We start from the raw sequence: 144,179 nt of genomic DNA on the forward strand, positions 1-144,179 counted from the left end.
CAGTCAGAATGGCCATCGTTAAAAAGTCTACAAATAACAAATGCTGGAGAGGGTGTGGAGAAAAGGGAACCCCCTTCTACACTGTTGGTGGGAATGTAAGTTGGTGCAGCCACTATGGAGAACAGTATGGAGGTTCCTGAGAAGAGTAAACACAGAATCACCATATGATCCAGCAATCCCACTCCTGGGCATATACCTGGACAAAACTCTAATTCAAAAAGATACACGCACCCCTACGTTCACAGCAGCACTATTCACAATAGCCAAGACACGGAAACAACCTAAATGTCCACTGACAGATGAATGGATAAAGAAGATGTGGTGTATATATATATATATATATATACACACACACACAATGGAATACTACTCAAAAAGGAATGAAATAATGCCATTTGCAGCAACATGGATGCAACTAGAGATTATCATATTAAGTGAAGTTAAAAAGAGAAAGACAAATAACATGATATCACTTACATGTGGAATCTAAAATATGGCACAAATGAACTTATCTACAAAACAGAAACAGACTCACAGACCTAGAGAACAGACTTGTGGTTGCCGAGGGGAGGGAGGGGAGGGGAGGACTGGGAGTTTGGGGTTAGCAGATGTAAACTAGCATATACAGGATGGATAAACAACAAGGTCCTACTGTACAGCACAGGGAACTATATTCAATACCCTGTGATAAACCATAATGGAAAAGGATACAAACAAAGAATGTCTACATGTGTATAACTGAGACACTTTGATGTACAGCAGAGATGGGCACAACACTGTAAATCAACTATACTTCAATTAAAAAACAAAAAAACCCAAAAACCTTGTACACAGATGTTCACAGCAGCACTATTCACAATAGCCAAAAAGCGGAAACAACCCAAATGCCCATCAGCTGATGAATGGATGAACACAATGTGGTCTCTCCACATTGCAGAGGAGTGTTCTGCCGTAAAAAGGAACGAGGTACTGACGCACGCACTACCACATGGACGAACCTTGAAAACATAACGCTAAATGAAAGAAGCCAGACCTAAATGCCACATACGTGAAATGTCCAGAATAGGCAACTTCTTAGAGTCAGGAAGGAGTTGAGAGGTTGCCAGGGACTTTGGGGAGGGGACAATGAGGAGGGACTACTAATGGGTAAGGGGTTTCTTTTTTGGGGCGACGAAAATGTTCGAAAATTGATTACCGTGATGATGGCACAGCTCTGTGAAAACACTAAAAACCACTGTACATTTCAAATGGGTGAATTGTACAGTACGCGAACTGTACCTCAATACAGCTGTTATTAGGAAAAAACTACAGTGAGATACCATTTCTCATCTATGAGGTTAGCAAACATTCTAAAGCTTGACGATATACTGTTGACAAGGCTGTGCGGTAACAGACACTCTTAAACATTGTGAGAATGCAAAATGGAAGGTGAATTTGTCAATATCTGGCAAAATAAGGTTTGTATTTACCCTTTGACCCAGCAGTACCATTTCTAGGGCCTTCCTCTTAAAATACACCAGTAACAAGAAAATACAGACACAAGGATATTCAGCATCATTCGTACTCACCAAAGAGTAGAAACTACCCAAGTGTCCAAATCAAGGCTACTGGCTAAACAAACGATGATACACCCACACAATGGAGTACTACATAGCCGTAGAAAAAAGAATGTGGAAGATCTGTGGGAGGTGATGTGGGGTGGTTTCCAGGATATACTGTAAAGTGAAAAGGAGTTTAAACAGTCTGTTCCCATTTGTGTAAGAAAGGGAAATAAGTAAATATGCACGTATCTCCTCACTTTCGCAAAAGGAAACGCAGGAAGGATGAACCAGAAAACAATGTAGTTAGTTACCTATAAGTTTGGGGGTGGGGGTGGACAGCATGGAATAAATCGGGAAGACGACAGCCCTTGCAGGGTGTATCTTTTTGTGGAGCTTAATGCTGAAAGGTCAGAGGAGACAGCTTCAAGGGGCTCCCACCGTCCAAACGTGGGCCGATTAGGGCATCAAATTAAGGGGACAGTAAAGGATTATAACCCACTGGATAAAGTAGGAATCCACGAGACCACCTTAATAATAGGTAAGTATATAAAAAGGGGGGAGAAGGGGGAATTCCCTGGCGGTCCAGTGGTTAGGACTCGGCACTTTCACTGTCAAGGGCCCGGGTCTGGTCCCTGGTCGGGGAACTAAGATACCGCAAGCGGTGCAGCACAAACAAACAAAAGCTGGAGGGAGAAGGGAGGGTCTTCCTTATAGTAATGCTGACGGATATACATGGAAGGACTGGTGGAACTGGAAAATCACCACTCTGCATCCATCACAGTAAATATTGATTTGGAGAAGACGGACGCTGGCTCTATGGGAGAGAAAGTCTGACAAGGAGCAGGATATTTACATAGTCTTAAAGTAATTATCTACTGAGCGTTTATTAGCTGCAAGGGGGCAGTCGTATCTCTGCAGTGGAGAAACTGGACAATGCCTTGACTAGGTAATGAAAATGGACATTACCAGTGAGGGGCAGACAGACACGTGCTTCTGGATGTGATACTCTGGGAAGGACACAGATCACTTTGACAGTATTTTGGCTGAGATGTGACTCTGTGAGGAAACATCAGGCAGGCCCCAACTGAGGAACAGTCTATAAAATAACTGGTCTGTGCTCTTCAAAAATGTCCATGGAAAAAAAAAAAAAAAAAAAAAAAAAAGTCCATGGTATGAAAAACAGAGAAAGGCTGAGGAACTGTTCCAGATGAAAGGGGACGACTAAATGCCCTGCATGGGTCCTGTACCGAAAAGAAAAAATGCAATAAAGGACATTTTGGGGACCACTGACAAAACTGAAATGTGGGGCTTCCCTGGTGGCGCAGTGGTTGAGAGTCCGCCTGCCGATGCAGGGGACATGGGTTCGTGCCCTGGTCTGGGAAGATCCCACATGCTGTGGAGCCGCTGGGCCTGTGGGCCATGGCCGCTGGGCCTGTGCGTCTGGAGCCTGTGCTCCGCAACGGGAGAGGCCACAACAGCGAGAGGCCCACGTACCGCAAAAAAAAAAACTGAAATGTGCACTATAATTACATGAAATATTGTATACAACATTTCATCAGTGATAACTATACTGTGGTTACATCAGAGAATATCTTTGTTCTTAGGAAATACACAGTGAAGTATTAAGGAGTAAAGCAAAATGATGTTTGCAACCTACTCTCAAATGGTTCAGATAAAAAGTAATGTGTTTGGATTATATATAAATATATTACATATATAGATACACACACACACACATATACACATGCGTATCTATAAAGAGAACAATAAAACGAACATGGCAAAGTTTCAACTTGGCTGCAGTGGTTGGTACCGTGTCAACCCAGTTGAGCCGGACCGTGGTTCCTGGAATCGCCTTCCCCGCGCGATTCCAGGGAAGAGCTGGCTCAAACATCACTGCAAGAGGTTTGCAGCAGAAGGAAACTGACTCTCAGAAGGCGGCGGGGTTAAACGCAGTGGAAGGAAGGAAGGAAGGAAAGAAGGAAGGAAGGAAGGAAGGCAGGCAGGCAGGCAGGCAGGCACAGAGGTGCTGGTGGACTCCAGCTTGTTCTCTTCTCTGCTCCGTGGCCAGCGCGTCCCCCTGACTGCGGGGCTGACCCCAGCGCCTCTCCCCAGGCCCAGCACTAGACTCCTGGTCAGCCTCCCTTCAGGGCCCAGGCCCTGCTTTGGCTCCTCACACTGACCGGCTGTCGACTCCTCCTCCCTCCACCTCCCCCATAACATCCCCAGCTCCGTCCCGTCTATTCGCTGCAACAAATCCCTTCTCACCCAGCGGCCCTGCTTCCCGGATAGAATCTGACCTTGGTGGATCTCAGGAAAGGGTATATGAGAATTCTCTGCATTCCTGCAACCTTTTTGTAAGTGTGAAACACTTTCAAAACGAAGTTTTAAAATATCAAAATTTTCAAAGATTTAAAATACTTGATGATCCTTTCAGTAAAAGGTTAACAAAAGGTTTTTTCATTTCCGGTGCCAAGACTATGTGTGAGGAGTAGGCACTGACCTATTTCCGGTGACAGGACGCTGCGAATGAGGCCCTGGCAGGGGAGGGGGAGGGGGAGGGGGAGGAAGGCCTGCAGCCTTCTGCTTCTTTCACCACTGACCTGATCTGAGGACACAGGAATAAGGCAGACATGAAACAGAAGATGTGGAGGAAGCCACGGTCCACTGGGGGCCGGACCCAATGATCCCCTCCTGCCACTCAATTGCACGGAGGGACCCAGACCAGACCAGGACACAGGGAGCGTTTTATAGCTAGAGAAGCCAAGGTATAACACACTTAATTGACGTCCTCTTAGCTACTGGAAGACGCTGCATAACCACGCAGGCTTCAGCCACTGTATTCACATGTGTAGGGGGGGAAAAACGGCATAAGAAGGCAAAAGATTAGAATCAGGACCACAGATGGCTCTAAAATTACTTTTTGCGGTAACTGAAAATAGTAGAGCCAATATATCCGCCTACTGTTGTTTTTTTTTTTTAATTTTTTATTTATTTATTTATGGCTGTGTTGGGTCTTCATTTCTGTGCGAGGGCTCTCTCTAGTTGCGGCGAGCGGGGGCCACTCTTCACTGCGGTGCGCGGGCCTCTCGCTATCGCGGCCTCTCTTGTTGCGGAGCACAGGCTCCAGACACGCAGGCTCAGTAATTGTGGCTCATGGGCCTAGTTGCCCCGCGGCATGTGGGATCCTCCCAGACCAGGGCTCGAACCCGTGTCCCCTGCACTGGCAGGCAGACTCTCAACCACTGCGCCACCAGGGAAGCCCCCGCCTACTGTTTTATTCATCCAGCCTCTCTCGAGGCACGGTGCTACTGATTCCCTTTGGTACAATGTGAGAGCAAATATTCCAAGGAAATCAGCATAAGATGTGGCCAAAAACAATTTCATAAAACACCTAAATCCTAAATGTTCAGTTTTCATAGCCATAATTCAGGAATAGTCTTATGTTTTATAAACGTTGGCCAGCATTCCAGGGAAGCTCTAATGAAATACAATCTCTGATTTTTGTTTTAAACCACAAGACAGAAAATCATTTAAAAAATAAACTGCTAGGACTTCCCTGGTGGCGCAGTGGTTAAGAATCCCCCTGCTAATGCAGGGGACATGGGTTCCAGCCCTGGTCCGAGAAGATCCTACATGCCGCAGAGCAAAGCCTGTGCGCCACAACTACTGAGCCTGTGCTCTAGAGCCCGCAAGCCACAACTACTGAGCCTGCGAGCCACAACTACTGAAGCCTGTGCACCTAGAGCCCGTGCTCCTTAACAAGAGAAGCCACCGCAGTGAGAAGCCCGCGCACCACAACGAAGAGTAGCCCCTGCTCGCCGCAACTAGAGAAAGCCTGCGTGCAGCAACGAAGACCCAACGCAGCCAAAAATAAATAAATTAAATGCTGTCATCATTACAGTAATCCTTTCCCCCCACCCCTGGGGCCGCACTGCAAGGCTTGCGGGATCTTAGTTCCCCAACCAGGAACTGAACCCGGGCCACGGCAGTGAAAGCGCCGAGTCCTAACCACTGGCCCACCAGGGAACTCCCATTACGGTAATTCTTGACTCAGGCAAGAATCATCAATGGATGCTAAAATATTTGATGAGGAAATGGATATTTACATAGTCTCAAAGTATCTCCCCACAAATTACTTATGAATTACAAAGGGGAAAATACTGACTTTACAGTGGAGAGACCTAGTGAACATTACCTTGCTCCCACTAGTCACCAGAAGGCCACCTCCGTCTCACTAATGGCCATCATGTGCCTGGTAAGGTGCCGCGCCGGGCACAGGATGTCACTTCCGCGGGGCTCCTGCCAAACATGAACTCCCTGCACGTGGTCGTGAGAAAACATCAAGGGAACCCAAACTGAGGGACATTCTATCAAACCACTGGCCTGTACTCTTCTGAAGTGTCAAGGTCATGAATGCTGAGGAAAGGCGGAGGAACTGTTGTAGATTAGAGGAGACTACAGGGACATCACAATTAAACGCAATGCGTGACCCCACTCTGCATCCTGGACTAGAAACAGAAAATTGTGACACAGGACATTTATTGGGACAATGGGCAAAATGTGAATAAGGATTGTAGATTACAGTACTGTATCAACGGTAAACGCCTTGCTGTTGACGGGTATATTGCGGTAACGTAAGAGAAAGTCCGCGAGCGTCTGCATGCTTAGGAAAAAGACACTGACGTTCTGAAGTTCTTAGGGGCAAAGAAGACCATACAGCGAATGTGTCAGAATGTTAACAGTTGGTAAATCTTGCTTTGTCATTCTTGTTTTAAACTATTTAAACTTTTCTGTGAATGTGAAATTATTTCAGAATAAGAAGTTCAAAAGAAAATAAATTAAAGTCAAAAGGTGTGCTCTCCATGGTCCAGTGCCCTGGAATTCACTGAGCAGTCACGTGCGTCCGGATCCTTAACGTCCAGCAAAATGTCACGAGACCTGTAAACCTGGAATCTTCGTTAGAAGAAAGTATGCGATGGCAAGTTTTCAGTGGACTGGGGAAAGTTGGGAATCTTAGTATTTGCCAGTCTTCTCCCAGCGTTTTCCTTTGAGAGATGACAGTGAACTTGCCCTCCGTGTTCATGTGTCTCAAGGTGGAGCCACACAGTAGGCCCTGAGAGCTTTATGTTGGCACAGAGAGTAGAAATGACAATAATGGTAAAGAAATACTATCAATAATAATAATAAACCTTTAGCTGCTTAGTCTCATCTATTAAAATACAGTGAAATATACAGCAGCCTTATTTCCCTGTGGGGAAGCGTAATCCCAGGACAGCATTACTGATGCTCTCTAATCCTAAAACTGTTTTGTCACTATCTTTGCCAGGTAGGAATCTCTACAGCTTCGCCCATTCCTAGCCTTGCATCCTTCTCAAGTCTCCCCAAGTTCCATTACAGTGTCTTACCCTCCATTTGGGCCATCCATTGCAACTGTAACAACCAACAGGTATCTACCAGGCACAAACCTTACACAAAGACTATATTTAGCCAGGCAGCTACCAGCCGGGAATCTACCAGGAAAGTCACTTAAACGTTGCCCGTACCGTTGTCTGTACCTCCGTTTCTCTAGCTTTAAAATGCCCCTCTGAACAGGCAGATCTTGTCTTGTTCAATTTGGGCCAAATCCAGTCAACACGTTAGAACGGCTTGTGGGGAGAAGGAGTATTTCATTCGGTGATACTTTCGCTGGCCTAAGGGAACTTACAACGTAGTTGGAAAGACAGAAACACATCAGACGTTAAAGTGATTTGTGCAGAGAGAAACAGTGAGAGAAGGAAATCTTAACCCTGGTCTACCATGAATTCACCGAGTCACCGTGGCAAATGACACAATTCCTTAAAGCTTCCTGCCTTATTTGTAAACTGGGAGGGTTGGACTGGACGATAATAATGATAACAGGTAAAATTCACTGAGCACTTCTTATACACCAGGCCCTATATTAAGCACTGAACATGGACGAACACACTGAAACCTCACCATACTGCTGTGAGGTAGGTACCACTATCATCCCTATTGTACAGACAATCCGTGAGATCCAATGTTCTATAGTCATGTGATTTCAAGTTAAAGAATATAGTAGACTGTAGTTTCCAAAGGTGGTCCAACAATATTTCCCAGCCCACATGCTCTTCTTAAAAAGTATGACTTTGAACATTCCTGCCTTACAGAGGTGGGTCTATGTCCGCTCTCGTTGAGTTTGGGTGGGCTTTTGTCTGGAGAAAGTTATGTTATGGGACTTCCGAGGCTAGATCATAAAAGCCAATAAATACAGCTTATATTAGTTTTCTATTGCTGCACAACAGATTATCACAAACTTAGTGGCTTGAAAGAACACCCACGTATTAGCTCACAGTCTGTAGGTCAGAATTCCGGGCACAGCATGGCTAGGTTCTCTGCTCAGAGTCTCAAAAGGCATGCATGCTGTTGGAAGAATTCAGTTCTTTGTGGCTGTAGGACTACGGTCTGCCTCTCCTTGCTGGCACTCGGCTGGGGCTGCCCTCAGCTCCTAGAGGCTGCCGAAATTCCTTGCCACGTGGCCCCCTTCACGCTCAAAGCCAGCTATAGAGAATCTCCCTCAGGTCAAATCCCTCTCACACTTTCAATCTCTGACTTTCTCCGTCTCTGACCTCCAGACCCACACTCAAATGGCTCATGTGACAGAGAGAAGACACACAGAAGAGGAGGAGGCAATGTTACCATGGAGGCCAAGACTGGAGTGCTGTGGCCACAAGCCAAGGAATGCTTGTAGTCACCAGAAGATGGAAGAGGCAGCCCCAAAAGGGAGCGTGACCCTGCTGAATTTTGGACTTTTAGTCTCTAGAACTGTGAGAAAATAAACTTCTGTTGTCTTAAGCCAAAAACAAAAAACAAAACACCTCATGTGATTAGGCCACGTCCACTTAGAGAATCTCCCTATGTTAAGGTCAGCTGCTTTGGGACCTTAATTATATCTGCAAATTCCCTTTTGTCATATAATCATGGGAGTGATATCTAATCACATTCATAGGTTCTGCCCACACCTGGAGGAGATTATGCAAGGGCAGGGGCCATCAGGGGTCATTTTAGAATTCTGCCTACCACATAGCTTCTGTTTGATTCTCTTGTTACACCTGTTCTTAGGCACCATGCTGTGAGGAAGCACAAGCAGCTTTAATAGTCCCAGCTGAGTTCCCAGTCAACCACCAGTATCAACTTGCCAGCCTTGTTAGTGAATCATTTTGAAAGTGGATCTTCCAGTGTCAAGCTGAGCTGCCCCAGCTGGCCATGCATGGAGCAGATAAGTTGTCTCCATTGAGTCCCACCCAAATTGCAAATCTCTTAAGTAAAACAAAGGATTGTTGTTGTTCTAAGCCACTATGTTTTAGGGTGATTTGTTACACAGCAATAGGTAATCAAAATCAAGTAACAAGCTATGTGAGGCGATCTACAAGTACTGATAGCTTCTTGTGGACATTTCTTTTAGGACACTGGAGCATCTGGCAGGGTAGGCCTAAAATGTCAATTCATGCTTGCTGATTTATTAATTCAAATGTATACTTAACTGACTCACACCAGCATACCAGTCATCGATATTTGGAAGCCCAGTGCTTTAAAAGGGTTATATGAAAATGATGCTGCTTTCCTTTTGAACAATGGCTATACCGTATATTTTAAAGCTATATTTGTAAAACATCTGAGATGTAAATGAACATAGATAATGAATGTATTAATTTTTAAAGGTATAATGGGCTTGTTTATAAATCACTACTTAAAAGTATTAATATTTCAATGTATACTTAATTACTTTTCAACACATTACTTTTACTGGAAAAGGTAGAAAACACTGGGAAAAGAGTCATCAGTTTTGTCATTAAGAATTTTCATCAATGGATATTAACTATTAGGTGAAAGACATCCATACACTCTCATAAGAGGCTCCCCTTGGATTACCTGTTGATTACATAGAGGAAAAGGTCCTTTACAATGGAGAAATCTGGCAGACAACTCAACTGAATGATCAAACTATCACCAATAATAGAACAAAGTGATATCACGTGCCTCCCACTGTGATGCACTAAGGACACAACCACACGTGTGTAGTATTCGCGCCAAAAAACATTTAACTTTAAAACAGACTAATCCAAATTAAGGACATTCTGAAAAAAACACTGACTTGTACTTTTCAAAAATATCAATGTTACAAAAGACAAAAAAACGCTGGGGAACTCTTCTAGATTAATGTAAAAGAAATGATAACTAAATGTGAATCTTTTTTTTTTTTTGCGGTACGCGGGCCTCTCACTGTTGGCCCTCTCCCGTTGCGGAGCACAGGCTCCGGACGCGCAGGCTCAGCGGCCATGGCTCACGGGCCCAGCCGCTCCGCGGCATGTGGGATCTATCCCGGACCGGGGCACGAACCCGTGTCCCCTGCATCGGCAGGCGGACTCTCAAACACTGCGCCACCAGGGAAGCCCTAAATGTGAATCTTGAGTGGATCCTGGATCTCCCCCTTCCAACAATAAAGAAAAAAAAGCCATAAAACTATAACACTTAACTATGCACTGCAATATTAGATGATAGTACTGTACTAAATGTTAAGTATCTGAGTGGATTATTGTACTGTGGTTTGTAGGAGAATGTCCTTGTGAAGAGCCAGATGCTGGAATATTTAGAGGTGAAATGTCACTTCGCAAGTAATACTCGGGCAAATTGTGCAAAGAAAAGTCTGTACCTGGCTGAAGAATTTTGTATCAACATCTAGTCAACGCTGTCCACAGCCTGGAGAGAACAGTTTCCCCCTGCGTAGCTGAGAAGCAGTGAGCAGGACCCTCGCCTCCCTGGGCGAGGAGCTTTCAGACGGCCACAGCACGACCGGGAGCAAAGGACGAGGCTGTGATCCCACCTTCACTGAGAAGCGCACGCATACACACTTTACGGCAGTCACGCGAAGGCACGAGGGCGAGGCTGCGCCTCACGTTCCCAAAGACAGGCACGACAGCTGTACGTGCCATCTAGTGCACTTTACGGCAGAAACGTGAAGGCACGAGGGCGAGGCCGCGCCTCCGCCCCCAAAGCTACGCAGGACAGCGGCACGTGCTGTCTAGCGCGCTTTACGGCCGCCGCACGAAGGCGGAGGTTCCGGGCCGACGCAGGGTAATCAACGGTTCCGGGCTCTGCGCTCCACCTCGTTGTCGGTAGGCTGTTCATCCGTTGGCGCTCCCACGGCTCGGCGATCATGGCGGCGGTGGCGGCACTGTGGCGGAGGGCGGTGGAGATCGTGAAGACCAAGGAGTTCCGGGATTACGTGACCAGCACGCACTTCTGGGGTCCAGTGGCCAACTGGGGCATCCCACTGGCTGCCATCAAGGACATGTGGGCGCCGCCGGACATCATCAGCGGCCGCATGACGACGGCGTTCATCTTATACTCGATGGTCTTGATGCGCTTCGCCTACCTCGTACGGCCTCGCAGCTTGCTGCTGATAGCGTGTCACAGCACCAACGTGGTGGCGCAGTGTGCAGGGGGGGCCGCTATCTGATCTACCACTACGGCGGCGCCACGGCGGCCACAGCCGTTGCTGCCTCTGTCGCCTCTCCCGGCTCTACCGCCGCTACCCCCGCTACCACCCCCGCAGCTGAAGACCCTGTGACTGACGGCGACTGCCTGGAGGTCACCGACTACGATCCGCTGACCCCAGAACATGATTGAGAGGGCCCTATCAAATCTTTGCAGCTTGCAAGCACTGAACTGTTCTTCCTAAAGAAAAGATCAATACAAAGTCTGGTTTTGACTCTGAAACAGTGCGAATCTGATTGAAACCTGCAGTTCTGTTAATAAAAAATGGCAAATAGCACAGAACTGAAGCTGTTGAGTGTTGTTTATTTCGTGACAGGGAAATAAAATGGTTTTTAGAAGGTGAGGGTAGATTGGCTAGTCTTCCTCTCCACGGGACCTGCAACTCGAGGGTTAGTTTATGTAGGGGACGAAGGCTGAACGAAAGACACTTCAACTTAGCTAATTTATTTTTTTTTAAGCTCTCCTGGGAACATGCTTTTGTTACTTGTTTCGGGTGTCCGGGCCAGATAAGCCACGATGTTTGTACACCAAAAAATTCCAAGGGCTACTTCTACTGAGGGAAATATTTCCAAGGGCGTTTAAATGAATTCAGTGAAATCCAGCTCAGACTTTTAACGAGTACTTAGCAAGAGAACCTAGAATCTGTTGGTGACCGGGAGCAATGACAGAACCTTCAATGGAATCAGGATAAATAACTCAGGTCAGTGGCTGTCAACCCTGAATTCTAGGTAAACAGAAAATAAAAACGACAAGATCATTATCCTTTCCTCTTTTCCTCATGCCTAAAAATGGGGGACCTGGCAGTTTGTAAAGGTGGTGAACCTATCACCCTGTGTTGCACTGTAGCTAGGGGTGAGGGTGAGGGTCAGTGGTAAACAGTATTAGCACAGGGTATCCCCCCTTGGAATCCTATGGGTGCTAAAGGACTCTGTCTGCTTGGGAGCAGGAGGAGGGAAAAGAGAAGGGTGGGGCTTTGGGTGTAAGGCCATTACCTCTGCAGCAGAGGCTGCCCTCTAGGATTTGACCCCCAATCCCCCCTCCCTCTGGAGAATGCGGGAAGTTCCAGGGTGGTCTCCTGGGGAACCCCCATGTATGTGATCAAAACCCCTACTTTTGTTAAAGACTTCAAATGCAAAGATACTGAAAACAACTCTGAAATTTTCTGAGGACATCAGGTTTTGGACAAGACAGGCACAACTTCACCTTCTGTGGCATCTAAGCAGTAGTCCTCTTTGTAGGCAGTTTCTGCATTTCACGTTCTGCGTACAGGGGGAAAAACAAACTCTGGAAAGTGACAGTGTATGAGTTATCTATTGCTGTGTAACACATCACCCCCAAACTTAGCTTAAAAAAACTTAAAAACAAATATCTCGGACAATTTTGTAGGGCCAGGAATCTGGGAGGGGCCTAGTTAGGTGCTTCTGCCTTAGGGTCTCTCAGCTGTCTGCTGGGGCTGCAGTCTCTGAAGACTTGCTGGAGGATCCACTTCCAAGCTCACTCACAGTGTTGTTTGCAGGAGGCTTCCTTGTCATGTGGGCCATAGGGCTGCTCACAACATGGCTTCCCCCAGAGGTGTTCCAAAAGAGAGAAAGCCCAAGATGGAAGCCATAGTCTTTTATAGCTTAATCTGGGGAGTGACATACCATCACTTCAGCTGTGTTCTCTTAGTCATATGGACCAACCTTGGTACGCTGTGGGAGGACAACACAAGGGTGGGAATAGCAGGAGGCAGGGATCATGGGGGGCCATCTTGGAGACTGGCTACCACACGTGGCTCTGAAATAAAAACTCTCCTGCCTTCCTGAAACTCAATAGAAAGTAATAAATCATGTAAGGTCATCGCCCACCTTCCCCAAGAGATGTCACAAAATGCTCAGTTTACAGTTTTGTGGTCATTACAAACATGCATATATTACAGAGGATGGGTTTGAGAAGCAGGAAAGAAGTCTCTGGAAGATAGGTGGTAGCTCATAATATTTTAGATAGTTCAGATTATCATATAATAAAAAGCAGTTCTGAAAGTTCTGAAATGAATCATAACCTCGTAGATTTTCCCCCTTTGCTCTTACCTGAGTGGAAATTAATGCATTTTTAAATTTGTTTCACAAAATGTATTTTGTAATTTGACTATTGTATTTCAGTAAAAGGCCACTGTCTGTTGAAGACATATCAGAGCGGGTACGTTTGTAATTAACCTGGTAAGGGGAAAATAGGTAATCCCTGCTGATAATTTCCTGTCACCCTACATTTTTAATTTAGAGGGCAAAACGATTAGAGCAAATATCCAAAAGATTGCAACACCTCCATTATAATGCAATGCTCCACTTACAGGACCTAATTTGTAGCATGCCCACCCAGCTAAGAGCTCTAACCCTTTGTTGCCTAGGATATTAGTGTTTAAAGCCATGTAAGTGATTAATACTTTAATAAAAACACACCCTTCAAATCATTAGGGTAATAATCATTTCATAATCTCCCCAACTCTCAAACATAATTCTTTCTGGCCTTGGCAATTTAACTTAAACTGCCTACAGGTCTCTACCACTACTTTATGAAGCCAAAAACATTTTCCAAATAGGCAGAGCTATTTTTTCAGAAGCTTTTGTCATTGACACACTTTTGTTACTTCCCAGAATTTGGGTTTTATACTGAGTTTAAAAAGTAACATCTTCCTCTTTAGGTCCTCTGACCTTCCTGGCAAAGCCCAGGCTAAAATCCAACGAACTGCCTTATGTTTGCAACTCTAATGCTACAACCATTTTTCTCCTCGAATTCTTTCAAAACTATGAGCCTCATACTGTGTCTCAGGGAGAGGCTGGGAACAAATCACATTGCTGGACAAAGACAAGGCACTTAGAGATGATGAAGCCCTGTGCGGGAAGGAAACCACTTCCTGGGCTTCTCCTGACCCTGATAACTCACGAGTGCCCCTGGAGGTGGAGCTGACCCGCGCAAAAGTGGAGGCTACAATATATTCCAGGAAACGTGACATATAAGTCTTGCAGTTTGAATTTATGTCTATTATTTTGAAATGCAAAATTTGAATGAAAAGTTTTCAAACTACAGGAGTGCAGCTTTGTTGTAAAAATTTCACACGCGAGTGTGCAAAAAATAGAAAAGCCAAATTCGACCCCAATTCCTTTGGCAGTGGTAACATGGCAAAAAAGCTTGGGAAAAGTACACAACTTTTCAGACCTGTTATTTGAAAATACCATAGTTTTTTTTTTTTAATACCATAGTTTTATAGCATGCTATGCATTGTTACACATTCTGCTTTTCTATCTATAATGTCTTACACGTCACCCCCATCATGGCATTGCAGCCTTCTTTTTAACAGTTTTATAATACTCGGTAGCATGGATGTGCTGTGATTATTTAACCAGTCCTCTCTCGATGGCTGCCTGCCAAGGCTTCTGTGAACACCCTTTTGTCCATGCCCTGTGCCCACGGGCACAGATCTGTAGAAGAGAGTCCCACAGGGCTGATGTCCCCGGATCAACCTTTACAGCTATGTTTGCTATTTTTTTTAATTATAGTGTTTTTTAAAAAATTTATTATATTTTTGGTTGCATTGGGTCTTCGTTGCTGCACGCAGGCTTTTCTCTAGTTGTGGCAAGCAGGGGCTAGCTACTCTTTGTTGTGGTGTGCAGGCTTCTCATTGCAGCGGCTTCTTTTGTGGAGCACGGGCTCTAGGTGCTCCGGCTTCAGTAGTTGTGGCATGCGGGCTCACTAGTTGTGGCTTGCGGGCTCTAGAGCACAGGCTCAGTAGTTGTGGCACATGTGCTTAGTTGCTCTGCGGCATGTGGGATCTTCCCGGACCAGGGCTCGAACCCATCTCCCCTGCATTGGCAGGCGGATTCTTAACTACTGCGCCACCATGGAAGTCTTAAAGCTGTGTTTGCTTTAAAGCTATGTTTGCTTTAAAGCCCCCTCCAGGCATGTCTTCCTATCTTCGTTTCAATTTTAATGTAATTAAATGTTGCCAGAATAATGTTTTCTGAACAATATCTTTTTTTTTTTTTTTTTTTGGCCGCACCTCCCGCCTTCTGGGATCTTAGTTCCCCTACCAGGGATCGAACCCGGGCCCCGGCAGTTGAGTGACAGTGCTGAGTCCTAATCACTGGACCGCCAGGGAATTCCCTGAACAGTATCTTTAATTCATCAGAGCAGACAATAAATCCAGTAAGATGACAGCTCACATACCATTGTCCATACCTTACATATCCTCCATTTGCATCAACTTCAGTGCCTGGCATGTGGTTGATACTTGATAAAACGTTTCTTGGGTAGATAAGGAAAAGCTAAATAGATACAAGAGGTATGAAATGAAAGTGTTCATAATCCAAAGTTCCTAAGGTGAGAAATCAGATCTTAAATTGGTTAGTGAATCAAGATTTAATGTGATCCCAAGTTTTGTTATCTTACATGTAGAAACTAGGAAATATTTCATGGAGTATCTTAGTTTGCAGGAAGTTGCAAGATGAAAGAAAATTGTTACTTTACTATTGAAGTCTTCTAAAGGAACTCCATGAAATGAAGGGAGAAAGAAAATGTAAGATTAAAGACCAAATAGTAGCAGGAAAGATGAAAGCAGGAAGTCACAGGCATATTTGCATTCATCCAGGTTTTACAGAACTACATTAAATGCATTTCAGGGTAAAAATGCACCCCCCCGACCCCCATTCTCTAAAAATCACATCCTTGTTGGGCAGCTGAGTAAGCAAAGGAGCAGGGCTTCACCTGGGCTCGAAACGGAAGCACCTCCTCCAGGCAGTGGGGAATGTGGCAATTCTGTCCCTCAAGGTCCAGGGGCGACAAGGCCCAGTTCAGTACTGCTGGCTTTGGAAATGAGCAGAGGTAGGCGAAGGTGAGGGTAGAGCTGATCCCACAGATCACTGCATACAATGGGACAGGGGTTTTGCAGTTTAGGAAACAAACAGGACAAAGTCAAAAGTGTATGACTTTTTGGGTAAAAGGAATAAGGAAGTATGAATGAATTTGTGAATTTGCTGAAAGAAAATGATGTCTTTGAACTTCCATAAGAATATTAAAGTTTCATTCCTCAATCTCATAACAAAGGACAAGGCTTAGTTAACAGTGTAACTAACATTTGCGTCTATGAATACCTCTAGGCTATCAGTTGACCCTTCAGTTAATGAATATTCATTGAGCACGCAAGGGCCAGGCCTTGTGCTCGGCACTCAGGTTATAACTGAACCGGAAGAGCTGTGACTGCCACCAAGGCTGACTTTTCTTAAGAGTGCCATAAACAAGTCAGCAACCTCAAAACTTTCCCGGACATCCCTGCTTGTGATACTGGCCTGGGCCCTCCCCCTGCTTTGGTCAGCCAAGCTACTGTGTTCTCCAGCCCACCTCTTTGTCCTACTGCCTCAAGCTACCAGAAACAGGTAGTAACAGTTCTGTACTAACTGGAAATGGCTAGAAAATGGCCTTTCGGGCACATTTTTTTCCTTGCCTGCTGGCAAAAAGGATTTATATCATCTCAACATGTACATCACAGCCCACCCTTGGGCATCCTCATGAATGAGACTTTCAGGCAAGTGTGTGGGCACAGGACTTGCGTGCCAGTGGGCAGAGAACTCTGCGTGGCCCTTCACACAGGCCTGGCCGAACACAGCCTTTAGTGTTTAAGCAGTTAGAGTTTCAGGACCAGAAAAGAATCTCACCTTTTAAACAGCAAAACCAAACCAAAAACAAAACCCAAAAAACAAACAAAAAAGCCCGGATGACAGCAAGTTTGGCACAAGAGTATCTAATATTTTTTGGCTGGTACAGATCACATAACACCAAGCTTAGGAATGTAAAAAAAAAAAAAAAAAAACTCCCAAAGAGTTAAAGGAAAGTCCAGGAAAAGATGACACAAATTCCTTTTTGTTTGAGTGGAGTACTTGGGTAAGTTTTCCCTTTTGCACAGAAAAGGACGGCTGAGATGGAAGCCCGGCTGACTTTCACAGAACATGCCTGATTTTTGTTGAAGGTCAACCTAAAATAAAAGAAAATATTTAATTTTCTTCATTTGAGGAAAAAAAGTAAAATACTGAAGATAGTTACTTATTTTAACATGTTTTTTAAAATTAATTAATTAATTAATTTGGCTGCACTGGGTCTTAGTTGTGGCATGCAGGACCTAGTTCCCTGACCAGGGATCGAACCTGGGCCCCCTGCATTGGGAGCGCAGAGACTTAACTGCTGGACCACCAGGGAAGTCCCAACAAGTTTTTCTTCTGAAAACAAATTGCTATTATTCACGCCACGGCTAAGAGTGAGGCAACACTGGCATCACTTTAGGGCTGAAATGCTTCTTGATTATGTCAGAAAGTTGATTCATTTAAGACTAGACCAATGACTTCAGGTATACTTGACTGAACAAAGCTGACAGGGAGTTTATCTTGAACTAGTTCACAGATGTGAGAACCATCAATCAGAAAGAGCACAAAGCTCAGTGTCCTTTCTTTCAAATAAAAAGGACATAGGGAAACTTCAGATGAGACTATGTGTGTTATGGCCTTACCTAAAAGAACAGACATTAAAGAGATGAGGCTATTCTGTCCTTATTTACCATCATATGCTTAAACTCACTTCAGGCCTTCCCTTCAGGTGTCTGTGCCCTAGGTTCCTTCGAATCCAGTTTTTGAGGCTGTTGGTGGAGGCTGTCTAGCTTCTGCATATCTTCTGTAAGACGATCTCTAAGATCCTCGTTGTTTCTCAGAAATTCTTTCACCACTTCCAGTTGATTTAAGATCTGTAAGAAGAAACCATACAATGCACAGCTTAGATAATTTTATAGCAGACTTAAAATTCAGATGAAAAACTTACTAGCTCCAAGACTGGCTCCTGTTCATGTGTCTACCAATAGCTGGTTCTGGGGCCACACAAGGGCGTGTTTGCTTGTCTCCTTAACATTTTTTGCTTTTAGGGGTTAATATCCAAAATATATAAAGAGGGACTTCCCTGGTGGCGCAGTGGTTAAGAATCCGCCTGCCAGTGCAAGGGACACAGGTTTGATCCCTGGTCCGGGAAGATCCCACATGCCGCGGGGCAACTGGGCCCGTGGTCCACAACTACTGAGCCTGCGCTCTAGAGCCCTCGAGCCACAACTGCTAAAGCCCGTGCGCTCTAGGGCCCGTGTTCCGCAACAAGAGAAGCCACTGCAGTGAGAAGCCCACGCACCACGAGGAAGAGTAGCCCCCACTCGCCACGACTAGAGAAAGCCTGTGCGCAGCAACAAAGACCCAACGCAGCCAAAAAAAAATAAAAAATTATACACACACACACACATATATATAAAAAGAACTCACACAATTCAATAGCAAAAAAACCAGACAACCCAATTAAAAAATGGGCAAAGGACCTGAACAGACATTTTCCCAAAGAACTGAATAGACACTTTCCCAAAGAAGACAAACAAATGGCCAACAGGTACAGGAAAAGGTGCTCAACATCATTAATCATCAGAGAAATGAAAATTAAAACCACAATGAGGTATCACCTCACACCTGTTAGAATGGTCACCGTCGAGAATCCCCTGGCGGTCCAGTGGTTAGGACTCTGTGTTCTCACTGCCAAGGGCCCGGGTTCAATCCCTGGTCGGGGAACTAAGACCCCACAAGCCATGCGGCACGGCCAAAAAAAAAGGACAGTCATCATCAAAAAGAGGTAACAAATGTTGGCGAGGATGTGGAGAAAAGGGAACCCTCGTACACTGCTGGTGGGAATGTAAATTGGTGTAGCCACTCTGGAAAACAGTATGGAGGATCCTCAAAAACTTAAAAAAGGAACTACCAGGTGATCTAGAAATTTTACTTCTGGGAATATATCTGAAGAAAACAAAAACACCACACTGAAGAGATATCTGCATCCCCACGTTAATTAGCAGCATTATTCACAATAGCTAAGACAAGGAAACAACGTGAGGGTCCATCAACAGATGAATGGGTAAAGACGATGTGGTGTATATATATACACACACACACACACACACACACACACACACACAATGGAATATTACTTGGCCATAAAAAAGACGAAAATCCTACCATTCGAGACAACATGGACGGACCCAGAGGGCGTTATGCTAAGTTAAGTCAAACAGAGAGAGATAGATACTGTATGATCTCACTTATATGTGGAATCTAAAACAAAAACAAAAAAATAAACTCACATAAAAAGAGATCAAATTTGCAGTTACCAGAGGTAGGTGGGAATAGGGAATTGGATGAAGGTGGTCAAAAGGTACAAAGTTTACAAGATAAATAAGTACTAGGGATGTAATGTACAACACAATGACAATAGTTAACACTGCTGTATGGTATATTTGCAAGTTGTTAAGTGAGTAAATCTTAAGCATTCTTATCACAAGGTAAAAAACACTTTTTTCCTTTTTTTGGTATCTATACGAGATGACAGACGTTAACTAAACTTATTGTGGTAATCATTTCACGATATATGTACGTCAAATCATTATGCTGTATACCTTAAACTTGTACAGTGCTGTATGTCAATTATATCTCAATAAAACTGGAAAAAGATTTTAAAAGATGATTTTTTTTTGCTGTAAAACTTCCTGCATTTGTACAAAAGGGCTGTATGTCTATACCTATATGTGTGTGTGTGTGTATACACATATATACACACATACGTATACATACACATACATATATATGTATATATAAAAATAAAATAAAGCCCTTTCATTTTGAATTTTGTACCCATTTATTATGATTAAATACATTTACACATACACATATATATATATACACACACATATATACAAACGTATACACTCACACATATAATGCTCTTTGATGTTGTACACACTTATTACTAGTAAATATGTATACATATATACGTTTATTACTATTCAATATTTATAAAATATACATACATATTTACTAGTAATAAATACACTGGTACAAAATTCAAGATGAACACAGGGTACAACGTAAAAAGTTGGTCCTCTTCCACATCCTGTCCCCAGTCACCCAGCTCCTCTTAAAGGTGACCCCAATGAAGTTTCTTGTGTCTCTTCCAGAGACAGTCCATGCATTTACACGTGAGCATATATGTATATATGTGCACACCTTTTTAAAATTTCCGCTTTATTGAGACATAATTGGCACATACACATTTTTAAAAACACAAATGGCAGCATATTAGACATTGTTCTTCAACTGATTTTTTTCTATATCAGATTGTAAAGAGTGGCCTCATTATTTTTTTTAATGGCTGAACAGTTTTTCAGTTATGGATGTCTCATGCATTAACATATTATTTCAAACCTTCTGCTAAGAGAAATACTGCTGCAGTAACTAACCTGGGACATGTGTCATTTTGCATAAAGTGACAGGCTATTTGTAGGGTCTGTTTTTAGAAGTGGAATGAAGTTTTAATTGATAGAGTTTTCTGTTTTAATGTTAATAGATTTTGCCAAAACTGTCATCTCTAGAGGTTATACCAATTTAAACTCCCACCAGTAACATCCCTCCTGACATTTAAACTAATAAAAGCATGTATTCTTAGAACAGTACCACGGAAGTGTTTTCACTCGGCTTATCCGAGGATACCCTCACTGGTCACTGTGCTTATTACAAAGAAGAGAGTTACTAATGTTTTGGGGTGTGGTGAATTGTTTAAAATGAGGGACCCCCAATTCCAAGCTAAGTCAAGATGATCGACGTCTAACGAAGGAAAGTGATGGAGTACCCTACTCTTAGCAGAGTGGTGGTTCTTAAACTTTAGAGATGTACACAACTGACTCTGGTGCAGCAGGGCTAGGGCAGAACCTAAGCAGGCACCAGGTTATTGTGATGGCAGCGAGTGAGACGGTCGGTTGCAGAACGATGGCTGCCAGGGATGGGAGGGAGGGGAAGACTGGCTAGGGCTTGTGACCAGAATGAACAGGGAACAGGGAGGGCCAGGGTGGAGCTGAGGATGACCAGAGGTCTTCAGACAGGTTACTAAGTAGATGGGGATGTGCCCTTCAGCTGGAGCTGTTTATTACATGGCTAGAAACAAGCCTACAGCTCCTGAAAGATACCTGGGCTTTAAATAATAAATCTGGAAACCACAAAAACGTGAAATGAAGATTACATCAATGACGTAATTCACAGTGTACATTAGTAATTGCGGGTACTGCACTGTTAGCACTCATTGCCTGTGCCGGGTGCTCTAGATGCACCCCAGGGTTCTTCCCATTCCCTGGTTCCCATCAGACGCCCGAGCCCATGCCGGCCTGGTCTGTGCATCACACATACCCTCCAAGATGGAGTGGGGTCCTCCCTTCCCATAGACCTTCTCATTTCATGACTTGGGAGCTATGATCCTTTGTGCTGTCACCTCCTGACCCTCTCTGCTCTTGAAATGTGCTCAACAGGGGTGATTATTTTAGCTTGGGGGGAGGAGAAAGAGTCAAAAGGAGTTTTTAAAAAAATTTATTAAGAATGGGGAAGGCTTATGCACGTTTATATGTTAAATGGGGAAGGAAGTAAAGGTGGAAAAACAAAGTGCTAGAAAAGTAGTCAGACAGACTTGGATATTGAAGCCCAGCTTTGCCACTTAACTAGCTGTGTGACTTTGGGCAAGACACTTGACCTCTCTGAGCTTACTTCCATATATGCAAATATAGGATGATGATACCAACACCACCAAGCATTCCTGTGAGGATTAGAAATAATCTAGTAAAAGCACCTAGCACTGTGTCTGGTACATTCCTCCCTTCCGACAATCATTTAACAAAAGCGTACCGAGAGTCTACTATGTGCCAGGCAGGCGCTGTTCTAGGCAAAAGATGCTTAGCGCCTCCATACTCCCAGGCACTTAAGCCAAAACCCTTGGACTTGTCTTTGACGCCTTTCCTTCTCTCCCACACCACACGTGCCCCCCTTCTCACCACCTCTACTCTTCACCCTTCCACCCTGGTCCGAACCACCACCTCTCTGACCTGGTACCTGCGGCAGCCTCCTAATGTCTCCCTGCTTCCGTCTTTGGCCCCCGGCCCTGCATCCTCCACACGGCGGCCAGCGTGCTCCCTTCATCGTTCTGCTGCTCAGAACTCAGCGTGGCTGCCGCCTCAGGAGGAGGAGCCTGGATCCTCCCAACGGCCCACACGGCTTCCCGTCGCTCAGCTCCTCACCGCACTCCAGCCAGCCTGCTTAGCTTGCCCTGCCCTCCGCCCGAACGCTCCTCCTCCAGAAGCGCACACGGCTGCTCCGCACCTCCTCCAAGGTATCGCTAAGTCTCAGCTTCCCCACGGGGCCTCCCTGGCCACCCCGCGCAACCCAACCCCCAGCCCCGTTCGGCCACTCCTGATCCCCACACTGTGCTCCACACAGCCCTCCTCCTTCTACCTCGCCCCATCATTGCTTATTATGCTGACCGTTTACCATCTGTTTTGTTCACTGATGCACGCCAAGCTTCTAGAACTGTGCCTGGCAAATAGTAGGCACTCACTCATGAAATAAATCTGGCCAATAACCAATGGAGTGTCACTTCCATCCTTTCCCTGCCTGCCTCGACTGCATTCTGTCACCTCCTCCCTGAGTTTCCCCCTGAAAGCGGTCCCCCCACCAGGGTTTAAGAAGTCAGTAATGATCTTCAAGAATGTGCAAGTTCTTTGCATGTTTTTTAGCCACTTACTGCGCTCAACGTTCTCTGGCTGAATTTTGAACCCCCCAGATCCTAACACAGCACCGAGGGCCGGCAGGTGTGTGTGAAGGGCTCTTGGGTGACAGCTGCTGCTCCCATTTGGCTCTGAGGCGGACCGCGTTTTACAATCACAGTTATGCACGCACACTGTATTTTAACGGGCTCCCCCTTTTATAATGTTATCATTAAGGCTCGCCAACTGGACAGAGAAGAATGGAGATGATGAACTCTCTGCTTCGTGGTCCCTGGCACTCACTCCCGTGCTCCCTGATGCCTTTCGGGGGACTGTCGCACTAAATCACCACCATTAACCCTTTCTTCTCAACTTGGCTTTCCAACCCGAGCTCTGCTGTTTTAATGAACACCAGAAACAGGTCTTGCTAAACATTCACACAAAAAGTGCCGCGGTCATAATACAACCACTGCATTTCTTGACTCCTAATTGCACATTTTTAAAAATACTTTAACATCTCGAATGAGAATGCGCCTTACCATTGACAGTGTCTTACAGTAAACTGGCAGCATTTTTTTTCTCTTACAAGTGACTGAATTAATGGTGTGTCTTGCGATTCACAGAGTTTTCGAGTCACTGGAATTTGGTTTACCGAATCCTCTGACTTTGGAGACTGACCCAAAAGAACACGAATAATCGTATTTGCTGCTGAACTTTCAAAAGAGGTCTGTTCCACACGTCGTGGAAAGCCGTCCTTCAGCTTCTCAGAGATAACGTGCCAATCAATCCGAACCTACAACCTGATCAACTGAAATATCAAGAGAAATGCCACGGTCCACTGAACAGAAAGCATGAAACATGAGAATTTATCACCTTTATCTAGAGACTTGGGGACCCAGAGGACGAGCCAATTAACCCCAATTTCCTCTCTGTAAAACAGAGATAATGAAGGGTCGAAATTTACAATTGCTAGCTGCTCCGGGACATGAGAGCCGCTGCACCGCACGTGGGAAGGCAGGCCCAGGGCCAGAGCGGGAAGACCCCAGGGCCAGCCCTCATACCCCGGCCGTGAGGCCTTGAGCCCATCAGCACCTGCCCCTTAGGGTTGCTATAAAGCAGGGTATTACCCAGGTCCCTTCCCGCTCCCAACTTGCAGAGACTCCTGGTTTCAGTGTGTTGCTATCGATGCATTTTGCTCTTTGTTACACAAGCAGGAAAAGAACTGCAGCTCCCTCAAGGAAGAGGAGAGAATTTCTGACGACTCAGGGACCGTGAGCCTGATCTCCCGGTTTTCTTCTGTTGTCTGACTCTGCTTTTAAAAGGAGCAGTGGAAAGAAAACTGGGGATGGTTCTAATGGCATTTTAAAGTAAAGCCAGATGAGGGACTTCCCTGGCGGTCCAGTGGCTAAGACTCCGCACTCCCAATGCAGGGGGCCTGGGTTCGCTCCCTGGTCAGGGAACTAGATCCCACATGCCGCAACTAAAAGAGCCCGCACGCCGCAACTAAGACCCAATGCAGCCAAACAAATAAATACTTTTTGAAAATAAAAAAATAAATAAAGCCAGATGAAACAGATGGATTTAGAAAACAGCTTTAACAGCCTCATTCGTCACTTTAAATACCTACGGTGTGCCAGGGTGGGTGCACCCCAAAACCACTGGTACCCAGTCCCTGTGCTAAAGGAGTTCATCAAGCTGAGTGAAGCACCTGGGTCAAGGTCAGAAGAGTTAACGTAGGCATATGGACCAGTACGGAGCATGGCCTAAAAAATGAAATACACACTTTGTATTAAAACACGCTGTGTTTCACGAGGTAGCCAGTAAAGCTACTTTCCTCGGACGAGGTGGAATTGGAGAGGTAAAATGATCTGTCCAAGACATCCTGGGAATCTGGAATTCTAATCCAGCAAGTGCTGGGCTATTTCTGAACCTTACCAAAATATAATTCTACTACTGTTAGTTTTTTTAATATCTTGCATGTAACAAAGGGGACTCATATCTCCTGTACTTGAGACGATCATTAGCTTGCAGCGTCCTGAGCTAGAAGCCTTGACGATCCTTTAACCCCTCCTTCGCCACCTCCCGCCAGCCCCGGGCCACGCCCCAAGTAATCTAACCAGCCACTGCGGCTCGGCCCCAGTAGTGCCTCCAGCACCCGGCTCCTCCCCCACACCTCTAGCTTCTGTCCTCTTTCTCTCACCCTCACACAACTGCCAAGAGCCTCCTGGCTCGTCTCCAACCTCCAAGTGCCATTAAGACGTCACTTCCTAAAAGCCCTATCTGATCTATTCATTTACTCTCTCCTGATTCAAAACCTCTGTTGGCTCCCAACTGCTCTTTGGGAATAAGGTCCAAACCCCTTAGTGAGGCATAGAAGACCTTCCAAAATACGGCTTCGACCTACCTGACCACCCTCACAACCGACCATACCTCCCTCCTACGTCGCCTCGTCACTGTCTGGCCCAGGCTAGTCTTTCATGTCTTGGCAAATGCCTTCTGCCAAGAATGCCCTTCTGCTCTTGCCAATTTGCTGAACTCTGATTTGATTCTTAGTCCCAGCTCAACAGCGCCTTCTCAGCAAAAAGCTACAGAGAGTCGCGGGAGCCTGCGGTTCAGGATTCTGTGGCCGCCCTTCCTGTGGTCTTCCACTCTGTGGCACACATTAGGCACCCAAATGTTTGCTGATGGGGTGAAAACATTTGTTTAAGGGTAACAGTAATCTGTGCCGAAAGAATATCCATTTCTGGAAATTATCTGACTTTTAAAGCAGAAACATAACCGTTAGTAAGTTAAAATGTGCTACTCTTCCTCCCTGGTGCCTTTCTTTGTTTTGTTTACTCACACAGAGGATATAATGCTTTTTTTTTTTTTTTTTTTTTTACCTCTTCAGGCAACACCTCTTGTCCCTTTGCTTGAAGATATAGCTCTTGAAGTTTTTCCTTTAGTAACTCCATTTCTATCTCGTTTACTTGGTGCTCACTCAGGTAAACTCCTGTTTCATAGTCACACCCATCTGGCTGATCCTCCTCAGGGATGTAAACAGCCCAGTCAGATGTCAGCAGCTGTTGGGTTACCGAACAAATACATGAACCGACTGAATGGAAAAGATATTCCAAAAAAAAAAAAAAGATATTCAAAGGATTTGTAATTAAACATCGTTGACTGGATCCAGTCTAATAACATCCCGTGACCACAGAAAAGCTGCTCAGCCCAATCACAATTCTGACTTCGTATCAATATTGTTCCCCTACTTACATTCTAGAATTTTGTTTACATCTAATAAGCTTCAAATTCTAAATGAGTGACTGTGATTCCTTTTTTTCCCCCTTAGGTCTTTATGTTAAACGTGATTTCTTACCTGTTCTATTCGGGAGTATACCGCCACAATCTCTGGGATATTCTTAAATTCATTCAGAAAATTTTGGATCTTTATCTGAAAATCTCGAAGCCACACAGAAGATACTTTCATCTCTGAAGAGTGCATGATCTCGTTACGACACTTAATCACCTATAGAAAGACAAAAAAAGAGAAAAGCCTTCAAAGGCCAATAGTGGGGTAACCTGAGATTTTGTAGTTCCAGAGAAAGACTGTTGAAAGGCCTTGTTAATTCTAAAATCCACAAGTGCGTGGTCTGCAGGTGCTGTCGAGGCTCGAGGGGGATGTTCAACCCCCAGCCACTTGAATAAATTAATTGGGGTAAGAAATACAAACAAGCCTATAACTGTCGCTAGTCCTTGAAATCTTGTGGCCCGGGGTGGGGGGGGGGGGCGGGTATCTCTCGCACAATCCCCCAAATGCCCTAACTTAAAACAACCTGCCGAAGAGCAAAACTATTGGCTACTGGCTCTGAGAATACCCAAAGGCCAAAGCAGACAATGCAAAAACTCTTTTAATATACATTTCATGCCAAGTCTTCCACACTCTTGGTTAAAAGCTACCAAAGGGGTTGATTTTATACTGTGATAGTTTTTGAGTCTGCTGATGATAAAGGACTCTCAGTCCTTTCAGCTGCTGGCATGCTAGCAAAATATACATGCATTTTCTCTACATATTATAAATAATCCAGGTATGCTATATACCCTTTTCAAGGACCCTTAGAGTAACAAATGTGCCAGAGCTGTTCTCTGGTGAAACAGAGGTAGTCTAAATCTCACAGAGGAAGTCTGACAAGCGTAGCGATCTGTTCTGACACTGTTTATCCATTAGTGTTTATATTTTCCTCAGCTCTAGGTAAATTGGCCTTGCAACTGTTTAGCCAATGAGATTGAGAAGGGCAGGATTCCAATGCTGGCATCCAATGGACAGAATGACGCATTACTCTGTATTTGTTTTTTTTTTTTTTAATATGGAAGATTACTTTGCTTCTGTTTATGGCAGAACAGGGAAGAGAAATTTGAGGCCTGTCGATTTAGTGGCAAACAGTGCAACAGCAGGTTGTCGGAAAAGTTCAACAGGGTAGGGTTGAAGGGTCAGTCTCCCGCCTGCATTCGCACAGGGGTTCTGGGACATCACAGAAGGTGCGTGTGATGTGAGCCCTGCTTGCCTGCTCAGCGACGACAACTGTGGACCAAAGTCTAACTCCTTCGCACACCACTGTCTGGGGAGAGCCGTGAGCTCTGCCCACACGGCTGCTCTAGCAGCACGGGGTGTGGCTCCTGACTGGTCTTCACAGCACCCACCCGGCCAACTCTGTCTGCTTTTCAATCTGATAGTTCTTACCTCTGTGACTTTCTTCCGATCAACCTCGAAGTGATCACAGGAGTTGATGAGACTTAGAAGAGCAACCGCGTCACATTCCTCGGGTCCGGTTTTGTCTGCCAGTCCTCGGGGCATGAAGGCCTGCAGCAGGGGAGGCCCAAGGGGCACCCGAGTCTCCTCCAACCCCAGGGGACATCTATCTATATGGGGCTAGTGGGACAAGTGCTATGTGCCTGTTCCCCGAATGATGACTGAAACCCTCTTACTGAGGTTTCAAGTTAGAGCCTCATGAATCCAAAACACGAGTTGGGAAACGGTGCGGCAGCCGAGCCTCAGCCCAGGGCAATAACTGAAGAGTTGCTCCATCTGTCCACTTGCTATTACAGACACTTATACACTTGACCTAATTGTCCTTTCTTAATGGCATATAAGCAGGAGGCAGGGGAAGAAACCACCCTTTTCTTTTCCTTACTGAAGTTTCAGTGGCTGAGTTGTTAAAGAAGATTTAAAAGTAGTAGTTATTCCCAAGTGGACACTTAAAAATTACTCGAGAAAGTTCAGTATGGTAGTAGAAAGTTAAGAGTCTGGGCTGTGGAATGCGACAGACCCGGGGTGCAAATCCCAGCTCTGCCACTTGTCAACTGTGTGACCTTGGGCAAGTTACCTATCCTCGGATTCCTCATCAGTAAATAGGGGCTGACTGTCCTCATCTACCTTGAAGGATGTTTCGAGAATTAAATGAGTTAATGCGAGTAAACCACTTGCACGGAGCCTGGCACATGCTAATACACAGGCCACAAATGTTGGCAATTATTATGTTGATGGTGCAAGGTGAGCAGGACCTACACAGGCGTTACAGACGGGGTCCCAGGGTCTGAGATACTAGATACGACAGAATGGCCTCATTCGAGCATGATCTTTCCTTTTGTAGCATTTTATGGTGTGTACCCCCGAAATGGTGTTATAGCAAGGCTTGGGCACATTTCTTTCCTGAAGTATTTCCAAATTTACATCTGAAGGCAACAACTTTACCAAGCTATGAAGCTCAAGAGCACGTTCCTGCCAAGGGACTAGAAGAGATGACATATGAAAAATGACTCACCAAAAAAGAACTCTAAATAAAGAGACCTGCTCCCTTGAAAACACACACATTTCCGGAGGCAAGCAACCATGCTGCTTCCTGCAGTGCTCATGGTGCTATTCGGAAAAAGGAACGTGGTACGGGCCGACACCCCCCAAGGAGAGTCAGGGCTCTGTTCCTGATGGTGGTAGAATCACACACCTCGGCCTCATGTAACTGAGAAGAATTCTTCACCTACTGGATGGCCCCTATCAAAAGGTACAGTAGCCAAGACCATCACTGTCTCTGGCCAACCCGCTGAAAGTAGATTATGGATGTTACAAGTGTTAACAAAGAACTAATGTATCACAGGCAAACTAATTTGATGAAATAGAGGAAAAGAAGAGGAAGAAAAGAAACACTGCTTATTCCAACTGCGGCTGAGAGGAACACCCAAAGTGGAAGGGGCCTTAGTTGCCTCAAAACCAAGCAGAGTTTTTCTTTCCCATTACAAGGTATGTCCAGTCTGGCATTTTCTCACCAATATAAACCTGTCTCTCCCACGTCAAGGTTTTATTCTAGTACTTCTTTCTTTTCCTCAGAACCAGAAGCCAACGGAGGCTCTGCCGCCTCCTTGCCTCTGAAAGCTGTTTCTTAAAATGGTATCGCCTACCGCCAGGTTCCGTATGTGACAAGCACAGGGTGAGAAACACACGCTATTGCCTCTCACTACCCCCTCCTGTCTCTTCACTGAGTAGTAGGAGACAAGGTTGGAGAAATAAACAGGGGCCAGACGTGCTGGGCCTTACTGGACTTGACAAGGAGTTTGGAGTTTACTCTAAGGACATCGGGAAGCCATCCAAGGGTTTTGGGCAAGGGAAGAAAGCGATCTGATTCCCACACGAAGACCGCACATCCTGCTGTGTGAAGGACCAACCAGGGGTGAGCAGAGCAGCAGAGGCGGCCGGGTGGGAGGCTGGCAGGAGAGGGGGCGAGAGCTGTGATGCAGAGATGGCGAGGATGATTCCAAAGATAATTTGCACGTACAAATAAGAGGGGTGGGGGGGGAAAGAGATGAAGCAAGAATGACTGTAGGTAGTTGGTGGTGGGGCACGGGTGCAAGCTGGCTGGCGGGGAGAGATGAAGAGTCCTGCTTGAGAAGAAAAGACGAAGTACCCAGGAGGTGATGAAGTGGAGGCATCAAGTAGCAGCTGGGTATGGGCCCCCGGAGCGCAGAACAGCGCATTGCTAGGGGTACCAATCTGGGAGCCGTCAGCAGAAACGTAGTATTTAATATTTCACTCCACGGGCCTGGGCAGTATCACCAGGGGAGAAGGCGGGATGGGGAGGGACAGAAAAGGCCCGAGGAAGGCCAACCGACACTCAGAAGGAGGCTAAGGAGGAGCCGGGGAGACAGGAGGAAACCCAGGAGGGGAGGATGTCACAAAGCCAGGGCTGTTTCAAGAAGAGTGGCCTGCAGTGCGGCGGCGCCGAATAGCTGAGAGGTAGGAGGGGCGAGGCCAGAGAACGGAAGGTCACGTGTGCCCCTGACAAGACATGCAGCGGAGTGGCGGGGCAGAAGGCAGAGAGGAGTGGGTTGAAGAGTCAACGGGACCTGCATGAACCCTGAAAAGAGAATTAGGCATAAAGCACTTCTTGAGAAGTTCTACTGGGTATGTATGTGGGAGGCAGTTAGAGAAATGGGGAGACAGCTGGACGGAATGGATGAAGGAAGTTTTTCTTTCTTTTCAAATTTTATTTTCCAAGTATTCACTCAATTCTTTTTTTAAAAAAGCTTTATTAAGATGTAATTCACATACCATATAATTCACCCATTTAAAGTACACAGTTCTTCGTGGAAAAGACTCTGACAAGTACAGGTTTCTGGTAACTGACTATACCGCTGAACTGAATGAATAAGCATTTCCAGAACTCTAATGGAAAACTGATGGATTCACAAAAGTACTAACAAAAGATCAAGATGAAAAAAAAATTAATTACGTGGGACTGAGTGAACTGATGAGGATGATTATAATTTTTGTGACTTTCTGTGTGAATTAAAAAAAAAAAATCCCACAAGGACTCAGAGGCAAAAAATATACAAATCAGTTTTCACTGCAAAGTAAAGGAGCTGTTACCGTGGAGGATCACTGGACGGAACGCCAATATCGTGACATAGTATGAGTGTGTTTCGTGTTCGGTAATTGCAGTCGCTGTTGCTTTTGTTGTGGTCATCCACTTACAATGCTTGGTGTCGGTTTATTTATCTCTTGTAAAAATAAAATAACAGTGTGTGTGTGTGTGTGTGTGTGTGTGTGTGTGTGTGGAAAAAAAAAAGAATGTGAATACAGGGAACTTTGGGAAACTAGGAAATCTAGAAAGGATTCATTGGTAATTATTTATTTTCAATGAATAAAATAAAATGTAATAATACGGCTAAAAAAATAAATAAATAAAGTACACAGTTCTTTGTGATGACATGGATGGATCTTGAGGGCATTATGCTAAGCGAAGTAAGTCAGACAGAGAGAGACAGATACCATACGATCTCACTTATTCGTGGAACCTAAGACAAAAACCCGAGCTCGCAGATGCAGAGAACAGACTGGTGGTTGCCAGAGGTGGGGGGTGGGGAGTGGGCAAAATAGGTGAAGGGGGTCAAAAGGTACCAACTTCCAGTTATAAAATAAATAAGTCCCGGGGATGTAATCCACAGCATGGTGACTATAGTTAATAACGCTGTACTGCAGTATTTGAAAGTTGCTAAGAGAGCAGCTCTTGAAAGTTCTCATCACAAGAGAAAAAAACTTACAACCACACACGGTAGTGGACATTAACTAGACTTACCGTGGTGATCATTTCACGGAGTGTTAAATATCGAATCACTATGTGGTATACCTGAAATTAATATAACGTTACAATCGATGACACCTCAATAAAAAAATTAGGCACTTACAGTTTAGTGGTGTTTTCAGTATATTCACAGAATTGCACAACTGTCACCACAATTTTAGGACATTTTCATCACCCCAAAAAGAAACCCCTCTACCCATTAGCTATTGCCCCCTCTCTCCTTCAGGCCCTGGCAACTACCAATCTACTTTCTGCCTCTACAGATTTGGCTAGTCTAGACACTTCATATAAATGGAATCATACAATATATGACTGGCTTCTTTCACTTAGCATAATGTTTTCAAGATTCATGCAGTACTGTGGCATGTATCAGTACTTCATTCCTTTTTATGGCTAAATAATATCCCATTGTATGGATAAACCACATTTTGGTCATCCATTCATCAGCTGATGGACATGTGTGTTGTTTCCACCTCTTGGCTATTGTGAAGGGTACGGCTATGAACATTCGTGCACGGGTTTTTGTGGGGACACATGTTTCCACTTCATCAGGTATGTACCTAGGAGTGGCACTGCTAAGTCATATATTAACTCTATACTGAAATCTCTTTCTTTAAAAAAATTGAATAAACCAAGGCAGTACTAAGGCTATTTGTATGGTGATGGGAATAAACTGGGAGGTCGGAAGAGTGGAGACTCAAAGTCCTTGGGCAGGTGGGAGGGGATAAGGTCCAACACTCAAGTGGAGGGACAGGGCGGTAAGAGGAGAAACGCCCTTCCTCCTTTGTAGCAGAAGGAAGAAGATGGTGCACATTGAGGTAGGTTGGTAGGTCTGGTAAACAGATAAGAAAGCGAGAGCAAGGTTAGCAGCTGGGATTGCAGGTGGGGGAAGAGGAGTGGGAGCTCAGCGAAGGAGAGGCAGCAACAGTTGTCTTCGGGAACAGGAACCTACGGAGAGACAAGGCCAGGCTGCTGGGCTCGTGATCAAGAACTGAAAGCGAAAGATCCCTCGAAAGATTTTTCCCCAGAGCAGCAGGTGTGGTGTCATCAGGGCTGGAGCTGGGCCTGGCCAAGTGCAGAGAAAGGAGGAAGAAGACCGAGACAACGGCAAGGGACTGAACAGAATGATGGACTGTGGAATCCGGGCTGGCTGAGGAAGCAAAGGAAGCTGGGAGGGCAGAGGCTGCTGGGGATTGGGAAAGCAGTGGAAGCCTGAGAGCTGTGGACTTTGGAGAGGGACGAGGGGTGGGGCAGAGGTGGGGGCGGGTTGAATAAGTACACCGAGGGCAAGCAGGATGCTGGACACCGCAGCTCCCTGTGCTGACACAGTCCGGGTGTGAGCATGCAAGTGGGAGGCTGAGGTCGAGAGGATCACAGGATGTTCGAGAGGGGAGTCCAGCTTGGAGAGAGAATATACAAATGTGGTTGGACTAGGTCTGCAGGTGACAGCAATGAAGAAGGGAAAGAGCGGCAGAAACAGGTGGCATGGGCTTCAAGAGGATTCTGAGGGTATGAAAGCAGTGACAGAAAACAAACAGGTGAGGGACGGTCATAGCAAAGGGTAGAGTTTTAAGTTTTCTTCTTTTCTAAGTAAAAGCAGAAGTTGGCAATTCTATGGCAGCAACAAACAAACGGGGGAGAGGGTATGGTGGGTTTACTGGACCACGATAGCCAAAAGTCTGGGGGCCACCGATATAGTCCAACTTCCTCATTTTTGAGGTTAGGGAACAGAGGCTGGCCCAGTGGTGCACCACAGCAGCTGGGCGGAGATTCTGATCCCTGCTTCCCAGGCACCAAGCCTGTGCCTGCTGGTAACTAGCATGTAGACGGACTCCAGAGGTGAATTTGTGTTAGGAGGCGACTTCGACTCCCCCTCCCCCCTCCCACTGGGCTTCTGGCAAATATCAAAAAATCAAAAAAAATTCTTCAATCAGCCCAGCTAGTAAATCCCATCACCAAGATCTGAAAACGGGCCGAACAGTCCCCTTCTATCTGGCTGCCTACCCCACCCCTACCTCCCCAAAATTTTACTCCTTAGCTAGGCACTTAAGGTCCTTTCTATCTTAGCCCCAACTTCCCTTGGCTTATTCTGCCATCCTCATGGCACCTTACAGACAAAGTGAGCTACTCAGGGAGCCTACCCTCAAAAGGCCTTGCCTGCTTCTCCCTCTGTGCCTGTACCCATGATGCCCACTCTACATCTTGCCCCAGCGTCTCTTGTTGAAATCTTCTACTTCACTAAGCTGCGTTGGGTCCGATATAACAGCCCTGAGCCGCCTAGACACTACACCCTTGATCAAAAGCCCAATCTCTCTCTGCATCTGTTTATGGGGGCCCAGCTCCCACACAGACCCAACAGACGCCCCGGGCTCCAGGTAACTCCTACCTGGTGGGCCAACTCCTCCTACCCTCCCGACCGCAGGTGCTTACCTTAGCCACCTCCCAGGCGTCGACCGGCCAGCGGACCGGCCGGCAGTTTCCCCAGTGAACGTCTCCATTTCTGCTGGTGTGATGTTTCAAAATCTCCCGTTTCCACTCTGCGCACACCTGACACTGAGGCTGAAACTACAGGGGGCGGCGGTGAGGAGGGGCCCGGGAGGGAGGGGCGGCGTCTGGGCATCTGAACCCCAGGCACGGCGGTCGGCCCGGCTCCGGGGAGGGCACGAGACACTGCGCCCGCGGACGGGGTGAGGGGCGACGGTCAAGACCCCGGGCCGGGTGCTCACCTGGCGGGCGCGCGGGCTGCACCGCGAGCCGCTGCGGCAGGTAGCGAGGGGGCCCAGGCCGGGGGCGGCGGCTAGCAGGCTGCGGTGGAAGGCGAGCACCTCGCGGCCGACGAAGCCCTGCAAGCAGCCGCGTAGCAGTAGCAGGCAGTGGCCCGCCTTCACCCAGTTCTTGTACTCGGCGCAGTTGAGGCGCGCAGCCAGCTCAGAGAGCACCATGCCGGGAACGAGCCCGCGGGGCCACGGGGCGAGGGGCGGGGCGGACGGTCGTGCGCAGGCGCGGAAGTCTGGGCGCGCCAGAGGCGACGGCGGCGCTCTGGGCGTGGCCCCGCCCGAAGGCGCCCCGGATTCCCCCAACCGCCAGGCGGCAGGGAGTTCTAGTTTCCGGGGCACGTCGGCCCCACCCCCGTCTTAGATGGCGACCGACGCGTTATGTACTTTGGTGCTCGCCCAGAAAGCCTCTACTCTGTTCCCCCAAACTGAGACCTCGCCAGCCAACGATTGGGCTCCCTCTCCTGAAGCCTGTGCTCCTGTTTTTTTTTTTTTTTTATTGTAGAGGTAGGTGTAAGACGGTGCTCGAGACAGTTACTGAATTACTTATGTTCCTTGTGTTATACAATTCTAGAAAGTTTACTTAACTGGATCCTAAGCCCGCAGGTTGGCTGTAGCCTATCTGGACATTAGTGAAATTTGACCGTTGGCTGTCTGCACCGCGCACCTGTTAAGCGCCTGCGGTGTGCCAAGGTGACACAAAGCTCAGAAACATCCGCCATTGGGCAACCTAGCAGAGGCAAAACAGGACTACACATCACCCGGATTCTGGAGGGCTGCATCGCCCCGAGTGGGATGAGGACTTCTTCCACTGTGGTCTTGAAGCATCGAGCTTAGATGACTTAGTACTCTTGGTTATATGATAATTAGAGCTCCTTGCATAAGGTAATCTAAGTTCCAAATAAGTGCCATGAGGGTCAGAAGGCAATGGCTTGTCAACTCCAAATGACAAGAGGTCATCTCAATTTTAGTTGCTTTTGGTGAGCTTCTTGAGCTTGGAAAACATTTTAAAATTGTGTGTAGTCAAGAGGCTCTGAGGGAAGAGCCTAAACATTGAAGCCTTCCCCTGACTTTGTTTCACAGCAAAGTGGCAGTGTTCAGGAGTGTCAGCTTTGGACTCAAAATGCTGCTTCTTAGCTGTTTGATCTTGAGCAATCTTAATTTGATCTCAGCAAATTACTTCATTTGTCCAGGCCTCAGTTCACTCACAGTAAAAGGAGGCCTACCCGGCTGGGTTGTTGTGACAATTAAATACAGTCTGAAATACTTAGTGCCGGGCAATAGTAAGCTCTCAGTAAATATTAGCTATTATTTTATATTGACCTAAACGTGCCCTTTCATCAATCAGTCATTCCTGGGCAAAGTATTTTAACAAATCACTGGCCACCTGGAAATGGAGGCAATTTATAGCAAACCGTGAGCAGATCATAGCCTCCTGGAATTCTGCAGCACAATGCTGGCTGGTCTCTGCTAATTTTTTCTTAAAAACCTCGACAGTAAATCCATCCCAAGTAAATTTCAAATCATTCCCTTAGACAAACTGTCCATTCCCATTAAACCACATGAAAAAGGAAATTCCACAGGGAACAATGAAATATACATTAACATCTTTCTTTTCTGTCCCTTAAGTTCCCTGAGTATAAATTCTCTTATCATTTTCTGTGTATTGATTTTATATCAGGAACACTTGGATGATAGTAAACTGGATTAAAGTAAAATGTAATAGGTATTTCTTCTGGGGAAGAAACCATGAAAGAAAGGAATATCTTTTTTTTTTCTTTTTCTTCTTTTTTTTGCTGTACGCGGGCCTCTCACTGTCGCGGCCTCTCCCGCTGTGGTGCACAGGCTCCGTACGCGCAGGCCCAGCCGCTCCGCGGCATGTGGGATCTTCCAGGACCGGGGCACGAACCCGCATCCCCTGCACCGGCAGGCGGACTCTCAACCACTGCGCCACCAGGGAAGCCCCAGGAATATCTTTTTTTATGTTGAAATTGGACCCAGATTTAGAGTAGCAAAATTATATTTCTTGAAGTTATCAAATTAACCATGATCCCAAAAATGACTAACAGACTATTTAGTATCTCGTCGCTGAACAGGTTACTGTGTTAACTACAACATAGTAAAGTTATTAGTGGTGTTTAAATTTAAAATCATGTATATTTTAGTTTATGCTTGCACTTAGCTCGCTCAGTGTTAGTTTTCAAACAAAGTTCAGCGCTCCTGTTATTAATAACTTGATATGTTCTGTTAAAGTTTTCGCTTTCTTCCTCTCTAATTCTGAAAATACTTCTAATACATTCTGTTTTTTTTTAATCTTTTGGCCGTGCCGCGGCACGTGGGATCTTAGTTTCCCAACCAGGGATTGAACCCGCGGCTCCCTGCATTGGAAGTGCGGAGTCCTCATTTCGGCAGATGGAAAAAAGAATGTGGCAAATCAGGACCAATTTCTTCAAGGTTAAGCTAATAATAAACCAGACTACTAGCCAAAAGATCTTCATGAAAATTAACTAGAGAGTTGGTAGTTCTCTGAAACTTGTATGAATTTTATTTATTACTGAAATTTCTAAAGTCACATTGAAACACACTACAGACCCAAACCACCCATTAGGCAAAATCCCTATGGGCATACAGTCCCTTTGATTGAACTCGGTTAACAGAAGAGGCAAAAGACATAGTTTGTGATGAAACCTAAGATTCAAATGCTCAGTGTTTTCAAGCTATAATAAAGTATGCATCAATTCCAAGCATCAAGCATGATATCAAAATTCACATCCATGGGTTTTCTCTTCATAAGCATCAAAAGCAAATTCTGTTCACTGAATTCTATCTTTTGATTTGCACAATGCATTCAGAGATGACTTACAATAAGGAACAAAGTATCCACTGACTGTATCATGTTTAAAAATGCAATTAATATTTCAAAACCACACTTAAAAGGGAAAATGCCTGAAAATTTAACTCTATTAATAAAATTATTTGAGACAATATTATCCTGCAGATAAAAATACATTTCTTGTATATACATGTAGATTTCTACATGAAAGAAAGGATTCAGCTCCAAATAGGAAAGGGCTGACCCTTGATAAAAGACATCTCAGACTGCCAAACCGATGTGATTACCATTGTAAGGTGAATCAAAAACAGAAGGATAAAAGGTAAGTTAAGGGAAGGATAAAAGTGTAGTCACCTGCTTCTGCATAGTGGCAGAGTTGGGTGAGAAGCAGGAGATGAAGGCAGAAATAAGACATAGAAGAAAGGCAAAGAAGGCCTCAGTTCTGACCAGAAATGAATGGAGAATCAAGCAAAGTTGAGAACAGATATTAACTGCAACGAGATGCTTGCAACTAGAATTTGGCAGTTGACAGTCACAGAAGCTCAATTAAATCATCTTAAAGTAGAATTAGATAAAGCATCTAAAATTTCATGGAGAACAAGTACAACAGTGATCAGATAACTCAGCATGGTATTACCATTTAAAAAACTTTCCCAAATAACATCAAGTCTCCAGAAGACCTTTGCTTTGGATCATGTTCTTTGAAGCTTAAAAAAGTTCCCGACGGACTGGGAGAGACAGCACAGTGCTCCAAACAGAAACTCTGCTGAGATGTATAACAGAAACTCCATTTGACCCCGGACAGACCCTGGGTCTTGGATTCTTCCAAGTGAGTGCACTGCACCAGGCTTCTTCCATGTAAAACATTTCATCATTTTGTTGACAATAAATTAAATTGGGATTGTTTAGAACCACCCCAATTCTGGTGGGGAAGGCAAGGGGGAGAAGTTAATCAAGATAAAGAAACATCACAGAAATTTCATGCAAGGGTAGAGCATTCAAGTTCTTGGTTTCCTAATTAATGCTATATGCAGAAGTACCCTGTAAACTAAATTTGCCTAACAGAAAAGTTCCCACATCCTCAACAGAGAATGACTGCAGTATTTGGGATCCTTGATCAATATGAACTACTCACTGTTTGTTCTCAAAGATTGGGTTCTTTCTTTTTTACCCAAATCCTACACTGAAAGACAACCAAGGTCCTAAATATTAACCACCAGTCAAATTAGGAATGTTTAAGGAAAATAAATTAACCTTGAAACAAAGAAGATGTTTTGGTCAAATTTCAGACATGTATTATTAGAAATTAATTACTGGCCCCACCAGGTTAAAGATGAAGGGAGGCCCTGAGAAGTCTACAGAGCTGATATACACACAAGTGAGGGTCACTTTTTTTAACCTAGTTTTATTAAATATTGCTTCTTTGGGATGTGTTTATAACAACTCCCAGAACATTTTCATGTAAGGATTCAGAGTGGTCATATTAAAATACAGCTTCAATATAAAGTTTATCACAGTTTTACAGTATTCAAAAATGATAGACCTGCCTTAAAAAACAAAACCCCAAAAAGGACTATTACACCCAAAACATAAGAAAACAATTAAATAAACAAGTTTGGCATTTCCATGATTTTATAGTATAAAACAGAATATTAAATCTATTACTGGCAAACGGACACTGACGTATTACCTAGTTTGAAATGTGTCCCATTTAAACACACTATACAAGTTCACTGTACAAAAGATTGATGGTCTTTTTGATGAAAGAAGTGCACCCTGAAAAATTTTCCCACTTTAGAATATTTAGCTCTTAAAGTCAAAAAAGTCCTTTTGCTTTTTTAAACTGAAGGCTGAATTCAGATTTTGTTTTGTTTTGTTTTGTCTCTTTTGTCAGCCTTCCTGGTTTAAAAACAATAGTGTCTATGGACGCCCACCAGGGGGCAGTGTAAGATTAGCCATTAAATCACGAACAGCTGCAAATATTGTGCATTCACCTGCAACAGAGAAAAATGGTCATTAGCTATTCGCAATACAGGAAAGATGATGTTAACACACCGGTGGGGGTAGGGGTAATTAAGTCTAAGATTAGCAAGAACTTTAAAGACCAAAACAAAAGACTAGATTTTAACTGCACGGATTATAGGGGATTAAGCGTTAAGTATCAGATGATACTTGGTTTGGGTTTTGTTTTTTTCATCATGAAGACATTTTGGGCAACTCCCAGTTAGATCTGAATTTAAGACAATATGCCTAGAGTTTCTCTACAGAAACACTGGAGCATTGGATAAGACTTTGAAGTCGGACTTCAAGGCTCCTGACGACCTTTTCTTGAATCTAATGCAAGATCTAATTTTATATTTATATATTGGTTAACAACATCAATCGTGTCCTTCTGATGTTGCATTAAAGGCCAGATAAAAATGTCTACGACAGCACTGATAGAACCTTCTGTGATGACAGAAATATTCTCTATGTGTGCTGTGGCTACTGAATACTTGTAATACAGCCAGTGTGACTGAGGAACTGAATTTTACATTTTATTTGATTTTAAATAAATTTAAATAGCCACATGTGAAGAGTGGCAGTTATACTGGACAGTGCAGGTCTATGACATCTATTGGAGTCTCCCTCAAATTTCCAGGAATTGATCAACTTCTGGAGTTCAACGTTAAAATCAATTAATACAAAAATAAAATGATTCCTCCTTCACCGGGGAGGAAGTGATGAGTTTGGGAGGAGGGGAGGGGTGGCTAAAGTTAATGATTCATCCTCTCAATTTCCCCTTTGCTCAAAGAACGAAATACCCTGCCTCTTACTTATTGTGTGTGTGTGTGTGTGTGCGTGTGTGTTATGTGTATACACACACACACACACACACACACGTATCTCAAATATTTCAATACAATAAACCAAAACCAGTTGTAAATATCAGAAACCCCAAACCGGGTCCTTTCCCTAGAGCATGGCCTAACGCTACAGTGGCTGAGAGCGAAGGAAGTGAAGACCTCAACTGAATAATGGCCTTCCGGCAAAGGGCAGGATGTGCAGTGATCCGGCACAAGTCACTGCAACCTTCTCTCCAACTACTGGAAAATTAAGGTACAGAAAGAAAAATCCAAAGGTTTAACCAGTCTAAGGTCAAATAAAAGAAAAAAAGAAATATACTTCCAAAATATCGCAACAATTCCTTAAATAAAAGAAGTTACAACTTTTTATTTTTTAAAAAACACATTTTTGTTATTGATAGGGAGAAAAACTTGCTCGATCCCAACAGGATCAAACATTCTTTCCTTTAAATTTTAAATTCCATGAGACATAATAATGATAGTCATCTGCTTGCGAAGGAATGGTGTTTATTATCCAAGTTACACTGAACTGCTACTTGGAAAACGCTGATAGCTTTAAACTTTGATTCTGAAGGACCTATTCTGAGCTGAAAGAAGAGAAGTCAAAGGATGAAAGCAGAAAATTGTAAGAAGTGGAAGAAGCATTACAACAAAAGAAGCACACCCTTCTCTACTGCCCAGTGTGTTCCTTATAAACTATATGTAGGTGAGAACTTGTCTATGTATACAATATGGGGCAACAAACAGCTGAAAATATAATTTCTCCCATGATTCCTGTGTCTAGTAAAATTGTGACACTGTGGTACCTAAAAAATGTTTCAGAGAACAACTTTCCCTCATTTAAAAAATTAATTCTGTTATCATACTATTCTAAACAGAAAGATACAGAGGACTTCCTTAATATTAGAAATAAGCAAATTTTAATTTAATTTCCTTAATGTTAGACATAAGCAGAATGGAAGAGAAGTGCTCTTTGCTGAGCTTTATGTTTTATAGTAAAAAATTTAGCACTGCCAGAAGTTCCGTGTTAAGCGTAGGCTACTCCGGTATTGAAGGGACCTTGTTTATCTACCAGAATCATTCTGGTCTCTTCGAAAATGTTCCGTTTGAGAGCTTCATTGTGCACTTGGTGAAAAGGTTCACTTGCACCCGCCTAACACTTATATAAGAAGCCCGAAGAGCAGTGATGCCATTTGTATCAGCTTTTATTCTTCACAAAACATTTAGAAGATACAGAAGTTTGAGTGATATTATTCTATTCATGACTGAACCATGAAATAGGAGAAACCAACATGCATTTCAACTTGGTGATGTACAGAGTGGCAGGTATCGATGGTGGGGCAGGAATTCACAGCCATGGAAAATTCTATCATCCTAACCTAGGGCTTTGTGGCAATGTGTGCTATAAATACAAGCTTCCGGCATTAGCAACTGGGTCAGTCCCAATAGCAAATCACTAACAAAAATAAAGTCCAGGCAGCAGAGACATGGACAAAACTGAAGAACCAGTGAGTAAGGAAGAAAGCGACAGGCAGACATTAAGAGGGCCACAGCAACCAGAGCTCTACTACTAGGACTGGGGGGCAAGGTGGGTAAGGAGGGAGCAGAGGGGAGAAGGGGGATCTCTCAAAAGAACGTTTATAACATATATGCAATAAAATATCATCTACTTGTCATGTACCTTGTCGTGGTGGGTTCATCTCTGCAAACCTCTTCAGAATGTTGCTGACCATCATGGGAGCAGCAACAGAAGAGTTCTGCTGTCTGGGAATGTCTGCCTGCTGGGTGGTACCTGAAGCCATGTCATAAATGATTGGAACTATAATACTAACAGGTTCTTGGGGAGGGACCGATGTTTTCTGAGTTAGCTGAAGCTGTAGACACAACACAAACAAAAGAGAATAAAAACACAGTAAGAAAACAAAATATTTATGTAAATGTATCAAAAGTACTATCATTTACTCTACTGTCAGATTAAGATACAAGTAAAAGAAAATTAAATAGAACAAGAAAAGTGACAAACAACTAAATATTATGATTAAGATGCAACTGTGTCACACAATTACCTAGTTCAATATATTCCTTACTAAAGGAACCAAGATTATGTGAGGTCTAAACTGACAATTAAGGGATCTGGGCCTATATTTGGCAGCAACAGGTAATTTCTGTAGGTACCCAAAAGATGCTCTGTTATCCTCAAATGGAGTCTCCCTCAGAAGCTCTGCGCACCTGCACCCATATATACACACACACATACACACACAAACACATGTGCACGCCAGGTGGTACTTACAAAAAATAGCATTTTGGATTTCAGCACCACAGCAGGTGTCCCAGGAGGTGCAATTGGCGGTGCACTGGGAGGGATCGTCAGGCAAAACTGAACGTTCCATTTTAGCTGTGTTGCCTGGTCAGGAAACTGTTTTGAAAAGAAAAAAAATTATGATAAAGTCATATGAACATTTAAAATTATATTCTAGTGTAGGAGCCTGAAAGGTTAGATGGAATTTTACACTCAATTATCAGTAGATCATAAAGTTGATAACCTGCCTTTTCTCAAAGGAAATATACATGTGAAGGTCCTAACTGAAGAGTCAGCTCTGGATTTATATGATATGTTCACCTTCCTTCCCTCCCACTTCATTAATTCCCAAGGCCTGCGGGTTCTCCTTCCTCGGTGTCTCTGACATCTGTTCCCTCCTCTCTATTTTCACTGATGCCACTGAGCTCAGGGCTCCGTTACTTCTCCCGTGGCCCCCCTAATGGTCCCTTCCATTGGCTGCCTCTCCCAATCCATCCTTACACCACTGCCAGACAAATGTCCTAGAGCATGGTTCTAATCTAGCTGACAAATGCTCAGTGACATGCAGTGATCCATGCTGCCCCCCTCACCCCCCAAGGACCAACACTGGCATTCAAGGCGCTTAACTGGTGCCAATCTAGACCTCTCAGTCTCATTTCCAACTCCTTCTCTAAAACAAACTAATCAAACTGCATTAATAATTTTAAACTATATCTACTGGAGCTTTTTTAGTGACATAAATATTTACTCCTTTAAAAACTCAAATGGATTTTTTAAACATAATGTTTCCTATAGCCTATCAGAGCAGAAGCCAAATGCTGAGACTACTAGCAAAAGAACACTGCCGTCCCAATATTAATAATAAAACACCACTGAAAAAAGGAATGAGGTATTTGGAATTACCCAAAGCAATGCTAGAAACATTAAAATGAAAGGCCTACTGCAAGACTGGAAAAATAAAATTAGCTGCCATCTGGATTCCAGCTATATAACTGTATACTTTCACAGGAAAGAAGAGGCATTTAAAAACCTCCCCAGAGGGAGAGAGGGGGAAGATGGCGGAAGAGTAAGACGCGGAGATCACCTTCCTCCCGACAGATACATCAGAAATACATCGACGCGTGGAACAACTCCTACAGAACACCTACTGAACGCTGGCAGAAGACCACAGACCTCCCAAAAGGCAAGAAACCCCCCACGTACCTGGGTAGGGCAAAAGAAAAAAGAAAAAACAGAGACAAAAGAATAGGGAAGGGACCTGCACCAGTGGAAGGGAGCTGTGAAGGAGGAAGGGTTTCCACACACTAGGAAGCCCTTTCGGCGGGCGGAGACTGCGGGTGGCGGAGGGCGGGAGCTTCGGAGCCGCGGAGGAGAGCGCAGCCACAGGGGTGCGGAGGGCAAAGCGGGGAGATTCCCGCAGAGGATTGGTGCCGACCGGCAATCAATCATCAGCCCGAGAGGCTTGTCTGCTCACCCGCAGGGGTGGGCGGGGCAGGGAGCTGAGGCTCGGGTTTCGGTGGCGCGCAGGGAGAGGGCTGGGATTGGCTGCGTGAACACAGCCTGAAGGGGGCTAGTGCGCCACTGCTGTCCAGGAGGGAGTCCGGGGAAAAGTCTAGAGCTGCCGAAGAGGCAAGAGACTTTTTCTTCCCTCTTTGTTTCCTGGTGCGCGAGGAGAGGGGATTAAGAGCGCTGCTTAAAGAAGCTCCAGAGACGGGCGTGAGCCGCAGTGATCAGCGCGGACCCCGGAAACGGGCATGAGACGCTAAGGCCGCCGCTGCGGCCACCAAGAAGCCTGTGTGCGAGCACACGTCACTCTCCACACCCGCCTTCTGGGGAGGCAGTGCAGCCCGCCACTGCCAGGGTCCCGTGATCCAGGGACAACTTCCCCCGGGAGAACGCACGCCGCGCCTCAGGCTGGTGCAACGTCACGCCGGCCTCTGCTGCCGAAGGCTCGCCCGCCCAGCATCTGTACCCCTCCCTGCGCCCCCCCGCGCCCCCCCCCCCCCCCGAGTGAGCCACAGCCCCTGAATCTGCTGCTTCTTTAACCTCGTCCTGTCTGAGCGAAGAACAGACGCCCTCAGGCGACCTACACGCACAGGCGGGGCCGAATCCAAAGCTGAGCCCCTGGGAGCTGTGCGAAGGAAAAAGAGAAAGGGAAATCTCTCCGAGCAGCCTCAGAAGCAGCGGATTAAAGCTCCACGATCAACTTGATGTACCCTGCATCTGTGGAATACCTGAATAGACAATGAATCATCGCAAATTCAGGAGATGGACTTGGAGAGCAAGATTTATTATTTTTTCCACTTTTCCTCTTTTGGTGAGTGTGTATGTGTATGCTTCTGTGTGAGATTTTGTCTGTATAGCTTTTTTTTGCGGTACGCGGGCCTCTCACTGTTGTGGCCTTTCCCTTTGCGGAGCACAGGCTCCGGACGCGCAGGCTCAGCGGCCATGGCTCACGGGCCCAACCGCTCCATGGCACGTGGGATCTTCCCAGACCGGGGCACAAACCTGTGTCCCCTACATCAGCAGGCGGACTCTCAACCACTGCGCCACCAGGGAAGCCCTGTCTGTATAGCTTTGCTTTCACCATTTGTCCTAAGGTTCTGTGCGTCCGTATTTTTTTTATTGTTTTACATAAAAAAAAATTTCTTAATATTTTTTATTTTAATAACTTTATTTTATATTATTTTATTTTATCCTCTTTCTTCGTTTCTTCCTTTCTACTTTTTCTCCATTTTATTCTGAGCCATGTGGATGAAAGGCTCTTGGTGCTGCAGGCAGGAGTCAGCGCTGTGCCTCTGACGTGGAAGAGACAACTTCAGGACACTGGTCCGCAAAAGACCTCCCAGCTCCACGTAATATCAAATGACGAAAATCTCCCAGAGATCTCCATCTCAACACCAACACACAGCCTTACTCAACGACCAGCAAGCTACAGTGCTGGACACCCCATGCCAAACAACTAGCAAGACAGGAACACAACCCTACCCATTAGCAGAGAGGCTGCCTACAATCATAATAAGCCCACAGACACCCCAAAACACACCACCAGAGGTGGACCTGCCCACCAGAAAGACAAGATCCAGCCTCATCCACCAGAACACAGGCACTAGTCCCCTCCACCAGGAAGCCTACAAAACCCACTAAACCAACTTTAGCCACTGGGGACAGACACCAAAAACAACGGGAACTACGAACCTGCAGCCTGCAAAAAGGAGACCCCAAACACAGTAAGATAAGCAAAATGAGAAGACAGAAAAACACACAGCAGATGAAGAAGCAAGATAAAAACCCACCAGACCTAACAAATGAAGAGGAAATAGGCAGTCTACCTGAAAAAGAATTCAGAATAATGATAGTAAAGATGATCCAAAATCTTGGAAATAGAATGGACAACATGCAAAAAACATTTAACAAGGACCTAGAAGAACTAAAGATGAAATAAGCAACGATGAACAACACAATAAATGAAATTAAAAATACTCTAGAAGGGATCAATAGCAGAATAACTCAGGCAGAAGAACGGATAAGTGACCTGGAAGATAAAATAGTGGAAATAACTACTGCAGAGCAGAATAAAGAAAAAAGAATGAAGAGAACTGAGGACGGTCTCAGAGACCTCTGGGACAACTTTAAACGCACCAACATTCGAATTATAGGGGTTCCAGAAGAAGAGAAAAAGAAAGGGACTGAGAAAATATTTGAAGAGATTATAGTTGAAAACTTCCCTAATATGGGAAAGGAAATAGTCGATCAAGTTCAGGAAGCACAGAGAGTCCCATACAGGATAAATCCAAGGACAAACACGCCAAGACACCTATTAATCAAACTGTCAAAAATTAAATACAAAGAAAACATATTAAAAGCAGCAAGGGAAAAACAACAAATAACACACAAGAGAATCCCCATAAGGTTAACAGCTGATCTTTCAGCAGAAACTCTGCAAGCCAGAAGGGACTGGCAGGACATATTTAAAGTGATGAAGGACAAGAACCTACAAGCAAGATTACTCTACCCAGCAAGGATCTCATTCAGATTTGATGGAGAAATTAAAGCCTTTACAGACAAGCAAAAGCTGAGAGAGTTCAGCGCCACCAAACCAGCTTTACAACAAATGCTAAAGGATCTTCCCTAGGCAAGAAACACAAGAGAAGGAAAAGACCTACAATAACGAACCGAAAGCAATTAAGAAAATGGGAATAGGAGCATACACACCGATAATTACCTTAAATGTACATGGATTAAATGCTCCCACCAAAAGACACAGACTGGCTGAATGGATACAAAAACAAGACCCACATATGTGCTGTCTACAAGAGACCCACTTCAGACCTAGAGACACATACAGACTGAAAGTGAGGGGATGGAAAAAGATATTCCATGCAAATGGAAACCAAAAGAAAGCTGGAGTAGCAATTCTCATATCAGACAAAATAGACTTTAAAATAAGGACTATTAGAAGAAACAAAGAAGGACACTACATAATGATCAAGGGATCGATCCAAGAAGAAGATATGACAATTGTAAATATTTATGCACCCAACATAGGAGCACCTCAATACATAAGGCAAATACTAACAGCCATAAAAGGGGAAATCAACAGTAACACATTCACAGTAGGGGACTTTAACACCCCACTTTCACCAATGGACAGATCATCCAAAATGAAAATAAATAAGGAAACACAAGCTGTAAATGATACATTAAACAAGATGGACTTAATTGGCATTTATAGGACATTCCATCCAAAAACAACAGAATACACATTTTTCTCAAGTGCTCATGGAACATTCTCCAGGATAGATCATATCTTGGGTCACAAATCAAGCCTTGGTAACATTTAAGAAAATTGAGATTGAATCAAGTATCTTTTCTGACCACAATGCTATGAGACTAGATATCAATTACAGGAAAAGATCTGTAAAAAATACAAACACATGGAAGCTAAACAATACACTACTTAATAACGAAGTGATCACTGAAGAAATCAAAGAGGAAATCAAAAAATACCTAGAAACAAATGACAGTGGAGACACGATGACCCAAAACCTATGGGACGCAGCAAAAGCAGTTCTAAGAGGGAAGTTTATAGCAATACAATCCTACCTTAAGAAACAGGAAACATCTCGAATAAACAACCTAACCTTGAACCGAAAGCAATTAGAGAAAGAAGAACAAAAAAACCCCAAAGTTAGCAGAAGGAAAGAAATCATAAAGAGGAGATCAGAAATAAATGAAAAAGAAATGAAGGAAACGATAGCAAAGATCAATAAAACTAAAAGCTGGTTCTTTGAGAAGATCAACAAAATTGATAAACTGTTAGCCAGACTCATCAAGAAAAAAAGACCTGTATGCAGAAAATTATAAGACACTGATGAAAGAAATTAAAGATGATACAAATAGATGGAGAGATATACCATGTTCTTGGATTGGAAGGATCAACATTGTGAAAATGACTCTACTACCCAAAGCAATCTACAGATTCAATGCAATCCCTATCAAACTACCACTGGCATTTTTCACAGAACTGGAACAAAAAAGTTCACAATTTGTATGGAAACACAAAAGACCCCGAACAGCCAAAGCAATCTTGAGAACGAAAAACGGAGCCAGAGGAATCAGACTCCCTGACTTCAGACTATACTACAAAGCTACAGTAATCAAGTAAAGATGTAAAAAAAAAAAATCTCCACAGAAAGGACAGAGTTTTCAATAAATGGTATTAGGGCAGTTGGGGGCATCTGAAAAAACTGGACCCATACCTCACCCTTTGACCCCAAGATATATTTTAAATGGATCAAATATATAAGTAGTTTACAAAATGATTCCGTAACAGTATTAGGAGAAGCCACGGGAGGATTATTTCATGATCTGGGAGTAGGAAGAGTATATTAAATGTATCTTTTTATAAGAGAGAAGCCACTGATAACTTGGATTGCCTGTGGTGAGGAGGACTAGATGGCTGGATAGGGATAGATGTGAAACTTCCCACTGTATCACCTTGTTCTAAATTCAAAAGATGTAAGAGGATTGTGTTACCTACCCAAAGACAAATAAAATTTAAGTTAAAAATTAAGGATGCAAGAGAAAAATGAAGTACATAACATAAATGGGTGAAAACCAACATATACTGTTCCCACCAACTCCAACCTCCTCAGACCGACCTGGCTAGAAAAGTCTGTGTGTCACTGTAACTTACCAACTCTAGCTTCATAATATGCACACAGTCCCTGAGGATGTGTGTAGGAGCTCCTAACAGCTTGGTGAAAGCTATTAATGTATTGGCTTTAAATGGCGGTCCTGCAACCTACAAGGATAAATAAAGCAAGTTAAGTTACTCTTCATTCTACCTTGACTCCTCTGTTTCACCGACTGTATTAAAATTATGCATTAAGAAACACATACTCTTGTTTCAAAGAATTTCTCTAAAACTTGAAGTTCATCAGGTTTCCACTGTCCTGCATTTTCGGGTGTCACTTTTAGCTGAAGTGTTTGGTTGGTTTTGGGACTAAGGGCTACTCTGCATTTCAGCGCATCAGTCTTAAACATGATCACTCCAGGTTCGTTGGAATTTATCAGCTGTAGCTGAAAAACAAGAAGCATGCATCAAATTAACATGTGAAATAATATGTAAGTCAAAGGGAAAATGGAAATGTTTAACTAGAGAAATGTTTCAAAAGGAAAACAACTAAGTTGGTACCTGTTCCACAAAAAGGTATCTAGGCACTGGGCACCAGCAATTGCTAACCATATAGCAAAAAGAGGCAATCAGACATTAGGTGTCTCTTGATGGAAGAACATAACACCACCTATCAAAACCACAACCAACTTGAGCCTGAATTCAGTAGTCAGATCCACAGGGTTGATCAATATTACAGAAATATGGAGGTCAAAAGAACATGTTAGATGATTCCAAAGGGATGCGATCAGCAAGATCCAGACTGAGAAACTCCACAGGACAAATGATATGGCTTCTTCAACAAATACATTATCTAATGAGAAATGGAGGGGGAACCTATTGTTTAGAAAGGACTTAAGAACATGTATGGATTTTGATTCAGATGGTAAAACCTGTGACAACTTGGGAAATCTGGACACCAATTAGAAATCTGATGATAAAGAAACTATGGATGAAATGATGTCAGGAATTTGCTGTCAAACAATCTGGGAGGAGGAGCTATAGGTGAAACAATGTTAGTGTGAGTTCACTGTGTTGAAGGCGGGTGATAAGAACAGACAGGTTTCTTATATAATTCTCTCTACTTTTGTATATGCTTAAAATTGTCCACAGTGAGTTTTTAAAAAAAGATCCAGTAGGAGAAAAGAATAAAGAGTTCAATTACAAAATGTTAGATCTGGACTGGGACGATATGCTAGCCCAGGGGTTGGTAAATATTTTAGGTTCTATGGTCTCTGCTGCAACCACCCATAGACAATATGCAATTGAATGCGTGTGGCTGTGTTCCAATGAAACTTTACAAAAACAGGTGGAGGGCAGGACTTGGCCTCTGACCTCTGCACTAGCCTAATATGCCGACTATGCAGATGAGCAAAATGAGGTTCAAAGGGCTGAAAGCTTCCATGGCTTTTCAGTGGCAGAGGTGAGGCTAGATCACAGGTCTGATGATTACTTTTGAATGCTAATTCATTTCAACTTACGTTAAAATTTTTCTTTCTTTCAAATTTGAATATAAAGGTTGCAAAATAGCTTGGTGCCATCGGTGGTGTGGCTATTTTAAACGTTCACCATTCTGACTACCTCGTTAACATAAATATCAATAATAATCATTATAAATAATATGTAACTCAATACCAAAACATTATGTAAAGGTTTTATATGAAGTTATCTCAAATTTCCACAACTGTTGTGAGCTAGGTAGATACTACTATCTACTGTTATCAAAAAAGGTGAAGAAATGTGCCGAAGCTCGTACCAGCCAGTGGCATGGCCTGGCTACAAACTGGGGTGGCCTGACTATAGAACTGGTGCTCTCAACTCTGAACTGTCTCCTAAGGGTATCACCACAGGATAGAAGTCTTTTTCTATAAGAGCTTTAAATCAATTCAGTTGCTCATGTGTTTTTTAAAAATACTTATTTATTTATTTATTCTGGCTGTGCCAGGTCTTAGTTGCGGCATGTAGGATCTAGTTCCCTGACTAGGGATCGAACCCAGGCCCTGTGCACTGGAAGCACGTCTTAGCCACTGGACCGCCATGGAAATCCCCAATCGCTCGTGTATTTAAAAAGTAGCTCTCATCCTTGTGATCATAAATAATTTCACGATCACAGATTCCGATTCAGCCTGCCTGCAGAAGCATTCCAGAGGGCAAATAGTTCCTCGTATGCTATTCTCTACCAAGTCAGATCCTGGGTGCACTTGTTCTACGGTATCGTGCGGACCTATCTCCAGGTCCATGATAGCCACAGTATGGCAAATTATAAGTGAAGGAATTTGTTAATGTAAGAATGGAAAAGAAAATAGTGGATCCATTCTTAATGCTAGGGTGGAGGGCAAAACATAATGCTAACAGGCTGGTTAAAGGAGGTGAGGGAGTAGCACTTCAGTTCAGATCCTACTCTAGGAAGCAACTTAGCACCTGCTTTGACAATCACCACTTAGGAATTCAGCAGGTACCCACATACCGTTTCTTGTTGAATAATTCTTTGAAGGTGTCGTCTCATGATGACGGATCCAAGGAATCTCTCAAGCGGAGAACAAAGGTAACTACCTGCTAGGCCGGGCACGAGGCCTGGCGTTGGAGAGGGCAGCAGTAAAATATTCAAGGCACTGTGAGTGAGGATGGTAGGGATGGAGGCCGCCCAGGAGCGCTGAGGTAGTTTACGAGGTGGAGGCATGTTTGTGGGCATCGTTTGGGAACCTTTTGGGAAGGAAAACGTCATTTTTTTTTTTACAAATACACACAATCTCGTTGTTCCCTATTTTGCTTTTATTAAACACCTTTACTTTTCTATAGCAATCCATACTGTTTCCGTTACTCCCTGTGTTGTTAACAATCACATATTAGTTTCCTTACAGTTATTCTCCTCCCTGCAGCCAGGTCCCTTGCAGTGTGACTTTGCAGCAGTTCCTTCAAGGAGTGGGGTCTACTTCTTTACTTGGGATCTGGGCTGGCCTTGTGACTTGCTGTGGCCTACAGAATGCAGTGGAAATGACACAGTGCCAGCTGCAGGCCTAGGCTTTTACTGACTCTCTTGGAATTCTGTCTAGCCCCAGGTGAGCAAGCCCATGGTCAAGTATGAGACCACAAGAAGCAGAGAGAAGCCAGGCCCCAGCCAACCCAGGAGCTGACCACAGATGCACGAGTGAGCCCAGCAGAGCCTGGGAGAATCACCCAGCTGGGCTCAGCCCAAATTGCCAATCTGCAGAACAGCGAGCGAACATATGATTGTTGTTTTAAGCCACCAGAAGTCACATGGCAAAAGCTAATGAACATATGTGTACAATTCTTCTTTTCTGTGTTAATTCGCATAACCTTGTCAGTTACCTTTAGGTATCTTTTAAGGTCTAGTAGTGCAGCTAAGTTAGGAGTCATAACAGAGGTACAGGATTCACCTCAGAAGACTTCTGGAGGAGACATTCTCCTTTCTTACATTTTGCCCGACTTTTACAAATTTAACTACTGTTACAACTAATTTACCAAATGGATAAAAGTTTAAGTTACTGAGTATCCTTATTAAGTCATGACTTTCAAATGTGGGGATGAGGATAGAATGATTACAACAGGTCATTTATGTTATTCTAAAAGCTAACATAAAAGTGTCGATGACACTCACTTGTTCCAGCTCGAGGGGAATGAGAAGCATCTGGAACTGGAGAATGTAGTGATGGGTTGGCTGGTGACATCCCAGGCATGCGTGTTGCTGGTGAGGGGCCAGACACTTGAGGAGACCCTGGCCAGTTCCCTGCTCGTCCACTTGGTGACACCATAGTGTATGGAGAACTAGGGTCCAGGGTTCCTGTAAACAAGTAAACAAATGGTTTTCAAAGCCTATATTTTAATAGCTGAAAAGCTCTTAAATAGCTGACAACATTCAAATGCTTAAACCCCACGTGGTGATACTTTGTCTTTCAGTAAGATATTTCACTGAAGCCTGATGCACATGGCACATCTGAATCTCTATTTGGTGTAGTTTTTGTACTTTTGAACATGATAAAAAACTTAGGAAGATAAAAAAAATACTGAGAAAGGATAAAATTTACCTTTACACAAGCTTCAAGATGTGTAATATGTAACAATCTACTTTACACTATATAACAAACACTGCGTTTGAAAATATTAAGCAAAAAAATCTCAAAGCTCCTTTAAGGGTAGAAATCTTATATTTTTAAACTAACCCTGACAAAGTATGTTTTCATTCTACTCAGAGAAGGCTGAAGAGAGGGAATTTTCCATTTTCTTTATTCAGTAAAGGGTACAGTGACTAAGAAATGCACCAAGAATCAAATTTTGAAAGCAGTGACCTCCTGAACAATCTGGTATTTAAATTTCACCCTGCAGATACTTTTAACTTATTTACACCTCTTTGTAACCAAATGACAAAATGAGAAAATACTTCTACCATATCAGAGAATAAATGTTCCTTACTTAGAAATCTTACAAATCGGTAAGAAAAAACACAAGAATATAGGCAAAGGATATAAACTGGCAGGTGTAAAATAAGAAACACGAAAGACTAATGAACATAAAAAAAAGCTCAACTTCACTAATAATCAAAAAACCACACATCGAACAGTAATATGCCATTTTTTACCTATCAAAATGACCAAGATTTTAAAAAATCACAATACCCCTTGTTGGCAATGATGCAGGAAAACAGACATCCTTGTACAATACTAGAGGAAATTGGTACGGCCTTTTAGGTGAGCAATTTGCAGTATGTTTCAAAAGCTTTAGAATTTCTCAAACCCTTTGAGACAGCAATTCCACTTCTAGGAACTTACCTAAGAAAATAATCCTGCGAGCAGAGAAGACACCATTTTCAGTTGTGAAAAAATAGAAACATTCTAAACGTATCGTAATAAGAGAACGGTTAAATCATGGTGTGCCCAGACAAGGGGATACTATGAAGCCATTTAGTATGATGATGTAGTTTTTACCGACAGAAATGTTCCTGCAAATATTAATAGTAAAGAGGAAAATCACAGATGCTACACAGCTGTAAAACCTGAGGAAGCTCTCTATGTTCAGATTTGGCACGGGATTCATGATACAGTTAAGTGACGAATGTAAGGCACCGAATACGGTGTGCAGTATGCTGCCATGTGTGTAAAAGAGAGGGGGAAGAACAATCCACATAAGACATCCCTCCAAGGATGCACGAGAAATCAGTAGCACTAAATGCCTTTGGGAGGAAGAACTAGGTGGTTGGTGGACTCGAAAGGAAACACCTCACTGGCTACCTCTTGTATTCTTTCTCTTTTTGGACAAATTCAAAATAGAATTTTTGAGTTAAAAAATTCAAGTCTCGAAACAATACGTATGGTAGGGTCCCAATTTTGTGTGTGGGGGGTGGTGTTTAAGGGGAGAGAAGAAGATGGGTAGAGAGCAAGATAGAGCAACAGAGATTTGGGCGGGCAGGCAGGCAGGCAAGCGGGGGTGCGTGACAGGCCGAGTGAGGGGGAGAGAGAGTGCGAAGCAGACAGACTAACTGGTAGACCTCTTCGTTGTGGGATTAGGAAAAACGTATTCTTATTTTTGGCCGCGGCACGTGGGATCTTAGTTCCGAACCCGGGCCCCCTGCAGTGGAAGCGCGGAGTCCTAACCACTGGACCACCAGGGAATTCCCAGGAAAAACGTACTTTCTTTCGCTATTTCCCCAATACACAAGTGCTAATTTTGCAAAAAGAAAATTTATTTAACAAAAACTTATTTAACAAAAACTACTTTCACATCAAACTCTTATGTTCTAGCAATTTCCGGTATGGACTCACCATGTGGACTAGCAAAACTGGCCCCTGGTCCTATTGAGATTCCATGCGAGGAAGGGGGAGGAGTTGGAACAAATGATGCTGGTGATGGGGCTCTCAAAGCCCCACTGGGGGAGCTGGCGGCATGCAGATTTCCTAATAAAGGAAAATAATTATAGATGATCTTGCAGGACACATATTATGTCCTGTCCAAGGACCCCGAGTTAAGACTCTACAGACTAAAGAAACAAGTAGTAAAGCTCCCATGAGTAGTGCAAAGAAAAACTGGAACAATTTCAGTATGGAAAAAGAGAGACATCAATTCCATGGGGTCCAAATTCTAGCTCTTATATTGACTGATGTTTAAAAAAAAAATCCAGTGTACTTTTTTATCCACTCACTCACTCATTCAACAAGTAGGCATGAACATCAATTTCATGCCAAGCATTGTTGTAGGTACTGGGGATGCAGCAGTTAACAAGAGACAAAAAAATCCTGCCCTCATGGAGTTTATATTCTAGTATGATGAGAAAGACAAACAAATATATGTCAGGTTATGCTAAGTGCTACGGAGAAAAACAGGGCAAGGTAAGGGGGCTATATCGTGTAGTGGTGGAGGTGGGTGCTGTTCTTTATATAGAGCAACCAGGGACCTCTCTGAGAAGGGGCTGTGTGGGCTGAGACATGAAGTGAAGGATCAGAAGAGCTAGTGCAAAGGCTCCAATGGTAGCAGCAGTTATAAATAACAGGGGGAGGCCAGTGTGGCTGGAGTAGCGTGAGCAAGGCGGGGAGCGGGGAACGGAAGATGATCAGGTCAGAGAGGTGGGAGGAGGGTCCCAGATCACACAGGGACTTGTAGGCCACTCTAAGGACTTAGGGTTTACCCTGAATGAGATGGGAGGCCACTGCAGAGTCTGGAGCAGAGGAGTCATGACCTAACTTCTGTTCCAGAAGGATCACTCTAGCTGCTGTTGAAAAACAGACTATAGGGCAGGAGGCAGCGAAACCAGTTAGAGGCAACTGCAATTACCCAGGTGAGAGATGGCTAATGACCCGGGAAAGGGTGAAGGCTGAGATGGTGAAGGTGGTTAGATTCTGGATAAATTCTGAAGATGGAGCTGACAGTATTCGGTAACTGACTGACTGTGGGTGTGAGAGAAAGAGGAGTCCAACATGACTCCTATGGCTTTGGCCCAAGTAACAGGAAGGAAGGAAGAAGCTGCCACCTGCTGAGATGCAGTGCCTGTGGGAGAAGCAGCACAGGGCAGGGTTGGGGGGGTGTTAGGAATTCAGTTTCAGCCATGCTGAGTTTCAGATGTTGACTAAACATCTACATAGAAATGCTGAATAGTTAGCTGGAAAAGACAGGACTCGAGTTTGGGGGAGAGGCCTAGATGGAGCTATAAAAAACTCGGAGACATGAGCTTAAAGATGGTATTTAGCCACAGGACTAGCTTTAATTTAGGATGATGAAGGGTGGGGACTATGGCTATCGAAACTATCAGTGCAACATTAAAATACTTGCTACATTACCATGACTATCCTCAATACCAGCAGCTTCCAAATTCTCTACTATGTAAGAGAATTTCATATTTTTAATGTTCTATTAATACCTAATGCAGTACTAATACAGTATGAATTCAATATTAACATACTGATATTCAATAAATGTTAATCAACTTGATTAACCTTTAAGTATTATATTTACATATTTAGCTGTGTGATCTGGACTAGTGACTTAACTTCTCCATGCCTCGGTATTCGTTTAACCGTTTATTCCCTAGGGAATAAACGAATTCGTTTAATTTGTTTAATCCCTAGGCATTACCCGTTTAATGCCTAGGGCTTAAACGGGTCAAGTGCTTAGAACAGGGCTTGGCACACAGGAAGCACTACGTACCTGTCTGCTACTAAAATTATTTCAAAATAATCATCTCTCCTTCCTTCTATACGAAACCAGTCTCAACCCACATCCTAGAAACTCCCTCCCCTCGGGTGCTGGGACCCCGCTTCCCGTTCTCCCCCTTGCTCCCCAGCTGCTCCTCCTCAGGCTCCCACACTGTCTACTGTCGGAGCTTCACAGGGTCTGAGTCTCGCACCAGCTCAGCGTTCAGGGGCCTTCAATGACACGACAATGACTTCCAAGTCTTCACCTGGGGTCCCACCATCTCTGATGAGCAGGAAAGGGCTCATCTACCCTAAATATCCGATACCAGTGCTCCTTGCTAGAAGGTAAGCTCGAGAAGCAGGACTGCTCTCGGGCTCACTGCTGAATCCCCAGCACCGTGCAGCATTAGACACAGAGCAACCACTTAAGACAAACCAGCGAATTAATTGTTCTGTTAAAAGTCAAAATTTGGCATTCTCCCGCAATTTTTTTTTAAAGATTTTTTTTTTTGATGTGGACCACTTTTAAAGTCTTTATTGAACTTGTTACAATATTGCTTCTGTTTTATATGTTGGTTTTTTGACCGCAAGGCATGTGGGATCTTAGCTCCCCGACCAGGGATCGAACCTGCATTTTCGTGCATCGGAAGGCGAAGTCTTAGCCACTGGACCGCCAGGGAAGTCCCTCTCCAGCAGTTTTTACAGCGTACTTCATGGGGTCGCCAACAGAGCCATCTTGTTCAGACAAGCAGGTTGTGGCCTGCCTGACTCTGAGGTGGGGCACTGTTCACATACACCTGGGCTCTGCCAACTCCTTCTGTAAGGTGGCTTTTCTGAAACGGGTTATCGTAGCGGGAAAGCAGCCACAGACACTACATAAATGGATGTGGCTGTGTTCCGATGAAACTATTTACAAAACCAGGTGGGGGATAGGATGTGGCCCACAGGCCTTAGTGTGTCGACCTCTGACATAGATCATGTTGTGATTCTTGGAGTTGCGCCATGAGTCTGGCTCTGGGTGACAACAACTCCACTTCACGCAAACCTTTTAAAAGTGCTCCTGAATCATGAACATAGATTTCACAACCCTGCCATAATGAATGAATGGCAAATATCCAGCCACGGACTAGCAAAGCAGTTCCCTCTGACATCTACGGCTACATCTGTAGTATTTCTCACGGTGTGTGTGCGTGTGTGTATGCGTGTTGTCTATTTTGGATCTGAAAGTTGAACACAACAAGAGAGTAAGTAATATCTTACCTGGAGACTGTGTGTGCATCATAGAGGGAGACTGGTTAACTGTGCTGTGATAAGATGTAGGGGGCGAAGTTAGAGGATAAGCGCCTGATGATCCTGGCTGCTTTGGAAATGGCTGAAAAGAAGAAAATTCCATGTTGGTAAAATGGCCAACCATGCAGATTATGTGAGTGTGGCTTTCCCCAATAAAGAGCTACAGTGTTAATTAACATTTACACACATCACTGGTTACCAAATAGGAAAGGTGAGGTATGAAAATGCCCAAAATTCACATCAATAATGCAAGTTTTAAAAAACTTCCTTTCAAAATGTTTTAAAAATAGCAACATTCTCATTCCTGACCTTGCACTACCACTGCTTATAGCCCCCAAGATGTTTTTTGCTCATTTTATCTACCATATAACTGACTTATCTATATTATTTATCTACCATTTGACTGACTCTAAGATAAATTTTCCCCATATTTTAACATCTCTGAAATCAGTGTGTGTCTTCCAATTCATGGCATGTCGTAGTTGAACTGGCAGTGTTGTTTCGGGCAGTACATAAAAACAATGCATTTGGTGGAGTTTTAGAGTCAGTGAAATATGGTAGTTCAGCCTGATCTCTACTCACCTTCACCTTCATCTCCAGTAATGACAACGTAATTCTTCCTAGTCTATTTTTTTAACTTGAGGTATGAATCACATACAGTAAAGCACACGACTCTTAAATGTACAGTCTGATGAGTTTCTATAAATGTAACTGCCACATAGATCAAGATACTGAAGGACATTACCAGAACCCCAGAGGCCTCCCTCACCCACCTTCCAAGTCTCTATCGTCTCCCCAAACTCTGACTTCCATCACTCAAGCTTGGCTTTGCCTGTTTTTTGCATCTCATATAAATACTGAATGTACTCATTAGTGTCTGGCTTCTTTTGTTCAACATTACGTCAGTGAAATTCATCATTTCGTTGCATGCAGCAATAGCTTTTTTCATTTCTGTAAAGTATTCCACTGTATGAATATACCCCCGTTTACTCACTCATTCTACTGTTGCCGGATATTTGGGTTGTTTACAATTTTTTGAATAATGCTGCTATGAACATTCCTGTGTTTTTTGGCTGCATTTCTGCTGCATATATACCCAAGGTAGAACTGTTAAATCACAGGCATGCATAATGTTCAGCCTTAGCACTCTGGAATAATGCTAAACACCACTGCAAGGCAGCTGTACCATTTTATACACCTTCCAGTAGTAAATGAGAGTTTTCAGATGGTCCTAATACCAAATGTTGGCAAGGACTATCAATTTTTTTTTTTCCTTAAAGACATTTCTGTGGGTATGGGGTATTATCTCACTGTGGCTTTAATGTATAATTCTGTGACGCCACCAGATGACACTGTTCACCTTTTCTGTGCTTACTGGCCATTTGGACATCATCTTTTGCGACCACATGGGTGATCACCTGACATTATTTTAAGTGCGGGAGTCTGAAGTTAATACTGTTTCTGGTACTATTTACTTCCCATCACTAGAAGCCTCCTCCTGTCTCCCTCTGTCACTATTTCTTCATATGAATTTCTTGGGCATCTCGGGTCCACCAAGGACCTCCTTGCCTTTCAGCAAAGAAGCAGAGCCACCTATGGAACCTGTTAAGTAACACAAATATGACACCGTTTGGAGTGTCAGCTAGACATCACCTGTTGCTGGGGTGGTGGCTGGAGTTGTGAGATTAAAGAATCCATCATATCTCCTCCAATGGGAGAAGGGGGATTATCATCCTCATTTACAGACCTTCTTCGAGCATCCTGATTGCTGTCAACAAACATATTCAGGAATGTCTATGGATATAAACAGGTAAAATTTAGATTATTTTACCTAACTTTAGTAAGATATTCTTAATCACTGAGAATGTGTTAACAGAAAGAAACATATTATGTCCATTATCTGAAATATAAGTTTGACACATGGCCACTATTGTTAGGCCAACCTAGAAGAGAGAGTGATCAATTTGAAGAAAGGGGAAAAATTGAGGAAAAGTTAAACACAACAATAAAAATAACATCTAAGTTAAAATGTTATTATGTGAGCAAAAAGTTGAAGAAAGAAGTTCACCCTGGCCAAAGTATTTTCTTATTAATTTCTGAATAAGAAATTCAGAAATTTCTTATTTCTGGAAAAGAATAAAAAGTTGTATGGTAGGCATATAAGTAACTTCAATGACTTGGAAAACTTCCTATTTAGTGAGAGTTCTCACTTTTTAAGCCAGAAAATATGAAAGAGGAAAGCTGAATAAAGAAACTAAGCCACCTTTTCCCTTTTTATTTTATGTGACTTAATCTTAAACATCAAGAGTGGGACAGTCTTGTTTTATAGGTTATGTCATCTAAAATTAAGCAAGGCTACCAGAATTTGTGTCTCAAGAGCAGATTCTCTTTTTTTTGCGATACGCGGGCCTCTCACCACTGCGGCCTCTCCCGTTGCAGAGCACGGGCTCCGGACGTGCAGGCCCAGCGGCCATGGCCCACGGGCCCAGCCGCTCCGCGGCATGTGGGATCCTCCTGGACCGGGGCACGAACCCGTGTCCCCTGCACGGGCAGGCGGACTCTCAACCACTGCGCCACCAGGGAAGCCCCTCTTTTCTTTTTAATATAAATTTCATTTATTTATTTATTTATTTTTGGCTGCGTCGGGTCTTTGTTGCTGCGTGCAGGCTTTCTCTAGTTGCGGTGAGTGGGGACTACTCTTCGTTGCGGTGCGCGGGCTTCTCATTGCGGTGGCTTCTCTTGTTGTGGAGCACGGGCTCTAGGTGCACAGGCTTCAGTAGTTGTGGCACATGGGCTCAATAGTTGTGGGTCGCGGGCTTTAGAGTGCAGGCTCATTAGTTGTGGCGCATGGGCCTAGCTGCTCCACGCCTGTGGGATCTTCCTGGACCAGGGCTCGGACCCGTGTCCCCTGCATTGGCAGGCGGATTCTTAACCACTGCACCACCAGGGAAGTCCCAGATTCTCTTTAATATGCTCCACCTTCCCAATCTTCAAAAATATAGATTACAAGCTTATCAGAATTACTGAAAAGCTTTTAAAGGTACAAAGTCTGATTTCTAATTAAAGATAATAGATTATTCACAACACACATTTCATCTTCTCTCAACACCCCACTGAAGCTCCTAAAAAAATTTTTTTAAGCAGTAAGTCACCAAGACAAAAAGAATGGGACAAGAGAGAAATAGCAATAAATTCTAGGAGGTTGCAGAGCAGATGGTTGAGTGGTAACTGAACTATCTGATGTGAGGAAGTTTCTTCTTAAGCAAGCAGTGGGGAAAGCCAAGAAGCAAAGCTATTTCCATCCAGATCTCCAAGATACACAGGAACTGGCAGCATCAGATACCCCTGGAAATGGAAATGAAACAGACTAAGAGCAGAGGACTGGGTGAAACGTCTTAAAGACAGTAGTGAAACCCTCCAGAGCCTCTGGCACTCCCACTGAGTTAGGCTGACCTTCACCACCCAGGTGGAAGGTCTCTGATTGGGGGCGGGGGGGGGGACCTCTAGGATCAATTGACAGCAGGGGTACCATACTAAAAATAGAGATTAAAGTTTACATACTGAATGCTGAGAATACTAGTTTCCTTCTCTTATTTGACTTGCCAAATATTGGGAGCCAGATGCACAACGGCTATGCAGAGTCTTGATACTCTTCTCTTGGTACTCACACTGGCCCAACAAAAAGACCTGAAGCTACTGACATTGGGAGTTACCCAATGAAATGGCCCAAGCAGATCATCCTGCAGTGAAGATTACAGTCAGCAAGTGTCACCTTTAAATAAAAGCACAGAGTTAAGAATCACTTAATATTTGAAAACTACTAATATGAAAGAGATGAAAACAAAAAAAGGCGGATGAAATGGAGATTATGTAGGAAGAGGCAAGAGAAGGTAACGCAGCCATACAGAACAGGACGTCATAAAACGAACTTTCAGAATCAAAAAGAGCTCTCGGAAATTTTTTAAAAGATGGCAAAAAAAAAAAATTCTTGATGGAAATGAAAAATAGAAGGATTGGAAAAAAACCAAAGAAAGGAAATCTCCCAGAAACAAAGAGATAAAAAACAGAAAAGATAAGAAAATTAGAGGATAAGTCCAGGATGCCCAACTTCAGAATAGCAGGGGTAGCAGAAAGAGCTAACAGTGAACACAAAGGAAAAGACTCGAGGAAGAGCACAAGGAAATTCCCCACAACAAAAGGATGTAAGTTTCCAGACTGAAAGAGTCCACTTAGTCACATAAGGTTCAAGAACTGGAACAGGATGAAATGTCTCAATGGTCACAACAGAAGCTAGGGCACAATGGAGCAATGCCTTCAAAATTCTTACAGAAAATGACTGCAACCTAGAATTCTACACCTAGCCGCTCTCGCAACTAGATGACGCTAAACTAAAGATGCTTTCCGACAATACAAGGTCTCAAATTAACCTACCGTGTATCTTCTCCCAGGGAGCTACATAGAAAGTATTCCACCAAAACAATGAAGTAAACCAAGAACAAGACGTGGGGTCCAAGCCACAGGGCATGCAACACAAGAGAGAAGTGAAGGAATCTCCTGCTTCACCACCCTTCTGCAGATTCCTAAATCAAAACTGGGCCAAAGGTCTGGAGCGCTACCATTCCAGACTGGAGTTCAGAGGACTGTGGAAGAGATGTCTTCAAGATGAAACTGGTAAGGTATCTGATTTGTGAACGTACTGAGGGGAGAGTTACATATATGGGAGACTTTAAGGTTGAGTTAGTGATAAGTACAGAGAGAGCTAAGAAACAAAAAAGTTAATTAATAGTTCCAAGGAAAATAAATGCTGAGCAAGAAAGGAAAAGTAATCATAGTAAGCTTGGTAGAATAGTGTTAAATACTCATAATAATGTGAACACTGAAAAATTACCTAAATTGCTACCTAACCATACCAAAAGGTTGGAGGAAAGAAAGAAGATGAATCGGTACTGGGAGCAGCCTGAAAAGGGGAAGGGGCATGTAAGAAAGAACTAAAAAAGAATTAAATCCTCATCTTCCATTACGAGAGTCAGATAACGCCCTCAACTAAGAAGTCAGCAAAGAGCAAGGAAAGCATGCTATTTAGAGGTAAGGATGTAAATACCAAGAGAATGAGCTATACTGTATGAGTTGAAAACAGAGTAGGAAACTGGCAAGACTGGGACTAATTTTCAAAACAGGCCATTTGGAACTATTTGACTCTAAACTATAAGAACATACAACTTAGCTGTCATACCAAAATCTCCAGGGGTTGTGGCCCAAGACCCTACATTTTAAAAAAAAAAGTATCACAGCTGAACTGATGAACAAAGCTTTTCAATATTCACTGATAAAGACTACTTTTAAAGTTCCTTGAAGCTCCAAAGAGCAAATAGGACTCTCTTTAGTATCTTCACTCATTACACGGTAAGGAAATAAAAGGAAGGACATCTTATCATTTCATATACCTAGGCACAGCACTTTACCAGAAGTTCTAGCTCCTTCAGAATGAAGTTGCAGAGATGATGAATTAACATGGCTACTCATTAAATTTAAACAGGAATTTGTTGCTTTTCCCCCCCGTTATTTCCCCCTCGAAGGAACTGTTTTAGAGATCACATTTATGTTTACTAATGCTGTAAACACTGAAGTCCATTACCTTGAGTCCTGGTGCAGGATAAAAACCTTCAACTAACTTGCTATTATCAAAAAGACTATAGGCCCCATCGCGTATTGCCACAACGCCTCGACTCCGGCAGTATATATCAATGCAATACATGTTCCTGAAGGCCAGTCTGATGTGGGTGGACGACTGCGGCAGGATGGAGAAGCACTGGTAGGCAGTGTTGGTTCTCTGGGTCAAGCCCAACATCGGCACAGTGGGCAGTTTGTTGATGGCATTCAATGGAGCCTGAGTATCAAACAGTACCTACAAGGAACAAATGCAGTGAGAGCATCCAGTTTCTGCTAAAACCTCAGAATTTTCAACGTAAAATCGTCACAAATGAGACAATGTCCTTCTGGCACATTCCATAAAGACTTTCGTCGTTAAAGACAAGTTAAGTCCACATGATTTTTTTTTTTAGTTAAGGGTACTTTAATTAATTAATTAATTTTTGGCTGTGTTGGGTCTTCATTTCTGTGCAAGGGCTTTCTCTAGTTGTGGCAAGCGGGGGCCACTCTCCATCGCAGTACGCGGGCCTCTCACTGTCATGGCCTCTCTTGTTGCAGAGCACAGGCTCCAGATGCGCAGGCTCAGCAGTTGTGGCTCACGGGCCCAGTTGCTCCGCGGCATGTGGGATCCTCCCAGACCAGGGCTCAAACCCGTGTCCCCTGCATTAGCAGGTAGATTCTCAACCACTGCGCCACCAGGGAAGCCCCCAAGTCCGCATGATTTTTTGAGGAGTTTTCCACGAGACACTAACACTGAGTCTTATTTTTAAATAGAAAATGAACTTAATTACCTGTAATAACTGAACCACATTTGGTGTTTTGTTGAACATTTCTTGAAGCTGATGGAGAATGGTATTGTGACAGTTACTGCATCCTGAGTTTGGACCAACAGTTCCCAAAGAAATGTGAAATTTCTGATGTATGGAATTCCACTGGATACTAATCTAAATCAAAGAGATTACATGTTTCAGAAACCGAGAAAGGAACGGAGTCAATCAGAAGAAAAAATAATGTTTAAACAGTAAGGCAAAATGCCAAAGATCTAAATGAGGTCTTTTTTGGAAGCAACTCATGAGACCCTGTAAACTGCAGATGTGCTGTCCCTATGGACATTCACTTAGTATGTGTGTGTTAGACAGCCCACTTCTACTAAATAAAACAGAAAGAGAAGGTGCTAAAGAAAAAATTTTGATTAAACTTTATTTGAAAATTGTCATTGTTTCTTATTTTTCCATTTTCTCTTGAATGGAATAAGAGTCACCCCCTAGGTGAGTACCGTATTAAAGGGAAAAGGAAGCCAGCCCCAACAGATGCCACCTTCAGTTAACAGATTTTAAAACACTCAAGTAATTTCTGATATTACTTTATGTGGAAGAGTCCAGAAAGAAGCTAGCTGGCTGAATTTATATACTAAATTTCTAGGACTTTACATATGGGGTGGGGAAAAAAATAAGAAACTACAGACTATGGGGAATACCTTCAAGATTAATACAGGATCAGATAACGTTAACAACCATATGACTAAAAGCACAGACATACCACACTGTTCAAGACCGTTCATATATAATCTTCATTATAGTAATCACGCTGCTAAGCAGATTTGAAACCAGTGAAGAAAAAACCCCATAAATACCAAAAGTCTATTACCTTGCCCAAAACTCTTCAAGAATACACACTCCAAAGAGGGTATATTTTTTGTTTTCAATTTTAAAGAGTTAAGCGTTATAGTATATTTTTTTATCAACAAAGTATTTAAAATTTACCATTTTATCCCTAATTTTTACTTGAACCCTCAATTATTTCAAGAAAGTTTTCATAATTTTTGAATTCTTGAGTTTTTAAAGATATATGAAAGGACTTTAGTTTTTTGGGGTTTCTTTTGTGCACCCCACCCCCCCACCCCGCCAAGCGGACACCCCGAGACGCCTGGAAACCCCTCTGACCTCCACTCACCGTTGCCAAAACGCCCCAATCCCCACAAACGGAGTGTTTAACCCGTCCAGGGAACCCCCTCGCCTACGCTTCGCACTCAGGCAATCCCCACCCCATCTGAAGAGGTGGAGCCCCTCCTGGGGATTCCACCCCAAGTCCCCACAGGAGTCATCTCCACCAGCCAGGCGGCTTCTCCGCCTCCTCCTCGCAGCCGCCGCCGTCGCCGGGAACCCCCACAGCTCCTCCCGCTCCCGCCCCCACCACCCCATCCCCGAGGAACTTTAGTTTTAATTAATTCATAGACTTACTGAACTTCCCTTGGTGGTTCCATAACACAAGATAAGTTTTCGGTAATTATAAACACGAACTTCTGAGAAAATGTTTAGATGAGTGGGTATGTCTAAACAGAAAGAAAACAAGTTTAAGATTATCCATACGAAATTTTAAAATATATATTTGAAAAAGAGGGCATCTTGGCAATAGTATATGCCTAGATAGAAAGGTCTCTGTATATATAACTTAGTTTAAAAAAAAAAAAAAAAAAGAAAGGAAAAAAGATAGTAACAGCATAAATAGGTAGTAGGGCTTCCCTGGTGGCACAACAGTTAAGAATCCGCCTGCCAATGTAGGGAACACAGGCTCAAGCCCTGGTCCGGGAAGATCCCACATGCCGCGGAGCCACTAAGCCCATGCACCACAACTACTGAGCCTGCGCTCTAGAGCCTGCGAGCCACAACTACTGAGCCTGCACGCCTAGAGCCCGTGCTCCACAACAAGAGAAGCCACCGCAATGAGGAGCCCGCGCACCGCAACGAACAGTAGCCCCCACTCGCCGCACCTAGAGAAAGCCCACGCGCAGCAATGAAGACACAACGCAGCCAAAAATAAATTTAAAAAAGAAAAATGTCTTAAAAAGAAAAAAAAAAGCTGAAAGTATTTCTAACAGTTTACTTAGTTGGTTGACAATAGTAATAAGAAGAAATAAATAAATAGGTAGTAGGCTTCAATTTCCATTTCGACAAAAGGGGGCCAGGGCAGGGGCGGAGATGTACTGAAGCAGTACAGCATAGTGGTTTATGGGTTCCAATTCCAGCCCTGCCCTTTGCTAGCTACGTGAACTTCAGCAAGTTTCTTAAGTCTGTGTGACTTGTTTTCTTCATTTGTGAAATGAGGGATGATAAATTACCTCATAGGGTGACTGTGAGGAGTGAATGAGTTAATACAAGCGTTTATTACATTGTGTGGCACACAGTAAACTCTCAATAAGCACTATTATTATAATCTGGTATACCTGTGTGTTAAAATTTCTCAATATATACGAATCATCACAGTGGCTGTCTCTCGGGGATAGACTGACGATTTTTTTTTTTTTTTTACAATGTGCATGGTTTCACTTCCTCAGTTAAAAAAGGCGGTGGCGGATGCTTCCCCCCTCCCTCCGCACCAAACGAAGATTATCACTTGTACCTGGTAGAGAACGTGCAAATTCCAACACACACTCATATAATCGTGCGATGCTATTCCAGTCATTAAGGAACATTTCAACCACTTTTCTACCACCAACAGGTTCAGACAACAGGTTTTCATATGTCAGATAAACATGCCGGGATGGTCCTACAGATTAAAAGAAAAGATTAATAGTAACCAACACAAAAAACAACCCAGAAATATGCAAAGACAAAGTGTGTGAAGCGTCTCACCTTGCTCCCTGGTAGAAGTGCCATTAAGTGGACAATTTGCAAACACTAACTCTGCCACCCAGGTGCGGTTATTTCTACCTTGTAATCGGAAAGTGCAATCGAGAAGAGAGCGGTCCAGAGCCTTTTGGGTTTCCTCATTTACACCCTTACAGGGAGGAATTCTGGTGATGAAAGACAGCATATGAAGTGTACTTCATATCACAGAAAGACAAAAGCACAATCTACACAATGACAGGCAGGGTATCATATTAGAGCTTTGGTTCAAAGTCCACTACTAGGCACCTTCTGCAAGAGAACGAAACAATTCACAGCAGTTAATAGCATTTAACCCACTTCCATTCATATCAATATGGATTAGGACTCTCATTTTAACAGTGATGCTCGCCTTCGTCCTTAATCTTGTTATTAGAAAAGACCACAATTTCTCAGAAAATCAAAGATACTGGCTTTCTATGAAATCTACCTAGAACATCCTCAAGGAAAAGCTAAGGAGAACAAAATACTTTTAAGACCACTCTTTGAAGTCAGGATGACACAGTGAAAAGAACAAGGGCTTTGGAGTAAGGGACCTGCATTCTAATTCTGACTCAGCCACATTCAACCTCTCTGAATTGCAGTTTCGCAACTATAAAATGGAGATAAATAATTACCTTATGGGTCTCTGATTTTAAAACATGACAAAACATATATATAAAGTACTTATGGTGGCTGATACAGCAGGTATTCATATATGTTAGTTTCTCCTTGCAGTAAAACCAAGTCTTGATCACTGACTGCCATGACAAAATTTCAGGTTCGTTATCTCCCCCCACCTTCTCCCCTCCTCCTCTGTAGAGGTAACTCACTGTGATGGAGCTACACATGTATCAACTCATTTAACATACATACTGTCACTTACATATACCACATATACAAGAGGAATATATTAGCTTCGGTGTCTTAAAATACCCATCTCTTGCAACTTTATGAACTACCTTATTTGTCATAAAACATGATGAGGCAATATATTTTGGCTGTTTTTTCAGTAATGGATGAAATAATGAGATAATATTTAATTACACATTATCCTTTAACTCACAGGGAAGGTGAGTTAATTATCAGACTTGGTATAATAATTATCAAAATCTAAGCAAAAAACAATATAACTAGAAATATGGAATTTTGGTTCAGGCCTCTCATTCAGATATAACACCTAGACCAGGCTTTCTCAGGGTCGGCAATAGTGACATCCTGGGCTGCAGAATTCTTTGCTGTGGAGGGCTATCCTGTGCAGGTTATCCTACCCTGGCCTCTACCTACCAGCTGGCAGTAGCACCTCCCACCCCTTCTTCTAAGTTAATGAGAACCAAAAATATCTCCAAACATTGCTCAATGTTCCCTGGCAGGGAACACTGCCCTGAGGTTGAGAACCACTGACCTAGAATAAACAATTTAAGAGAGAAAAAAGAGACAGAGATTGTATATGGTAAAAAATAAAACCTGTAGGGGGAAAGAAAGCTATCCAGGTTGCATAAAAATAGAATTAATGTACTGAAATTTTCTCAGTAAATTAAAAATTCCACCACAGCCTGTTTTAAATGTACACGTTTGGGCTTCCCTGGTGGCGCAGTGGTTGAGAGTCCGCCTGCCGATGCAGGGGACACGGGTTCGTGCCCCGGTCCGGGAAGATCCCACATGCCGCGGAGCGGCTGGGCCCGTGAGCCATGGCCGCTGAGCCTGCGCGTCTGGAGCCTGTGCTCCGCAACGGGAGAGGCCACAACAGTGAGAGGCCTGCGTACCACAAAAAAAAAAAAAAAAAAAAAAAAAAAAGTACAGGTTTTAAAGTTTTTTCAAAAGTTAATATTTCATACTACATACTTGTTATCACTCACTACCAAGAAGATTCTGTCCAACATTATTTGGGGTAGTTATTATAGAAATCGCATACACTGCACATATGCTTCGAACTTCGGGTATACTGAGGACTTTTGCCTGCCCTTACCCCTCAAAATGTACCTCTAATCCACAGTAGTTATAAAGCAGCCAATTCAGATAGATTTTTTAAATCCTGAGTTTGAAAATATAAATGCAGTACATTATCCTTCTTTCACATAAAATAGGTATTTCATGAAATCCATCTGGTTAGAAAATGAACACATAGAAGTCAGCATGTTTTGAAGTAAGAATTAAGTAAGACTCCTTCCAATTTATGTTCTCAGGGACAACACGACCCTGAAAATGCATTCTATGTCACTTTCTTAATCTGTGATACCGATATAATTGGCTTTATTTCAAGGAACCTGCAAAATATCTACTTGCTTTTAAGGTTATACATGTAACAGAGAGAAATAACAATAACTTTAATCCTACCTGCATGATCATGTGAGGTGGAAAGAAAAAAACAAAAAAAACAGGTTCCCCCAAAAGGAAACCTGACAAAATCATTACAAGCACAAAATACTATTATTCAATACATTTGCCAAAAATTAAGAACTGAGGAAGATGTTCCCCGGACAATGGATTTATAACATATCTGAACATTTCTATCATTTCAAAAAAGTGTTTTGATCTAAACAGCTACTTCTGACTGATTTTTCTCCTGTAATTCTGAATACTGAACAAATTTAGAAAGTAAGCTCTGGTCTTCTAGGGCAGATGTGTATCAGCACTGCTCCTTCTCCGCCATCACGTGCTGCGTGTCAGTTTCGATCTGAGGGATTTTACAAACATCAGTAACCACGTTATGTCCCCACAGTGCAAAAGTGGGGAGGAAGATCACTGAAAGTGCTAGTAAAAGCGGCACAACTGCACCTACAAGGAAAGTGGGGTGGATTTTATATAGATTGCACGTGCATATGCAGAAGGACTCAGTCGCATAACTGACAAGCCGAGTCACACAACTTGCAAAAAAGAGCTGCGCCTGTGCATTACTTGCATAAGCTACCAGGGGCAAACGAATCACGAAATGAAAAAACCTTGTGGGCGTGGCTGGAGGACCAGCACCACTGCCCATTACTGTAATGTTAGTTCAGGAGAGGGTGGAAAGTTTGCTTAAGAGCTCAAAACAAGGCACTGCGAGCATGCTGCTCTCGAGACTGTGTCATGTGAGCAGTGGGATCAAGGCTCTTGAGTTTGCACAAGGCAACAGGCCCATGAACCAGAGCAGTCTAAGGTGTTTTCCATATTTTCAGAGATACAGCAAGGAGGCCTGCTCAACAGATTTTCAAGGAGATAAGCTGAACAAGAACAGAACATATTTTTTAGCAAAGAGGAGAAATCTATGCTCAATTTTAAAGCTTTGAAGTCATACTCCCATTTAATATGAATATACCTAGGACTAAATGCTTAAAAGAAGAGTTTCTGAAGATTAAATGAATTAGAGCAATTACTTACTAATTATAATTAGATCTATCCCAGATATAGACATTTATTATTTTTTCCTTCCCTCGATAACGGACAGCTTGTACCAAACAGATCTCTTTGTCCATTTCTATGTATTTTCCTTTTAAGTTTTAAATAAAGAAAACAATAGCCAGGATATAGTAAAGACTTTCTCAAAAATTATTGTAAAATGAAGATTAAAAAATATGAAGTGCTTCCTCTCCACGTAAGGACTATAATGAATTCTCTTGAGTTCAAGAATAAAGGGGACTGAAATTTCTTTTGTAAAAATGCCGAGAGCAAGATATTTTAAGATTCTTGCAAAACATGAAAAATATAACTAAGAGAATAGAACACAAATGTTATCATCTATTAATCTACAGTTGTCAAAAAGAGTAAAAAGAAAAAAACCCTATACTTTAGGCAGAAGTAATATAAAACCAAAGGTAAATTAATTAAAAGTTTTACATTTTCCTTTTGATGTCTATTCTAAGACCAGCTCTCTCCCCAGAAAGCTATTTGTAGAGATGGAGATGGCATTAAGGTAACCAGGCAGGGCAGCTATTCTAGTTCTTCAACTCTTTATCTAACGTGAGCACCATGACACATGGGTGGAGTGCACGCTATCTGTGAGTCCTTCCCACCTTCCACAGGGCAAATTGATTCCCAAGTAACAAAAATTAAAGCCCCGCTGGCTCAAATTGCAGAGCCGCCATGTCTTGGCAGACAGGAATTCAATAAATAAAAATTGCTTCTATGATTTATATTATTAAGCAACGTCTAATAAACAATACAAATGTCCAAAAAAGAAAACTGCTTTGTGCACCAAAAAGGGTGATCTCTTAAATGGCATTCTAGCTTTGCAAGTCCATCCTGGTCACCTTATAAATCACACACGCTGCCTTAGTTTTCCCTCTAAGCATCCTTTGGCCCCCTTGTCTTCTACCCGTTTAGAACCAAGCCCTCTGCCCATCTCCCTCTGCGTGCTCTTTCCCGGTGATCTAAGTTACTATCCCAGCTCAATTACTTTCACCTTGGTACCGACTCATTTACTTCTCCTGCCCAGACCAGTCACCTGGGCTTGAGACACAACCCTGCCTGCCCAAAGGGATGTCTAGGCACCTCAAACTTAGCAAAGCCCCTTCAAACTCACATCTTCGGTCCTGTCTTGGAGAACATCACTGTCATCCATCATTTGCCCAAGATAAAACTAAGAGTTATCTTTGCCACCTTCTCCTCTTTCTCACCTTCGACATCAATCTAATCACCAACCCCTTAAGATTTCATCCCCTAAAGACACGTGACGGGGACTTACTTCAATAAGCGAATCGCATGACTGAAGCCATCACCTTCCATTTGCACTCCTTGATGTGGAATCTCCAGATTGGACAGCTGAAAACAGAAAAGCACAGTTATGTCAGACCACCAATTTTACAAAGGAAACTACCTTTTCTAAGTACTACTGTCTCTATTCTCATGGCATCTGTACTAGGGTCACTGTCCCAAAGTGACAACGTATTAGGCATGAGCATTGTGCCCCCATCATCCGATTTCCTGGGAAACCAAATAAGACTGGTTTTCTTGTGTGATTCAATTATGTTTGTTTGAAAACAAAGTTCGAGTCATAGCCACATCTCATATTTAATCACAAACAATATTTTTCCGTTTATAACTTTTCTGGAATACATTTTTATTTTTAACAACTATTTCCTCCGTGAAACCCAAGAAGAAAAGATTTTCACTTTATGCATTTACCCAGTGAGGTATCATTCCCAATTGGAGGATTCAGTAAATGAGTTAAAAAGATAAATGCAGGGATAGTGCCTGAGACCTTATCAGTGGAACTACAGGTTATTTGGGTATGCCAGGAAGTCATCTGATCTAGCAAAGAAATGCTTGCCTTCAGCACATATTCCCAGGCCTTCTCTGACAGAGTATTTACTTATTTATACCCACCTTGTTCCAGAAAGGATTTAAAGCAGCCCTAAGCATTTCACTGAGCCCTGCTCTTTGGGCCTGGGAAGAGCAGAGGTTTAGGAAAATAGCTGCTGACCAAATAGGCAGGAGGGGTCCAGATTCAAAAGGAAGCAAAGTGTGGGAGGGCTTCTCTTCTATGGATCAGAAATATAAACATTCCTGGTAAGACTAGATTTAGTTATTCACATCTTAATATAAATTACTTTAAGCAGAAAATGTGCTTGCTTTTACCTTTAACATATCTTTTTCATTGATCTTTTTCATTGAGAGAAGAAAAAGTTAAGTTTTTAAGAGCTTGACTGAGTTCAGTAGACTACTACAGAATGTTACATGGCCTATGTGTGCAACAGGTATAGGAGCACAGGGAAGGGGGACAGAGGCCATATGCCTACAGGTGTCTATAGGGACACTACGAAGACACAAGCTTTTGCAACTTCTAGCCTGTGGGTAATGGGGAAGACAGCAGACAATGAATGAGGCATTACACTGCCTCTGGGCATCATGTAGCCTCCCTTCCCACTGCAAGGGAGTAACTGAATGACATTCATGTAACCAATCCACATGGCACGATGAAAAAGCCCAACGACACAGTTAAGTAGATACAAGCACGGACACCGCACAGTTTTGGAGCTTTGGCCAGTTCCCAGACAAGAGGACATCCGTCAAGCTTACAGTTCTAGGAGCGGGGACGCTGTGGACATAAGTATCTACTTTAGCCTATTTCTGGGCTTGGATTTTCTGGGCTACTGCTGCTCCTCACAATTTCACACCTTATTCTCGGCCTTCAGTTCCCAAAACCCTATAAAGCAGCGGTTGGCATACAACAGCTCATGGGCCAAAGCCAGCCACTGCCTGTTTTGGTAAATAAAGTTTTGCTGGAACACAGCCACACTCATTTGTTTAAATATCAACTATGGCTGGCTCACACTACAACAGCAGATTTGAAAAGCTGTAATAAAAGACCATGACCCACAAAGGCTTAAAATATTTACCATCTGGCCCTTTATAGAAAAAGTCTGTTGATTCCTGCTCTAAAGAATCAAAATGTTTTCAACAAGTCTTCCCAAGACTATCATCAGCCCAACTGAAATAATCCACTTCCATGTTTCTAGGTCTCTTCTTCATTCCCAATAATTTACAGAGGGGAGGAGTCTTACAGAAAGTAAAACTTTAAACTGGAGGGAAATAATTAAGGTTTTGATGTATTACTTTTAAGGGCTGCCAATCCTTGGCAAAAGCCCTTTTTGGAAATACAAAAATGCAGGTTCTGTTACCTCCCTTTACTTTCATGTTTGGGGATCATGCTGGATATCACGATTGTGTACTCTTGAAAGACACTAACTCTGCATAAGTCTATTGCTTCTTCCATAGGAAAAGAGTAAAAATTTAGTTTAATATTCTTTCTGACCTGCTTCTCAGAAAGGAACCCAATTTTATTAGTAAGCAATATGTACAGCTTCACCCACTGAAAAATGAGCCACCCCTTTATCAACTACCCATCTCTAAAAGGGTAAATAATGCTCCTAAGAGGTATACAAGTAAGATGTTAATTCTCAAAAGTTGTCTTTTTTTTTTTTAAACTAGAAGAATTTACTTTCCATTTCCACAAAGAACAGAAGGCCCACAATTTGGAACCAGAGAGATGAAATAATTTAACTCATGTTTTACATGTATACCACGAGATGCTGTGATTTCAACCCCACCCCTCCCAAAATATACAAGTGATCACAACCATCCGGTTCTAATGGAATTCATGTAGCTTAAGCAAGGCATTTTAAAATTACTTAGAGTACCCCAAATTACCTCCAACCGAAGTCCTACAAATGGCATATTTGTATCACACATAGCAACAAAGTGAGCTAGAACTTTATTGAAGGCACACATTTCTCCTGATCGTTTGGTTTTCTTGGGTTCTACTGGACACAGATCATCAGACAACTAGAATTTAAGTAAAGAACACAAGTGGGTAAAAAAAGCACGTGTGATGCAATTAGTTAAGGCAGTTGTACTACTATAACAAAAGTCAAGGTTAACCAAAACAAATGTTAATTCATTCAACAAATATTTACTGAGCAAATATTGACCTAAACGCTGGAAATTTAGTAGTAAATATTATGTATTTAACAAGCTGTCTTTTGGAAAATGGTATATAATTATTAATTAAGAGAGAAACATTTGCAAGAATACATAGACATTTGTTACCTAAACCTTATTGCTGCTCAGTCTCTTAAAAACCATACCAAATTCTTTCCCATTTAAAAATGGCTAAAGAGCACAGCAAAGTTCATACACGCAAACCCTGTGCTCGTTTCTGTATGTGATCGTACCTTGCGCTTGGTACTGCTTCTAGGCTGTTTCCCGTTTTTTGTACGATAAACTAATTCCTGGATGTTTTCCTTGAACTGCTGCAGCAGGAGGGCCATGACAGGGCAGTCTTCACGATCTGCAGCATTCACAGACATGAAGTAGTACTTGTATGACAGCTGTGTGGGTTTATTGGGAACTTCCAACATCTCCACAACCTAAAAAGGCCCCAAATCAGAAATGAGTCTCAGAGACGTAACTGATAAGTGTTGGATATTTTCCTCCTTATATCAAGTAGGGCTCAGAATTATATACCTAATGTGGATGCCTTTTTTCTTTAAACAAGGACAAATCAGTCATGATCTCAAAAAAAAAAAGGCACTGCAATTAAATATGTAATTTGTTTTCTAAAAAAATAGATCAGGCTAAAGAACAATGATAAAAGTAAATGCAACCATAAACTAGAGCAAATGGAACATTTAGACTATCAGCATTAAGTGTTCTTGAATTCATACCTTAGCTTATAAATTGAAAACATTTTCTGCTTAAGTCCAGCAGGTCTTCTAGATTTTCTAGAATAGCATCTATTTTAAATTGCCCTGCTGTCTCTCTTAACCAATGAAACAGCCTAAGAATTCCACTCTTATGGCAGAGGAAAAATGACAACTACCTCTCATACTTGGAAGCATATAAAAATAAACTCTGATTTTTCAACTGAAATATATATACAGTCACTGGGAGGATAATAACATCAACAGTAGTTAACACTGATATAGAGCTTACTGTGTGCCACGTACTGTCCTAAGTACTTGACAGATGTTAACACATTTAATCCTCCTAAAAACTCTATGAAGTAGGGATTCTTATCTTCATTTTTCTGATAAAGAAACTGAGGCACAAAAAAGTTAGGTTAATTGCCCAAGGTCTCAGAGCTGAGAAGTGATACGTTTTGATCCTAGAAGTCTGGATCCAGAGACCTTGCTCTTACTCACTATAACAGCTTACTATTTTCAAGGTCTACCTAAAATTTAAGGAAAGTCCCCTAAATACTTTAAGAAGTGAGAGAAACGAATGCCATGGGACAAGGCTCTTGACCAACACATACTTTTATGTCTCTGTTCCTGCCTCCCTTCTCTCCACCTCCTCCTCCCCACACACTCTCTTCAGGAAATTGTTTGGTCAACACGTAAGCATAAACGCTGAGGCACCTGAGGAAATGGAAGGATTAAAAGTAAAATGGAACTTCACTAAAGCTATACGGATGGCAAATCAGCACACGAAATGATATTCAACGCCATCAGCCATCAGGGCAGCATAAATTAAGACTACAGTAAGATACCACTACACATCTATCAGAACGGATAACATTTTTTTTAAAGAAATTACTGTTGTGGTTTATGGGTTTTTTTAACTTATTAAGTTATTTATTTATTTTTGCCTGCGTTGGGTCTTCGTTGCTGCACGCGGGCTTTCTCTAGTTGTGGCAAACGGGGGCTTCTCTTCGTTGTGGTGTGCGGGCTTCTCATTGCGGTGGCTTCTCTTGTTGTGGAGCACGGGCTCCAGTAGTTATGGCACGCGGGCTAAGTAGCCGTGGCTCACGGGCTCTAGAGCGCAGGCTCAGCATTGTGGCTCACGGGCTTAGTTGCTCCGCAGCATGTGGGATCCTCCCAGACCAGGGCTCGAACCTGTGTCTTAACCACTGAGCCACCAGGGAAGTCCCGAATAGCTAACTTTAAAAAAAAAAATCACAATACCAAGTGCTGGCAAGAATTGTAGAGCAACTAGAACTCTCATGTATTGCTGGCAGGAATGCAAAATGGTCTGGCCACTTTGTTTTTTTTTGTTTGTTTGTTTGTTTTGCGGTACGCGGGCCTCTCACTGTTGTGGCCTCTCCCGTTGCGGAGCACAGGCTCTGGACACACAGGCTCAGCAGCCATGGCTCACGGGCCCAGCCGCTCCGTGGCATGTGGGATCTTCCCGGACCGGGGCACGAACCCGTGTCCCCTGCATCGGCAGGCGGACGCCCAACCACTGCGCCACCAGGGAAGCCCTGGTCTGGCCACTTTGGAAAACAGTTTGGCAGTTTCTTATAAAGCTAAACATACACTTAGTGTATGACCCAACAATCCCACTTTTAGTTGCTTATCCAAAAGAAAACTTATGTTCACAAAAAAATCTATACGCAAAGACGTATAGCGGCTTTATTCACAATTGCCCCAAACTGGAAACAACCCAGATGGCCTTCAATGAGAGGCTGGTCAAACAAACTGTGATACATCCATACCATGGAACACTACTCAGCAATAAGAAGCATGAACTATCATGTATACAACGATATGGATGAAAATCAAAGGCATTATGCTGAGTGAAAGAAACGAAACTGAAAGGCAAATCTACAGAGACAGAAAACAGGTCCGTGGTCACTAGATGAGAGTGGGGGGAGGGTCTGATTATAGAGGAGAGCATGCGGGAGTTCTGGGGGATGATGGCAGTTACAAAACTGTATGCATTTTTTAAACTTCAGACACTAAAACATCTGAATTTTTACTGTATGTAAATTATATCTCAATACAGCTGGCAAGAGTAAAATAGCAGAAAGACATTTAAAGGCAGGAAGACTTTCCTCTGTTCTTAATGTCCATGGTAGTTCTTCCCACTACTATGAACGTATCATCCTTAAGTGAGAAAGATGAAGGATGGAGAGTAGTATACATTCAGTTTTGGTCTAAATCATGAGAAACCAATTATTGCTTTATAGTAAATCGCTAGTCACTGAAGCGTAAAGCCTGGCTTTTTGTTGATACTAAATAAGGTCAGAAAGTAATAAATTATAACCATTTAATTCTGTGTGTGGCTGGGTACAAAAGATCTTTGTGTGTTCATAGGTTTGATTATTATGTATATCATTTCATATGTAGACCGGGCAGCTCACAGAGAACTGAAACAACAATCCTCTGTCACGTGCCAGATCTAGTTCCACAGCTGGTATTTTAGAATTCAGAAAAAAGTGAACTTCACATCAATGACAGACTTATTCATCGACATAAGTAACCCTAACTTAAGATATATCAGGCTACCTTTTTATGACAGTATCTTTTAAAAGTACAGCTTAAAACCTTAAAAAAAATTCAGTCCCATTACCTTCAACCAACAATCCTGAATTAAGTTGTTTCAACCTCCTTAGAATCTTATCTAGAAATATCTACTTGGTATACACAAAAATTTCTACAAGCAGGACATGTATTTATAAAATATATGAGTCCATATTTCAAACTCTTTCAAATTTTAACCAATTCAATGATCTCAAAGGAACTACTAGAAAACACCTGGAGTGTAAAAGGAATGAGGATTTTACAGTGTACTGAAAGGTACATGCAATCAATAAAATGGATGTATATGCCTTCAATCAATTAAGGATGAGAAAATAAAGCTACTTTAGTCAGCCATATTTAAAAGGCAGCGTTATACACGTTAACATTTGATTAAAGCCAAACAAGTTTATCTGACACCAAAACATCTCCAAACCTTCACAGTAGTTGCTTTCAAATTTTTTCTTACACAGAGATGCCTCATTCCAAGCAGAAACTAGGCCTCACTACAGGAGAGATCCTAGGGTGAGGGATAGGGGCATAGCTTATATTCACCAACCCTGCCTAATCATTATATAATTTCTTACAGACATGATTTTCCTCTCTCCCTCATCCCTACCATCTCTCTCCCCTCTCCTGGGTTGAGAATCACCGTACAAAATTCAAATATCCAATAAAATACATTTGCAAGTTAAACCAAACAATAAATTATTCAAGATATTAATAGAATTACTGAACTCGATCACCCAAATCACCCCTTTGCATACTTACAATGTAGTATTGTGGAAGACGGGTAAGCTTAATGAACAGCTTATTCTTAGAAAGGTTTCCAATAGGATGGGTTGAATAATTGGACAGCTGCAATGTTTCACTGCTTATTGTAGGCAAGTGTTTTATAGATTGTTTGCAACGCTGTTGTCCAAGCCAAAACCTTAAAAGAGATAATCCAAATCACAAAATCATACACTTTTCTGATTAACTGTGTGCTACTGATTTATAAATAGATTAAAGACCACTAAGAAACCGATTAATATGAAATTTAACTGAACTAGTAAAAGGACACATGACCATAATGATGAATCATTCCTCTAGTTTTGTACTGGACTGTTAGTTCTAGTTCTAGTTTAAGGAGTTTAAACTGCAGTGTGAATGGATTTTAATTAATAAGGTAGAATTAACTAGTATTAAGGCTGAGACACTGTATCAGTTTATTATAGGAGATGAAAGATTTCCTATGCTTTATAAGACAGCACAAACTAATCTCAACATCTTTTATAAAATGCCTGAAGTGTTTATAAAACAAAATAGAACAAACAATAAGTATAAAAGTATCTCATTTTTCTGGTATCACTGGAGATATTCAGTCCCAGTTTTTATACTGTACATATAAAGTGACAGATATGCCTAGCAGGTGCCAGTAAGTGTTGCTTACCTTCTTCCCCGCTCTCTCAGTTAAGCCACCAGATTTCACTTTGATGCTTCTACTACAGTACTCCTCTTATTCCTTTTATCTGACTGTCTATCCTTGAGGCTAGGATACCATATAATATGTGAAAAAGGGATAAAATGATTGGTACACAAACTCTCACTGATCCACAATGAGACAACTCAAAAACTAAGAATACAAATATAGAAGCTTTTCATAGCAACATTAACAGTGCCACAACATCCAAGATCACGATCACTAGGCTTGCCTTGCATAACAGGGCACAGACCAGTTTGGATGTTGTTGCATTTTTGTGGTGAGCCGCATGTGACACAAAATATTTACTAGTCATGTGCAGTAAAACCATGTTTAATAATATAATATTTTAACGGCACTTTGTCAACTATTACCCCCCAAAACGTATAGAATCTGGAAACTGCTTTTTTACCCTGAAAAACAAATTTAACTACAGCTTCACAGGATCAATTGCTAGAACTATTAATAAAACAATGAAAACAAATTTTTAAAATACACCAATACTTGCCTCATTCTGGATGACAGTTAAAAACGAATATTCTGAACTTGCAAAAACTGCTTTCAGATCTCTACTTCCACTCTCATCAACATACCTTTGTGAGACTGGTATCTCTACTATAGATGTTATTTTTAAAAAAACCATGGAAACACTTAAGATACACATTATCTCCTGTGATTTGCGTCATCATCAATCCAACCGAGATTAATTACAACAAACCAGAAACAAGCTCATTTGCCACATTAAAAATCTAAATCTATTACAAATGTAATATATATAAATTATAAATGTGTGAATAATACGTACAAGATATTCTTTCAAAGCATACATGGGATTGCTATTTCACTAAACTTTTTTTTTTTTTTTTTTTTTGCGGTACGCAGGCCTCTCACTGTTGTGGCCTCTCCCGTTCCGGAAGCGCAGGCTCAGCGGCCATGGCTCATGGGCCCAGCCGCTCCGTGGCATGTGGATCTTCCCGGACCGGGACATGAACCTGCGTCCCCTGCATCGGCAGGTGGACTCTCAACCACTGCGCCACCAGGGAAGCCCTCACTCAACTTTTTTGTTACGATTTTGCAGAAAAAAAAAAATTTGAGTTACGGGTGGAAGATGGTGGAAGAGTAAGACTTGGAGATCACCTTCCTCCCCACAGATACATCAGAAATACATCTACACGTGTAACAACTCCTAGAGAACACCTACTGAATGCTGGCAGAAGAACTGAGACCTCCCAAAAGGCAAGAAACTCCCCACGTACCTGGGTAGGGCAAAAGAAAAAAGAATAAACAGAGACAAAAGAATAGGGACGGGACCTGCACCAGTGGGAGGGAGCTGTGAAGGAGGAAAGGTTTCCACACACTAGGAAGCTCCTTCGCGGGCGGAGACTGCGGGTGGGGGGGAGCTTCGGGGCTGCGGAGGAGAGTGCAGCCACAGGGGTGCGGAGGGCAAAGCGGGGAGATTCCCGCACAGAGGATCAGTGCCGACCGGCACTCACCAGCCCGAGAGGCTCGTCTGCTCACCCGCCGGGGCGGGCGGGGCTGGGAGCTGAGGCTCGGGCTTCGGTCAGAGCGCAAGGAGAGGGCTGGCGGCGTGAACACAGCCTGAAAGGGGCTAGTACTGCTAGCCGGGAGGGAGTCCGGGAAAAAGTCTGGAGCTGCCTAAGAGGCAAGAGACTTTTTCTTCCCTCTTTGTTTCCTGGTGCGCGAGGAGAGGGGATTAAGAGCGCTGCTTAAAGGAGCTCCAGAGATGGGTACGAGCCGGGGCTAACAGCACGGGCCCCAGAGACGGACACGAGAGGCTAAGGCCGCTGCTGCCACCACCAAGAAGCCTATGTGCGAGCAAATGTCACTATCCACACCTCCTCTCTCGGGAGCTTCTGCAGCCCGCCACTTCCAGGGTCCCGTGATCCAAGGACAACTTCCCTGGGAAAACACACGGCGCCCTCAGGCTGGACACGCTGGCCTCTCCCGCCGCAGGCCCGCCCTGCATCCGTACCTCTCCCTCCCCCCGGCCTGAGTGAGTCAGAGCCCCCGAATCAGCTGCTCCTTTAACCCCGTCCTGTCTGAGCGAAGAACAGACGCCCTCAGGTGACCTACACGCACAGGCGGGGCCAAATCCAAAGTTGAACCCCGGGAGCTGTGTGAACAAAGAAGAGAAAGGGAAATCTCTCCCAGCAGCCTCAGGAGCAGCGGATTAAATATCCACAATCAACTTGATGTACCCTGCATCTGTGGAATACATGAATAGACAACGAATCATCCCAAATTGAGGAGGTGGACATTAAGAGCAAGATTTATTATTTCTTCCCCTTTTCCTCTTTTGGTGAGTGTGTATGTATATGCTTCTGTGTGAGATTTTGTCTGTATAGCTTTTTTTTTTTTTTGCGGTACGCAGGCCTCTCTGTTGTGGCCTCTCCCGTTGCAGAGCACAGGCTCCGGACGCGCAGTCTCAGCGGCCATGGCTCACGGGCCCAGCCGCTCCGTGGCATGTGGGATCTTCCCGGACCGGGGCACGAACCCGTGTCCCCTGCATCGGCAGGCGGACTCTCAACCGCTGCGCCACCAGGGAAGCCCTGTCTGTATAGATTTGCTTTCACCACTTGTCCTAAAGATCTGTGCGCCCGTTTTTTTTTTTTTTTTTTTTACTTTTTAAAAAGTTTTTTTCTTAATAATTTTTATTTTAATAACTTTATTTTATCTTACTTTACTTTATTTTCTTTTATCCTCTTTCTTTCTTTCTTTCTTTCTTTCTACTTTTTCTCCCTTGTGTTCTGAGCTGTGTGGATGAAAAGCTCTTGCTGCTGCAGCCAGGAGTCAGTGCTGTGCCTCTGAGGTGGGAGAGCCAACTTCAGGACACTGGTCCACTAGAGACCTCCCAGCTCCACGTAATATCAAACGGTGAAAATCTCCCAGAGATCTGCATCCCAACACCAGCACCCAGCTTCACTCAACGACCAGCAAGCTACAGTGCTGGACACCCTATGCCAAACAACTAGCAAGACAGGAACACAACCCCACCCATTAGCAGAGAGGCTGCCTACAATCATAATAAGTCCACAGACACCCAAAACACACCACCAGACGTGCACCTGCCCCCCAGAAAGACAATATCCAGCCTCCTCCACCAGAACACAGGTACTAGTCCCCTCCACCAGGAAGCCTACAAAACCCACTAAACCAACTTTAGCCACTGGGGACAGACACCAAAAACAACGGGAACTACGAACCTGCAGCCTGCACAAAGGAGACCCCAAACACAGTAAGATAAGCAAAATGAGAAGACAGAAAAACACACACCAGATGAAGGAGCAAGATAAAACCCCACCAGACCTAACAAATGAAGAGGAAATAGGCAGTCTACCTGAAAAAGAATTCAGAATAATGATAGTAAAGATGATCCAAAATATTGGAAATAGAACAGACAAAATGCAAGAAACATTTAACAAGGACCTAGAAGAACTAAAGATGAAACAAGCAATGATGAACAACACAACAAATGAAATTAAAAATACTCTAGAAGGGATCAATAGCAGAATAACTCAGGCAGAAGAACGGATAAGTGACCTGGAAGATAAAATAGTGGAAATAACTACCGCAGAGCAGAATAAACAAAAAAGAATGAAAAGAACTGAGGACAGTCTCAGAGACCTCTGGGACAACATTAAACGCACCAACATTTGAATTATAGGGGTTCCAGAAGAAGAAGAGAAAAAGAAAGGGACTGAGAAAATATTTGAAGAGATTATAGTTGAAAACTTCCCTAATATGGGAAAGGAAATAGTCAATCAAGTTCAGGAAGCACATAGAGTCCCATACAGGATAAATCCAAGGAGAAATACGCCAAGACACCTATTAATCAAACTGTCAAAAATTAAATACAAAGAAAACATATTAAAAGCAGCAAGGGAAAAACAACAAATAACACACAAGGGAATCCCCATAAGGTTAACAGCTGATCTTTCAGCAGAAACTCTGCAAGCCAGAAGGGACTGGCAGGACATATTTAAAGTGATGAAAGAGAAGAACCTACAAGCAAGATTACTCTACCCAGCAAGGATCTCATTCAGATTTGATGGAGAAAAAACCTTTACAGACAAGCAAAAGCTGAGAGAGTTCAGCACCACCAAACCAGCTTTACAACAAATGCTAAACGATCTTCTCTAGGCAAGAAACACAAGAGAAGGAAAAGACCTACAATAACGAACTGAAAGCAGTTAAGAAAATGGGAATAGGAGCATACATATCGATAATTACCTTAAAGGTACATGGATTAAATGCTCCCACCAAAAGACACACACTGGCTGAATGGATACAAAAACAAGACCCACATATGTGCTGTCTACAAGAGACCCACTTCAGACCTAGAGACACATACAGACTGAAAGTGAGGGGATGGAAAAAGATATTCCATGCAAATGGAAACCAAAAGAAAGCTGGAGTAGCAATTCTCATATCAGACAAAATACTTGAAAATAAAAACTATTAGAAGACACAAAGAAGGACACTACATAATGATCAAGGGGTCGATCCAAGAAGAAGATATAACAATTGTAACTATTTATGCACCCAACATAGGAGCACCTCAATACATAAGGCAAATACTAACAGCCATAAAAGGGGAAACTGATAGTAACACATTCATAGTAGGGGACTTTAACACTCCACTTTCACCAATGGACAGATCATCCAAAATGAAAATAAGTAAGGAAACACAAGCTGTAAATGATACATTAAACAAGATGGACTTAACTGGTATTTATAGGACATTCCATCCAAAAACAACAGAATACACATTTTTCTCAAGTGCTCATGGAATGTTCTCCAGGATAGATCATATCTTGGGTCACAAATCAAGCCTTGGTACATTTAAGAAAACTGAAATCGTATCAAGTATCTTCTCCGACCACAAGGCTATGAGACTAGATATCAACTACAGGAAAAGATCTGTAAAAAATACAAACACATGGAGGCTAAACAATACACTACTTAATAACGAAGTGAGGGCTTCCCTGGTGGCGCAGTGGTTGAGAGTCCGCCTGCCGATGCAGGGGACACGGGTTCGTGCCCTGGTCCGGGAAGATCCCACGTGCCGCGGAGCGGCTGGGCCCGTGAGCCATGGCCGCTGAGCCTGTGCGTCCGGAGCCTGTGCCCCGCAACGGGAGAGGTCACAACAGTGAGAGGCCCGCGTACCGCAAAAAAAAAAAAAAAAAAAAAAAATAACGAAGTGATCACTGAAGAAATCAAAGAGGAAATCAAAAAATACCTAGAAACAAATGACAATGGAGACACGACGACCCAAAACCTATGGGACGCAGCAAAAGCAGTTCTAAGAGGGAAGTTTATAGCAATGCAATCCTACCTTAAGAAACAGGAAACATCTCGAATAAACAACCTAACGTTGAACCGAAAGCAATTAGAGAAAGAAGAACAAAAAACCCCTAAAGTTAGCAGAAGGAAAGAAATCATAAAGAGGAGATCATAAATGAAAAAGAAATGAAGGAAACGATAGCAAAGATCAATAAAACTAAAAGCTGGTTCTTTGAGAAACAAAATTGATAAGCCATTAGCCAGACTCATCAAGAAAAAAAGGGAGAAGACTCAAATCAAGAGAATTAGAAATGAAAACGGAGAAGTAACAACTTTCACTGCAGAAATACAAAAGATCACGAGAGATTACTACAAGCAACTCAATGCCAATAAAATGGACAACCTGAAAGAAATGGAAATATTCTTAGAAATGCACAACCTGCCGAGACTGAATCAGGAAAAAATAGAAAATATGAACAGACCAATCACAAGCACTGAAATTGAAACTGTGATTAAAATTTTCCAACAAACAAAAGCCCAGGACCAGATGGCCTCACAGGCGAATTCTATCAAACATTCAGAGAAGAGCTAACATCTATCCTTCTCAAACTCCTCCAAAATATAGCAGAGGGAGGAACACTCCCAAACTCATTCTACGAGGCCACCATCACCTTGATACCAAAACCAGACAAGGATGTCACAAAGAAAGAAAACTACAGGCCAATATCACTGATGAACGTAGATGCAAAAATCCTCAACAAAATACTAGCAAACAGAATCCAACAGCAGATTAAAAGGATCAAACACCATGATCAAGTGGGGTTTATTACAGGAATGCAAGGATTCCTCTATATACGCAAATCAATCAACGTGATACACCATGTTAACAAACTGAAGGAGGAAAACCATATGATCACCTCAACAGATGCAGAGAAAACTTTCGACAAAATTTAACACCCATTTATGATAAAAACCCTGCAGAAAGTAGGCACAGAGGGAATTTTCCTCAACAAAATAAAGGTCATATGTGACAAACCCACAGCCAACATCGTCCTCTATGGTGAAAAACTGAAACCATTTCCACTAGAGAAGACAAGGCTGTCCACTCTCACCACTCTTATTCAACATAGTTTTGGAAGTTTTAGCCACAGCAATCAGAGAAGAAAAGGAAATAAAAGGAATCCAAATCGGAAAAGAAGAAGGAAAGCTGTCACTGTGTGCAGATGACGTGATACTCTACATAGAGAATCCTAAAGATGCTACCAGAAAACTACTAGAGCTAATCAATGAATTTGGTAAAATAGTAGCATACAAAATTAATGCACAGAAATCACTGGCATTCCTATACACTAATGATGAAAAATCTGAAAGTGAAATCAAGAAAACACTCCCATTTACCATTGCAACAAAAAGAATAAAACATCTAGGAATAAACCTACCTAGGGAGACAAAAGACCTGTATGCAGAAAATTATAAGACACTGATGAAAGAAATTAAAGATGATACAAACAGATGGAGAGATATATCATGTTCTTGGATTGGAAGAATCAACATTGTGAAAATGACTCTTACTACCCAAAGCAATCTACAGATTCAATGCAATCCCTATCAAACTACCACTGGCATTTTTCACAGAACTAGAACAAAAAATTTCACAATTTGTATGGAAACACAAAAGACCCCGAGTAGCCAAAGCAATCTTGAGAACAAAAAATGGAGCTGGAGGAATCAGGCTCCCTGACTTCAGACTATACTACAAAGCTACAATAATCAAGACAGTATGGTACTGGCACAAAAACAGAAAGATAGATCAATGGAACAGGATAGAAAGCCCAGAGATAAACCCACACACATACGGTCATCTTATCTTTGATAAAGGAGGCAGGACTATACAGTGGAGAAAGGACAGCCTCTTCAGTAAGTGGTGCTGGGAAAACTGGACAGGTACATATAAAAGCATGAGATTAGAACACTCCCTAACACCATACACAAAAATAAGCTCAAAATGGATTAAAGACCTAAATGTAAGGCCAGAAACTATCACACTCTTAGAGGAAAACACAGGCAGAACACTCTGTGACATAAATCACAGCAAGATCCTTTTTGACCCACCTCCTAGAGAGATGGAAATAAAAACAAAAATAAACAAATGGGACCTAATGAAACTTCAAAGCTTTTACACAGCAAAGGAAACCATAAACAAGACCAAAAGACAACCCTCAGAATGGGAGAAGATATTTGCAAATGAAGCAACTGACGAAGGATTAATCTCCAAAATTTATAAGCAGCTCGTGCAGCTCAATAACAAAAAAACAAACAACCCAATCCAAAAATGGGCAGGAGACCTAAATAGACATTTCTCCAAAGAAGATATACAGACTGCCAACAAACACATGAAAGAATGCTCAACTTCATTAATCATTAGAGAAATGCAAATCAAAACTACAATGAGATATCATCTCACACCAGTCAGAATGGCCATCATCAAAAAATCTAGAAACAATAAATGCTGGAGAGGGTGTGGAGAAAAGGGAACCCTCTTGCACTGCTGGTGGGAATGTGAATTGGTTCAGCCACTATGGAGAACAGTATGGAGGTTCCTTAAACAGCTACAAATAGAACAACCATATGACCCAGCAATCCCACTCCTGGGCATATACCCTGAGAAAACCATAATTCAGTAAGAGTTATATACCACAACGTTCAGTGCAGCTCTATTTACAATAGCCAGGAGATGGAAGCAACCTAAGGGTCCATCATCAGATGAATGGATAAAGAAGATGTGGCACATATATACAATGGAATATCCTCAGCCATAAAAAGAAACGAAACTGAGTTATTTGTTGTGGGGTGGATGGACCTAGAGTCTGTCATACAGAGTGAAGTAAGTCAGAAAGAGAAAGACAAATACCGTATGCTTACACATATATATGGAATCTAAGGGAAAAAAATGTCACGAAGAACCTAGGGGTAAGAGGAATAAAGACACAGACCTACTAGAGAATGGACTTGAGGATATGGGGAGGGGGAAGGGTAAGCTGGAACAAAGTGAGAGAGTGGCATGGACATATATACACTACCAAACGTAAGGTAGATAGCTAGTGGGAAGCAGCCGCATAGCACAGGGAGATCAGCTCGGTGCTTTGTGACCACCTGGAGGGGTGGGATAGGGCGGGTGGGAGGAAGGGAGACGCAAGAGGGAAGAGATATGGGAACATATGTATATGTATAACTGATTCACTTTGTTATAAAGCAAAAACTAACACACCATTGTAAAGCAATTACACTCCAATAAAGATGATAGAAAAAGAAAAAAAAGAAAAACAAATTTGAGTAAAGAATATCTTGTCTGTATATGTTCACTTTCAATGAAAAATATATAGATTTTGAATTTTTTTCTTATATTTTTTGTTCTGATTTTATGTATTGAAATGCAATTTTATGTCTGTTCACGCTAATAAAAAAAGGAGGCTTATATTTTGAACATTTTTTTCAATTCTTTTTTCTAGAATTTGTTTTCATTGCATGTTATAAAAAAAAGTAATCAAATGAACAGATGCCCAACACCATTAGTCCCTAGAAAATGTAAGTAAAAACCAGTCAGACACCTGTCCCACTCACTAGGATGGCCACTGTCAAAGACAGTAACGAGCGCTGACAAGGATGTACAGAAATGCAAACCCTCATACACTGCTGATGTCACTGTAAAATGGCACAACTACTTTGCAAACTAGTATGGCAACTTCTTTAAAAGCTTAAATTTACTGTATGATCCAGTAATTCCATTCCTAGTGGAATGAGAAGTCCAGCCATATATTTGCACATGAATACTCACAGCTGTGTTATTCATAAGAGCCAAAAAAGTGGAAACAATCCAAATGTCCATCAACTGATGAATGGATAAATAAAATGTGGCCTAGCCATACAATGGAATGTTAGTTAGCCATAAAAAGGAATGGAGTACTGGTACATGCTTCAACATGGATGCATCCCAAAACATTATGCTAAATGAAAGAAGCCAGTCACAGAAGACCACATACTTTATGATTCCATTTATATGAAATGTCCAGAAAAGAAAAATCTACAAAAACAGAAAGTAGATTCATAGTTGCCTGGGGCTGAGGCTGGGAATGGGGATTAACTGTAAATGAGCATCTTTTTGAGGCAACGGAAATGTTCTAATTGTTCGAAAACTGGATTGTGGTTATGGTTGCAAAACTCAGTAAATTTAATACAAGTCACTGAATTGTACACTTAAAACAGTTGAATTTTACGGTATGTACATTATATTTCAATAGTTATTTCAAAAAGTTTAACGTCCCGTGATAGATTAGTGATAAACCGGTCATTCACCAAAGATCATCTGAGAAGCACCACTGTAAGTGACAACCAAGGGGACCTTTCCTATAAATAATGTGAGTTTAAGTATAGGTACACATTTGATAAGTTTAAAGCTTTTGGGACTTGACTTTCTGGTTTTAGGTTATATTTCTACTAGCTGGAACTGCCCAAAAGCGTTAAGTTGTGCAAGATGTGAATTATCAAGATTTAAGTATTTAAATCCCACTGAACAGTCTGGCTCCACACCCCCACACCCCCACTCCCCCACCCCGCCATTTGCCAGTTTGGTTTTAATCTCTGATATTTATTTTTATCCCTTGGAATTCTGTTTTATCGATTTAAAAAGAGTCTGTTAGAGTTGCCATAATGGTACCTTTGTGTACCAGGGTGGTAATGAAACCTCACACAATTATCTCTAGCTCCATTTTCAGTTTTATTTAGTTTAACAGTCTGAAGCGTTCAAAGGATTCTAAGACAAACTGAATGACAGTATTAGAGAAGCAGAAATGACTACTCTGAAAGTGTCAGCTGGTAGATTCATACCATGAAGATTATCCCAGATAAGAGCAAATAAGACTCTACTGCAAAGAACACCAGATACAATAAAATTCATTGTGTAAGTATTTGGTAGAGTGCTTGCACAGGAGAAAATGTGAGTGTCAAAGCTGAGTGAATCAAAGCTGAGTGTCACGCCCTTCATACCTATATTTGCTCTAGAGGGGAATTTGATACAAAGCACTGCCATCTTGGACCTATTCCAAGAAAATTTAGATTCTAAGTACCAAAAGGTACTCAAGTTTCATGTCATAAACATTAAGGATAGTGGGTGGTCAAGAGTAATGATGGAGAAGAAAATATTACCTTGTCAAAAGAAGTTTCCATTTTTAGTTTTGAACTAAATAAACTTACTTAAGTTGCTGAATCCAAGGAATGATCCGTTTCATATCATCATTCACAGACTTCTCCATGTCATCCAGTGTGGCCTGGTCTATAGCATAAAGTACTTCATTTATTAATTGCTTACACGAGACACAAGATATCCAGGTAGCCCAAAATTTAAATGAAAATTATTGTTTTAGGCAGAAAGTAGTGTTATTTTTGAGTCAGAGAAGAACTAAACGGAACGCATCATGAGGCATAAATTAACCTAATTTGTTTTCCCTCTTTAACATTTAGGGAGAGTTACAGTTAAGATAATTAATAGCAAATGTACATTAGCAGGAAGAACAAGTAACAACACGAATTATTTCTTTGCCTATAGTTTAATTACCAAAATTCTTAGTCTAATTAGCTAATATTATTAATTTGTATGTATTTCAAACTCATAGTATTACTAGACTTAGAACCTTAAAAATTATAAAACTCCATTAAAATGTTTATTTATTAAACACAAATGATCTCTGGCATAAGCATGATCTGTTGGCTGAAGATTAGCTTGCTAAATGTCACTTAGAATTTTTAATGACACTAGAAAATGCCAATAATAGAATGTTGAGCAAAAAGCAAAATATAAAATGAGTTCAACTAAAGAAAAAAGTATAGAAAAAATTAGAAGAGCATTGCTATGGATTGAACTGCATCCCCCCAAATTCATATGTTGAAGCCGTAACTCCTCATGTGATAGTGTCTAGAGGTGGAGCCTTTGGGAGATAATTAGGTTTAGATAAGGTCATGAGGGTAGGCCCTCATATAAGATTAGTGCCCTTATAAAGAGACACCAGAGAGCTTGCTCTCTCTCTCTTCCTGCCATGTGAGGATACAGCATGAAGGCTGATGACTATAAGCCAGGAAGAAAGCTCTCACCATAACCTGACCATGGTGGCAACCTTATCTCATACTTTAAACCTCCAAAACTGTGAGAAAATAAGTTTCTGTTATTTAAGCCACCCACTCTGTGGTTCTCTGTTATGGCACCCTGAGCTAAGACAAGCATATATCCCCTAAAAACAATAATTACCAACAGGCAACTATTTTTTTGCTTCTCTCATTTTTACATGTTTAGTTTTTCTACTTATGAGTATGTACTGTGTTAATCATCAAGAAAACAGTTAAATAAAGTTTTCAAGAGCAAACAACAATTTCCTAATGTGTCACTTACCATTTAGCCATCATAAATGTGATGTGATTCAAAGTAATGAGGCCAGTTTTCCATAAGCAGTTCATAGAAAAATCTACCTTTATAGCCATACGATATAACCAGAAAGCCTTTTCTTTTCATCAATCTATCTAGCTTAATATTAATTTCAAATGGCAAATGTGCTAATATATTCAAGAACACTATTCCATCAGCAATACAAAAACACTGAGTTCCTAGTATTTCATCATTTCAGAACACCAACTTGGTAACAGAACATGCTAGAAATCAAACTTCAATTTCTACTGTGTTTAAGCCAGAAAAAAAATCCTTTCCTACAGGATTCTGTACCCTGAGTCATCTGAGATGTTTATACTGTCATAAATTTGTTCTTCAGCTGTGAATGACATTAGATTGTAGTCTTCTCCATGACACCCTACTATTAGTGGTAAAATAGTTAATCTAAGAAAAGATCAGCCATCAATATTATTACTTTTACATAGGAGAAACAACATGAATGTACTTCATACTGGGAAGTTTCACTTCTGGTACAAGAGAGTTAAAATGGGCCCCAAGGAATAGACATCAGCCAGAGTTATTCCTTCCATATCTACTTTCCATACACTGTTTATATCACCTATCCCAATACCTAATGGCAAAAAATTTTTATTCTGCTTTTGTTAAAAGTATTTTTCTTTACATTGAGTGAGTCTATCATTTAGTAACTTACCAAGTCCGTAAAGCATCAACTGGAACATTCCAGAATGCAAATCTACAAAAATGTGTAGACACTCCGAATTACCACAGGGCTCCAAGATGGGAACAACAAGAGCTGGAAGTGCAGTCTCTATGGAAGCTGAACAGTTAAGAATTAAGTTATATTTCTATCTGAATATCCACCCCCTCAAAAAAATACATATATTTCTCAGTGAGTAGAAACGAACCAACTACTGAATGATCCTGAATGTTACAGGAAAACCATAATTTTGCTAAACTGGGTTAGTAATATTATGTCACTTAGTAGCTCAAAAGAAGAATGTAATCTACAAGGTGACCTGAAACAAACACACCCATCTCAAATACTACAGCAAAGAAAAAAACCCTCCAAGATTCCTTTAAAAAGGTTAAAATAGCTCGTGAAAATTTAACCTTATCAGTGAGCTGAGTTCTAGTTTTACTTTCACTCAGTAATTACTAATAAGCTAATTTGAAGGATTTTCTTTCTGATATAATGGGAAAAAATATTGTTTGGTAAATAGAATAAACTTCATTTATGGCCTAAATATTTTTAATGCCATTCTTCATAAAGAGAGGTTTTTCTGGCAATTAGGGCCCATGTATTTAAAAAAACCTCCGAACGCTATTAAACATTGATTATAAAGGAAAAGATTTTTTCAAGTTATTTATGTACCTCATTTTCAAGTCACAGATGAAATAAGAACAGAGGCAACTGCTAAACACAAATTCCCAAAGCTGCCAATATACTCTTTCTAGAGTTTCACAGTATTTCCACCAGGCCCGATTAACTTTCCCCTTAATCTCACAAGTTGGTATAACACAATCCAGTAAAGGAGCAAAGTCCTGAAAGCACACCATGTGCTCATCACACTGATGACCTGCTAAAGGAATATGCTCTTCTGGTTACCACAGTCCTTTAAAGCTACACTGCAGGAGAAAGGCGGGGAGTGAGTAGAGTGGTAGCGTAGGCCCAGCCCTTCACCAGGTGTGACTTCTCTGTGCTACTTTGTTAAACAAGGACAATGACATCTTCCTGTCCACGCCATGGGTTCAGGAAGAAGCAATGACAAGCTTGTAAAGGTGCTTTAGAAAGCAAAGTGCTCAATAATGTACATTTTCTGTATTTATGTACCAAAACCTCTTGTTATAAATTTGCAACAATTAAAATAGGTGATGTTGCCACTGGTACTGTCTATACAAACAAAATAATAAATCAAAAAAAGATTGCAGGAAACATATTTAATCAGAGGAAAACAAACTGCTTTCAAGTGTATCTAACATATTTGCATACAAATCTTTAACATGCAGGTCCAGCATAACTCATCTAAAACAAACAAAAAAACAGGACAAAAAAGGCACAAACGGGAATTTCTTTAACAATATTCTATCATTCAGACCAGTGTGACAAATTTAAAAAGTGCTTAGAGATTTGAAGCAGAGTTGCTGATTTTTAAAATATACCTGTACTGTCTTAATTCCTAATGGGATAGGAATGTACTCTTTAAAACAAAACTATTTTTAAAGTGTAGCAACGGAGTAAAACTAATTCTGACAATTGGGATGACAACTATAATTTCAATCTAATTAACAAAATTAAATATTTTTGAAAAGATAGGGCATCAGAGAAGAATACAGAGAACACAGTCCAAAAGATAGAAAATACTTCGATGTACATCTCTGAACATATTTTATGGCTGCCGATGTCTGTATTTTTCTTTACAGAAAATAAAATATATAAGGCCTTAAGCGTTTAAAGGCAACAGGTTTTAATGGAGTGTATCCAGAACGGAGAAACTCATGGAGAATTAAAGGCCGTGCAAAATGACTGACCTGCACACTTCTTCCTGCAGCAGGAATATATACAAATCTCCTCTTTCATTTCTCCCTATCTATTTATTGAGGACAAGATGAGGAATGTACCAACACACAATAATATAAAGTGGGAAGACTGCAGAGAAGCAACTAAGCCCAATTAGGAATGGCTGTGTGTGGTTCACAGCTTCTGAACTGACCTTGAGACCCCAAATCTGGTGCTGACAGAGCACAACCCAAGGGAGAGCACCCTGGCTTCCTAGAGTCAGGTGATGATGAGAAGGGGCCGCAGGGCAAGTTACCTTTAGTGCCTTGAACTGCCTTTTTAAAATTGCTCTCCCAGAGTCCTGCCTACCCTCCCCTGAGACATTCCCACCCCCCATCTCCCACCCTCAAGAAACCACACAATGCCCCCTGGGCTGTCTGAAACCTGCTAACTGTACACTCCCCTAGCCCTTCCTTGAAATGCTCCATTCTCCCGAGCTACTCATTTCCTCGGCTTATTCTAGTGAGGAGTTGGAAGAAAAGCCAGCTAATTAAGGGTAATTGCACTAAGGGGTTCGCAGAACAGACTATGGTCCCGGGTCCCAGCAAAGGATCTGACTAAAGCATGCTTTCCCATCACAAAAGAGATCAAGTAAGACTACATGAAAGTATAAATGCATGAACGTGAATTTAAAAAAACAGTTAAAGCACATGTCCTAAAATGGTGGGTCAGCAGACCTTTTCCTATAGCAGTCCTTGTTTCCAGAATTGTTCTGATTAAAGCAGGGCTGAGGGGCCAAACCCCACAGGCAGAAACCTCCCTCTCCTTCAAAACAGTCTCCAAAGCACCCTTCTCTAACACTGAGGACTCAACAGACTCGTAGGGCTTGAAAACCACTACTGTAGCACACTCCCACTACAGTAAGAGATCCAGGAAGAGCCTGGACTAACATCCTCAAATTACAGATGAGGAGAATGGGGCCCAAAGAATTTAAGTGACTTGTTCAAGAGCAGAAGAGCAGCTGAACCCACATCTTTTGGCTACTCAAGCAGTGACATCTCTACAAAATGCTGCTAAAGAAAAATCTTCGCAACTTACGTGAACAACACGCAAAACTATTCCTAGGTAAACACACGTTCAGTCCATTTTTCAAAGTAATTTAAATATCCCCCAGGCAATCATACTGAGGTTTTTTTTTACTTACTAAGACTTGTTTACAGATGATACTAAAGTAAACCAGAGCCTATCAAAAGATCATAAACCTCAATTTTCTACAATCCCAATGATATTTTAGAATTTCACTATTTTGAAAAATTAGAAATAATTAAAATTAGAAAAATTAAGATTGCAAAAATACTGTGGGCACCAGGTAATCACAGCCAAAAACTGGGGTAGGAATAGTAAATATGCTCATTGTGATACTGTGAAACGATATTCCTAGAATGAAAGCACTTACTTTGTAAATGACTGACCGTCCCCATACGCTCTGAATATACCAGGTAATTAGAAGATTTTTCACTATGTGTGCATATCTGTATTTATTTTGAACCCTGTTGATGTATTAACAACTCAAAAACATTTTTAAAAAGACAAGGGATATATTTTGCTTCATTCAAACAGGCATTATTTCATAAATACATTATAAATATTTGCAAAGCTGCCTTAACCTTTTAGAAGAAAAAACAAAAGAAGACTCATATTAAAATGTTAAAATAGCTTCTATTTCAATAGGAAAGAAAAGTTTTAAGGAGAGTTGATATACATACATTTCAAAAATAAGGTCAAGCTAAATGAAAACGAAGAAAGTAAGGGAAAAATTAAGACAAGCTTGGTAGATCACAAATTAAAATGCAGCCTCTACAACAAAATCAGTATATCAGGAAAAAAATCATTAAGAAAGACTCTTCAGAAAATAAAAGTGGATACTAATTTAAACAAAAGAAAGACAGAAATGCCATTTTAAAAATACCTACAATTTTCATTGGCATTGAAACCTCTAAGAATGGCCTTCAGTTCCTGGAGCTTCTGATGAGCTCGTGCATGGACACTGTCAATCAGGAGTTTTTCTATTGATAAATGATCAATCTGCATAAACAAGAACAGAACTGTATGTGCAATTTAAACATTTTTACTTTAAAAGCCCGAGAGTAGGTTATTGTGCTCCAAGATACTTCCTTTTAGAATCACAATGACTAAGTGTTAACCAGTAAAAGAAAGCAAACTTAAAATTAAAAAAATAAATTTAAATGGTATTGATAACTTAAAGGCTACAGTTAACATTCTGGCAACTATAGATCTGACCTAAATTACAAAATTTGAAAGAACATCTTAAAAATTATATTAGATGTTAAAACAACCACAACAAATGTACAAGCATAACATTCATTTAAAATAAGTTTCATAAAGGGTTTTAGGAACAATTAGGTATTTTAAAGGATTTGCGCTAACAGTTTAAGTATAAATGGTAAGTTGTATTACTATATTCATTTAATCAAACCAATATTGAAATATATTGAGTTCTTTTACCTTCATGGCTCTTTCTACTAATTTGGAATCAGAAGCTGGCAAAGGAGGATCATGAAAAATCTGTAAAGGCTTGGAGACATCATTCTCATCAATTTTAATTGTAACTTTGTGAACAGATGCTGTTCCTGTTTTTCTCCCAAGAACCTGTTGACTAAAGAGAAAAAAGAAATATTAAGAATTTTTTCCAACACAGTCTGTTAACTTCTGGAATAAAAGAGAGACAGTCTATTGTGCACCTTATCCAGAGCCTAGAACATGGCAGGTCCTCACTGTTCGTTGAGGGAATATTAATATTGGGAAGACAGCTATTCTGTAATCCAACACAATATGATTTACTACATTAAAAAAAAAGACACAGAATTTAAAAATAAAACACATGCACACACACACAAAAAGGCCAAAACAATCTTTAAGCGGTGTCTATTCACCTTTGATTCCTTTACAGAAAATGGGAAGGAATCAAGCAAAGTTCAAATAGGGAATAGAGGATTGTAAAACAGCCTGATACTGATTTTCCCAAAAAAACTTCCCCGAAAGTTTTTAAAAGGTGCAATTCAAAATATAACACTGTAAAAGAAATATATATATATATATATATATATATATATATATATAAAACGCTGTGATAAGCAAGGATTTTTTTTTAAAATGATACCTGATAATCTAACCTAATGGTCTTTTAGCAATCTGGTATGAAGCCAGAGTAATCTAATCTTTAAGAATAGTAAGTTTTGAGCTTCCCTGGTGGCACAGTGGTTGAGAGTCCCCCTGCCGATGCAGGGGACACAGGTTCGTGCCCTGGTCTGGGAGGATCCCACATGCCACGTGAGCGGCTGGGCCCATGAGCCATGGCCGCTGAGCCTGCGCGTCCGGAGCCTGTGCTCCGCCACGGGAGAGGCCACAGCAGTGAGAGGCCCGCGTTCCACAGAAAAAAAAAAAAAAAAAAAGAATAGTAAGTTTTAGTACAAATAGATAAACATCTACATATTTAAAATATGCCGGGGCTTCCCTGGTGGCGCAGTGGTTGGGAGTCCGCCTGCCGATGCAGGGGACGCGGGTTCGTGCCCCGGTCCGGGAGGATCCCACATGCCGCGGAGCGGCTGGGCCGTACACAGACCCTGCGCGTCCGGAGGCTGTGCTCCGCGGCGGGAGGGGCCACAGCAGTGAGAGGCCCGCGTACAGCAAAAAAAATAAAAAAATAAAAAATAAAATATGCCATGTTCTAAGAAAGGTGTCAATTATGGATGTCCTATGTGGTTTATATACCATAGGACTTTACCATACAAAATCATGTTGCTAGAGGTACACAGAGGTATATGGTAAATCAGATGTATGAGAGAAAGAGAGAAACAAAAAGAATATTTAGTCATTGCATGACCCCACCAGAATCAACTTTACTTACTTCCAAACTGAGAGGGAGAGGCACTTTCCTGCATGATACCTTTCCACCTGTACGAGGTCTCCCCACCGCTCTCGGATTAACATTAGAGTTTGGGAATGTAGCACTTCTAACTGAAGTGATAAGCAGAAAGAATCTGATGGATCTTGTTAAGCAAATCTAAGATATTACTACAACAGCCAGTGAAGTATAAGCAAACTTCATTTAACAAACGCTCTATTCCCCAAAAGTTGGCTATTACACTTCTCCAATGACTTATACAAAAAGTGTTGGAATTTGTGACATAATTTTAGAAAAAGGTTTTGTATTTAATTTTGAACCAATATAAACAAAATGTAAGGTCCAGGTTGCCCCTTAATTCATCATAGTTTAGAGAATATGGGTAGACTAAATGGTACTATTTTTTCTCTCCAAATAGTCCTATCTCTACCTTATCATTTAAAGTTTTTACCTGCAAAGTCAATAGTAAAATTTAAAACTTCATTTTTTACAGACATATCACTATTCTTTACACTGGCCAGTTCCCCAACCCCCGCTTCCACCCAAAAAGGGTGACGGGGAGAGTTTAAGCGGCTCTAGTTCAGGACTAGGGGCAGATGGAAATTGTGTGTGTGTTGGGGGACACAAATTCTTTACAAATACAGGGCTCAAATTTCAGAAGGATACGCAGGCAGTTGTACATGTCCTGAAGAGGTTTCTCATCAGCAAAGAGCCTAGACTGTACCAGCTGATGGATAAAGTTGATCTGCATACTATGAACCAAGGCTCGCCCATCTGCCATTGGCAGGAGAAAAGAAGGTGGTTAATCAGAAAAGTGTACAGCTTGTGTCATAGACCAACTAAGGAAGAGTATATTCACTAACGATGAGTTTAAAAAAAAGAACTGAAATTATCTATGAAAACTAGAGAGTACACTAGAGAAACACTGAAACTTCTGTGGTCAGTAGGCAGTTACAATTATCATAAAATCTGCATCAGATTACAGGATAAATTGCTAAACACGTGTATTATTCTGCAAGAATGTTTCAATAATATAACACCCAACATTTAAATCAATACATATGATTTAAATCATTATTTATGATTTACCTCCTGTTTCCTTATCCTCAACTAGAATTTCTAGCTTGAGAAGACGCCAGGGAACATCAGGGTCATCTCCCATCACAGTCAAGGTGGCTTCAAATTCTCCTTCCACTCGAAACTTCACTCGGCCATTTGCTTTTAGAAGAAGAAGAAGGTCTACTTTGCTAGAAAATAAGCAGCTTCCCACTAACCTAGAACTTTCAGTCTCGCTCACGAGAAATTTTAAATAGACTTAAGAATCTTTCATAAGTGTTCAGACAATTCACTGGTTCCTGCATAAACAGTAGCCAGCTTCCAGGTCATCAAGAAACCAAAGGCAACTCTTCTAACATCAAGGAACAGTATTTTCTTGAGGCTCAACTCTAGGACTTAGTCTCTCCTCCAGCCCCAGGTAATCTTGCCCACTCCCCAGCTTCAAATACCAGCACTGTATTTCCAGGTACTAAAGGGAAATGATATGGCACAAGTTACGGATTCAAACACCACCAAAATTGCAGGTCAAGACTTCATAAGGATATTTTAAAAGATAAAACCCCAAAAGCTGTTTGAAAAATATTCTAACGAGTCAATTCTTTAAAAATGTATTTCAGGTACATACCAACTGTAAGATTTGCTAACTGAGGAGGAAGATCTGTGGTTACAAGTCGATGTCTAAGAATCTGGTTCAGCTGGTGAAGTGTAGCTTGTTTCTCAATTTTGGTAATTGGGTCTGGAGGAATAATTTTATCCTACAAAAAAGTTTAAGTAATCTAAAAATAATGTACAAAGAGACATAATTTTTACCCGCGCCTGTTCTAACACAGTATTTTCTTACTTTACCCAAGAGAACCTCAACACTCATTTCTGCAGTCTACATCCAATAATAGTGACCATTACTATCATGCATTACAGTGTCAATGATTCCACCAGTCCCCCAGCTAAGATGGTAATGCAACACGATCTTCTTCATGTTCTATTTATGAAACCAACTTAATGTCACTAGATGACTTTCACCACTTCTTAGAAGTATAAAATACAACAGCACCAAGTGAGTCAACAACTACCACAACAACGAATTTTTAAAAACACTTCCAAAAAGCAACTAGCGTGCCGTATTTTCACATCTGAAATAGATGTTAAGTTACCTTCATAATTCTGTTCACCCCCACCTAAATAAATAAATAAATAAATAAACTCATTTTGACAGCTACTCACATTCTGGCTCCAATTTATTTCAAACCCACCCCCTCCAAATTTTAAGAATAGAGAAAAAAGCAAACTACATGAAATATTTATTTTAAAAATACAGAACAGTTTTTTGTTTTGGCTGGGCTACTTATTAATATTGTAGAATCCAATGCCAAAGGCTTCAACTTTTGAGGGTGGGCTGGGGTAGGAATGCACTTACCCTAATGCAGGTTGGCAGCCGTGGGTAAGACCCAGTAGTCAGTACATCAATAGCATATGGGATGGCGAAACTAGGCAGGCGTGCATGGACCAGAGCATCTCTAGCTAATGAGGCCAGGCGATCAGCAGTATCCACAAACAGGATGGCTTGCTGATCTAAGAAGCTCGAGATCATCTTCAAAGCAAAGGGTATATGTATTACGCTTCCTTGAAAACCAGCCACTTTTCACTTCAAATAGCATTTACTGATTCCAAAGTAAACTCTGAGAGGAATTACTATAGCTTTTCCATACTTCAAAATATTTCATCAAAAAATTTTCCAGTAATTTGAGGAAAGAAGAAATATTTTTAAAAACCAGTAATTTTCTATCAATTTAAATAAAAGGTTTCCCGATTCGTTTCTCCATCTTTAACATTACACATACATATGACAAGTTAGGAAAAATAAATAGAATACAATGCTTTTTCTCTTTCAGACTTCTAGAGTTGATTGGTAATAAAGGAGACATAAAAGCATGGTCTCCTGGACCCAGACTGCCTTGGTCTCAACTTTAATTCTGCAACTCACTAGCCCTATAACCTTGGGCAAGTTGCTTAAATCCCTCTTTGCCTCAGTTTTTTCAATATAAAATGGAGATGATTTCCTCCCCCTCATAAGGTTGTTCGAGGATTAAGAGTTTATGCATATGAAACCTTTAGAACAGTGCCTAGAACATATAAAACACACAGTAAACATTGTCCATTATGAGATCTAGGCCAACTTCACGTCCAATATAGAAATCCTTTCCATCAGTTGTCTACTCAATGCATTTCACAAGTGTGCCTAAACTAGTAGAGGTCATCATGAAGCTGAAAACTACTTCCTTTCTGGAACAATACTTAAAAACTTAAAAGTCTTTCACGTCCTTCAAACAGGGGAAGCCCACTCTATCTTCAAGCTGAACATTCCAAATTCCTGACTCACCATCCCTATTCCACTGCCTGCAAATGCTCCAGTTTATCAGTGATCAACTTAAAATATGGTATCCAGAATTAATAACACATCATGCACACATAATGCCCTACGTTTTCTCAGTATTCCCACACTTATTTTATTATCTGATTTTCACAACTCTAGGAAATAGACAAAACAATATAATTACTATTATCTTAGAGATGAGAAAATTGAGGCTGAGGTTTAGACACTTGCTCAAAGATAGTGAATAATCAGAGAAGCTGGAACCAAAAAATGTTTTTTTAACTCTTAGTTAGACCAGCACAGCCCCTCAGAAGTGCTACCTTCCATGACTAGTAAAATGGGAGTTCTATTAACACCACCAACACTAACTTCTTATCAGCAGCCACGACACTGCTAACACACAGCAAGCTTGAAGTTAACTAAAAGGCCTTGATCTTCTGTGCATGAATCTCTATCAAGCAAGGTCCCCTTTCCCACCCTGAACCTAAAGCATGACTGTACTCTGATTTTTAACATATTTGAACCCTGCTTCTCTCAATTTCCATATAGGTTTTTGCTCAGATTTAGGTCATCCCAAGTCTCCATTCACTCAAGACACTGTAAAAATGCTTAGGCCAAAGAATACTAAAGATTTCCGTCCAGGAAGATGTGCATCAACCCTAGTGGGGTGCCACAGTTCATCGAGCCTACATCACTCCACCTTAAATGTGGGTTATTAATGAAACTCTCTAAACTACCTTGCTCAACTCAAAATAAACTAGCTCCAGCTATATTTCTTTGACTTCGAAATCAAATTAATAAAGATAAAAGTTTAGTTTTGAGTTACTTATTAGTGAATCCATATAGGTCCTTAATAATCATGCTCTTTTTTTATTCTTAAGTACTCACATACCAACTGCTGATATGATTAATACCAATCTCCTTTAAAATTTAACTGAGCACCAAAGAGACACTTCTCTAAGGAAAATATACAAATGGCCAAAAGCACATGAAAAGACGTTCAACATCACTAGTCATCAGAGAAATGCAAACAAAAAACATAGCGAAGTGCCACTTCACACCTACCAGGAATGGCCAGAATCAAAATGTCAGACGATAACAAGTGTTGGCATGGAGCAATTAGAATCCTCTTACATTGCTGGTGGGAATGTAAAATAGTAGAGCCATTTTGGAAAACAGTCTGGCAATTCCTCAAATGATTATTAAATATACAGTTACCGTATGACCCAACCATTCCACTCCTAGGTATATAACCAAGAGAAATGAAAACACATGTCCACAGAGAAACTTGTATATGAATGTTTATAGCAACATTATTCATAATAGCCAAAAACTGGAAACAACCTACAAGTCCATTAACTGATGAACGGATAAACAAAATGTAGTAGATCCATACAATTCAGCTATAAAAATGAAGTACTGATACATGTACAAGTACAACATGGATGACCCTTGAAAACATCATGCTAAATGACAGAAGCCAATCACAAAAGACCATCTATTATGATTCCATTTATATGAAATGTTCAGAATAGGCATATTTATAGAGACAGCAGAGGTTGCTTAGGGCTGGGGGGTACTTGGGGTGATAAAGGGTAATGATTTTCTTTTTGAGGTGATGAAAATGTTCTAAAATTGACTGCTAATGGTTGCACATATCTGTGAATATACTAAAAACCACTGAATTGTACACTTTATTATTACTATTTTTTTTTTTGGCCGCACCGCACAGCATGCGGGATCTTCGTTCCCTGACCAGGGATTGAACCTGTGCCCCCTGCGGTGGAAGCGCGGAGTCCTAACCACTGGACCACCAAGGAATTCCCAGAATTGTACACTTTAAATGGATAGATTGTATGCTATGTGAATTATATCTCAAAATTGCTTTTAAAAAAAGCTCAAAGAGGAGAGAGATATTTTTTCTTTTTCTTAGCTAAAACATCATCCAGACTGCTTTACCATTAGTTAGAGTTCTATAAACCGTGTATTTATACACTCATCTAAACACTTTATATGTCTGGCATGGCTAAAGATCATTATCTATTAAGAACCTCTAATGAGTCTAGTTAAACAATCATTAGGTTGAGAACACAAGTGTCAGAACGTGAATAATCCTCTAATTCTCCAGCTGATGGACTTTATCCCTGACAAAAACACATCTCTGTATCTACATTCACAAAACAAAAATACCAAAACTTTATGTATAAAGTTCAATATGAGACTTTATTCAGAATGCGACTTACTGGAACAGCCAATTCAAAAAACTAATAGGCAAATACTATACCATGAATTAATGAAAGATAAATACAATATGGCTCAATATCAAAACCAAGAGTTTTGGATTTTGCTTGATATTATTTTAACGACATACAGCTCAGTAGTATCGAACAGGTAATTTAAATACCCATTAGGGATTTAAAGCTAGATTTGAAAAATTGAATACTTGGATTTTATATACCTCAGTAATACTTAACTCTTCACTGCAAGTCTGAATACCTTTAGGAAAAGATTACCTCAAATTAACTAGTTACTGAAAAGAAACCTTAGGCTTCTCAGAAATACTAGACCATGCTTCTTCATTTTGGCCAAAATAGATTCATTAGACTTGGTGCCCAAATTTGCAAAACAATGAAATGAATTGTCAACTTTCTGGTAAATAAGCTTGGAATAAGCCTGTTTATTAATATTTGTAATAAAAACTATCCTTTGATGACAACATGAATAAAATAACTTTTTCCCCCATAAAGAAAATTCAATATATGGTACAAAATATCCTCCCCCTTTGATCAATGCTATATAAAAGGATGATACCAGCTTACTCCTAGAGACAAAAGATCTGTGGCTAGAAATGTGTCTTCTTTTAACTTTCAAAAAATATATTATTCTAGAATTTTAAATTCTCAACTTCTTCAAACCTCTTTTTTCCTTTCACTTTAGCAATTTTCACATAAGCTTTCTTTCTAATGATAGGGGAACCTAGTGAAACTGAGGATAGCAAATGCACTGGGCTAAAATTGAGGGGAGATGTCAGAAAATCATATGCAGAAACACACGGTGTTGTAGATTTCTTTCTAAAGGGAAATTTTATGGAATATGCAAACCCCAATAGACCTGCAAATGTAAAGTTACTATAAAAATATTTCAACTTAGCTTGTCAGGGTGCAAAAAATAAATTATGGTGGATAAATAAATGCTCTCATTATTTTAAGATTTTATTCATTTTATTATAATTACTCTACCCTTTCCAATATGAAATCTATTCTCCTCATTTTGTGTCTCATCTGTTAACACCGTATCATCCTCCCCAAGTTATGAGCACAATAGGCTAACACAAGATCCCTACTGATGTTTCTCCTCCTTAACATTTCTTGAACATAGCTTAAAACTTTTGTTGGGGGTAGGGGGTGCATGTTTTAGAATCTTTGGTACACTTCGCTACAGGTCACTCCTTTGAATTCAAAAGAATGACTCAACCAACAGTCAAAAGACCATGAGCTTCCTGAGGGCAGGGACTATGCCTTATTCAAGTCTCCATCCACTATGCCTTATGCCCTGTGCGCAATAAAGGGTTGGAGAATGAACAGATGAATAAACAAAGGGACAGATAAGTGCTATCATCAGCTCTGGGGCCTTGAAAAAGCCATTTAACTTCGAGGAACCTTATTTCCTCATCTGTAAAATAAGAAAAGACTGACTCTGCCATTCTCAAAGGGTTGTCAAGAAATCAATAGGCAAATTTAGGGAATACTTTGCAAACTCTAAGGAAGCATACGAATGTAAGCTAACCATTTTCCCCCTTTAGGTCCAGTCTCATATTTAACGTCTTCTAGTGTAATGACATCTCCAGATATGGCCTACTCTTTTTTCTGATTAGGTGTCCATAAACAAATACTAAGTTTCTACAGATATATACTATACATTATCATACAGAAATAATGATTACTCACATAAGTAATGTATCCCAAAACATATCAGCAGATATAAGTTAGAGCTAAAATTAGAAATTATGCCTATTACAAGTTAACATTCCAAAAAAGTTATTTTATATAAAATAAAGTCAAAAGTTTAACTCACCGCACATTTTTCCACTTTGCCAGCATTATTAGCCCATTTTACTAAAGCTAATAATCGAACAAAGAGTTGGCGTGTCCGGCTAGCAAACTGCACTATTTCTATTTTCCTTTAAAATAAAACAAAACAACTCTTAATGAACCAACAAATTTGAAGGAGTATTTCACAATTTATTTTATCTGAGCTAAAATATGAATCAGTCTTTGTTTACAACCATTACAATGAAATGAACCACCTAAAATATTTATTTAAATATGAATTGTCACATTTTGTATACCACCTGCATATACTTCATTTTCTACCTCAGAGTAACATCTCCAATAGAATGCTTAAGCAATGAATCACATTTTCAAATTAATTTTATACTGCAATAAAAGTTGTTTACTAAAATATACTAAATTCACAAATATAAAATTATTACATAGAAGTTAACTGGGTCACAAAGGGGACCAAATTATGGTTTGAAGTTGAAATTATGAATTAGTAACCTTTCTGGTAAGAGAGAGGAAGTGAAATAGCTCTTTACCAAAACTTGAAACTGTATTATTTCTACAAAGGCAAGGGCCCATTTCCCATCTTGCAAGAGCATGATTTATAAAATTGAATAAAGAGCTTAACTATGCAACTCTTGACCAAACTAATTTCAATAACAAAGTACTAAAAATAAAAGCTAAAAGGTCTGTCCATATCTATTTTTATGCTATACCCACTACAATGCTTTTTCTCCCCATATTCATCAGTATTTTTATCATCTCCTCATAAAGGCTTAAAAGCTTTACTAAAAGCTTTACATTGTCCATCAGCGTGTTAGCTAGACCTCTCAACTTCATGTCAGCTACAAAACTGATAATCATACCTTTCAAGGTTTACCTTACGACACACAAACAAATATTTGACAGACCAGGACTGATGACAGGCCCCAGCAAGACACCAACCTCCCTCCAAGTGGACTCTGACATATTAATCTTGTTACAGCTGTTCACTGACCTGTAGATCCAACCCACACCTCTGTATCTCACCAACAGCAATACCATGATGCAATGCACCAAAATGAAAGTTTCTGCTGAAGCATAATCCTAACTGAAGACCACAGAGTCTAGATCCTATTGAGAGCATACATAGCCCACAAACAACCTGAAAGACTTCCTTAAGTTTCAGCCTGCAATATGATTATTGGTAGTAGAAAGAGAAGAATCAAGGACACTGATACAATTATGACTCTTTGCCAGGGTCTGTGAAGGATCCTTAGAGATGAAACAAGCGGAGAGCATCACAGGCAAGACTGGAACACAGCAGAAATGTTAAATGTACACTAAGATCTGGCAGTCACCTCAGTGCTAGGAGCCTCAGTGCTGTCATTCTAACTCAGCAACGGCTTACAGAGGATGTGAGGTCTCTTCTCTCGCAGAGTAAACATATTTGTATATTACTAATTCCGTTGCCAGAGGAGCTCCTCTACTGGGAAGGAGACATCCCCCTTTGCAAACTATTTTAATATGGTTTTTTCTTGACACCACGCTGTCTCAAGTGATAGGCAGCATGAGTTGGTTTTCCAAGGCCCAGTTTCCCTTCCTACCCCAGAGTGGACAGAACAAATCCTGATTTTCTTTTTTTTTTTCCCCCAAAGGAATGCATTCTGGGTATTTTATTTACTTTTGGCTGGTGTCAAATATATTTTTTTAACATCTTTATTGGAGTATAATTGCTTTACAATGGTGTGTTAGTTTCTGCTTTATAACAAAGTGAACCAGCTATATATATACATATATCCCCATATCTCTTCCCTCTTGCGTCTCCCCCCCTCCCTATCCCATCCCTCTAGGTGGTCACAAAGCACCGAGCTGATCTCCCTGGCTGCTTCCCACTAGCTATCTATTTTACATTTGGTAGTGTATATATGTCCATGCCACTCTCTCACTTCGTCCCAGCTTAACCTTCCCCCTCCCCTTGGCCTCAAGTCCATTCTCTAAGTCTGCGTCTTTACTCCTGTCCTGCCCCTAGGTCCTTCAGAACCTTTTTTTTAGATTCCATATATATGTGTTAGCATACGGTATTTGTTTTTCTCTTTCTTACTTCACTCTGTATGACAGACTCTAGGTCCATCCACCTCACTACAAATAACTCAATTTCGTTTCTTTTCATGGCTGAGTAATATTCCACTGTATATATGTACCACATCTTGTTTATCTATTCATCTGTTGATGGACACTTAGGTTGCTTCCATGTCCTGGCTATTGTAAATAGAGCTGCAATGAACATTGTGGTACATGACTCTTTCTGAATTATGGTTTTCTCAGGGTATATGCCCAGTAGTGGGATTGCTGGGTCGTATGGTAGTTCTATTTTTAGTTTTTTAAGGAACCTCCATACTGTTCTCCATAGTGGTTGTATCAATTTACATTCCCAACAACAGTGCAAGAGGGTTCCCTTTTCTCCACACCCTCTCCAGCATTTACTGTTTGTAGATTTTTTGATGATAGCCATTCTGACTGGTGTGAGGTGATACCTCATTGTAGTTCTGATTTGCATTTCTCTAATGATTTAATGATGTTGAGCATTCTTTCATGTGTTTGTTGGCAATCTGTATATTTTCTTTGGAGAATTATGTATTTAGGTCTTCTGCCCGTTTTTTGATTAGGTTGTTTGTTTGTTTTTTGATATTGAGCTGCATGAGCTGCTTGTAAATTTTGGAGATTAATCCTTTGCCAGCTGCTTCATTTGCAAATATCTTCTCCCATTCTGAGGGTTGTCTTTTCGTCTTGTTTATGGTTTCCTTTGCTGTGCAAAAGCTTTGAAGTTTCATTAGGTCCCATCTGTTTATTTTTGTTCAAATCCTGATTTTCATTTCCTTCCTTAAAAACGGACCAGCCAAACCATAATACAGGTATGCTTCAATTGTCTCTTCCACTTCTATCTTTTCGATCTATGTCTAATTCTCTCAGAAAGGTCACTGGGGGTAGGGAGTGGAGCGTAGTCACTAATAAATGCTAAAATCCGCCCTAGTGACTTGGTATTTAATAAAAAGATCAACCAAGGAGCATAAGTAGTTCCAAATATAGAGTCAAGTAGCCTATACTGTAGCCACAGTTTAAATCTCCATCACCTAATTTCTTTGAAAGCTTAATTTATCTTGTTCCTTTGGACTATGGAAACATACTAGCATTTAGAAATGTCTTAAGCCCCAAACTCCAACTGAATCAAAATTCTCTTAACTGTAAAACAGCAATAGCAGTAGACAGATGTCCACTCTCTATAGATATCTAATAGCATCATTGCAGCAAATGATAAATTAGCAGCAAACTTTCTAAAGTCAGTCTCTTCCTCAGCTTTCTCCATTTAGTTCTGTATTTTCTACATCTTCCTACCCCCTCAGGCACTTGACCTGGTCAGTGATTCAATAAAGATTTCTAGAAGAGAAGGTCCAGAGCTGGCCTCATACCAAGAATTGTCAAGGATGAGGAAATTATATTTCCCAGGGCTCCTTAAACAAATGGTGTGAAGTCACCCTAGGCTCTCTGCGCCTATGTTCCTGGTCCACAACTCTACCACCCATACCTACACATACCTCCCCACCCCGCCACTTTCTCCCTCACTCACACACACACATACTCATAGATATATCAACACAGACACAGATTTAAGGTTTTTTTCATACTCACCTTTCCACATCAGATTTCCTTGGCAGTCTAAGAAGAAAAAAAAAGAAACTGACTAAATACATGCACACCTTCATTAAAATATGATAATGATCTTTACTTTGACTTATTAAATACCTTAGTATTTCAGAAAAACTGGATAAATAGACACTACAGGCTTGTGTGGCTCCCTACTCTTTTTTATTTTATGAGTTTCCGGCAATATAGCTACAAAGGAAAAACTAACAAAGGAACATTTCTCTCCATTCAAAGTGCTTCAAAAGATACTGCATGAACCTCAAACATTTAAAAAGACCAAGTCTTACCTTAGCACACTACATCATAGAGAGTCAGAGAAAATATTCTTTTAAGACCAAAATGATCATGGATGCAAGGTACTACTTAGTCGCCAGCCTCCCCATATTCAATGGAACCTTGCTTCCAAGCACTAATCCCTCCATGTTTTGTTATGGTGAGCAAAACTAGAAGCTAGGCACACAAAAGGGCCAGCGTCAGCCAAGGGATGTACAGTAATTATGATGTTGCTTGGTTAGATGCAAATGATTACTTTTAAACAGCTCCAGTGAGATTTTGATCTCTTTTTTGCTAGTTCTCCAGTACGAAAGCCAGCAACCAACGTCACCCTTTTCCCTGAAATTATACCATTTAACACTCTCACATCCACCGATGCTTAGAAAGATCCTGATTTGCTTCCTGAATCACCACATTCTGTAAACCTCTATCCTATGGTCCAAGATTCAACAGCCTGAACTCTAAAGCCTCCCCTATATCTAATAGGCTCTTGAAGAATACACACTGAACCGCTTAGACCCTCTTCCCCCCGACATGCCACAAGTGCGGAAAAACTAAAACCACCGCCAGAGATTCGAGGTACAAGGAAGGGAAACTATTAAAATGAGCTCTGACTTAGAGTTACCTACAATTCTTCGGGTAGACAATGGGATGGAAGCTCAAGTTATGATCCAAGTGATACAAGAAACTAGATAGGAGCTAGAAGGGCCAGCAGATCAGAGGATGAAGCAAAAATTAAGGCCTTATTATAAGACTGCAAGTAAAAGCAGCTACTGGGAAGTTCCTATACCTGTGAAAGATCCGGAAAACACTCCTTGAGAAGACTCCCCTGTCCTCAAGAGAGGGAGAGAATGAGAACCATGGATACTTGTATGTGAGAGAGGGAGAAAAACAGAAGAGTAGAGCCTTTGGGGGTAGAAAGAATAGGAATCATTGTTCTAGCCGCCGCCCCCCCCCCACCCACCCACCCAAAGACCCTAAAAGGATCATCTCTTGCCAGAGGTGGTGTCATTTCAGGGACAAAGGACAGGCTTTGCTGCCTACATCCCTCCCCCTACCAATTCCTCCTAATCTATTTAAAATTCCTTTATGGATGACAAATCCACCACTTGGGGCAAAAACCAACCCTAAAGGGCGAATCTTTGGAGGAAGTCACAGAAACCTTGTTTACACCAAAGCGTTTTAAGACAAGTTTACATGACTGAGATCCTAGCATTTTCTGATTTTAATTAAAAGAGGTTTTTAAAAGGAAGAACCTAAGTCTCTAAAAAATCACAGCAGAATGTAAACTCTAAAATGAAAGCATGTATTACATGAGTCGGGGGAGGAAATGAACAAGCAAAAGGAAAAAAAATAGAAATCTGGGACCAAAAACAAAACACCTTTTTTACTTTCAATAGTCCACAGACAAGCATCAAATGTGGCAGAAATAAGACTCAAAGTATACCTTGAACACTGGTTTTATATTAATACATTAATCCTGGCAGTTTTTACCTGGAACAAGGAAAAATACATGATTTAGGAACTTCCAAGGTATATTCCTAAACCAATTTTGGTTACCACAAATCAAAAGAGAAAAAAGTTATTTTATATACCTAGGTATCAAGAGCAACAGTGAATTTTCCCCTTAAATTCCCCAGGTCTACAATGACAGGTGCCCTGACTTAGAACAGTTATTGTTCTAAGCCCCGGGGAAGGTAGCAAACAACTCAAAATCCTTGTCCTCATAGAACTTCCAGTGAGGAGGAGACAGACAACAAACAGTAAGTGCTGTAGAAAAACAAAGCAGTGAGTAAAGATAGGTTGAAGGGGCAGAGTACTGCTCATGGGTGATCACCAAAACGTCTTTCTGATAAGTTACATCTGAACAAAGACCTAAAGGAAATGCGAAAGCAAGCCACACAGATTTCTGCGAGAAGAGCAAAGGCTCTCAGGTGGAGTGTGCCTGACCCTATCAAGAAAGATCAATAAGAATAGCGTGGCTGAAACAGAAGAAGCAAGGAGAGTATTAGAAATGAAGTTAAAGAGGTAAGGGAGAGAACACACATCATGTAGGATATTAAAGGTAGACCACAGTCTTTGTTTGCTCAAGATAGTCCCGGTTTATGCCTGTCGTTCTGCCATTGCTATTAACAGCACCACCTTTCATGCTCAAAAGTGTCCTGACTTGGACCATAAATTTTATGGTCACTCTCTATATAGGTGAGTATAAAAAGTTTTTACTCTAAGTGAGATGGGGAACCACGGGAAAGTTGTGAGCAAATAAGTTTTAAAAGGATCATCCTGGGGCTTCCCTGGTGGCGCAGGGGTTGAGAGTCCGCCTGCCGATGCAGGAGACGCGGGTTTGTGCCCCGACCCGGGAAGATCCCACATGCCGCGGAGCGGCTGGGCCCGTGAGCCATGGCCGCTGAGCCTGCGCGTCCGGAGCCTGTGCTCCGCAACGGGAGAGGCCGCAACAGTGAGAGGCCCGCGTACCGCAAAAAAAAAAAAAGGATCATCCTGGCTATTTTATGGAGGAAAAACCGTAGAGGGGCAAGGGTAGCAGCAGAGGCCCCAGTTAGCAGACTACTGCAGTAACACGAGCAAAAGATTAACACTTGATGGAAACGTTGAAAAGTGGTCAGATTCTGAAGTCAGAGATCACAAGACTCGCTAATGTACTGAGTGTGGGATTGGAAGAAAGAGAAGCCAAGAATTACTCCAAAATTTCTGGCCTAAAAGCATCAAAAGGAAGAATGGAGGTACTATTTAGTGAGATAGGAAAGTTTTGGGGGCATCGAACGGAATCAGGAGTTTGGTTCTGGACTTGGTCCACTGAAATGCCCATTAGGTACTTAAACGTAGGCACCTGGATAGAGTCTGCAGCTCAGTGGAGACGCCTGTGCTGGAGAAATAAGTATGGGAATCATCAACCTATAAAGGGTGCAGGATGAAGTATAAAACTATATACTCGGGCTTCCCTGGTGGCGCAGTTGTGGAGAGCCCGCCTGCCGATGCAGGGGACGCGGGTTTGTGCCCCGACCCGGGAAGATCCCACATGCCGTGGAGCGGCTGGGCCCGTGAGCCATGGCCACTGAGCCTGTGCGTCCGGAGCCTGTGCTCCGCAACGGGAGAGGCCACGACAGTGAGAGGCCCGCGTACCGCAAAAAAAAAAACAAAAAAAAAACAACAACGATATACTCATTCTACAGCAATAAAATGTTTCTTTTCATAACTAAGTCCTGAAACAGTAACAACAACACAATTCAAAGAAGTGCTACAAATGCCCTATGGAGAAACAAATTATACAAATACTGATGGCGGCAGTTTTCAACAGTTTCCCATAGCTCTACATAGGACGGGTACATGATATTTTCTCATGGATACTCAAATTCTTATGAAATCCAACAACTAATGGTGCAGAGAAGTATATTACCACAATAATCCCTCATCATGACAGCGATTTAAGTTTCTCATTACACGGGCGCGGCGGGGGAGGGGGGAGGCTTCTTTCTGTAAAGTACAGTATATCAAAATTCTCAGAATGATGTTTTACAGGAATAAGTGGAGCCTATTCTAATTCTTTAAGTCATCTGCAAAAAAAATATTGTAACAGTCTCTAGCAACAAATTACTCTGACACTGCACAGCCTAATACCTACATACTCGTGTATTTCAACTGAATACACTGATCTGGAGCCTACCAATAGATAAAAGATAAAAACGAATCTAGATGAAAACTAGTAATTCTTACTTTTTCTGAACATGAATTTAAAAATGTAAAACAGCAATTCAAGTATATATACTCCTAAAATTTAGTTTCTTCACACACCTGAAAATCTTTACAGTGTATTCCGATCCTATTCTGAAGAGATTAACACCCTAATCATGTCCCAAGGCATTTCACCCGGTAACTTGGTGATTTATAAACTCCGTTCATACCCCCAAGAGACAATAACAGCAGGCTAGTTACAAAAAAATCTTACACTAAATGCTTGAAGACTTCAGTCCCAAACGTTCCAGAAAAACAAACAAACTTGGAATCCAAAATTTCACATTATTTTATACACAATACATCTCCTGAGTTCAAACTTTATCAGGAGTAATTACAACCCACATTTAAAATGTACCGTAAGAAGCTGTAAAACAATTTCTCACCTTTGGGTTTTTTGGGGGTTTTTTTGGTAACTCGAATAGTATGTATTCCTAAACCGTAATCGTGGGGTCTGGGCTAGAAAGCTTCCAACCAAGAAATCAATAGGGTTCAGCTGGCAAATCGAGCAAAAATTCCAAGGACTGGCTTTTCAGGGAGTCTACAACGTGCATAATTCACAAGTCTCGGCTGCTTCATCTCCAGAAAGACCCCAAACGCAAAGCTTCTCCTCCACCTCCGCTGGGCCCCAAGAGTTCAAAATTTCTAGACTAAGCAGTCCAGCAAAGAGGAGAAAGCAGCAGCCTTTTGGGAGAAGGAGGTGCGAACCTCTCAGCCGGCTGGGCGGGAAGGGGGGGCTGGGGAGCAGGCGTGGATTTCGCGGCACTTACAGATCAGTCAGCACCATGAGCTCCGAGTAGGCCCGGTGCAGCAGAAATTCGATGAGGGTGCTTAGCCGGTAGCCAGGGCTAGCCGCCGCCGCAGCGGCCGCCGCCACGGCGGCTCCCGGAGGAGGAGGCGCCGGGGCTGACGCGGGGCCGCTGCTGCCCCCTCCGCCGCCTCCGGGCGGGACCAGCTGGTTCTCCAGCTGCACTGGGGCCATCGCGGCGCAGAGCCGGGCTTGGCGCAGCGGCACAAGATGCGGACCTCGAGTCTCCCTCCCGGGCGCTCGGTCACCGCGCCGATGTGGGCGCGGGCGGAGTCGTCGTCGTCGTCGTCGCCGCCGCCGCCGCCGCCGCCGCCGCCGCCGCCGCCGCCGCTTACTACCGCCAGGCCGCCTCTGAACAGGAAGCCGTGCGCCAGCCGCGGAGGCCCGCCCCCATGTAGCGACAAGCCCGCCGGCTCCAGGGACTGGAGCAATGGGCGGGGGGGAGGGGGCAGGGGGGAGGAGGGAGGGCGGGGAAGCGGGGCGGGCGCCGCAGAGAAGCTGCGCTCCCGCAACCGATCAGATGCAGCTCCGCCAGGCAGCCGCAGCATCCATGTTGTTGACGGCCCAAAGCGGAAGTTGTTAAGCAGAACGGACAGGGAGCCAAAGGGGAGCTTCCGACAGCAACCTGTGCCTTTTCTCCCGGCTGTTGGGCGCCCGGACGCTGGGGGGCGCGTGGGAGTGGGGCGGGACCGGCCCGCTGGCGGGAAAAGCGGAAGCGGGGGCAGCGCGCCGCCGGAAGTGGGTGTGAGGGCGGGGCCGGTGCGAACGTCAGCAGTTGCCCCGCCCTTGCCCTCTCCGCCCTCTGGGATATAAAAGCCTCCAATTTGCGCTGAGGTGTCGATCAACGCTCCCCTGGTGGGTGCAACACGATCGGGAGGCCACCCCATCCCAGATGTTTGTGACTTGTGGTTCTGGACTCGCAAATTGTTGCGACTGCGTGCTTCTGACTTCTCAGATCTTTGCCCCGCCCACAGTCTGCCCATGCGCCTTTCGTGGGATAGAAGACGTTTCCGTCATTTTTTTTTTTTAAACTGTGGGAAAAGATTCGAGAAAATCTGATTAGGGGTAGGAGCAGGGCCACTGGCAGAATAACCTCACTTTAACGGAGTTGAATATATGCTGAGTTCTTTACCGACCCCCAAATCCTGGCAGTTCTACCACGGAAACAGCCCTTAAATCCTCTACCGCTGATTCTCCCACTTGGTTCTTGTCCCTGCCCTTGAAGTAGCCGCCCTGCCTTCCAAGGACTTTCAGTTCATCTTCTGTGCCCTACTGCCACTTTTTCCCCCCTCATAATTCACGTTTAATAATTTTGCTTCCTGCGTTAAAGCGGCGATTCTCAACCTTGCCTGCACGTTGGAATCTTGGGCGGTGGAGGGGTGGGTGGCTTTAAAAAATATTTATGCCACCCCCACCCCCAATACATTCGACTTTAATTGGTCTGGGCTTCAGGATTTTTAAAAGCTTCCTAACTGATTTTAATGTGCAACCGTTTAAAAGCGTCAATTGCTGCGACCCTTTTCAAACATCTATTTGCAGATTCTTATCTGTAACTCTTAGGTGTAAGAGATGCACATGCTGTTCCCTAAGTTTAAAATACTCTCATTCTTGTCCACTTGTGTAATTCTTAGTCGTTCTTGAAGACCATTCACCTGTCTTTTGAGGGTGTAACTTTGGAGTGTAATTAATCACTTGCTCCCTCTTTTGTGATCCTAAAGCACATTTACACAAACAATACCATCATAGTACTCAGCAAAAGACATTAGATTACTTACACCACCACCACCACCCCCACACACAGGTACAGTTGCTGGAGGGCAGATAACCCCCCTAAGATTCATCCCTATGCTGCTACCTCAGGAAACAAACACATTTTTTCTAAGTTAGTTAGAATGGTACCTTTTTTTTTTTTGCAGTTGTTTTGATTTGTTTTACTGAAGGTTCTTTTTCCTCTTCTGAAAACTATTGACTTCACTTAAAACGCCGTGCTGGTCACATACACACAAGATGTACAAGATGGTCCTTAAGGTCTTTTCTAATACTCACATTCTGATTCTGTGTGATGTTGATGGGATTTTAACTCTGCCTTATTGCATTTATTAAACACAGTTATACACCATGCCTCTTGGTATTCATTCTATTTGGCAGTAAGATTCTACCTAGAGAAATTACAACCAATTTGCAAATAAAAAAAAGTAATGGGTGGATGGGGGTTGTTTTAGAGAAGAGGAATTTTCACCGGCATCCATCGGGTTAGATATTAATGAAATTTCTGTGAGTCTGAATACATATCTTTAAAAATTGAAAAGTACTGGTTATTAAAAACGATATTCTAATGGAAAATAGGGTGAAAATACAAGAATAGAACTGTGAGACTTGATGTGCTTGAATTGTTGGAGATCGGGAGGTAATTTAAATGAAAACTGAAAGTTATAGCGCACCTCCCAACCTGATAATACAGACAATTAAGCAAATATAGGAACTGCTAATCGAAAACATGAATAAGGAAGGAGAGAAAATGTTAGCATGTTTGGCTGAGTTACTAAAGGAATGGCTCATACCCAAACTTTTGGAAATAGTGTAATTTATCATTTTAAAGCCTACAGTACAATGTTTGGCACTGTAGCATAAATACCTAATTTTTCATTCCCACTCTTCAATTGTTGCTCTATTTGGTCATCACCAGATTCTATCACACCTGAGATAATTTCAGAACTAGCAGCATATTTCCTCAGTTCTTAAATCAACCTAACACTTTAGATCTTTCATGAAGTCAATCTGATTTTAATGAGGAACAATTTGACTGCAAAATATGGGGAAAAAAGAACATTTCCTTATAAGCCCTTTTGATGGAACATTGAAAATTTGATACATATACAGTTGACCCTTGAACAACTTGGGGGTTAGGGACACAGACCCTCCTTGCTGTCAAAAATCCATGTATAATTTATAGTTGGCCCTCCCTAACTGGAATTTCTCCTTATCTGCTGTTCTGCGATTTTCAACCAACCTCGGATCATGTAGTAACATTTACTGAAAAAAAAAATCTGCATATAAGTGGACCCATGCACTTCAAACCCATGTTGTTCAAGGGTCAAATGTAGTTTCCTTTTGAAACATACAGCTGCCCCTCAGACACAAAAGTCTGGGAAAGGAAATGAAAAGTATGTTTTCTTTCTTTTTTTAATGATATTACAATCAATTCCTCCAAAATGGAGAGCAAAAGCAGTAACTGCATTCATTTAAGAGATGCTCCTTTCATAGTGAAGTTGAGGGAAGGAACTCACAATACTGTGAGTATGGTCTGACCAACCTAGAAAAAATGAGAACGCTTGGATGGCTTTGCATATAGAAGAAAACCCAAACTTCTTAGTGTGGTCTCTAAAGCCATTAACACAGTGGTCCTTGCCTGCTTCTCCACCTCCATCTCCTGCCACTCTTTCCTTCATTCACTTCACTGTAACTTCACTGGATCAAGTACATGCCATTCCCTAAGGTGTTAGGGCTTGTCTACTGTTCCAGATACCTGAAACACTGGTATCCCAGCTCTTCACGTGGCTGGCTTCTCATCCTTCCAGTATCAGCTTAAATGAGAAAATCCTCAGAGAGGCCTCCCCTGACTCTATGATATTAGGCAGGTACAAGGAAGTTCATCGCAACGTTGTTTGTAGAAGCAAAAAAATAAGAAGAAACTCAACTGTCTCTCAGTAGGAGAATGGATACATAAATTACTGTATTTCTACATACCTCTGTAATTGAATAAATTAGACCTACATGTACCAACATGGAGACACCTCAAAAACAATATGGAATGAAAAAAAACCCATCTTTTTGATTCCATTCCTATTTTTAAAGCACACAAAATACTCTATAATTTAATATATTGTAGACAAAGTAAAAAATGTAAATGAGGATAATAGACACCACCTTCAGGATAGTAGTTACTTCTAAGGAACGGTTAGGGATGAGGTGATGCTTTTTATTGGTTATTAGCTATTAGTTATATCTAAAGGGTTTCTTGAAGAACAACCTGAAGGAAATGTGACAATATTAATATATGTTAAATCTGGGGATAGAGATATGATTGTTAATGTATTCTGCACTTTTCAATACTTTTGAAATATTTCATAATTTTTAAATTTTCTATTAGTATTATTTACACAAGCTGCCATAACGAACACCCCACCAAATCTCAGTAACTTAGCACAGAAAGGGTTCATTTCTTGTGCTCACAAAGTTCAGTAAAGATGTACCTGATGGAGAGGCTCTCCTGTAAGTAATAACCTACAGATACAGTCTCTTTTCATCTTGGGAAGCCATCGCTCTAACCTGGAGATTTTTTTTTTTTTTTTATATCCACCCACATTCCATCAGCCAGAATTAGCCACATGGCTTGTTTAAAAGGCCAGGGAGCTGGGAAGTATAGTCTTCCTGTGTGCCTAGGAAGAAAATGAAATGGTTTGGTGAACAAATAACATTGTTTTTACCACAATATTAAGGCAGTCTTTTTTTCTTAAGACCACAGCATCTGAAATCAGACCACATAGAAAAAGATCCTAGCTCGACCACTTATGATCTTAATGCTTTCCAGGAAGTTACTTCATTTCTCTGGGTTTCTCAGTTTGCTCATCTGTAATAATAGTATTTACCTCAAAGGATGATTATGAAAACTAAATGATGTTTATTCTTTCTTTAATTTTACTGAAATATAGTTGATTTACAATGTTGTGTTCAATTTCTGCCATACAACAAAGTGACTCAGTTATACACACATATATTCTTTTTTTTTTTTTCGGTACGCGGGCCTCTCACTGTTGTGGTCTCTCCCGTTGCGGAGCACAGGCTCCGGACGCGCAGGCTAAGCGGCCATGGCTCACGGGCCCAGCCGCTCCGCGGCATGTGGGATCTTCCCGGACCGGGGCACGAACCCGTGTCCCCTGCATCGGCAGGCGGACTCTCAACCACTGCGCCCCCAGGGAAGCCCACACATATATTCTTTTTCATATTCTTTTCCATTATGGTTTATCACAGGATTTTGAATATAGTTCCCTGTACTGTACAGTAGGACCTTGGTGTTTATTCATCCTATATATAATAGTTTGCGTCTGCTAATCCCAAACTCCCAAACCCTCCCTCCCCCATGTCCCCCACACCACAACCACAAGTCTGTTCTCTATATATGTGAGTCTGTTTTTGTTTCATAGATATATTCATTTGTGTTTTCTTAAAACTTATTGAAAACTGACTTTTTTTGAATTTTATTTAATTTTTTTATACAGCAGGTCCTTATTAGTTATCTATTTTATACATATTAGAGTATATATGTCAATCACAGTCTCCCAATTCACCCCACCACCACCACCCGCCCCCCCTGCATGTTACCCCCTTGGTGTCCATACGTTTGTTCTCTACATCTGTGTCTCTGTTTCTGCCCTGCAAACCGGTTCATCTGTACCATTTTTCTAGGTTCCACATATATGCATTAATATAGGATATTTGTTTTTCTCTTTCTGACTTACTTTACTCTGTATGACAGTCTCTAGGTCCATCCATGTCTCTACAAATGACCCAATTTCATCCTTTTTATAGCTGAGTAATATTCCATTGTATATATGAACCACATCTTCTTTATCCATTCATCTGTCGACGGCACTTAGGTTGCTTCCATGACCTGGCTATTGTAAATAATGCTGCAATGAACATTGGGGTGCATGTGTCTTTTTGAATTATGGTTTTCTCTGGGTATATGCCCAGTAGTGATATTGCTGGGTCACATGGTAGTTTTATTTCTAAGTTTTTTAAGGAACCTCCATACAGTTCACTATAGTGGCTGTGTCAATTTACATTCCCAACAACAGTGCAAGTGGGTTCCCTTTTCTCCACACCCTCTCCAGCATTTGTTGTTTGTAGATTTTCTGATGATGCCCATTCTAACTGGTGTGAGGTGGTACCTCATTGTAGTTTTGATTTTCATTTCTCTAATAATTAGTGATGTTGAGCAGCTTTTCATGTGCCTCTAGGCCATCTGTATGTCTTCTTTGGAGAAATGTCTATTTAGGTCTTCTGCCCATTCTTTGATTGGGTTGTTTGTTTTTTTAATATTGAGCTGAATGAGTTGTTTATATATTTTGGAGATTAATCCTTTGTCCGCTGATTCATTTGCAAATATTTTCTCCCATTCTGAGGGTTGTCTTTTCTTCTTGTTTACAGCTTCCTTTGCTGTGCAAAAGCTTTTAAGTTTCATTAGGTCCCATTTGCATATTTTTGTTTTTATTTCCGTTACTGTAGGAGGTGGGTCAAAAAAGAGCTTGCTGTGATTTATGTCAAAGAGTGTTCTTCCTATGTTTTCCTCTAAGGGTTTTATAGTGTCCGGTCTTACATTTACGTCTTTAATCCATTTTGAGCTTATTTTTGTGTGTGGTGTTAGGGAGTGTTCAAATTTCATTCTTTTATATGTAGCTGTCCAGATTTCCCAGCACCACTTATTGAAGTGACTGTCTTTTCTCCATTGTATATCCTTGTCTCCTTTGTCATAGTTTAGTTGACCATAGGTGTGTGTGTGTTTATCTCTGAGCTTTCTATCCTGTTCCATTGATCTATATTTCTGTTTTTCTGCCAGTACCATATTGCCTTGATTACTGTAGCTTTGTAGTATAGTCTGAAGTCAGGGAGTCTGATTTCTCTAGCTCTGTTTTTATTCCTCAAAATTGCTTTGGCAATTTGGGGTCTTTTGTGTCTCCATACAAATTTTAAGATTTTTTTTTTCTAGTTCTGTAAACAATGCCATTGGTAATTTGATAGGGATTGCATTGAATCTGTAGATTGCTTTGGGTAGTATAGTCATTTTCACAATATTGATTCTTCCAATCCAAGAGCATGGTATATCTCTCCATCTGTTTGTGTCATCTTTGATTTCTTTCATCAGTGTCTTACAGTTTTCTGAGTACAGGTCTTTAAACTCCTTAGGTAGGCTTATTCCTAGGTATTTTATTCTTTTTGTTGCAGTGGTGAATGGGATTGTTTCCTTAATTTCTCCTTCTGATCTTTTGTTGTTAGTGTATAGGAATGCAAGAGATTTCTGTGCATTTATTTTGTATCCTGAATCTTTACCAAATTCATTGATTAGCTCTAGTAACTTTCTGGTGGCATCTTTAGGATTATCTATGTATAGTATCATGTCATCAGCAAACAGTGGCAGTTTTACTTCTTCTTTTCAAATCTGTATTCCTTTTATTTCTTTTTCTTCTCTGATTCCATGGCTAGGACTTCCAAAGCTATGCTGAATAATAGTGGTGAGAGTGGACGTCCTTGTCTTGTTCTTGATCTCAGAGGAAATGGTTTCAGTTTTTCACATTGAGAATGATGATTGCTGTGGATTTGTCATATATAGCCTTTATTATGTTGAGGTAAGTTCCCTTTATGACCACTTTCTGGAGAGTTTTTATCATAAATCGGTGTTCAATTTTGTCAAAAGCTTTTTCTGCATCTATTGAGATGATCATATAGCTTTTATTCTTCAATTTGTTAATATGGTGTATCACATTGATTGATTTGCATATATTGAAGAATCCTTGCATTCCTGGGATAAATCCACTTGATCATGGTGTATGATCCTTTTAATGTGTTATGGGATTCTGTTTGCTAGTATTTTGTTGAGGATTTTTGCATCTATATTCATGAGTGATATTGGTCTATAATTTTCTTTTTTTGTAATATCTTTGTCTGGTTTTGGTATCAGGGTGATGGTTACCTCATAGAATGAATTTGGCTGTGTTCTGTCTGCTGCAAATTTTTGGAAGAGTTTGAGAAGGATGGGTGTTAGCTCTTCTCTAAATGTTTGATAGAATTCACCTGTGAAGAAAAATAGATCAGTGGAACAGGATAGAAAGCCCAGAGATAAACCCACGCACATATGGACACCTTATCTTTGATAAAGGAGGCAGGAATGTACAGTGGAGAAAGGACAGCCTCTTCAATAAATGGTGCTGGGAAAACTGGACAGGTACATGTAAAAGTATGAGATTAGATCACTCCCTAACACCATACACAAAAATAAGCTCAAAATGGATTAAAGACCTAAATGTAAGGCCAGAAACTATCAAACTCTTAGGGGAAAACATAGGAAGAACATTCTATGACATAAATCACAGCAAGATCCTTTCTGACCCACCTCCTAGAGTAATGGAAATAAAAACAAAAATAAACAAATGGGACCTAATGAAACTTCAAAGCTTTTGCACAGCAAAGGAAACCATAACCAAGACCAAAAGACAACCCTCAGAATGGGAGAAGACATTTGCAAATGAAGCAACTGACAAAGGATTAATCTCAAAAATTTACAAGCAGCTCGTGCAGCTCAATAACAAAAAAACAAACAACCCAATCCAAAAATGGACAGAAGACCTAAATAGACATTTCTCCAAAGAAGATATACAGAATGCCAACAAACACATGAAAGAATGCTCAACATCATTAATCATTAGAGAAATGCAAATCAAAACTACAATGAGATATCATCTCACACCAGTCAGAATGGCCATCATCAAAAAATCTAGAAACAATAAATGCTGGAGAGGGTGTGGAGAAAAGGGGACACTCTTGCACTGCTGGTGGGAATGTGAATTGGTTCAGCCACTATGGAGAACAGTATGGAGGGTCCTTAAAAAACTACAAATAGAATTACCATATGACCCAGCAATCCCACTACTGGGCATATACCCTGAGAAAACCATAATTCCAAAAGAGTCATGTACCAAAATGTTCATTGCAGCTCTATTTACAATAGCCCGGAGATGGAAACAACCTAAGCGCCCATCATCAGATGAATGGATAAAGAAGATGTGGCACATATACACAATGGAATATTACTCAGCCTTAAAAAGAAATGAAATTGAGCTATTTGTAATGAGATGGATAGACCTAGAATCTGTCATACAGAGTGAAGTAAGTCAGAAAGACAAAGACAAATACCGTATGCTAACACATATATATGGAATTTAAGGGAAAAAAATGTCATGAAGAACCTAGGGGTAAGATAGGAATAAAGACGCAGACCTACTAGAGAACGGACTTAAGGATATGGGGAGGGGGAAGGGTGAGTTTTGACAGGGCGAGAGAGAGTCATGGACATATACACACTAACAAACGTAGTAAGGTAGATAGCTGGGGGGGAAGCAGCCGCAAGGCACAGGGATATTAGCTCGGTGCTTTGTGACAGCCTGGAAGGGTGGGATGGGGAGAGTGGGAGGGAGGGAGACGCAAGAGGGAAGACATATGGGAACATATGTATATGTATAGCTGATTCACTTTGTTGTAAAGCAGAAACTAACACACCATTGTAAAGCAATTATACCCCAATAAAGATGTTTAAAAAAAAAAAAAAAAAAAAAAGAAATGAAATTGAGCTATTTGTAATGAGATGGATAGACCTAGAGTCTGTCATACAGAGTGAAGTAAGTGAGAAAGAAAAAGACAAATACCGTATGCTAACACATATATATGGAATTTAAGGGAAAAAAATGTCATGAAGAACCTAGGGGTAAGACAGGAATAAAGACGCAGACCTACTGGAGAACGGACTTGAGGATATGGGGAGGGGGAAGGGTGAGTTTTGACAGGGCGAGAGAGAGTCATGGACATATACACACTAACAAACGTAGTAAGGTAGATAGCTGGGGGAAAGCAGCCACAAGGCAAGGGATATTAGCTCGGTGCTTTGTGACAGCCTGGAGGGGTGGGATGGGGAGAGTGGGAGGGAGGGAGACACAAGAGGGAAGACATATGGGAACATATGTATATGTATAGCTGATTCACTTTGTTATAAAGCAGAAACTAACACACCATTGTAAAGCAATTATACCCCAATAAAGATGTTTTAAAAAAAAAAAAAAAAAGAATTCACCTGTGAAGCCATCTGATCCTGGACTTCTGTTTGCTGGAAGATTTTTAACCACAGTTTCAATTTCATTACTTGTGATTGGTCTGTTCATATTTTCTATTTCTTCCTGGTTCAATCTTTGAAAATTATACCTTTCTATGAATTTGTCCATATCTTCCAGGTTGTCCATTTTATTGGCATACAGTTGCTTGTAGTAGTCTCTTATGATGCTTTGTATTTCTGCAGTGTCTCTTGTAACTTCTTTTTCATTTCTAACTTTATTGATTTGAGTCCTCTCTTTTTCTTGATGAGTCTGGCTAAAGGTTTATCAGTTTTGCTTATCTTCTCAAAGAAGCAGCTTTTCGTTTTATTGATCTTTGTTACTGTTTTCTTTGTTTCTATTTCATTTATTTCTGCTCTGATCTTTATGATTTCTTTCCTTCTGCTAACTTTGGGTTTTGTTTGTTCTTCTTTCTCTAGTTCCTTTACGTGTAAGCTTAAATTGTTTATTTGAGATTTCTATTGTTTCTTGAGGTAGGCTTGTATTGCTATAAACTCCCCTCTTAGAACTGCGTTTGCTGTATCTCATAGGCTTTGGATCATCGTTTTCGTTGTCATTTCTCTCTAGGTAATTTCTGATTTCCTCTTTGATTTCTTCAGTGATCTCTTGGTTATTTAGTAGACTATTGTTCAGCCTCCATGTGTTTGTGGTTTTTACGTTTTTTTCCCCTGCAATTTGTTTCTAATCTCATAGCATTGTGGCCAGAAAAGATACTTGATATGATTTCAATTTTCTTAAATTTACCAAGGCTTGATTTGTGACCCAAGATGTGATCTATCCTGCAGAATGTTCCATATGCACTCGAGAAGAAAGTGTAATCTGCTGTTTTCAGATGGAATGTCCTATAAATATCAATTAAATCTATCTGGTCTATTGTGTCATTTAAAGCTTGATTTCCTTATTAATTTTCTGTCTGGATGATCTGTCCATTGGTGTAAGTGAGGTGTTAAAGTCCCCCACTATTTTTGTGTTACTGTCGATTTCCTCTTCTACAGCTGTTAGCATTTGCCTTATGTATTGAGGTGCTCCTATGTTGGGTGCATATATATTTATAATTGTTATATTTTCTTCTTGGATTGATCCCTTGGTCATTATGTTGTGTCCTTCCTTGTATCTTGTAACATTCTTTATTTTAAAATCTATTTTAAAGAGTCATGTACCAAAAGGTTTATTGCAGCACTATTTACAATAGCCAGGAGATGGAAACAACCTAAGTGTCCGTCATCAGATGAATGGATAAAGAAGATGTGGCACATATATACAATGGAATATTACTCAGCCATAGAAAGAAACGAAATTGAGCTATTTGTAATGAGGTGGATGGACCTAGAGTCTGTCATACAGAGTGAAGTAAGTCAGAAAGAGAAAGACAAATACCGTGTGCTAACACATATATATGGAATTTAAGAAAAAAAAATGTCATGAAGAACCTAGGGGTAATACAGGAGTAAAGACACAGACCTACTAGAGAATGGGCTTGAGGATATGGGGAGGGGGAAGGGGAAGCTGTGACAAAGTGAGAGAGTGGCATGGACATATATACACTACCAAACGTAAAATAGATAGCTAGTGGGAATCAGCCGCCTAGCACAGGGAGATCAGCTCGGTGCTTTGTGACCACCTAGAGGGGTGGGATAGGGAGGGTGGGAGGGAGGGAGACGCAAGAGGGAAGAGATATGGGAACATATGTATATGTCTAACTGATTCACTTTGTTATAAAGCAGAAACTAACACACCATTGTAAAGCAATTATACTCCAATAAAGATGTAAAAAAAAAGTCTATTTTATCTGATATGAGTATTGCTACTCCAGCTTCCTTTCGATTTTCACTTGCATGGAATATCTTTTTCCATTCCCTCATTTTCAGTCTGTATGTGTCTCTAGGTCTGAAGTGGGTCTCTTGTAGACAGCACATATATGGGTCTTGTTTTTGTATCCATTCAGCGAGCCTGTGTCTTTTGGTTGGAGCATTTAGTTCATTCACATTTAAGGTAATTATTGATATGTATGTTCCTATTACCATTTTCTAAATTGTTTTCGGTTTGTTTTTGTAGGTCATTTTCTTCTCTTTGTTTCTCACTTAGAGAAGTTCCTTTAGCATTTGTTGTAGAGCTCGTTTGGTGGTGCTGAATTCTCTTAGCTTTTGCTTGTCTGTAAAGCTTTTGATTTCTCCATCAAATCTGAATGAGATGCTTGATGGGTAGAGTACTCTTGGTTGTAGGTTCTTCCCTTTCATCACTTTAACTATATCATGCCACTCTCTTCTGGCTTGTAGAGTTTCTGCTGAGAAATCAGCTATTAACCTTATGGGAGTTCCCTTGTATATTATTTGTCGTTTTTCCCATTGTTGCTTTTTAATAATTTTTCTTTCTCTTTAATGTTTGTCAATTTGATTACTATGTGTCTCAGCATATTTCTCTTTGGGTTTATCCTTCCTGGGACTCTCTGGGCTTCCTGGACTTTGGTGGCTATTTCCTTTCCCATGTTAGGGAAGTCTTCGACTATAATCTCTTCAAATATTTCCTCAGGTCCTTCCTCTCTCTCTTCTCCTTCTGGGACCCCTATAATGTGCATGTTGGTGCATTTGATGTTGTCCCAGAGGTCTCTTAGGCTGTCTTCATTTCTTTTCATTCTTTTTTCTTTATTCTGTTCTGCGGCAGTGAATTCCACCATTCTGTCTTCCAGATCACTTATCCGTTCTTCTGCCTCAGTTATTTTGCTATTGATTCCTTCTAGTATTTTTCATTACAGTTATTGTATTGTTCATCTCTGCTTTTTTGTTCTTTAATTCTTCTAGATGTGTGTTCCTTAATTCTTCTAGGTCTTTGTTAAACATTTCTTGCATCTTCTCGATCTTTGCCTCCATTCTTTTTCTGAGGTCCTGGATCATCTTCACTATCATTATTCTGAATTCTTTTTCTGGAAGGGTTGCCTATCTCCAGTTCACTTAATTGTTTTTCTGGGGTTTTACCTTGTTCCTTCATCTGGTACATAGTCCTCTGCCTTTTCATTTTGTCTATATTTCTGTGAATGTGGTTTTTGTTCCACAGGTTGCACGATTGTAGTTCTTCTTGCTTCTGCTGTCTGCCCTCTGGTAGATGAGTCTATCTAAGAGGCTTGTGCAAGCTTCCTGATGGGAGGGGCTGGTGGGTAGAGCTGGGTGTTGCTCTGTTGGGCAGAGCTCAGCAAAACTTTAATCCAATTGTCTGCTATTGGGTGGGGCTGAGTTCCCTCCCTGTTGGTTGTTTGGCCTGAGTATACCCAGCACTGGAGGCTACAGGATCTTTGGTGGGGCTAATGGCGGACTCTGGGAGGGCTCATGCCAAAGAGTACTTCCCAGAACTTCTGCTGCCAGTGTCCTTGTCTCCGTGGTGAGACAGAGCCACCCCCCACCTCTGCAGGAGACCCTCCACCACTAGCAAGTAGGTCGGGTTCAGTCTCCTATGGGGTCACTGCTCCTTCCCCTGGGTCCCAATGTGCACACTACTTTGTGTGTGCCCTCCAAGAGTGGGGTTTCTGTTTCCCTCAGTCCTGTTGAAATCCTGCAATCAAATCCCACTAGCCTTCAAAGTCTGACTCTCTGGGAATTCCTCCTCCTGTTGCCAGACCTCCAGGCTGGGAAGCCTGACGTGGGGCTCAGAACCTTCACTCCAGTTGGTGGACTTCTGTGATATAATTGTTCTCCAGTTTGTGACTTGCTCACCCAGTGGTTACGGGATTTGATTTTATTGTGATTGTGCCCCTCTTACCATCTCATTGCAACTTCTCCTTTGTCTTTGGATGTGGGGTATCTTTTTTGGTGAGTTCCAGTGTCTTCCTGTCGATGATTGTTCAGCAGTTAGTTGTGATTCCAGTGCTCTCGCAAGAGGAGTTAGTGCACGTCCTTCTACTCCATCATCTTGAACCAATCCCTAACATTTATTCTTAATAACGTTTACAAAGGGCTTAAAACAGTAATTGATCTATAAATATTAACTATTATCATTATCATCCCCTAGGAGCAATAATGTTTATATTTGATTCTTCAACTAATAACCTATGAACATTCTGTCTTCTCCTACCCTCAAGTGGCTCTCTCTGATATTCCCAGCAGCTAACATAGTGCCTAGCTATCTGGCTTTAATGCGTGAACAGAACAGGCATATTCCTTCATCTATACACTGTAATTTTATTTATATTGCATTAACTTATTTGGGATTAAGATTGACTTTCATATATTTACATGTGAAATCAAGTGTCTAGGAGTTCTTTTTAAATGGCTCAGAAAAAAAAGTTGGGGGAGGTAGCTGAAATAAGATTGGCAGAATGTTGACGGTTGTTAAAGTTGATGATGGATACATGGGAGTTCATTATACTCCATTCTTTCTCTTCTTTTCTGTATGTGTAAGAATATACACAATAAAAAAAACTGGGGGAGGGGGGACTTTCCTGGTGGTCTGGTGGTTAAGACTCCATGCTTCCACTGCAGGGGGCATGGGTTTGATCCTTGGTCAGGGAACTAAGATCCCACATGCTGGGCAGTGCAGCCAAAGAAAAAAAAAATTAAGAATGGGTAGTAAACTAAAGGCCCAGATCTTTTTTCTTTCCTAATGAACAGCCTTTAATATATATCTACTCAATTTTTCAGATTTTAAAAACTTTTTTGTAATTTATAGAGTGTTTAAAACTAACATTAAAAAAGAAAACTACAAGAAACTTCAATTATAACTGCTTGTAAAACAGACGAAAATGTCAAATATTTTAACAATTTTTGTTTCAGGCCTCGATATAAGAATGTTTCCAAGGGACTCTCAACACACACACACACACACACACACACAAATTTATAATCTTAAAAATTTCTAGCTTTGCTAAAATTCAGTATCTTTTTTTTTTTCACCTCACACAGTTACTTTTTCAAAAATTTTGTGGTGAGAACATTTAAGATCTACTTTCTTAGCAACTTTCAAGTGTACAATACATGTTAACTATTTTAGTCACCATGCTGCATATTAGATCCCCAGAACTTGTTCATCTTATAACTAGAAGTTTGTACCATTTGACCAACATCTCCCCATTTCCCCCACCCCCAACTTCTGGCAACCACCAAGTTACTCTTTGTTTCTATGAGTTTGGCTTTTCTAGATTCTAAATACATCTGAGATCATAGAGTACAGTTGACCCTTTAAAAAGGTGAGGGGTGGGACTTCCCTGGTGGTCAGGGGGTAAGACTCTGCACTCCCAATGCAGGGGGCCCAGGTTCGATCCCTGGTCAGGGAACTAGATCCCACATACATACCGCAAATTAGAAGCCCGCAGGCCACAACTAAGAGTCCGCATGCCTCAACAAAAGATCCCGCATACTGCAACGAAGATCCCACGTGCTGCAACTAAGACCTGGAGTAGCCTAAATAAATAATAAATAAATAAATATTAAAAAGGTGAGGGGTGAGGGCACTGACCGTCTGCCCAGTTGAAAAATCCATGTCTAACTTCACAATCAGCCCTCTGTACGTGCCGTTCTCCATCTGAGGATTCAACCAACCATGGATCATGTAGTACAAATTTAGTCAAAAAAAAAAAAATTCACTGTAGTTCAAACCCATGTTGTTCAAGTGTTCACTGTATTTGTCTTCCTACATCTGACTTATTTGACTTAGCATACTGCCCTCAAAGTTTTATCCATGTTGTCACAAATGACAGGGTTTCCTTTTTTTTATAGCTAAATAATATGCGTGCATGCATGCATTTGTGTGTGTGTGTGTGTGTGTGTGTGTGTGTGTGTGTATTCCACATTTTCTTTATCTGTTGACAGACACTTAGGTTGTTTCCATGTCTTGGCAGTTGTGGATAATGCTGCAATGAACACGGAGGGTGCAGATACCTCTTGGTAAAATTCAATATCTTTTAAATAAATGATTTCTAGTGGGTGAACAAAGGAAAGAGGAAAAGAGGGGTATTATTAGAAACAGAAAGAAGGGGGAAGGAACCCATTTAGAATACAATTATTATATTCTTCATTAAGAGATAAAAAACCTGGGCTTCCCTGGTGGTGCAGTGGTTGAGAGTCCACCTGCCGATGCAGGGGACACGGGTTCGTGCCCCGGTCCGGGAAGATCCCACATGCCGCCGAGCGGCTGGGCCCGTGAGCCATGGCCGCTGAGCCTGCGCGTCTGGAGCCTGTGCTCCACAACGGGAGAGGCCACAACACTGAGAGGCCCGTGTACCGCAATAAAAAAAAGAGATAAAAAATCTCACCTTGCCTTGTTCTACCTTTGTTACGGAAGAACCCTCAACCTCTGGATTGCAAGGAGTAAACCTGGCATCCATAGGTACTGGAACTAGATCACGTGATCAGAGTAAGACTCAGCACGGCAACAGCAGAGGCATCAGCATGGTAGCTCTGGTTCTCATGCCCCCAAGTCCCAGGGAGTTATTCAATGAGCCCAGACAGAGTCTGTGAGCAGTGAGATGCATCACAGCTGAGGAACCCAGGGCCAAGGGCTCAATGCCTTACTTCCTATCAGTCCGATTGAAAAAAGGTTACACTGGTGCACATATGAGGGGGGAGCTGAGGTGTCAGACACACCCAAGCAGTCCAGCTTTCCTGAGGGTATCGGGCAGAACTGAAGAGTCCTGCTATGGTGCGGGTGTCCCACACAGCAGAATAGTTTTGTTCTGGCCACACCCACGTGAGTTCTTCTCTTTTCCTAGCACTCGGATGGGATGACAAACCCAGCAGCAGGGTTATATTGCCAATTGCACCCACTGCTTGACTCAAGGGGACCATGTGATTACTTTGTGATGCTGCAGTGCTGGGTCTAGGGGACAAAGAAAGCATTAAATATTCCCACCACCTCAAACTTCCTAGGGAATGAAGGTGTTCATTCTTCAGGTACCAGGGTTATTGTTCTCTTTCCGTGGCCACATAGTTCATTTGTTCTAGGTCAGTAGCCACTCTTTCTCACTAGGGAGCCAAAGGCTGCTCTCAGAGTCATCTAGGAGAGGGAGCTACAATGGCCCCTAAAAGTGTGGCCACAATCTATTCACTTGTGGGACTAGGCTTGCTTCTCCCTTGACTCTATTATTTTCATGAAATAAGAAAAGATTGTGCCTTTCCCTTCCTTAGTTTTGTCTTAGATCACAGTCTGTGCCTGGTTTGGGGTGCCTATCCTTATCCTGGGCATTTTGGGGCTCAGCATCATCACAGCCTACCACAGAGGGCCCCCAAGTACTAAAACAAAGATAATGGAGTCTTTCTTCCACTTGGGGCGGCGGGCAGATCGAAGTATCTTTTCAGCCATTCTCTGCAGTGAGAGGCTCATCGTGGGGGGCTGTCATTCTGTCCAATGCTCATTATCAGTCTGGAGCACCTACAGCACTCAGGCTTTGAATAGCTTCTTCCACGGTATTCCGTGGGATTTTTATCAGCCTCGGGAGAGTCTTCCTGGGTTGGCCATAATGTAGTCACTGCTGCCATTCATTCTTGTTCCCTCATCACACAGACACGCCAGCCAGGTCTTTAACGGCTCCCCAGGCCATCAGCCAAAGCCATCCCAGGTGTCCCTCACCATGATGGGTCAATTAAAACTGATTTTGTCAGGCTATAGGTTTGTCCCTGGTGGTCTTAGGCATATTAAGCTAGAATAATTTGGAGTTTCTACCAAGGTACGGCTGAGATCCTTGCTGACATGGACCAGGACCTTTTTTTTGTTTGTTTCTTTGTTTTTTTGCGGTACTCGGGCCTCTCAGTGTTGTGGCCTCTCCCGTTGCGGAGCACAGGCTCCGGACGCGCAGGCTCAGCGGCCATGGCTCACGGGCCTAGTCGCTCCGCGGCATGTGGGATCTTCCCGGATTGGGGCACGAACCCATGTCCCCTGCATCGGCAGGCGGACTCTCAACCACTGCGCCACCAGGGAAGCCCTGCCAGGGCCTTTGGCTCAGTAATCACGTGCACATCTGCAGCCCCTTGCATCTCGTCCACTTGAGGCATCTCTGTCCCTGATTACATGGATTTTTGCTCTGAATCTGGACTCTTGATTTCTTTGGCCCTTGGGTATCAGATGTGTCATTTGTCTGCTGGGATTTTAGAGGTCTGATCAGACTTTGGTGTCCTCTGGTGACATTTAGCTTTTAACACCGTCTTCCGTCATCTGCGTGTCCACCATCTTGTCTGTTGTCTGTCTGAGAACTTATGAGAAATTGACTTTGGAAGAGATCTTTGTAAATATTCTGCCTTCCGGGAGGCTGCTGATTCTTCCAGTCAGCAGTCGAGGTGACTTAACATTAGAGTTAAGGGCCCAACTCATTTGTTAAGTGATATTTTTACACTTGACCAAGTGTCAGCCGATTTCTCCTGGCTTTGTTTGCTAATGAACTTGTACTAACTTCTGGCATAACTTCACTGAGGACAGTGTGGAATTGTAGTGGCCACTTTGGGCAACTTTGACATGAATAAGATTGCTCATCTGAGAGGAGCTTTAGAACAAAAAGAGACCAAAAATACTCATGAGGAGACTGGCTTGTCTAAAAGAGAGAGACCATGTTTTTTTTTCCATACAAGCGTTAATATCAATAAGTACTGGCTTTTTAATAGTATGACTTGATAAAATTATCAAGGTGCCAATAACAAATGCTGGAGGGGCTGTGGAGAAAAGGAAACCCTCCTACACTGTTGGTAGGAATGTAAATTGGTGCAGCCACTATGGAAAACAGTATGGATTTTCCTTAAAAAACTAAAGATAGACTTGGCATATGATCCAGCAATCCCACTCCTGGGCATATATCCAGACAAGCCTATAATTCAAAAAGATACATGCACCCCTATGTTCATAGCAGCACTATTCACAACGGCCAAGATATGGAAACAACCTAAACGCCCATCAACAGATGAGTGGATAAAGAAGATGTGGTATATATCTACAATGGACTATTACTCAGCCATAAAGAAGAATGAAATAATGCCCATTTGCAGCAACATGGATGGAGCTAGAGATTATCATACTAACTGAAGTAAGTCAGACAGAGAAAGACAAATAGCACATGATATCATTATATGTGGAATCTAAAATACGACAAATGAACATATCTACGAAAACAGAAACAGACTCAGATATAAGAACAGACTTGTGGTAACCAAGGGGGAGGGGGTTGGGGGAGGGAAGGATTGAGAGTTTGGGGTTAGCAGATGCAAACTATTATATATAGATGGATAAACAACAAGGTCCTACTGTATAGCACAGGGAACTGTATTCAATATCCTGTAATAAACCATAATGGAAAAGAATATGAAAAAGAATATATATATGTATAACTGAATCACTTTGCTGTACAGCAGAAATTAATACAACATTGTAAATCAACTATACTTCAATAAAATTTTAAAAAATCATCAAGGCCCCAAGTTATTATTTAAAACACCTCTAATGACTCTAGTGTGGATGTGTATATATGACTAGATGTCAAAATGGGTGTTTAGCTTTTACAGTGATAATTTTATTCTACAACTTGCTCCTTCTCTTCTTTTACATTTTTTTCTCTTTTCATTACTTGGGAAATTTTAAAGGTAATTGATCAGAAAAATCATTCTGTCATATTCATATTCTAAGAACATCTAGTACAGATAAATATGCATAAATGTCTATGAGAAAGAAAAAATGTAATAAACTGTGCTTCTTTCACTTTAAAAAATATATGACAAGTAAATTTAAGTAATAGCCTTTGTTACTAGAAGAATGTCTTCTCCTGGTTTTAATCTATTAAAATTAATGCAAGCCAGTGTTCTAGTCTATGTAAAACTAAGGCCAAACTTCTCATGATTTAGATTTCCTAAATTTCCCATATTGGTCTTATGGATCAAATAACTTTTCATTGTTTCCACAAAACGTTAAAGTTTACCAAATTGTGTTTCACTAAATGAAAATGGTGTTTCACTAAATGAGAATTTAATGACAGATATCTTTTAAAAGAGTTTGAGTTTATAAATTTTTTATGATTCTACAGATCATAAGGGCTTAGTGTGTTAGCTAAAATTACAATTTCCAGATCTTTAGTTAACATTTGTTAAGGTTTTAAATATGAGGTTGAATTCACTGGTAAATAATCTTTGGCTATTTGAATAATTTCTAAGTATAAAAATATACAAAACTTTGGTCACTAAACATAGTTTCAATTTACCCTTATTCTTATGTATTATAAAACTTTTATAAGTTAACAGAATGTTCCAGGCCTTTGGATGATGTATGTGCTTATTTTACCACCTTAAAATTTATAAATATAATCTAAAAAGTATATTCAGGGAAAATTAGCTAGATGGTTCTTGGCTTCCTGTCTAGTGGTTTTCTCTGGGTCTAGAGAAGACAAAAGTTGGCTACGTAAACTAAAGGAGATAAGAAAAATGATTAAGGCTGTACACAGTATAGGGAATTCCTTGCTGGTCCAGTGGTTAGGACGCTGCATTTTCAATGCTGAGGGCACGGGTTCAATCCCTGGTCGGGGAACTAAGATCCCGCAAGCCGCACAGCGAGGCAAAAAAAAAAAAGCTATACACAGTATAAGAATCACGTAAAATACAAATATGTGTACAAGAAAATGTTTTTCCTGATGACGGATTTGTCCGTCACATAAGGAAATTATTAGTTTGTTAAAATAGCAATTTTAATGTCATACATATTTTATTTAATATGCTAACACTAATTATATCTTAAAATTAAAGTCTTTAATTTTACTGTTTATTAACATTGCTATATATTTACATCCAAACATATTCATATAAAAGTATATTATGGAATGACGTCACTGAAAATTGTGGAGTAGGAAACTCCAGGGCTGTGTCCCTCCACAGAAGCAACTAATGAGCTGGCAAAAATGATCATTATCAACTTTTGCACAACTCTAGAATTTGGTCAAATACTTACAACAACGAGAGGAAGGCTTGGAGAAGACAAAAGCATTTTAAATTGCCCACTTACAATCCCCCATACCCCAGATTGGTGGCAGCCATGAGGATAGCAGCCCACACCCCTGGTGTAGGTTGCTAATGCCTGAGGGAGCAATGTGGACCTTATTCTCAAATAATTGTTGTTGTGGGTTTAGACTTGCCTGGCAGCTCCCTAAAGGACCTGCACAAGACTTACCTTTGTTTTGCTCAACTGGGAGCATTCCCAGGCCTGGAGCAGCTTCCCAAAGAGCTTTTGCCAAAAGCATTTAAGGGCCCAAGTATTGAAGTAGCAGCCTGGGACAAAGAATGACAGTCAGGACAATAAGTACAGAGACCATAAAGCCTGGGAAGGAAGAGATTGGGAAAGGAGATACATGGGAGAATAAGGAATTTAAAAGCTCCCACATGCACTTGGGAATCAAGAAGGCCACATGCATGCCCAGAGTTGGATGCGTGCTCAGAAAAAACCCTGAAAAGATCCTAAACTCTCACCTCTGGCTTGCCTTCAGGTTCTGCGCAAGCAGGATGTGAAGGCTAAGTAGATTTGCAAAGGGCTTGGGTAAGCAGAGTTGCAAAGGGCTTGGCTAAGCATTGAAGGAGTGCCCTGACACTAAGCCAATCTGCAAAGACTAAAAGAGGGTTTTTTTCCCTTCTCTCTTCCTCCTCCTTCTCCTCTCCATGTCTTTAAGGAAGCTGTCAAAACACTAGCCAACCACTAAGCTAACAGAACAAACTTATGTGGCCACGTATGACAAAGAATACAGACTTAACAAAAATAGTTTAGAAAAGTCACTAAGCAAGTAAACAACAATATAGATCAATGGGATAGAGTTGAGAGCTCAGAAATAAACTTGCATATCTATGGCCAATGGATTTTTTATGAGTGCCGAGATCATTCAACGGGGGAAAGAACTGTGTCTCCAGTAAATGGTTCTGGAACAACTAGGTATCCACATGCAAAAGACTGAAATTGTTAAGAGGTACAAACTACTATGTATAAAATAAATAAGCTACAAGGATATATAGTACAACACAGGGAATACAGCCAATATTTTATAATAACTATAAATGGAATATAACCTTTAAAAATTGTGAATCACTATGCTGTACACCTGAAACTTATATAGCATTATACATCAACTATACCTCAATAAAAAAAGAATGAAATTGGACCCTTTCCTTATACCATATACCAAAATTATTAACTCAAAACTGGATCAAAGGTTTACATATAAAAGCTAAAACTATAAAACTCTTAGAACAAAACATAGGGATAAAACTTCATGATCTTTGATTTGGCAATGGATTCTTAGACATGACATGAAAAGCATAAACAATAAGAGAAAAAGTAGATAAACTGAACTTCATAAAAATAAAAAAGTGTGCATCAAAGGAAACTATCAAGAAATTGAAAATACAACTTACAGATGGGAGAAAATATTTGTGAATCATAAATCTTACAAGCGTCTAGTATCCAGAATATATATAGAACTCTTACAACTCAACAAAAGACAACACAATTTTTAAATGTGCAAAGGACTTGAATAGACATTTCTCTAAAGAGGATATACAGATGGCCAATAAGCAAAAGAAAAGATGCTCAACATCACTAATCATTAGGGAAATGCAAGTCAAACTATTTTAGAGTGTACAGTTCACAATGAGATACCATTTCACACCTAGCAAGATGGCTGTTATTAAAAAACAGAGAATAACAAGTGTCGGTGAGGCCATGGAGAGATTAGAGTCCTTATGCATGGACTGTGAGAATGTAAAATGGTGCAGCTGCTGTGGAAAACAGGTCGGTTGGTCTTGCAAAGTTAAACATATAATTAGCATATTAATTAGCATATTAACAATTCCACTGCTATGTATATACTCCAAAGCATTGAAAACAGGTATCCAAATACTTGTACACAAATGTTCATAGCAGCACTGTTCCCAAAAACTGAAAGATGGAAACAACCCAAATGTCCATCAATTGATGAACAGATAAAATGTGGTAAATCCATACAATGGAATGTTATTCAGCCATAAAAAGAAATAAAATACTCATATATGTTACAGCATTGACCAAACCTCAAAAATATGCTGAGTGAAAGAAGCCAAACACAAAAGGTCACATATTGTATGATTCAGTTTATATTAAATACCCCAAACAGGCAAATCCATAGAGACAGAAAATAGATTAGTGGTTGCCGAGGCCTGGGAGGGGAGAATGGAGAGTGACTGTTTAATAGGTACCGGGTTTCCTTTGGGGATGTGAAAATGTTTTGGAACTAGATAGAGGGGATAGTTGCACAGCACTGTGAATGTACTAAATGTCTCTGAATTGTACGCTTTAAAATAGTTAATTTTATGTTATGTGAATTTTAATTTACCCTGATATGAAAGTGACAAGAGTAATTTTTAGAAGGTCTATAAATGGTAACAAAAAATTAAGGGTATATTCAATGTTGATAGATTTATTTATTTATTTTAAAAGGCATTTAAGTACCCTTCTGGAAATTATTACATGGATTACATGGGCTTTCCTTCCGTAGAACAACCAACTAAGTCTCTGCCTGGAAAACAGAGGTTTCTGTTATGACCTATTTAAAATTTATAGGACATATTTTGTTAAGACCGAAAATATTCTTTTTACTCTTTGTACTTCTTGCAAACTCTTGAGTAATTTCAACACAAGTTTCTTATTTTTTCAGTTAAGCCCTAAAAATCACTGTCAATTATTACTGTGGTTTAAAAATATATAACTGTATCTTGGGTTTAAAAATTATGACTTATGTTAATGTCTTCCGTCTCCTGACAGTTCCTGATTTTGTCTTTCCCTTATCAGACCCTACATATGAAATAATAAAACTGTAAAGATGTCTTTTGTGCCTAAACTATCTTTGGATTTCCTGGAATGGCCTCGTAAAGATTTGCTTCTACACCTCATAAAAAAGAAGGATAATAGAAATAGGTTTGTTTCAGTATTCTCCACGTTTAAGTAACTCAAAACTATTGTGAGAACTCTTTTGCTTCCCAAAGTTAAGATTGAGAGGGAGGGGTGGGGGGAGAGAGAGGTGGAGGAAGCTAACACATCAAAAAGGTTCAGTATTCTTAGATTACTTATGTATAAGTTAAACAGAGCAGATACACTTCAGTGTGTACTTTTTAGGTTAGAGCAAATATGCTCTAGCACACAGACTTGTACAATAATTGTCTACAAAGTGATTTTCTTTCTAGATTTCAATACCCTTGTCAATCAGGGACAATCCTGGTCAACTCTCACCGATATAAATCGGAAACTACTGGAAATTTGTTATTGTCCCCACTGTTCATAATATTTTCTTACTCCCAGGGTAATTTTGACTCTATCCTTATAAATTAATTGTGTTAGACCCCAAGGGAGGATGCCATTCTCTTCCAGTCTGCTACTGCTGATTAATATAACACATTAGCCAGAGGTGTTCAGTCATATTACTAAGGCAGAGATAATCTGACTAATTTTAAAACCAGTATTGGTTTAAAAGATACCGCCAAGGATGTTTTCACCTACCTGTGCCATAATCCTGTGAAAACTGTTAAGGTGGGAAAGATACTGTAGCCAAAGCCTCAAGCCTCCTTTGAAAACCTCCAAATAGATTTACATGGGATACAAATGTGTTCAGCCATTATATATCTACTTTTGAGGATCATCAAATGTTATCAAAAAGCCACTACTTTAACAATAACAAAAAAGTTGCTTGACTTGTTTTTTACTTGGGAAACCTTGATTTTCTCTCTAGTGATGGTGACAGTCACTTCTCTAGAACTGTTGCCAAACATCTTTGGGAGATATTACATCTTACTCAAAATCTCCATTGTCCATATCGCCTTCAGTCTTGTATTCGACATGTCCAAGAAGAGTTTTCACTACATCCTTTAAAAGAGTGGTTCTCAACCAGGAGCTATCCCCACACCCGGGGACATTTGGCAATGTCTGGAGACATTTTTGGTTGTCACAACTGGGGGCGGGGTGCTACTGGCATCAAGTGGGTAGAAGCCAGGGATCCTGCTGAACAGCCTCCAGTGCACAGAACCGCCCCTCATCCCAACAACAAAGAATTAGGAGCCCAAGATGTCAATAGTGCTAAGGTTCAGAAACCTTGCTCTGAAACAAAGTCTACAATTTAATAAAACTAAGAGACTTCGTCTTCTGAGAAAAGATATCGAGGAAAGACTTCCTCCAACTTTGATGAGGACATTACCAGGTACTCTTAATTAACACAACAGTAATACTCCAGGATATTGATCCTTGGACCCATGTCCCTCAATTAAAGAGACAAAAACCACCCTTAAATCACTGGAATACTGTATCAGTTGTAGACCTCAAACTAAAGATTCTTATAAATCCTTCAGAAGCAGATGACAGCATGAAGTAGACGGCTTTCACCCAACATCCATAGCACAGGATAGGCTTTTTTCCTTCTTTACCAGATCAAGGTTTAAGATTGCTGAATTCTTTAACTACAGTATATACAGGGTCTATTTTTTTTTTTCCGGTACGCGGGCCTCTCACTGTTGTGGCCTCTCCTGCTGCGGAGCACAGGCTCCGGACGCGCAGGCTCAGCGGCCATGGCTCACGGGCCCAGCCGCTCCGCGGCACGTGGGATCTTCCCGGACTGGGGCACGAACCCGCGTCCCCTGCATCGGCAGGCGGACTCTCAACCACTGCGCCACCAGGGAAGCCCTATAGGGTCTATTCTTAATATTGCTCTTTGAAGCCTTAATCACTCCTTGGTATGGATCCTACACCTGGCTACAATTTGCTCACGATTTGGCTAAAAACATACAATTAAACCAGCTGTTGAGTTTGTACTCACTTTCTATCCAACTTCCTATGGTACGGATCAATTGGTTTCCTAGGTAATTGAACTCAATACTAAGTGACTTTATAGGTGACAAAGAAGTTTCCTTTAAAAATGAGATAACTTGGGCTTCCCTGGTGGTGCAGTGGTTGAGAGTCCGCCTGCCGACGCAGGGGACGCGGGTTCGTGCCCCGGTCCGGGAGGATCCCACATGCCGTGGAGCGGCTGGGCCCGTGGGCCATGGCCGCTGGGCCTGCGCGTCCGGAGCCTGTGCTCTGCAACGGGAGAGGCCACAGCAGTGAGAGGTCCGCGTACCGCGAAAGAGAAAAAAAAAAAAAAAAAAAAAAAATGAGATAACTTAGCTAATACCCCCATATCTGGCTCTGTGGGCTCTTCAGATTGGGGATAAGATCTGTTGTCTTAATTTAATTTGGACACCTTCTAACTTACAAGTATTCTTCAAACTCTGATGATAAAACCTTCCCTTAGTATTTGTCTGTGTTACAGTGTTCAAATGTGTGATCTTCAGAGTCTTAAATGCTACCATTCAGATACTGTCACAGAAATTGACTCACCAGTTCATCTTACAATGAAAGAAATGAGCAGGACTTACTAATCCAACTGTCCAAATAGCCTTCCAATCAATGGAACTCAGACAGCGGTGCAGATCTGGATTTCACAAAATAATGTCCTATGGATTGAATTTCGTAGCCCTTGGACAAAAGAAGACAGTTGTGAAAGTTAAATTTAGCTCAGAATCTTCCCAGCCATTCATTAGGCTTGAGTAATACACAAAGTCAACTGCACTGTCAACTGCAAATAATATTTCTCTCAAGGACATGCTGCAGGTAGAAAATGTCATAATAACCACTTTCGTTGTGTGACTACTGCTGCCATACTCATTGAGAAACTTTGTTCTCTAAAATCATGGACTGTCAGAAGCTTTGCTGTTTGAAATTATATCTTCAAGAATAAAACATCCCACTCTTGCCTGGAGGATCTAAGTCACTCTGACCTAGAGAAGCAGCCACAATTTCCATCCTAGGTGCAAAGCTTCAGAAAGGGGTCCTGGATTCAATATCCCACATACATGCTAATCCAAGTGTTCACTTTGCAGCTCAGAGCTGACGTTGAGCTCTTTACACACAGCCTTACTTTGAGCCTACCAAAACACTGCTTCATTTAAACGTCACCTAAACTCCACCCTTCCCCTAAATTCCATAATGACTCTAGCCTTTCCTTTATTTGATGAGATGCCCCATGGTTCCTCTTGTGTGATCTCCCTCACTGCAGTGGATCAATGAACCTGATTTTGTTACACTACAAATGTGTCCTTGGTAGTCTGATTGGGCTAACACAGAGTAAACCTCTTACTTCCGCAGATGCCAAAAAAGTAGACAACGGGAGTTGATAAATCAGAATAAAGCATTTTATTACAGCATAGAAAACAAGAGGAACATCAGCATGGTGGTACCAATTCCTATGTCCCCAAGTCTCATGAGGCAATGAGCTAGGCTACACACATAGCAGACTGCACTGCAATCCAGGGCCAAGGGCTCAGTACATTTTGCGGTACGTGTCAAACAAGCCAGTCCCGGACTTCCCTGGTGGCGCAGTAGTTAAGAATCCACCTGCCAACGCAGGGGACACGGGTTCAAGCCCTGGTCCGGGAAGATCCCACATGCCATGGAGTAACTAAGCCCGTGTGGCACAACTACTGAGCCTGCACTCTAGGGCCCACCAGCCACAACTACTGAGCCCACGTGCCGCAACTACTGAAGCCCACGCACTCTAAGGCCTGTGCTCCACAACAAGAGAAGCGACCGCAATGAGAAGCCCACGCACACCACAACGAAGAGTAGCCCCTGCTCGCCACAACTAGAGAAAGCCCGCGTGTAGCAGCAAAGACCCAACGCAGCCAAAAATAAATAAATTTATAACAAATAAAAAACAAGCCAGTCCCCTTTCCCCAGAGTAGTCATGTTTTGGTCACCTTGACTGACTTAACTGTATACAAGACTCTCTATAGAAACTATTCAGTATCAGGGGATGGTTAGGCCTTAGTGTGGCACAATTAGCAAGGCCAGGCAAGGATGTTTGGGACCCATGGTAGGCTACCTCTTCCTAAATCACTGGAAAGATCTGTAGAGAATTCATTTTTACTTCCAAAAAATTTAGCCCATTATTTCTAGACACTTTTGAACAAGATAGAATGAGCCAAAAGGGAAGGAAACTCCCACTTCTAAGCTAAAAGCAAAGTTTAGAGAGAAAAAAATGCTCTTCAGGAACATGTGAATTATAACTTTGGTTTTTCTTTGATATTTATGAAGGCTGCCAAAATTACTCCCTCTAAATGTTACCAAAAGCTTGTTGAATTAGGTATTATTGAGACATAGGTAGCGGTATAGCAGCGTATTCAGTAAACCAAGGGTCCAAAATAAGATTGCCAAATATCATGAGGTCGTCCATTCTTCAGTAATTTCATTTATATATGTTTTCTTAATTTTTCAGAGTTTTATATTTTTGCCAGCCGAAACAACTGGAAATGTATTTGTTGTATTGGAACCTAGACTATATTGAATCCAAACGATTTGACTTTGAGGGCCACCACAATACAAAAATACACATGGATGAATCTGTACCTTGAGAGCTGATACTAGGGTGAGCATTTATCATCGCCTGGAATCACTGTATGACAATTCTTCAGGGCAGGAAAAAGTTAGACTCTGGTACCTTATATCTGGAAGCAAAATAACAGTTCTGTCGGGCTGAATTTCCACATCAGTTATTTCCTCTTTATGGATGCTGCTTTCAATTATTCTGACGTTCTAGGTCATTAATTAACGTCAAAGCATTTCTCTTTGACAACAGAACACTTTTCCACAGAGAACAAAAAATAAAGAGATTTAAGAGACCATGCAGAAACCTGTATTCAGGAACACTAAACCCATCTGTCTCTTCTGTAATTGTCACAGCCCATTTGCAGACTTTCCCAGTTCTAGTGTGACCTCAGCCAAACACTAGATTAGGTTTCCAAATCATTAGGACTGTGGGCACTAGAAATGATTTTGGTTGCAAGAACAATGTGGCTAGCAGTAGACAGGAGTTCATTTTTCTCACATAACAAGGTGACTGGAGATTTGTGGTTGCTGGGGAATTGGTTCAATGTCTCAACTGTATCAGGATCCTCTGCTCCATAACTTCATGGTCCCAACATGGTTGCTGCAACTCCAGGCATGGCATGAAGTACAGAAAAAGAAATGTTTCCAGGATTTTTGTCCTTTTCATTATACAAAGCAAAACTCTCCCAGAAGCCCTCTGACAGACTTCTGCTTCTAGTTCATTAGTCAGAAACAGTGAAGCATGGCCACTACTGGCTTTGAGGGAGACCGGGAAACCAAGGCTTTTTGTAGCCTCTAGAGTGGGGACCAGGTGAGAGCAAAAGCAAATGGGAACAGACGTCGCGTTAGCCTGTCAACACATGTGAAACACATATAACTTCTATGCTATTCAGTTCTACTCAGCGGGACGACACAGTGTAGCAAAATGAAGGAAGAAATCAAAGCAGTTCCATCTGACGGGAGTTCATAATCCCGTTTCATTTATTTTGCCAAAATACAAACCAAAGCCACTGTTCAAGCTTTCCTTACTAATATTTCCTTTAATGTACTGTCTGATCTGACCCAATTTAACGTCCTGCCTGCACGCATTTGCTCATGCTGTTAGCTCGGCCTCAAGGGATCTCTTCCCGTTTCTACATATTAAACATTTCATTTCTTCTTTACAACCTAGCTCAAATATTCTCTCCCCCATGAAGTGTTCCCTAATCTCCCTAACTTTAAATTCTCTGTGAGTTCCCAAGATACATTAGTATTGCCTAAAATAACAAGAGCTTGAATGCTTTACATAGGATGATATCTCAACCTTCACAACCACCCAATGAAGTAGGTACTATTGTTATTCCCATCCTATCGTTGTGAAACCGAATTTCAGATTAAGTAATTGGGTGAAGAGCACACAGTTTGTAAGGGCTAGAGTGAAGATTCAACCCCAGCTCTATCTGATGCTGAAATCCATTCTCTTCCCATTATGCCATCACTTTCTCTATACACCCGCTGGCTGCAAAAGGGTGAACTAGGATAGGGAGAGCATCTTATTCACCTCTAATTACTCCCCTCCTATACTCACCCACTGTCTTGGAATTCAGAGGTGCTCACAAAGTTATTAAGTAAGTAAAGCTGAAGCCTCTGTCAATATGGCAGCAAAGTAGTACATCAGAAGATTAGAAATCAGGCTGTCTGGGTTCAAATCCTGACTTACTTAAGTTATTTATCTACCCTATACCACAATTTTCTCACCAGTAACATAAGAACAATGATAGCTTCTCTGTCTCTACTGGGTTTAAATGAGACGATTTTGTAAAAAAAAAAATCCATCCGTGCACTTGGTGGGACCTAGCATCCTCAAGACTGGTATCTTTCTTGAGCTCTTACAATATTTCATTTATTATTTCTTCATTCCCTCCCTTCTACTATCTTTTTTGTCCATGTAGAATCACTATCACGTGCACATTTGAACTTGTGGATCTGTCATCCCTGTCCCTTGGTGTGTCTCTTATACTTTTCATTTCTTTGCCTCTATGCACTGTATTCTGGAAAAATCTCTTGATTCAACTTCGTCTGTGTTTAAGGTGGAAATTAAGCCAGTATACACCATTAGGGCATTCTGTTTTGAGTCTTCCTGATTAAGTGTATATTCTGATTGTTTGATACCTATGCCATACTAGTGAGCAAATAGTTTTAATATCATTCCTAGGTGTGCTTGTTATTCTTTTCAGCCCATCTCTTGAGTTTTTTTTTATTTCAATGATCATATATTTCATTTCTAAAAGCTCTAGTTATCTCTTCCCTCATGCACTTCCCTCTAGGATCTCTCTGGGGATATTATACTTAATTTTACAGTCTTTGATTTGCCATGTTAACTGTTTCTTCCACTTGGGGAGTTTGCTAACTTTATTTTATGGCTGTTCTTGGTTTTGTGCTTATATTTCTTTGAAGTATTTTATTATTCTGTCTATGGACTTTTGTTCCATGTAATGAATTTGACATTGCTAGCAATGAGGGGGTCTACACAGGTTTCATTTATCTGAATTAATCTGTAACGTCGTTCTTTCAGTACAAAGACATATAAGTATTTTTGCATGGACCTTGTTCTGGCTATATAATTACCAGCCACATGGGAGTGGAGCCTCCTTTATGAGCAGGTGATGCTATATGGGAAGCTCTGAGGGGAGGAAGTCTCCCTGAAAAATCAAAATCCCAGGGATATGCCTCTTCTGGGTTTGAAGTCCAAATTTATACTACCTACATGGTTTGATAATCCCAAACTATAAAACCAACGTGAAGAATTGGTCCTGGTCCAGTGATACGTCCTCAAGAACTCAATGTGCCAATTATCAGTTTGCTGCCTCTCAGCTCTAAATCTACGTTTCTTGGCCATGCTTTGTGATACTGGACCTTGTAAACATTTCTCCTTTGCCAGATAGTGTAATGTTAGGCTTTGTCAAGTGAGGGTGCTGGAGGAACAGTGTAAAGCACAGAAGAGGCAAGAGCTCCTCTTTCTGGTCTGGTGTGTTTTCCTTTC

General features: G+C 41.5%; 3 protein-coding genes across 4 annotated transcripts; 1 reads left to right on the top strand and 2 right to left on the bottom strand.

Moving 5' to 3' along the window:
* The first annotated feature begins 10,758 nt into the window (after nucleotides 1-10,758).
* Nucleotides 10,759-11,231, top strand: MPC1L (mitochondrial pyruvate carrier 1 like). Its single transcript, XM_065900149.1, is given in 2 exon segments — nucleotides 10,759-11,035; nucleotides 11,038-11,231. Coding segments are annotated over 2 exon segments (471 nt in total).
* A 5,625-nt stretch (nucleotides 11,232-16,856) lies between these two features.
* On the bottom strand, nucleotides 16,857-34,310 carry CXHXorf38 (chromosome X CXorf38 homolog). 2 transcript variants are annotated; one of them, XM_065901065.1, is made up of 7 exons: nucleotides 34,055-34,310; nucleotides 33,759-33,893; nucleotides 27,437-27,556; nucleotides 26,075-26,224; nucleotides 25,599-25,778; nucleotides 17,700-17,862; nucleotides 16,857-17,103 (listed from the first exon to the last, which is right to left on the bottom strand). In XM_065901065.1, exons 1-6 carry the CDS (start codon nucleotides 34,268-34,270, stop codon nucleotides 17,701-17,703), a joined length of 963 nt encoding a protein of 320 aa, XP_065757137.1. In that variant the 5' UTR covers nucleotides 34,271-34,310; the 3' UTR covers nucleotides 16,857-17,103; nucleotide 17,700. The 2 variants fall into 2 exon arrangements, with proteins under 2 accessions (XP_065757137.1, XP_065757139.1); XM_065901067.1 differs by lacking the exons at nucleotides 16,857-17,103; nucleotides 33,759-33,893 and having other exon boundaries at nucleotides 17,701-17,862; nucleotides 34,055-34,307.
* Nucleotides 34,311-38,324: 4,014 nt separating this feature from the next.
* On the bottom strand, nucleotides 38,325-113,021 carry MED14 (mediator complex subunit 14). Its single transcript, XM_065900613.1, has 31 exons — nucleotides 112,810-113,021; nucleotides 108,002-108,028; nucleotides 104,346-104,451; nucleotides 99,315-99,488; nucleotides 98,526-98,655; nucleotides 97,934-98,062; nucleotides 97,511-97,618; nucleotides 96,848-96,980; nucleotides 95,446-95,596; nucleotides 94,893-95,004; nucleotides 91,114-91,239; nucleotides 89,219-89,297; nucleotides 77,974-78,133; nucleotides 74,137-74,331; nucleotides 73,613-73,747; nucleotides 71,148-71,224; nucleotides 66,473-66,633; nucleotides 66,240-66,386; nucleotides 65,081-65,172; nucleotides 63,632-63,784; nucleotides 62,827-63,096; nucleotides 58,845-58,985; nucleotides 57,162-57,273; nucleotides 54,039-54,170; nucleotides 51,881-52,063; nucleotides 50,729-50,964; nucleotides 48,489-48,668; nucleotides 48,283-48,390; nucleotides 42,075-42,200; nucleotides 41,463-41,655; nucleotides 38,325-38,929 (listed from the first exon to the last, which is right to left on the bottom strand). The coding sequence occupies exons 1-31, from the start codon at nucleotides 113,019-113,021 to the stop codon at nucleotides 38,856-38,858; spliced, it is 4,362 nt and encodes a 1,453-aa protein (XP_065756685.1). The 3' UTR covers nucleotides 38,325-38,855.
* Nucleotides 113,022-144,179: the final 31,158 nt, after the last annotated feature.

The sequence above is a fragment of the Phocoena phocoena genome, chromosome X (genome assembly GCF_963924675.1).
Source record: "Phocoena phocoena chromosome X, mPhoPho1.1, whole genome shotgun sequence".
Taxonomy (NCBI): Eukaryota; Metazoa; Chordata; class Mammalia; order Artiodactyla; family Phocoenidae; genus Phocoena; species Phocoena phocoena.

Coding starts and splice junctions, on each gene's coding strand:
- MED14 (XM_065900613.1), bottom strand. CDS start 113,021: ATGGCCCCAGTGCAGCTGGAGAACCAGCTGGTCCCGCCCGGAGGCGGC. Junction 89,298..91,113: donor GTTGATGCTTTACGGACTTG/GTAAGTTACTAA, acceptor TTTATGCTATAG/ACCAGGCCACACTGGATGAC. Junction 48,391..48,488: donor AGAAATTCTTTGAAACAAGA/GTATGTGTTTCT, acceptor TTATCCTTGTAG/GTTGCAGGACCGCCATTTAA.
- CXHXorf38 (XM_065901065.1), bottom strand. CDS start 34,270: ATGGTGCTCTCTGAGCTGGCTGCGCGCCTCAACTGCGCCGAGTACAAG. Junction 33,894..34,054: donor GCAGCCCGCGCGCCCGCCAG/GTGAGCACCCGG, acceptor CGCCCCCTGTAG/TTTCAGCCTCAGTGTCAGGT. Junction 27,557..33,758: donor ACGCCTGGGAGGTGGCTAAG/GTAAGCACCTGC, acceptor CCCCTGCTGCAG/GCCTTCATGCCCCGAGGACT.